Raw genomic sequence first — 144,179 nt, 5'->3', positions numbered from 1 at the left:
AGGGTATGATTTCTAGTAATTTGGCCTGCTAGGAAGAGATCTGTTGCATAGAAACTAAAATTCAACCAAGAAAATCAAGCAACCAATGAAATGAGTGATCATAGGAAAAACAGAGTTTTGGATTAAAATGGCCTAAACTATGATGTATAGAAGGAAATGCTAGGAAATGTTGTAAGAAAGGAAAGAATGAAAAAGGATTATTGCAAATTAGGAAGTGAACATGATAAAGAAGATCTAAATTAAAGAAAAACTAGACTATCAACCTACTAGAGAGCTGCAAACACTAAAAGTCCTAGGAATGGGGAAAATCTGTGTTTTTGGGGCAGCAAGAGAATCTTTGCCTCAAATCATGGTCCTAGAGGGAGGAAGAGAGGCCAAGGAACTATTTCTAGCCCTTTTAATCTTCTACGATCACTTCTTAACCTGCTACAGAAAGCACAAATGGAAGCAAGCTACTAAATCATCAAAAGCAACCTATTCTTAACCATAAGAGAAATACATCTAATAGCAAACTAATCTACAAACTAAAGTAAAGCATACAAATACATGTAAAGAGAAGCTTGGTTGCTTGGATTGGGCCCTAACCCAAGAGCTTCAGTCCTCTGAGTTAACTCAGTTCTAGCTCAAAAAGGATTCCATCTTCATTATCAAAAAATAGCAAGATTACATAAAACTGTCATAAAATAGTAAGCTCGAAATTTGAGCAAAGTTTATACAAGCAAAAAATTCAACCCTAGTGAGGCCCTAGGCCTCTTTACTTATACATATGAAGTTACCAATAGCTTCCTTAAAATCAGGGAGGCTTGGCTCCCAAAACTCAAGATAACTATCAATCATCTTCCACTTGCTCGGCTGCCTTCTAGTACATGATTCAGTTGCTTGTACTGCAACCTGAATGAAGGAGAATTCGAAGTGAGGAGCTATAAATGAGGGTGATTCCCTCCTATAATTCCTCTCCTCTTTCTACTTTAAGTTATTTCTACAGTTTGACCACTAGATCCTTGAGTTTGACCTCGAAATCCATCAATAATATGCATTAAATACATGTTAGACAACATGGCATGATAGCTAACTCAACTCACCCTCTAAGCATAAATATAATTAGAAAATCATACAATAAGATAAGAGAATCGTTTATTTGACTAGGTTAGGAGGTAAAATGAGCCCATATAGTTACCCATTTATGAGGCTCATCACCTGCCCTGTGCACTCAGCTGCAGGGGTCCGTGCACTCAACTACAAACTACTAGACCTCTGCGCACTCAGCTACAAGGTCATCTCCTACTCTACGACCCAAAGAGACACTTTACTCTTTGACTCAAGCACTTAACCTCATCATGCTTCCATTCTTTGTTTTTTTCTTTTCCTGCTACTTAGATCCTCACTCTATTTATACAATCCCATGGTCTGCGTACCATAGGTAGGTCTATCAAGCCGACATTACATTACAAAAACTAGGGCAGACAACCCTCTGACTCTATTATGACTTTGCACTCTGTACCCACAATTCACAGAAATTTTACAAAGGACTTAGTCAAAACTTTGGCTTTAAGCCCCAAAACATGCCTTGGGGGTATTCTATGCTCAACAGGCCCCCAACACAAATATCGTGAATCGCCCTCGAGTCACTCTGTCAATGTAGAGATCTTCGTGCGGAGTCCCTCCAACTCTACTCAAACTGTGACAAGGTCGGAAATGTACTGAGTTGTTGCCTGCTGGATCTATTGTACACGTTGTTCTGAGACTGCGGTGTCGGAAGTGCTTCTATGCATTTGTGCTTATGTCCCCTCCATTTGTGTGAGCTTGCCTTCAATTGCCACTGAGATGGTGAGGGCCTCATCGATTCAAGGCTAAACGTGTGCCTTCAGGACTACTTCCTTGTGTCATGCTACATCCCCCTGTTCTTTCAGCGTTTTGGCCTATTTCATCTGCACAAGCCTCTGAGTGTGGGCCACCATCTGTGCAGTTCCTTTGATGTTTTCATACTTCTATTGGATTTCTCATGCCTCTGTCTCTAAGCACTAGATGTTGGGGTCCTCCTGCATATTTGTGAGGACCTCAAATGACTCCTCCAAAATGTTGGTGCAGTCTCTCACTGCATCGTTGATCTCATCCAATCCCACTGTACTAGCATTCGTGTGCTATTCTCTTACTTCTGGAGGAGTGGATGGTCGTGCCTTCAACCGCATCTCTGCGATATGAAGGTTTAGCTCCAACTAAAACTTTGTCATTTCCTCCCATGCCTCACGCACCCCTGCTACTAGCATGTGGATGCATGCCTGTGTTGGTATGTCTGCTGGGATGGCTAGCTCTGAGATGCTTTGACTAGTCTGTACCCTGTCCATGAGTGGAAAATAGGGTTATTCTAGAACAAGATTCTCTTGTCAAAGTTATGTGAGTTGGCGAGCGCCGCCACTCACCTTTGTTTATTTCGGTAGACATTGCCAAAGAAGTGTTTTGTTTGCGCCGCGAATAGAACAATCTTTGGGTAACCTGTAAGAGGTAGACCTCTCTCGGTAAAACAGATGTTTTGGCGGATGGAAGTAGAGGTAACCTTGAAACTCTGTTTTATACCTGGGGGCATGCAAACCTTTTGGAGTGCAAGCAAAGAGCGATTATTTATCTGTTTTTTGGATTAGTCGTTTCCTAACTTGCATAAATAAAGGATGTGGGGCAAAACTCTAAAAATTGTCGTTTTTATATGAGACATTATTATCATATGACTGGATTAATCGAGCAGTGTTACCGCAAGGTTCAAGCTCGTTAAAAAATAAACCCGCACCGAGCAAATGTTTCCACCCGTGTTTAAGCTCGTTAAAAAATGAACTATCCCCTGGTAAATAACCACCGTGAATGTAGTACTTCAGCCATTAAAGCCTTGGTCATGTTTGCACCGTCACCTCCACTTTTTCATTGGCCGATCATTCACCTCCATTTGATTGTTTACCCATTTTGAGGAACAGCTGCGAAGAGTGATTTCACTAGCCATCCTTGTGACACTGCCGTGATTGGAAAATTCCAAACCTTACCTAGAATCAGCTGCTACCCATTTTATCACTCGTTCCTCAAAAGATGAGTCTTCTTTAAGCTCTTTTCAACTGACTCGTAAAATATGAAAATATTGCCGAGTTCTTGGCCTTCCAGCTCGTTAAAGGGACAGGAAGTGCTATCCCTCATCTAGATTTTAATCTTTTCGGACCTGAGGTATTATTGCACAAAACGATCGAGCGCTTGTTTTGTTCGGCTCATTAAAACTATCGAAAATTCATCCCTTTTGTATTGTTTTATACTTTTTCGGACTTAAGGGATTAGATGATGAAAAAGGAATTTTGGAGTTACATTTACGTACCTTTTCAGACTCTCTAAAAATGAAAAGGACCGAGTTATCTTTGTCGTTAAACTCGTTAAAAAGATTAATAGCGACAAACTTGTCTTTAGACGAGAACGAGTTTCACTATCGCTAGGCTCGTTAAAACATAGCGATGGGTTTGCCCAAAGGGCAAATTACAGAACAAGCATATGTTATCCTCCTCAAGCTTGACAAAAATAAAGAGGTACTGGTCAGCAATGACTGGGGAAAATTTGGGAAGAAAACTCAAAGAATCTTTATTGGTAGCAAGTCACTCTTGAACATGACACTTCCACTCCGTGTCTGAGTCGGGTTGGGTTGTTTCATTCACCGGTCACATCGCCATGGTCACACCATACCATCCACATTTGGGGTTAATGCTAGCAATCCATCACATCAGTGTCTCCGACATGTTCAAGAGAAGTCATCTAGAAAGGCCACCTGTGTCCCACCCACTACCATACATTATACTCCATTCTTTCATGACCGCCACCCTGAACCGTATATCATCAGATCGTTTTCACCTCCATCAAAATCATTTGCTTCGTTCCATGTCATTGATGTGGGATTCATTAAGGCCCTCCTATGATGGACCACGTCTTGTCGACATCAGCTCATTATCCAAGAAGTTGGTCTAGGAACACCCCATTCAGTACTTTGAAGCTTGCATGCCTCAATGGCAAGTTTCTCACTTTCAGCGATAGGTTTACATCAATGACCTTCGACCGAAAGATTTTGCGTGGTGTTCGACACTAAGTCCTTTATTCACACCACGTGAATTGTACTGCAGTACCTTGAGGATCATTATCATTATCGGTGATTCCTCTCGCGCTTGTTAACAGTTTACATCATTGACTGGTAATAAAGCGATGTCTTTCCATGTTCGACTTCAAAACATTTCTCACATGGATTGACTTGTACTTTGAGTAAAGATCAGATGAGATTGAAGACCCCGGATCTAGTTTCATCCATCCGGGTTGTGATATATATTCAGGGAAATAAAGACATTAAATTGTACAACATTGCAGCATAGATAATAATCCTACCAAAAGGATGATGGCTCTATCAGAATCATCAGTCTACAATCAGACGATTGTCTGTCCTATGTACATGAAAATGAATTTATAAAGCTGAGCATGGGAATGCCCGCCTCAGCTAGATCATGAAAACAGTATGAAGATAATGTATTGTATTGTATCTTATTACAGGGCTCCTCGCAGCATTGAAAGAACTTCGGATCCTCATAATAAAGCATTTCACCCGATTAATGGCCTCATACTTTAGGGGGCAACTGTTATAGACATTTTTGTGCCTTACAACTCCAAGCATGAAATTTCCATAAACCAAGGGCTCCTAGGTCCCTAAAAGTGTTGTTCTAACCCCTAAAGGAACAAGGTCAACAAATTACATCTTCTCCCAGAAGTTCTCCACCAGAAACTGCTCAGAATAAGTCAAAACAGGATCATTTCAGCTGCTCCACTGGGTAAGTGCGTTTCATAGCACCTAAATCCACTGGCTAGGTGCGTTGCAACGCACCTAAATGCACTATGAGGGTGCGTTGGGTGAGAAATGACAAATGGCAATGTCATTCCGCGAGGTGTGGAGACAATGGAAGCTTCCAGAATCTTCTCCTATGACACTTGCCTCACTGAATTCGACCAAGGATGAGTAAGAGGCCTTCAGTCTCCAAGTGGAAGCAAGAACTGACAGAGAGAAGACACTAATCAAATCAAAAGCTGACTCATCCTCCTTACACACATCTATATATGGAGCCCTCATCCCAGAGATCCAGAGGCTGGAATTTTGCACATTGTAAGGAATTGCTGTTGGTTTTGAGACAAACATCAGAGAATTGGGTGATCTATGCTTTGTTGGAGGTGAAGAGGGGCTTCTTTGCTGGGAGGTTGATGCTGGGTCAGGAATCATCAGTTGTAACTCCTCCTGGATCTTCTTGTTTATCAATAAAAAATATTTGAGTTTCTCCTCCATGCTTTTTTATCATTGATGCTTGTTACATTTGTATGGTTAACTTAAATCTGATCCTAAGTTGTTTATGAATATAGATCCATATCTTTGTATAGTTTTCTTCTTCTGTGATCTTACAGGTACTTGGTGAAGCTGGGCAAGTAAGGGAGCAGGTAGCTAGAAGCTGTCAAAGAAGAGAGGGATTGGATCAAAGGATTAGCGCAAGACACAGGTCGATTCTTTCTATTCCTCTCTATCTATAGTTCATAAAGGAAATACAAAAGTAGTTTTCTCTGTTTGTTTCTAAGGTAGCTGTCACACCTTAGTGGGATAAAGCAGTTCTAAATAGACACTTTTCCCGGTAAAACCTAAGCTTCACGGCAATTCTCTAAGAATTCCTTATAGAGGAACTCAGACCAGTTAAACTAGACCCCCTCCGCACACTACTCAGCAAGTGCTACCACCAATGCGGGTACCTCGTCCGCGCGGCACTTGTGCATAACCTTAGTTGCTAGAATTTGGGTCACCACCTGTACTCCTTTTTCATTGATGCTCGATATGGCGTAGCCCCTATTATTCATTTCCAGTTTATACTTCTTCTTCATGGCCTTCACGATGGCCAAATCACTACCTTTTCCCTCTGAGATATCCGCAGGGCCCTCTCCTTTGCATGGCAGACGGGTGATGTGGTGAATCAAATGCTCTATGATGGGGATGGGCTCCTCCAACCACAAACAACCACCATGCACCAGGCAGAGCAACTGCCTGATGATGAAAATTGTTATTGGGGCATGGTGGAAATGTGGCACCCAAAGTAGGTTTAGTAGCCCTACCTTTTCCACTCTGTGCAACCATATTTGTGGCTCTATTTCTGTTAACCCCACTGCGGTATTCTACTCAGGCTTCATGAGATGTGTAGTCTCAAGGTTAGGGAACTTCTTGTGGTTAGCGAGGTCCCAATATTCAAATTTCAAGCTCAGCACCCATCCTAGGTGCGAGCCCTAAAAAATGATGTTGTCTAGGAGTAGTGGGGTCTAGAGCGAGCTCTTGGTCTCGTCAATATCCTTGGGAACTTTTGCCTTCCCTTTTCGCGGGGGGATATAGGCAGGAAGCTTTGTTGGAGGGTGCGCAGGCTCAGTTTCCTCCTCCATGCCTTCATCCTCATCTTCGTTGATAATTAGGTCCTCCAGGTCTTCCTCATCGGTTTCTATGTTAACTACTTTCCCCTTCTCCTCCATCGTCAGCCTGGCACGTAGCAAGTTTCGTGGGTACACACGTATGGGAACCATTGATTGTTTGTCCTTATTTGGTCTTGGCGTGAACGGTGATTTCAGCATTTCTGCCACAATCTCGGCACCTTCCAGGGCATCCCCCATAGTGAGGGCCTATGTGGTTTCCTCGAAAGTCATCCCTGTCATTTCCATAACTTCCTCAGCTACTTCCATTGTGTCCATCCAGAAATCTATCACTCGCAAACTTAGGGGCTCAATCAACGCTCGGCACAACACAAACAGGACTCTGCTCAATAGCTCAATTTGCAAATTACCAAGTGTTGTTTGCTGGATAGCCTTTTGTAATTTATAGCGCCTTTTGAATTTGAATTCGACCCTTCCCCCCAAATATGGTTCATTAATGCTCCCTTGGTGGCAGATTTTCTCAAATCTTGCCCATAAATTGTGTCTTAAATGCCTACCACCCGCTCCATTTGGTCTCAAGTTGAGCATCACATCATGAATAGTGACTTTAACAGTCACTTTTTGGCCAACCCAAGCAGCGCAACCCCCCTTGCGTGGTTGCGGACCCTGTGACTCTTTATTTCTGTGTGCAGCTCCAACATCGCACAGCTCCCGAGCATAATAGCTTATAGTCTCGCGCTTCCTTTCAACTGCTTGGAGCGCTAAGACTATGCTTTTGTCAGCTAGTCAGGTGGCCACACCACCTGTATATGATTTCTTCTGATCATCCATCACTCTTCCTGGAAAATACCCACTTTTTACCATTACTAGTGGCGTCGCACACCTTATCATCTACACCGTGCCACCCTGGTTAATTTTCTTAGTAATATGCCATCCAAGCCAAGGTATCAGACTAATCAATTTGCTGCGATAGTCCTTAAACTTGTCAGTGTGATCATGCCCACCCTGTCTTATCACCTTGGTCTCCTTATCGAGAAAATCTTCCTTTATCTCGTCCTCCAGTTTCTTGACTTCCGCTTCCACCAGAGAACTTTTCTTCCTTAATCGCACCCTTTCTTTCTCAAGTTCTTGGAGCCTAAAATTACCTTGTTGGATTTCTCTCTCAAGTCCCAAGTGTTCTTCTCCTTTTAGCTCCGTGAACCATTGAATCTATTGGTGCTGCTACGCACAGACTAGGCTTTCCATGCTTTACGTGGCTTACAACATTCGCTTCATATTCCAGTCGTGGTGGTGCTTGCGCAGTCAGGTTCTTGCATGTGGTGCTATAAGGTCATAGAACTGTTGGTACGTGTAGGTCCTAGATAGTCTGCTTCACATTGTGGACCTTGTTCATCACTTCACATACTTTTTTAAAGGATTATGTGTGGATAACCTTCTGCACACTTGGTCTTTCAAGCAGAGGGGTCACTCGCGCCATTACCTTGTCCATACCTACTTACTAACCGTGTCTCCTAGCACAAACACTGTGTACATCTATGCAGGTTTCTCATCATACACCTACATCCATCTGGATAGGTGGCCACGTGGACCATTCTATCCGTCTATCATGTCTTTTAGCCACATATGAGGCTTCCCAAACCACATGCACATCATCCTTCTTTAGTTGCACCAGTCCCCAAAGCTTCTCTGGTGCGTATCGCACCACCTTGTGGGCATAGCGCACAATACCCATTTCAGAGCGTCGAAATGTTGTTGTTCCAACACTTCTTTTTCAAATTTGTTCAGGAAGTCATCCACCTCACTTAGCCCATCATACGTAGGTAGATCCCTTACCTCTATTGATACACAGTTTAGCAATCTCGTCATCATGTTAGAGTTCGGTGTGGTTACCTCGTGTAATCAATTCTTCCATCATTCTATCTCCTCATCAGAATCCAATGTGCAAGAGCTTTCACATTCCCATGATATTCGTCCATCCATGGTTGGATTCACCTAGTCTTTCTCTCGCGGAGTTATCTTGTAAATGCAGTCCAAGTCGTCATCATTGTCGTAGTCGTGCACCAACTCCATGTAGCAAGATCCTTCTACAGGTTCCAAAGTTACAACCACACACAGAGACGTTTTCTCAAAACTCATCTTGTGCTTCCTTAGATTTATCACCCCATTCATGTTAGTGGCGCAATCTATCCCTAATAGTGTGGGGTAGGGATTGTTGTCATCAACAATCTCTATCACTTCGAAATTTACTAACGCGCTTGATCCTTCAATATCTACCATGATTCCCTACAATATCCCCATAGGTAGGACCTTTTGTTGGTTCACCATTCATAGTTGGATAGGAGACCATTGCAATGTAGGCTTTCCCATGGGCTCCCATGTTTTCTTCAGCAGTACATTTGTGTCCGATCCTATATCTAGAATCACTTGGTCCATCTCATATTCCCCAATCTGCATGGTCAATCTCATATCCCTTCATGTTTTCATAATGTGCTTCCCGAGCTTCTGAACTACACGCAGTTCTCCTTGCGCGATCCCAACGCATCTATTAATGAGTTCCTCCAAACCCTTTATAGCCTTGTTGTCGTGCAGTAGCTTCATGCATGTTTCCAGGAATGTGGTGAGCATCAATGGGTCCATTTCTAGCTCTGGTCTGTCTTTACTTCTTGAAGTGGAGGCCTCAGTGAAGCTCTTCTTGGCTTCCATGGTTTCCTTAGCGCACTCCAAATCGAACTCTAATTCCTTCGTTGGAGCCTTGTAAACGCAAGTACTTTCTTCAAGTTTCTTTCATTTTTCATCCCTTATCGTAATTCCACTTGGAAGCACAATATTTACATTAGGGTCTTCCTCACATGGCTCAGACCTCATCATTTGCAGGTTCTGAGTTAGGGGAGGTTGGAGTGCTCCCTTATTGCACAACCTCGCTATCAGTGTGGGAAAATCCTCCATCTCATGATCAAACAATGTACAATATAAGCACGATGGTCACATTGGATGTGTGCAATCATGGGCATAATGTCCTAGCCCTCCACAATTGTAACATATCAGTTGTACATGACCTCTTCCTGGTCCTCATCAGCCTCGTTTGTGCCCTAAAATCCGGTTCATGCCATCCCTGCGTTCTAGTCAAGGGGCCACGTTTCAGCCTAAATTTTGTAGGTAGCAGTTCACTCCATCATCAGCTCGTAACTTCTACAAGTGCGCTCATCATGACCTACTAATCTACAGACATTATAGAACAACTGTTGTGCATTCAATGTGTACTTCTGCAATAAGTGGCAGTTATCTATAGCATGATTTCCTCCTATCTGACAAATCGTGCACCATAATGCAGGCACCACGCTCGGTCCTGCTTATGCCTCCAGTCTAAATGGCATTGGTCCTCCTCCTGGAAGGTAATTCACAAACACCAGGCAGTGGTCCTTTTCATGTCCCTAACCCATGCATTTTACACACCATACCTCCTCACGTACTTCTGGGCGAGCTGTCCGGTCTTGTTTCAGACTCTACATCTCAAGGCACAAGTTTTTCAACTGCGTTTGGATCTTCTAAACTCCCAAGTTAGGATCTTGTATTGGGATCTCATGCAGCCTCATCACGATCTCCAAGGCCTCGCCCTGAGTGGTTAGCCTTTGATGTGACAGCACGTTCCTTAGATGTAGCATTAGTGATGCTACAAACCATGTATAGTGTTGCCCATCTGTCAAGGTCATATTAGCTTCATGAATTCTACACTTCAGTATTTGATCCAACTCCTAGGGGGTCTCGCCTGGAAGCATCACAATCTCCTTGAACCCAACGATCTACTGCCTCTCTAACTTCAGCCTACTAATTCTTTGTTTAGCGCAACTTGAATATCCATGATCCCCGCATTCAGATTGTGATTGGAATGCTTAATGTAACAAGTTAGCACATGATCCTGCAGAGCACTGATCAATTTCGCTTTCTTATATTGTCATCTATGACTCCTTGTGCTTCCCATAGCCCTTAACAGGAACCAAAACTAGTTTGAATCTTCATTCCCTACTCCCTTGAACACTAGAAACTTTATCGCGCTTGCCATACTAAATTGCGTTGGTGGCGGAGGTTGTATGGGCGAAGATGGGGGTGAAGATGGGGAAATTGGTGGTGGTGTAGGTGGGGGTGGTATGCGCGGAATCCTCTGCCTTATCAAACTTATCGCACCTCTTGGTGAGAAGTTCACAATCTCTTCCTCATCCCCTCACAGAGGTGAAATCAAGGGGCTAGTTTCTAGTTCTGTACTACCATCATTTCTGTAGATTCTCGCACTTTGCGTATTCCCAAACATCAATTTATTCACATAACCCATTCCTCACACATTAGCATTTTAATCCAAGTGTTCAAAGATTTAACGTACTTACCTCACGGTCCTTTGAGGAAGCAACATTTTTCCTCACTATAACTAACTGAAGTATCTACCGTGAACTCAATGATGAATCCTCCCATAATTTGATCAAGCCAGTGATCAATAGTGCACACAATCTTATCTTCTGATGCTTCCAATCTGCGCACCAATTCTGGAGTCCACATAATAGGACTGTCAAGTTTAAACCTTCCTTGGCTATCTGCTAGCTTCGCGATACACTCATATAGCTCAGTAGGGAAAGATGTGAAGAAAATTTCATGGATCTTTGTATATAAGTAGCAGTCTAACCACTTTTCTTTTGCTAGTCGTGGATTCTTGTTCTCCTACGCTGCGAACTCATTAATTTTTCTGTCCAACCAATCTTCGATTCCTTTCTTTGTTGGATTCCAGTGATACGACATTAGACATCTCTATGCAGATCCCGGTCCCGGCAACCGAACCATTTGTTGGCTTGTTGGGGTCTGACCCAGGTTCGAAGTTAATTAGAAAAACAAATCCTTGTACTACTAGCCCCTTCGACAACAGTCCACAAAGCACAAACTAAGGTCTCACCCGAAGTAGTATGGGAGGATGCTGGAACCAGGTTTCCACACCCTTGAGATGTCTGAGAGTTTCAACTGGTCCGACTGTTCATCCATACACATAGGTTACTTTGTGCACTTCTCTGTTCCTTGCGCCCTAATACCCTACCTTCGCGTAGCCCTAACTAGGGGCTATAAAGATTCCGCATTGCTGGAGCAGCGCTCTGTGCTATGCCCTTAATACGCACCTAAGTTCTTACTTATCTTCTTATACTAGTTAATTATCTTTGTGTAAATGGATGTCTTACGTTTTATTTATCTATAGAAAAAATTCATTTCAGTTCACACAGCAAATAAATAGTACACTTGCAATTTATACCCAATCATACATTAAAACAGGAAAAGATACATAGAAATATGGTAAACTTCTCTTTATTAAATCTTCGAACGGTTACAGACTCGACCTGCCCTGTGCACTCAGCTGCAGGTGTCTGCGCACTCAGCTGTGGACTACTAGGCCTCTGTGCACTCAGCTATAGAGCCTTCTCCTACTCTATGACCCAAAGACACACTTTACACTTAGAATCAAGCACTTAGCCTCATCATGCTTCCATTCTTCATTTTCTTCTTTTCCTGCTACTTAGAGCCTCACTCTATTTATACAATCCCATGGTCTGCAGACCATGGGTAGGTCTATCAAGTCGACTTTACGTGACAAAAAATAGGGTGGACAATCCTGTGACTCTATTATGACTTCACACTCCACACCCACAATTCGTGGAGCTTTTACAAAGGACTTGGTAAAAACTTGGGCTTTAAGCCCCAAAACATGCCTTGGGAGGATTCCATGCCCAAGATCTCATGATAAAACAAGGTACAGTACAAACATGATGGACCCGTTGGGTTCACACAATCACAGGCATAATGTCTTGTCCCTCCACAATTGTAGCATATCAGTTGTCCATGACCTCTTCTAGGTCCTCCTCCACCTTGGCCTCGTCTGCGCCCCTCAAATCATGTTCGCGCTACTCCTGTATTCTGGTCTAGGGGCCATGATTCGACTTGAACTCTGTAGGTGGGAGTTCTATCCATCATTAGCTCATAGCTTCTACAAGTGCACCCATCATGTCCCATCGACCTACAAAAATTACCGAACAATTGTTGCGAATTCTGCATGTACTTCTGTAACAAATGGTAGTTGTTCGTAGCATGCTTTCCACCTATTTGATAAATCGTGCACCATAAAGTAGGTTCCACGCAATTTCCTACCTGCGCTTCTGGCCTTAACGGCATAGGTCCTCCTCCCATGAGATAATTTGTGAACACTAGACAATGATCCTTATCATGACCCTAACCCTTGCATTTTACGCACCACACCTCTTCGCGTACTTCTGGTCAAGCTGTCCTATCCTATTTCAGACTCTGCATCTCAAGGCATAATTTTTTCAAATGCACATGAATCTGATGAACTCCCAAGTTAGGATCCTGCATTGGGGTCTCGTGAAGCCTCATCGCGATCTCTAAGGCCTCTACCTGAGTTCTGAATTTCTTCTATGACAAAGCACTCCTCAAGTGTGGCGTTAGCGATGCTACAAACCATTCGCAGTGTCATACACTTCAGGCTTTGATCTAGCTCCCAAGGAGTTTCGCCTAGTAGTGTTATGATATCTTTGAATCCAATGATCAACTGTGCTTCTGACTTTGGCCAACTAAATTCCTTGTTTAGCGCAATTTGTATATCCGTGATTCCCGCATTCGAATTATCATTTGAGTGCTTAATATACCAGGTCAGCGCGGGGTCCTACAGGGCACTAACCACTGTCACTTTCTTTATATTTTCATTCGTAACTCCTTGTGCTTCCCATACGGCTCATATGACGAACCAAAATTGGTCTAGATCCTCATTTCCCAGTCCCTTGAACACAAGAAACATTATCATGCTTGCCATACTAAATGGCGATGGTGGCGGAGGTGGTACGGGTGAAGATGGAGGTGATGGTGGTGAAGATGGTGGCAGTGTGGGTGGGGGTGGTATGTGCAGAATTCTCTTCCTTATCAAATGGATCGCACATTGTGAAGAGACCTTCGTGAGCTCTTCGTCGTCCCCTCGCTGAGGTGAAATTAAATGGCTATTCACTAGTCCCTTACTTCCTTCGTTCCTATAGGATTTTCCACTTCACGTAGCTTTGAACATCAAGGTAATTGCATAACCCTCTTTTCACACAAGAACATTTTAATCCAAGTATTCAAAGACTTTACGTACTTACCTCGCGGTCCTTTGAGAAAGTGTCACTCTAGCTCACTATAGCTGACTGAAGTATCTACCACGAACTCAGTAATGAATCCTCCTATAATCCAATCAAGCTTGTGATAAACAGTGCACGTGATCTTATCCTTTGATGCTTCCAATCTGTGCACCAACTCTGGGGTCCACACAATAGAACCGTCGAGCTTCCACCTTCCTTGGCTATCTGCTAGCTTCTTGGTCCACTCATACAGCTCAGTAGGGAAAGATGCAAAGAAGATCTCGTGGACTTCTATGTATAGGTAGCAATCTAACCACTCTTCTTTGGTCAGTTGCAGATTCCTAGTCTCCTATGCCACAAACTCGTTAATTCTCCTGTCCAACCAACCTTCAATTTCCTTCTTATTTGGATTCTAATGATATGATATCAGACATCTCTATGCAGATTCCTGTAGCAGTAACAGAACCATTTGTTGGCTTGAGGGGGCCGGACCCAGGTTCGGAGTTAATTAGCTAAACAAATCCCTACACTACTGGCCCTTTCGGCATCAACCTGCAAAGTGCAGACTAAAGTCTCACTTGAAGCAGTATGGAGGGATGCTAGAACAAAATTTCTGCACCCTTGAGATGTCTGAGTTGTCGATTTAGTCCAACTATGCCTACCTTCATGTAGGTCACTTTGCACATTGTCCTGACCTACGAGACCTCTGCGATCTGTTATAATTGTCCTTCGCACAACCCTAACCAGGGGATAAGATGCTTTCACGTTGCTAGGGTAGCGATATGCACTATTTTCCCAAGTTACACTGCGTATCTTACTTATATTCATAAAATTGTTAGTTAACTTCGCATAAAAATATATTTTATCTCGCATTTACTTAATCAACAAAATCATATATGTTTGTGCACCGTATAAACAATAGACATGCAATTTATACCCAATATATTTAATGCAAAAAATAGGAAATAAATACAAAGAATTGAGGTAAAAACTTCTCTATATTAATGCTTCAACAGTTGCAGACTCGACTCGCCGTGCACACTCAGCCACGGGGGTCTGCGCACTCAGCCGCGGACTACTAGGCCTCTGCGCACTTAGCTACAGAGCCTTCTCCTACTCTACCACCCAAAGACTCGACTCTACATTTAGATGTTATCCTTGTATTCCATCATCATTCCTTGACTTCCCCCTCTTTCTTTACAACTTAGAGCCTCGCTCTATTTATACAATCCCATGGTTCGCGGACCATGGGTAGATCTCTAAAGCTGACATTACATTACAAAATTGAGGGCGGACAACCCTATGACTCATTTGCAATTTCACACTTCGTGCCCAAAAATGCGGAGTCTTTACATCGTATTTACAATTTTTAGCCAAAATCTGGGCTTTAAGCCCCAAAACTTTCCTTGGGGGATCCCGTGCCCAACACTTATCCTGGCTCTGTGAGGTAGAGACCTCAACAAAGCTCTTCTTTTCTTCCATGAACATTTCACATGCATGCTACAAATCAAATTCAGCCTCCTTCATCGGATCTTTGTCAGCCCATGCATTATCTTCGGGTTGTTTCCCCTTATCGTCACCCATTGCAATTCCACTTCAAATCACTAAATTCACATTCGGATCCTCTTCGTGTGGCTCTGCCATCATCATCTGTAGGTTCTAAGTTGGTTGTGATGGTAGCACCCCTTTGTCACGTATCCTCACTATTAGTGTAGGATAGTCCTCTGTGTCATCATCAAACTGAGTACAATATTTTCACAATGGACGCATTGGTTTAGTGCATTCACAGGCATAGTGTTTTGGTCCTCCACAATTATAATAGATCAGCTTTTGTTTCCAGGAAAACTAGTGTCTTTGCGATCTACTAGTCCCACTAAGATTGGCAGCTATCTTAGAAACAAACAATCAAAGCAATTTGCAATTTCCTTTATGTATGATAGATAAGAGAGAAGCAAAGGGACCAACCTAGATCTTCCGCTTGACTCCTTGCTTGATTTCTCTCCCTCTTCATAGAGCTTTCAACTCCTCTCCTACTTGTCCTGCTTAGAGAATACCTATAGAAATAAAGTAACAAAACAACATCAAAGAATATCGATCTATTATATCATAAACAATGTGGAATCAGAAATATATTGAACATACAATTTCATTCACAAATAACAAGATTCACAAATACACAGTTGTATGGAGGAAAAGTAAAAGAAATTTATTAAAATAGAAGGGAGAATTACAACCCAGCTATCTAATCCGGCATCATCCTCCCAGCATCAAAGCCCTCTTCACCTCATGAAAATCAAGATCACCCAACAATACAATGTTCCTTCTCAAAGACAAATTATCAGCACTTCCTTACAAATTACAAAATTCCAGCCTCTCGATCTCTCAGATGAGGGATCCATTTATAGATGTCTTCAAGGGTGTGAGTCATCTGTTGGTTTTTGATTAGTGTCATTCCACTCATAGTTCTTGGTTCCACTTGGAGATTTCATTGATCTCTTACTCATCCCTGGGCGAATTCAAAGAGGCAAGTGTCATAGGAGAAGTTTCTAGAAGATTCCATGAGCATCCACTTAGCAAATTGTCTCAGCCATTTGTCCATGCTCACTTATCGCACCCCACAGAAGGCCTCTTCAGTATGAATCACACTTGGCTAGTGGAGTAGTCAGTCTTCATCACACCCTAACAGTGGAGCAATCAGTATGCATCGCACCTTGACAGTGGAGCAGTTAGTATGGTCCAGTTTTCGCTAGTTCTGAGTGGTTTTTCAGGTGGAACTTTTGGGGAATGATGTAATCATTTGACCATGATCCTTTAGGGTATGGAACAAAACTTTTAGGGGTTAAAGAGCCCTTGGTTTATCAACATATAAGATTGGGGTTACAGTGCCAAAATATGTCTATAACAGTTGCCCCCTAAAGCATGAAGTCGTAAATCTTTTGATGTCGGGTGAAATGCTTTATCATGAGGATCTGAGGTATTCAAACTAGAAGGTGACCTATATAATATACAATACAATACACCATCATCATATTATTTTTATGATCTAGCTGAGGCGGGCATTCCCATGCTTAGCTTTATAAATTCATTTTCATGTACATAAGACATAATCGTCTGCAATTGCATATTGGTGATTCTTTATATGTAGAGTCATCATCCCTTAGCTTGGATAATTATCTATGTAGCTTCTGTGTACATTTGATGTCTTTATATCCCTAAATATATTGCAACCCGGATGGATGAAACTAGATCCAGGGTCTTCAAACTCATTCAATCTTTACACGATGTACAAGTCGATCCATGTGAAAAGATGTCCTGAAGTCGAACATCGAAAGACATCACCTGATTACCAGCCAATAATGTAAGCTTTTAACAGACACGAGAGGAATCACTAATAATGATAATGACCCTCAAGGTACTGTAGTACAATTCACGTGGTGTGAATATATGATCCGATGTTGATCACCACAAAAAATCTTTCGGTCGAAGGCAATTGATGTAAACCTGTCACCGGAAGGGAGAAACTTGCCATTGAGGCATGCAAGCTTCAAAGTACTGAAAGGGCTGTTTCTAAGTCAACTTCTTGGATAATGAGCTGATGTTGACAAGAAGTGACCCATCATAGGAGGCCCTTAATGTATCCCACATATACGACACAAAATGAAGCAAATTATTTTCTAGAGGTGAAAATGATCTAATGATACAAGGCTCAGGAATGGCAGTCATGAAAAATGGAGGGTGAAGGTATTGCAGCGGATGAGGTGTTAACTAGATGGTGAATTCTCTGAATTACTTCTCCTGAACATATTGGTGACACTAAGATGGATTGGTAGCGTTAACCCCAAAAGATGGATGGTATGGAGGACCAATGGTGATATGACCGGTGAACAGAATAACCTAACCCAACTCAATCATGGTGATGGAGTGAAAGTGTCATGTTCAAGAGCAACCTACTACCAATAAAATTCTTCACGTTTTCTTCCCTTTTTCCCCAATCATTGCTGACCAGTACCTCTTTATTTTTGTCAAGCTTGAGGAGGATAACATATGCTTGTTCTAGCATTTTCCCTTCGAGCAGACCTATCGCTATGTTTTAGCAAGCCTAGCAACAGTGAAACTTGTTCTTGTCTAGGTGGAAAAGTTTGTCGCTATTGTTTTAACAAGTTTAACGACAAGGATAACTCAGTCCCTTTCATGTTTAGAGAGTTTGAAAAGGGATGAAAATGAAACTCCAGTAGTTATTTTTCGTAGCGTAATCCCTTAAGTCCGAAAAATATTAAAATAATATGAAAGGGATGACTTTTCGATCGCTTTAGCGAGCCGAAAAAGAAAAGCGCTCAATCTTTTTGTGGGATAATCCCTCAAGTCCAAAAAGATTAAAATGTACAGGATGGATGGTGCTTCCCCTTACTTTAACGAGCTGAAAAGGCCAATATCTCGACAATATTTTCATATTTAACGAGTCTAAAAAGAGTTTAAAGGAGACTTGTTTTTTAGGAACAAGTGGCGTTTTAGGGTAGAAACTAGTTTCAGGTAAGCTTGGAACTTCTCAAAACATGGTGATGTGAAGACAGTGGCTAATAGAACCACTCATCGTAACTGTTCCTCAAAAAGGTAAAGAATCAAGTGGAAGCGTATGATCAGCCAAAAGAAAGGAGATGACGGCAGGAACACAACCAAGGTTCAAAAGGATGATAGCAGGGCGATCACAAAGCTTATTTACCGAGGGTGGTTTCATTTTTTAACGAGCTTGAACTGGGAGAAACTATGCTCAGTGGTAGGTTTATTTTTTAACGAGCTTGAACCTTACGGAAACATTGCTCCTTGGCAGGTTTATTTTTTAACGAGCTTGAACCTTGTGGAAATATTTCTCATTGGCGGGTTTATTTTTTAACTATCTTGAACCTTGCGGAAACATTGCTCATTTGCAGTCAAATATGTCTCTCATTGGTAGGTTCATTTTTTAGTGAGCTTGAACTCTACGATAACATATGCTCAGCTTTCTTTTTATGTAAGCTAGAAACGACCAAACTAAAAAGCTAGAAAAACTAGAAGCTAAGGAACTACTGAGGTCAGGTAGGATGGTTTTGTCTTCCGTTTAGACAAAACACTTCCTTTGCTTCGTCCATGTGTCACCGACAAAGGTGAATGGTGGATCAGACCAGTCACCTAACCTAAGAAGTTGAAAAACTAAAAAGATTAAAAAGCTAAAAAGCTAAAAAAATGAAATTGGTCATTTTTTGCTTGCATAAAAAGGTTTGCATGCCCCCAAGCATCGAGAAAAGGAGAGTCTCTAGGTAACCATATGGAAGTCACTGCGGTTAAGTAGGATTTTTTTTTATCAGTGTTTAGACAAAAACACTTCCTTGGTTTCGTCTTTAGTGCAGACAAAGTTGAATGGTGTGAGATTACACTTCCAATCACATAACCTATAGGGAAACCTATCTTTTCAGCTAGGTTTGTCTGCCGAAGTAGAGCAGGGTGCATGCCCCCTAAGCTTCGTTACATTCACCGGACTACTTTCCTCAATGAGTTGGATGGAATGAAGGTTGAAGAGACACTCTTGATCCAAAGAGACCATTTAGGGATGATGTTTGACTTGGAGCTGCGTTTGAACCGAGAAATGAAAGTTGTTCGATAAGCTGGACTATTTTTCCTTCATGCAGGAAACACATCACTCGAAAGAGTGTGGAAACAATAGCTTCCATGCTATAAACATAGTCATGTCCAAGGAGTAGGTTGTAATCTAACTGTCCCTAGACTACCATCACGTTCAAGTGAACGGTTTTACTTTTCAAAGTTATCAGCAACTTTGGAAGGATCCCTAATGGTTGACTGGTTCCTTTGTTAAAGCCTAATAAATTCTGTGTCACAGGCATAAGCGATGGTGAACCAAGTGCTTTCCAAGATGTTGAGGAAAGGATACTCACTGAAGCCCCTTCATCTATGATAGTGCTAGACACGATCATTTTGTAAACTTGTACTATGATCCGGAATGGTACATCAGATTGAAGGCGGGGTCTTTCTAGTTAATTCCAATCGAAGGAAACGACTAGACTACTTGGAGGGGCTACCAGATAAACGGTTGAATGAAACCCTTGAACTGTGGAATTTTCCTCCTATTATAAAGGAACAAGCGGATTTCCCCCAAGTTCATCAGACTCTATATTAACAAAAATAATTTGAACGGTATCGTTCTCATTCTCTTTGGAAATTGTATCATCTGAAGGCAGACTTTCTGAAGGCAAGACTGGGTCGACTGCCATTTCAACCTACTAACTCTGGTCCTATATGGACTCATAAGGTTCACTCTCAATGATAGGTTTTTTGACCGATTATTGAGTTATGTCAATCAGATTTTCAAAAAGAGAAAGACTTGGTGAGAGTTTCTTGTATCCAGATGGAAGTCATTGCGGTGAAGCAGGACGGTTACACAAGACTCTTTTGGCCTCATCCAAGAAAGGACAACGGGGAAGGTGATGGTCCCCTTCACATAATTAACATGGAATTTTGACCTTTCCTTTCTGTCCAGGAACTTCATTTTCACTAGTTGATGGTGTGCTGTCAACATGATCACCAGAGGTTGATGACACCAGACGGTGCGAATGGGGAGACCATTCTCTCAAGATCCGTGGAATGCAAGGACAATCTCGATGAAAATGGTTTCCTTTGCAAATTAGACAAGGATATTTAGGAGACTTAATGTGTGGATTTTCACTAGATGATTCATGGTTGCCCCCTTGCTTAACTGACTTCTTCTTCTTCTTCTCCTTCCCTTTCTTCTTCTTCTCAGCCACTTGGTTACTAGTATCACTATTTTCACCAAGCGAAGAGGAAGAAGGGGAGGGAGAAACAAACGAAGTAGAAGGTGAAGGGTCACTTTCGGTATCAACTGGTTGCTGATTTGATTGCTGAGGAATTACAGTATTTTGAACAACAGAGGTTGAGAATAGCCATACCGGCAGACCAATTATGATTCCTAGAAGGGACAATGTGGCCATATACGAAGCACCAATATTTCCCCAAGAGGAAATGGACTAGGATTCCCCTCAAGAGGGATTCCTTGATTGGTGGACTCCTTCATCTCAACCTAAGATCAACAAAGGAACAGGGATGTTATTCCGAATTTAATAAATTTTAATGACACTTTGACACAACTTTTCTTTTTCAATTTTTAAGAGTCAAGAAAAAGCTAAAGATGACTCTAGTCCCCTTCGATTTTTAATGAGCTTGAAGTGACAAGTGCTCAGATGGACCTTTTCTTTTAAGGAGTCGAAAAGGAACGAAAGTGACTACTCTGGAAATCTAGACAGAGGGATTACCAAACCAATCACAAAATTGCAATATACACCTTGGTGGTAAATTAAAGAGAAATTACCAAGGACTTATGTACGGCAGTCAATCTTCCCAAATGTTGTGTTTAGTGCATTGTGATCGATAGGGCGGCAGACACGGCTTCCTGTGGATAAAGGATATCAGCCTATTGTGGCTTCCCAATATATACTCGACAGTACGGGGAGCACAAGTCTGTGCTAGCACTTGTCGTATCAAAGAGGAGGAATCACCCAACCTTTGATGAAAATGATAGTTACTAGATTTTACGACACCGAAACACGTCTCTAGCCTAGACCTCTAGATGTGTTGCATTACGTTCCAAAGTGTTTTTAAGTTCATTGAGATTTATTTTAGAGTTGATCTTGTTTAGAAGTTTGTCTTTCAAGGTTCACTGTGTGATGTAGATGTAAAATTCCTAAATATGCAATCTAAAATGCTAAACAATCATCGCTTATTCTTAGCAATGAAAATCCTAGCTACTAAGGAAAGAAGATTATGATTCTTTCAAACAAAGAGCAAAGAGCACACACTAAATGCACTTTTCCTAAATCATTTTTCGCACACAGTTTGTTATGAAACCAGCTCAAGAAAAGATAGAAAAGATAGATCAACGCCTTAGAATTCAGCCTCTTCGAGGGGGCAACCTCCTTTACATTACATAAATGAACAATTCTTGGAAGATACAAATGAAAAGACCTCCTTTCTATATATAGGAGTCTAAGGGGTCATAACATAATCAGAGTCGACATAACAATAATAATGTAAGGGCACAATAATAACAATATGGGCACTACATGGGTACATCAATATAATAAGTGGGTTGTACTAATAACAATAAGGGGTTACACTAGTAGTATAAGGGCCTAACATGCCCCTCTCCTTCAAAAAGCATTGTCCTCAACGCTTGAGTAGTTCTTGATGCTTCCATATAAAATTCTTGTCCTCCCATGTGGAATCTTCAGTGGGTAAGTTCTTCCACTTGATGAGATACTTTGAAATTGATCGATTTCGTAGCTGTCGGGTTCTTGTTTCTGTGACTGCTCCAGGTTCCAATATGATTTTTCCTTCCTTTTCAATATCTGGCAATATTATTTAAATTGGGATCGTTTGCAACTTTTGAATAAGTTTCCATACTTCTTTGTCCTTCTTCCATTCATCCCTTGCTTCGTTTATCCAATCTGGTTGGATAATAGAAATAGCACAAAACAATGCTTCCACATCCTCATCCTTGAAGAGTCTTCCCATTCGGTAAGGTCGCCATTTTTTAAGTGCATGTAGTATTGCCAACATTTCCTTCTCATAAATAGCTTGCTTTAGATGTAGCAGTAAAAATACCCAATCGCCTACATCAAAACATTTTTCACTATGATGTTGATCTACCTGTTGTTTCATTTGATTTTTCACCGAAGTAGCACTATCCTTTAAAAGTTGGAGAACTTGTTGTTGATGCTCGATGTGATCTTTGACTGCTTTCACCTTTTTCTTCTTGATATGTACTTCTATCTTTAGATTTTGAGGAGTGGTAATTTCTTCCAATCCTTTATTAGATATGGTCGGATTCATTTCTTGACGCTCGATGTGATCTTTCACTTCTTGAACATTTTTCTTCTTGATATGTCCTTTTGCCTTGCTATTTTGAGGAGTGCTAATTCTGACTAGTGAATTACAAGATATGGTTGGATTCATTTCTTCTTTCTTGATGTGATCTTTCACTTCTTGCACCTTTTTCTTCTTGATATTTCCTTCTATCTTGAGAGTTTGAGGAGTGGTCATTCTTGCCAATAGTTTACAAGATATGTTCTGATTCATTTCTTCTTTCTCTGTTTCTTGATCCTTTTCTTCCTCCTCTTCATATTCTATGTAAAATAATTTCTTCTCAACACACTTATGACCTTTAGTGCATTTGCTATCACAATTGTAACAAATCCCTTTTTCTCTTTTTTCTTCCAATTGTTGTGGTGTAACCCTTAAGGTTGTGGAAGGCTCGGAGAAACAACACTTCCATATTTATAGTTGTTGTGGGGAAAAATGCCTATGCAGGACGATCCTATCCACCTAAGGTGTGACAGTGCCTTAGCAACCAACAGATACAGCTATTCTGGTTTCTTCCTTTATGAAATGTGAAAGAGGGGAGATCAATAGACTTACCGGTGTCTTCCGTTTGTCCCTCGATCTAGATCCTCTTCTCTTTGGGTGTTCACAGCTACTTGCCTCCTCGCTCGCCCAAGAGAACAGCTACTTGATCCCTGCGAGATCACAAGAGAACAGCTACTTGTGACAAGAGAACAGCTACTTGCGACAAGAGAAGAACAAAACACAAAGGCAGATATTCATATTCATAAATGATTCAGGATTAGAAGTAAATCAAATACACTAATGCAATCATAAAAATACACCAGTATATAGGAGAAAACCAAGATAGCTTTATTGATAAATAACAAGGTTCAGGAAGAGATACAACCCAGAGGGCTCCAATCCAGCATCTCCTTCCCAGCAGAATGGAATTCCTATCTTCACCTCCCTTCAAAGCATTAAGCACCCAATGATTCCAGTCTCAAACCAACAGCAATTCTTTGCAATAACAAAATTCCAGCCTCCAGATCTCATGGAGGAGAGATCCATATATAGATGTTTTGGAGAGAGGATGAGTCAGCTTGAGATCTGACTAGTGTCCTCTCCCTCTTTCAGTTCTTGAATCGACTTGGAGGTTCTTGCTTCCACTTGGAGATTTGGAACCTCTTACTCATCACCAGTCGAATTCCCTGAGGCAAGTGTCATTTTGGAAGCTTCCTGGGTTCTGACACCTTAAGGAATGAGCCTGCCACTTGTCCAATCTCGCTCAGCGCAGGTAGCCAGTGTTGGAGTTGACATTCAGCACAGGTAGCCAGTGGAGCCATTGACATTCAGCGCAGATGGTCAGTGGAGCAGTTGACATGATCCTAAATTGATTTGTTTTTGAGCAGTTTCAGGTGGAGAACTTCTGTGAATTGCTGTGGTTTGTTAGCCTTGTTCCTCTAGGGGTAGGAACAACATGTTTAGGGACTTTGGATCCCTTAGATTATGGACATTTCATGCTCCATGCTGTAAGGCACAAAAATGTCTATAACAGTTGCCCCCTAAAGTATGAGGCCGTTTATCGGGTGAAATGCTTTCTCCAGGAGGATCCGAAGTTCATCCATTTGCTGGGAGGAGACCTGTAAAAAGATACAATACAATACATTATGATTCATACTGCTTTCATGATCTAGCTGAGGCGGGCATTCCCATGCTCAGCTTTATAAATTCATTTTTGTACATAGAACAGACGATCGTCTGATGGTAGACTGAAAATTTTGGTGAAATTATCATCCTTTGAGTAGGATGATCATCTGCTGCAATGATGTACATGTTAAATGTCTCTATTTTTACTGAATATATATCGCAGCCCGGATGGATGAAACTAGATCCAGGGTCTTCAAACTCATTCGATATTCACTCTAAGTACAAGTCGATCCATGTGAGAATTGTGCTGAAGTCGAACATGGAAAGACATCGCTTGATTACTGGTCAATGAGGTAAACCGTTAACAAGCGCGAGAGGAATCACCGATAATGATGATGACCCTCAAGGTACTGCAGTACAATTCACGTGGTGTGAATAAAGGACTTGGGGTCGAACACCACGCAAAATCTTTCGGTCGAAGGTCATTGATGTATACCTGTCGCCGGAAGTGAGAAACTTGCCATTGAGGCATGCAAGCTTCAAAGTACTGATGGGGTTGTTCCTAGATCAACTTCTTGGATAATGAGCTGATGTCGACAAGAAGCGATCCGTCAAAGGAGGGCCTTAATGAATCCCACATCAGTGACACGGAACGGAGCTAATGATTTTGATGGAGGTGAAAACGATCTGATGACATATGATTCAGGGTGGCGGTCATGAAAGGATGAAAGATAATGTATGGCAGTGGACGGGACACGGTTGACTTTTCTGAACGACTTCTCTTGAACATATGGCGACACTGATGCGATGGATCGGTAGCATTACCCCAAATATGGATGGTATGGTGAGACCATGGTGATGTGACCGGTGAATGAAACAACCCAACCCGATTGTGGTACGGAGGAAAAGTGTCATGTTCAAGAGCGACTTGCTACCATCAAAGTTTTCTTGAGTTTCTCCCAATTTTTCCCCAGTCATTTCTGACCAGTACCTCTTTATTTTTGTCAAGATTGAGGAGGATAACATATGCTTGTTCTATAACCTGCCCTTCGGGCAAGCCCATCGCTATGTTTTAACGAGCCTAGCAATAGTGAAACTCGTTCTCGTCTAAAGACAAGTTTGTCGCTATTTAGTGATTTTAACGAGTCTAATGACAAAGATAACTCGGTCCTTTTCATTTTTAGAGAGTCTAAAAAGGTACATAAAGTTAACTCCAAAAGTCCTTTTTCGTCATCTAATCCCTTAAGTCCGAAAAAGTATAAAACAATACAGAAGGGATGAGTTTTCGATAGTTTTAACGAGCCGAACAAACAAGCGCTTGATCTTTTTGTGCAATAATCCCTCAGGTCCAAAAAGATTAAAATCTAGAGGAGGGATAGCACTTCCGGTCGCTTTAACGAGCTGGAAGGCCAAAACTCAGCAATCTTTTCATATTTTACGAGTCAGGTGAAAAGAGCTTAAAGAAGACTCGTCTTTCGAGGAACGAGTGATAAACAGAGTTAGCAGCTGATTCCAGGTACAGCTTGGAATTTTCCAATCACGGCAGTGTCACAAGGATGGCTAGGTGAAATCACTCTTCGCAGCTGTTCCTCAAAATGGGTAAAAAATCATATGGAGGTGAACGATCGGCCAAATGAAAAGTGGAGGTGACGGTGCAAACACGACCAAGGCTTTAATGGCTGATAAAGTTACGTACACAATGGTTATTTACCGGAATAGGTTCATTTTTTAATGAGCTTGAACGCGGAAAAACACTGCTCAAACTTATGTTTATTTTTTAACGAGCATGAACTATGCGCTAAAACTGCTCGGACCTTGCGTTTATTTTTTCATGAGCATGAACTTTATGCTAAAACTTCTCGTATCTTGCGTTTATTTTTTAACGAGCATGAACTGTGTGCTAAAACTGCTCGATATAAGTTTGCATGCCCCCAGCATAATAACGCAAATCGAGGTGCATGCCCCCCAAGCTTCATTGCATTCAACTTGGTGGTTGGAATGAAGGTTTACCTTTGAGATTTGGAAAGGGGATTGTTTTCATTTTTTAATGAGGTTGACACAATAAAAGAACTATCCTCATGACTCCTTGTTTCATTTTTTAATGAGGTTGACACGAGATAAGAACCGTCCTCAGAGCCCACTGTATTTACAGTATTTCTATCAGGGCGATGATCCACGCTGACAAAATGTTTAGGAATCTTCCGAATCCATTAGATATAGAAGATTTCGTATTGTAGGTTTCCACTGTGGTCGTTTCCTCCAGATTACTTGCAGGCGGTAGGGCAAAAGTACCCATTAAGGCAGGGTCTTTTAGGAGACCTATTCCAATATTTTGAAGCGAATGATTGCTTCCATGGATCATTGGAATGCTTCCCGTAACTTGTGAACTGTCGGGGAGGAAAGTTTGTTGGTCGATGACTGTAATTCCTCCTTGAAAGGGAAATGCAATCTTTCTGAAGTAGGTCGACACAACTGCGGCCATGGCATATATCTAGGGCCTTCCCAGTAGGATGTTGTAATCGAGGTTTCCATCAATTACTTCAACATCAATTCCTACTGTTTTGCCCCCTAGTTCAACTTGCAAGTTACTTAAAATCCCGTATGGAGTGTATGATCGTCCATCAAATGCTTTTAACGTCGTTGACGATCTCAACAAGGGTGGTGAGCCTAAATTCTTCCAGCAACTCATCGACATAATACACGTAGATGCCCCCTCATCAATAATTGTTCGATGAACAGTTTTGTTGAGGGCTTTCACTTGAATAAGGAAAGCTAGTTGAGCTGGTAACTGAGGGTCATATCCTTTATGATGAAAGGCCACAAGATTGGAGTCCATTGGGTCAATTTCACCTATTGCTGATAATAAAGCTTGCTCTTGGGAGAGGCAATTTTGCGGTACCTCAAGCGTCGACATAGCGGACAGCGATTGGGCCAGGTCCTCTATTATATTATAATTCTGTGCTATTTTTGCACGAGGATTAAATGTTGACTTGTACACTACTCCCTTTGGCGACTTTATCATTTGTTCAAGAATGGTGGGTGGCACAACTTTGGTCAAAGTTGTTGTCGAACTACTAGGTTGTTCATTAGCCTTGTTATTCGACACCTGTGGATTCCCGTAATCTTTATACCTTGCCAAACCATCATTTTTCTGCTTTGAGATAGACAACATAAGCACTTGGGATCGGGAAGCATTTTGATTAGCAACTAGTTTGGTACCCGGGCTTGGAAACGGATCAGTCAATACCGCTGAGGTTTTTGAACTCTTAAAGAGTTTCTTGACTTCAGCTATATGTGAACAATCTCTCGTCCAATGGTCCTCATCGCATATATGACACCCCGCAAGGGGGTTTCCTTTTTCTCCCTTTCTTTTTCTTCTTGCCCCCTGGTTGCTTCAGTTGTTTTCCCTTGTCGGTCGACGCAGCATTTACTTCCGAGGCAAGAAGTTCCTCATTTTCATTTTGAATGGAAATCTTACGGACCCTTTTAGATGTAGCCTTTTTCGATTTCGTGTCTGTCGTGCCAATCACGCCATCGATGGCGTGAGAGTCATTGTTTGATTTAGGAGGAGGAGGAATTGAGAATTCCAGTCTAGGGGCATCAGGTATTTTGTCGTAGAGCGTGCCAGACTGAGTATAGACCAAGTCCAGATATTGCGCACAAGCGATGACTTGCTCTTCCGTTACGACCCCCCCCCCCCCTTTGTCACATCTTCCGTGATTGTAGGAAGTAAGGATTTGATAAACCATTCAGCTAATAGCTGATCGAAAACGTACATTTTTACCATCCTACGATGACGTTGCCACTCATGTATATGATCAGATATGTGAGTGGCCGTTGTCTGTTTGAAGTTGGTTAGGAGTTCCGTTCCCGTTTCATACCTTATCGGTAATTGAAAATGGGTTAAGAAAGTCGTGGCTAAGGTACCGAAGTTGTCGAACGAAGCTCTAGGCAATTCAATATACCATTTTTCCACTGGACCAGTTAACGTCCTCTGAAAAAGGCGAAGCCTAATCGAATCATCGTTTAGGGTGTTTGATGAACACCACAGATGAAATGTCATCACATGATTCAACGGATCTTCACCCGGATTTCCATTAAATTTAGGAATATCTGACGGAAGTTTATGTGGAATCGCTGGCCACCAAGGGGCATAAGCAATTGGATCATTCGTCAGCCAGTTTAGATCTGGTAATTCTAGAGTTGCTACAAAGGGAAACTGTTGATTCAGGTTAGGCGAAGCATACCCAGGATAAGATGGAATCGCCTGAGCAGTGGGTCTTTGCATACCAGCATAATGTATTTGATGCTGGCAACTTTGACAAGGTTGATGCGCATAACCATTATAATATGGTTGTTGATAACCGCTTTGGAAATGCGATTGCCCATTACTTACAAAGACTTGTTGCTCAGGTCCTTGATATGATTGTTGGAATGGGGGTTGTTGAGTTTGAACCCGCTCTGGTTGTTGAACCATTTGCTGTTGACCAATACTGGATGATTGACCAAGATGAGGAGTCACAGTACTTGTTTGATCCTGAGTCGCTCCAGATAAGGAGGCACTAACCTGAGGTTGTGATTGAGTCGTTGAGACAAGAAGTTGTTGTATTGCAACCTGAGGCTATTGGGGTTGACATACAATAGGTAGCGCTTGTACTTGCGACGCAGTCACCATAGCAGGTATAGTGGGATATTCGACACAGGGTGGACTGGTTGCATTGAATATACAACCCTTGGTTGCTGAGGCAGTATTGGTACCCAACCGCTGGATGTAATTCCAGTTTGACCTGAACTTTGTTGTAAACTCCCATACGGTTGTTCTCCAGGAGGGAACAATGAAAAGGCATACTGCCCTCCATATGGTGGCAATCTAGTACTTGAAGGGTAGATTGGCCTTTGAAGACACATTGGATCAATTTGTTGAGTTTCAACATAAGAACTACCAGATGATAATCTAGATGAAGAAATAGGAATTAACCATGTTGTCGAAGCAGTTCCTGATGGGACTCCGGCTTGTTGTTGATAACTTGCCGGGACAGATGGTAGACCATCAAACATCGTTGGGGTAGCAGCAGGAGGCTCTGCCGCTACTGCGTCGGATGACACAGTCCTGGATGTCGACGGTTGTTCAGACATATTTAGTCTATCCAAAAGATTTTCTAGCGATTCTACAAGAACTTTGTGATGAAGGTAGACTAACTTCGAAGATCAACGAGGGAAAGGTGATGATTATTCCGTTTAAAATAAATTTTAACGACGCTTAGACACAACCTTCTTTTTCAATTTTAAAGAGTCGAGAAAAAGCAAAAGATGACTCTAGTCTCCTTCGATGTTTTAACGAGCCCGAAGTGACAAATGCTCGGATGGACTTTTTCCGTTATAGAGTCTGAAAAAGGCCAAAAGGAACTGCTCTGGAGTTCTAGGTAGAGGGTGTGCCAAACTTTTCGCAAAACCGCAGAATACTTTTTAAGGTACGGGCGGTCAATCTTCCTGAATGCTGTGTTCAGTGCATTGCGATCAGTAGGGCGGCCGACACGGCTTCCTAAGGATAAAGGTTTTATGCCTATAGGGGTCTCCCAATATATACTCGACGGTACGTGGGAGCACAATCCGTACTGGCACTATCGTCCCTCAGGAGGAATCACCCACCTTCAACGAGATCGACAGTCACCAGGCTTTACGACACCGGAACACGTCTCTAGCCTAGACCTCTATGTTGTGCGTTATGTTGCAAAGCATTGTTAAGTTCATTCAGTTTATTTTAAGTTGATCTTTTTAGAAGTTTGCCTTTCTGGATCACCACGAGATGTATGATACAATTCCTAAATGCAGTCTAAAGATGATAAGCAAGCTTTATATCTTTTCAACTTTGAAAATCCTAGCTACTAAGGGAAAAGAAAGACACCATCTTTTCTCAAAGAGCAATCAGCACACTCTAATGTAGTCTTTCCTAAATCAATCATGCAAACTTATCAAAATGCAAATGCACAATGCAGGTGTTTGTTTTCTTCTTTCTTAGTATTGATTCCTACAAAGAAAGCTTTTTGTACAACTTTGAATTTGCTTTTAAATGACAGATACAAACAAGTTTACTTTTTCGAAATCAACAAGGGTAGAAGAGATTACAACACTTTGCGAATTTCGAAATGAATACTTGTTTCGACACTTAAAAGAGACAAACTAAAACCAATAAGAAAAAGCAAATGTATAATCAACTGCAAACAGCCAATGAACTCTCTCCTAATATCACAATCAATCAGATCTGAATCAAGGGCTACAGGATGATTATTTCACTCATGCAAAGGAATACTGTAAATGACGCCACAAACACATAAAAAAACTCACAGTATTTTTGTACAAAAGGAGGTGGAATTTAAGCAAAGAAAAGGAGTTATCAGACTGGTACCTATGCTGGTTAAAGGCTGCAAAAAACAGAGATCAAAACAGGGCAACAAAGAGCAGAGAACCCCAGCTGCACAAGGCCAAACTGGTTCAGCGCAACCTCAACACTGTGGGTTTGACATTTAGCGCAGGTAGCCTTCACGGGACCTACGTTGAAATGCAGACTGCCTTCACAGCAGTTGCGCTGAAGGAGAAACTCTCGTTTCTCCTGGGTTCTGGGTCACAAATTGCGCAAAAATCAACAGTTTCAGGCCAAATCAGAAACACAAGCAAGGTATAATCAAAGGGATGCTTTGAGAGGGTACTAAGATCTATCATAAAGGATCATCAAATCATTTGTGAGTCCATCATTTAGATCATAGACAAAATCCAGTGGAGGATCAAGGCAGCAACTGTCTACTTTGCAGAAGCAGTTCGATTGTTGCTGTTGAGTCTATGAAACAAACAATGATAGAAACACAAATAAAATGACTAAACAAATGTCCCCAGCGGAGTCGCCAATTTGTTGTGGGGAAAAATGCCTATGCAGGACGATCCTATCCACCTAAGGTGTGACAGTGCCTTAGCAACAAACAGATACAGCTATTCTGGTTTCTTCCTTTATGAAATGTGAAAGAGGGGAGATCAATAGACTTACCGGTGTCTTCCGTTTGTCCCTCGATCTAGATCCTCTTCTCTTTGGGTGTTCACAGCTACTTGCCTCCTCGCTCGCCCAAGAGAACAGCTACTTGATTCCTGCGAGATCACAAGAGAACAGCTACTTGCGACAAGAGAACAGCTACTTGCGACAAGAGAAGAACACAACACAAAGGCAGATATTCATATTCATAAATGATTCAGGATTAGAAGTAAATCAAATACACTAATGCAATCATACAAATACACCAGTATATAGGAGAAAACCAAGATAGCTTTATTGATAAATAACAAGGTTCGGGAAGAGATACAACCCAGAGGGATCCAATCCAGCATCTCCTTCCCAGCAGAATGGAATTCCTATCTTCACCTCCCTTCAAAGCATTAAGCACCCAATGATTCCAATCTCAAACCAACAGCAATTCTTTGCAATAACAAAATTCCAGCCTCCAGATCTCATGGAGGAGAGATCTATATATAGATGTTTTGGAGAGAGGATGAGTCAGCTTGAGATCTGACTAGTGTCCTCTCCCTCTCTCAGTTCTTGAATCCACTTGGAGGTTCTTGCTTCCACTTGGAGATTTGGAACCTCTTACTCATCACCAGTCGAATTCCCTGAGGCAAGTGTCATTTTGGAAGCTTCCTGGGTTCTGACACCTTGAGGAATGAGCCTGCCACTTCTCCAATCTCGCTCAGCGCAGGTAGCCAGTGTTGGAGTTGACATTCAGCGCAGGTAGCCAGTGGAGCCGTTGACATTCAGCGCAGATGGTCAGTGGAGTAGTTGACATGATCCTAAATTGACTTGTTTTTGAGCAGTTTCAGGTGGAGAACTTCTGTGAATTGCTGTGGTTTGTTAGCCTTGTTCCTCTAGGGGTAGGAACAACATGTTTAGGGACTTTGGATCCCTTAGATTATGGACATTTCATGCTCCATGTTGTAAGGCACAAAAATGTCTATAACAATAGTTGTGAGGGGTATGCTTCCTGGTTTCCATAATTTTTCTTTCCACTATGTCACAAATCCCTTTTAGTCTTTCCAATTGTTGTGGTGTTGCTCTAAAGAAAGTGTTGCTCTTTGTATCCTCATAATGTGCTATCATTTCTTCCGTGAAAATTGACCACGTAACAAGTTGTTTACGAGAACAAAGCCCTTTATACCATAAAAATTGATCTGGTTCTAAATATGAAGATGCAATACATACCTTTTGTAACAGTTCTACACCATCTAGATCAAAATATTGCTCCATCTGAAGTATCCAATTTACCGGATCCTTGCCATCAAACTTCCTCATCTTACTTTTTCTTGATTTTAGGAGCTCGACCTTGAAACAACTGTAACTCTGTACTTTCGAATCTTTAAGTTCTGAAATTGTGATCTATAGTAGCCCTCTATGTCCTCTTTCTAATGCCACCATTCTAATCCAAATTGGTTTCTCTAAGAAAGAGTTATGCACAATCTCCCAAGATGACCTGATTATAGACCTTTCAAGAAGAGCGAAATTGTATGAAGTTCCACGTGTCACTGTTTCGATATTTGGATCTGAAAAATGCATACAAGAAACTACAATCCGTCCTCTTTCTTCACCTTCTGATGAAATTTCAATCCGATCCCCAAAGAAAAAGTTATGACGATTTTCCCCAGGTCACCTGTTTTGAATGTAATTCAAGAGTCTGCAAAAAGACTAACTTTCTCAAATCATATCTCCGCAAATATCGCGTGAAAACATCTGAAATTCAGACCCAAGGTTCAGCGCGATTTATTCTCAAATGGGTTTTTTTTGCGACTTCTGAAATGTCACAGAAAAAAAGTTATAGCGAACATTCCACGATGACCTGTTTGGAGCAGCGAAACCCTAGAATCCAAAGCTCTGATACCAAATGTTATGAAACCAGCTCAAGAAAAGATAGAAAAGATAGATCAACGTCTTAGAATTCAGCCTCTTCGAGGGGGCAACCTCCTTTACATTACATAAATGAACAATTCTTGGATGATACAAATGAAAAAACCTCCTTTCTATATATAGGAGTCTAAGGGGTCATAACATAATCAGAGCCGACATAACAATAATAATGTAAGGGCACAATAATAACAATAGTGGGCTTCTATGGGGCACATTAGTAACAATATGGGCACTACATGGGTACATCAATATAATAAGTGGGTTGTACTAATAACAATAAGGGGTTACACTAGTAGTATAAGGGCTTAACATAGTCTAAATGCAAATGCAAATGCATGTATTTGTTTTTCGTTCCCTTAATGTGAAAAATACAAAAAGGAAAACTAAGTATAGATCTGAACTATCTTCTTCAAAGCGACATTTCGACCATTTCTTTTCAAAATGAAAGGAAGACTAAATGACACTTTTCAATTTCGAATAGAAAAATGCTTTCGACACTTCAAATATTATAAATTAAAATCAAATACACAACAAAAAGTTCAATCGACTATCTAGAAAAGGAAGACTTTACAACACTCCTCTTTTTGACACAAAACAAAAATTACGACACCTTTTTGCATTAAAACGACAGTTTGATTTAAGATACTTTTTGACAAAGGATTGTAAATGATGGAAAAATACATAAAAACATTTACTAATCCTATGCAATGGATGCTGAACAATGTAAATGAAGGAGGCTTCAGCAATGAGATACTAAACATAAGCAGCAAAACAACTGAATAGAGTTGAAAACAAAGAGAAAAAACCCAAATTTCAAGGAGAGAAATAGGATTACTTAGTCATCGCACTTGTGCTTCACAAAAACAGGGATGCATATCACCTGCTACACTTAGGAGGTGCAATGCATACTGGCTTCCAGTTACAAGTAGTGCGATGGACCAGGGAGCGCAACTGAGGTGGGTTTTGGCTCAAATTTGCAGCTAATTTTAGTGAGTTGAGATGAGCTATTATGAATAGTAAAGAACAAAGTACAGGGGAATGAACTTGGGATGTTACCAAGCTACCACAAGGGCATTTAGAATGCTTGTAAGTTAGATGTTCAGTTCATAAACTAAACCAGAGATTGACTGAAGCAACATTCATCTACTATGCACTTCCAGGGCAAGAGCAGTTCGAAGGCAGCTGGCTAACTTCAGGCTCAGTTTGTACTTTATAAAGAAAACAAAAATAACAAACAAACAAACTATTTGATCCCCAGTGGAGCCACCATTTTGTTTATGGGAAAAGTATTGTCTTTTCGATCTGCTAGTCCCGCTAAGATTGGCAGCTATCTTAGAAACAAACAATCAAAGCAATTTGCGATTTCCTTTATGTATGATAGGTAAGAGAGAAGCAAAGGGACCAACCTAGATCTTTCGCTTGACTCCTTGCTTGATTTCTCTCCCCCTTCATAGAGTTTGTAACTCCTCTCCTACTTGTCCAGTTTAGAGAATACCTGTAGAAACAAAGTAACAAAACACCATCAAATCATCTCGATCTATTATATCATAAACAACATAGAATCAGAAATACATTGAACACACAATTGCATTCACAAATAACAAGATTCACAAATACACGATTGTATGGAGGAAAACTCAAAGAAATTTATTAAAATAGAAGGGAGAATTACAACCCAATTGTCTGATCCAGCATCATCCTCCCAGCATCAAATCCCTATTCACGTCATGAAAAGCAAGATCACCCAACAATACAATGCTTCTTCTCAAAGACAAACTATCAGCACTTCCTTACAAATTACAAAAAGTCCAGCCTCTAGATCTCTCGAATGAGGGATCCATTTATAGATTTCTGCAAGGGTGTGAGTCATCTCTTGGTTTTTTATTAGTGTCATTCCACTCATAGTTCTTGGTTCCACTTGGAAATTTCATTAATCTCTTACTCATCCCTAGGCGAATTCAGAGAGGCAAGTGTCATAGCAGAAGTTTCTAGAAGATTCCATGAGCATCCACTTAGCAAACTATCTCAGCCATTGGTCCATTCTTGCTCATTACATCCCACAGAAGGCCTCTTTAGTATGCATCGCACCTGGCTAGTGGAGCAGTCAGTATGCATCGCACCCTGAAAATGGAGCAGTCAGTATGGTCCATTTTTGGCCAGTTCTGAGTGGTTTTTTAGGTGGACCTTTTGGGGAATGATGTAATTAGTTGACCATGATCCTTGGTTTATGGACATATAATATTGGGGTTTCAATGCCCAAATATTTCTATAACAGCTATCCCCAACCTCTGTCAGTTCCTCCTCCACCTTAACCTCGTTCACGCCCCTAAAAGCCTGTTCATGCCATCCGAGTGCTCTAGTCACGGGTGGGTTTCTACCTGAAATCTATAGGTGGGTGTTCTATCCATCATCAATTCATAACTTTGACAGTTGCACTCATCATGCCCTACCGACCTGGAGAAGTTGTAGAACAGTTGTTGCGGTGTTTGTACAAACTTCTGCAGCAAATGATACTTATAAGTCATATGTTTTCTTGCTACCCGACATATAGCGTACCACAACACAAGCCCCGTGCTCAGTCCTACTTGGGCTTCTGGCCACAAAGGCATTGGTCCTCCTCCTGTAATATAGTTCACAAAGACTGGGAAGTGGTCTTTGTCATGCCCCTGACCTTTACATTTCAGGCACCATATTTCTTCGGATGCCTCTGGTCGAACTGTTCTATCCTGCTTCAAACTTTGCATTTCTAGGCAAATATTTTGCAACTGTGCATGGATCTACTGAACCCCTAGATTCAGATCTTGCATCGGTGTTTCATGCAGTCTTATTGCAATCTATAAGGCTTCTGCCTAAGTCGTAATCTTCTGTTGTGAAAGTGCAACTCTTAGGTGAGGCAGGAGCAAAGACATGAACCATTCACAGTGTTGTCCATCTGTGAAGTTTATATTAGCTTCACAAATTTTACACTTCAATCTCTGATCCAATTCCCAATGCGTCTCACCTGGTTTCATTGTGATTTCCTTGAACCACACAATTGACTGTGCCTCGGATTTAGGCCTATTGAACTCTTTATTCAACGTGGTCTGGATCTCTTCCAACCCAGTGTTTGGGTTATTGTTGGACTTAGTGCACAGTCCTGTAAAGCACTAACCAATGTTTCCTTCTTCATGTGATCATCTGTGACGTCCTGAGATTCCAATATAGCTCTTACGACAAACCAGAAATGGTCTGGGTCCTCATTTTCCAAGCCCTTAAATAAAGGCGCCTTCATTGAATTTTCCATATTGAACTGTGGAGGAGGTGGGGGTGGTGTGGGAAAAGTCGCAGGTGACGGTGGTGAAGTTTGAGGTGGTGTAGGTGGAGGTGGAAGTTGTAGGAATACCTATTTTATTAACTAAACTGCACTTCATGGAGAAGCCTGCACTACTCCCTCTTCATCACTGAATGGAGCTGAAATCAGTGGGCTGTATTCAAGACCTCTTCTTCCTTCGTTCCTATAAGTCTTTCCACTCTACGTAGCTCCGAACATCAAGGTAGCTACATAACCTATTTTTCACACAATAACATCTTAATCCAAGTATTTAAAGACTTCAAGTACTTACCTTTCTGACCCTTGAAAAAGCACCCTCCACCTCGTTGTAACTAACTGAGGTATTGACCGCTAATTCTGTCACAAACCCCCCAATGATATGATCAAGCCAATGATTGGAAATGCATGTGATTTTATCCTCAGAGGCTTCCAGTCTGTGTACTAACTCTGGGGTCTAGACAATAGGACTGTTAAGCCTCCACCTTCCGTAGCTATCCGCTAGCTTCGTAATCCACTCATATAACTCAAATGGAAAGGAACAGAAAAAGATCTCATGGATTTCTATACATGGGTACTTGTCTAGACACTATTCCTTTGTGAGTCATGGATTCCTTTTCTCCTGCGCCGTGAATTTTTGGATCTTCCTATCCAACCACTCTTCAACCTCTTTCTTAGTTGGATTCGAGTCATACAAAATCACACATCTCTCATGCAGATTCCAGTCCCGGCAACAGAACCATTTGTTGGCTTTGTGGGACCTGACCCAGGTTCAGCATTAGTTATACAAACAAATCCCTACACTACTGGCCCTTTCGGCATCAGCTCATGGAGCATGGACCAAAGTCTCACTCGAAGCAATATGGGGGGATGTTGGAACCAAGTTTCCACACCGTAAGATGGTTGTGATGTCGGTTTATACCCTCAGCCCCTACTTTCACGCAGGTCGTGATGTCAGTTTATACCCTCATCCCCTACGATTTACCTTCGCACAACCTTAATCTGTGGTCCAGGTACTTTTGCACAGTTATGAAAATGTGTTGTATAGGTTCCCAAGTTATCTTAAGTGTTTACTTATCTTACTAATTTCTCACAATTAGGGCCATGTAAACTAATATCCTTACTTGCATTCAATTAACCAATACAATCTCATATATTCATGCATTACATAAACATTGTAAATTAAACCCAAAATATAGTATAATCAGATGCATTAACAAGAACTAAATACAAAGTATTTGCAAAATACTTCTCTTTATTGATATGTTTCATTTTAATACAGACTCTATTCGCCTTGCGCACAGAGCTGCAGGGGTTCACGCACTCAACTGTGGACTTCCACCTTAGGCCTCTGCACACTCAGCTGTAGAGCCTCTACCTACGCTAAGACCCAAAACACTTAGACTTCTCTACCAAAACTCTAATTCTTCGCTTCTTCTCTTCTTCTCTCCTTACAGCGTACTTACTTATCTCATTTTTATACAATATCTTTACACCCGACTTTACAAACTAAGGGCAGACAACCCTTCATGACTCTTGACACCTTCATACTCTGTGACCACAAAGTGCAGAGACTTTATGACTTTATTACAAAATTATCCCAAAACATGGGCTTTTAGCCCCAAAACTACTCTTGGGAGTACCCATTCCCAACATAGGCCCATCAACCTTTTTATTGCAATATTTATCCGGTAAAAGAGATTCTCTGCCTGTCAATGGGTAGATCCTAAAGAAATATTTTTCATAGAAGATAACCTCTTCTATCCCTTGTATACTATCGCTTTTACTTTTTTATAAAAATAAAATTTGAGTAGCATTTACTTTTGGCCTTTACAATAATAATCTCTTTTATATTTTGACTTTTCGCTTGTATAAATAGAGGTTGTTGACAAGATGATTTTTACATTTGAAACATGGGCTATGTTCTGTTACTCTGGAATTTTCTTGTTCTCTACCAAAATTACTTGTCCTTTGCAAAACTTCAACTTTGTAAACAAACCTTTGCTCTACCATCATCAAGAAAGGTATCTATAAAAAACAAGGCCTCTCTACAGAAAAGCATCTTTAACTCTATAGTTTTCATCCAGAAACCCTCAAGGAGTCAATGATTCTCCCCATCTAGTAATCTTTCACTTTTTAGAGTGTAATTCTAAAATATGCTTAAAATTAAAGGATAAGAGGTCTCATCAAGAGCCGACTTACCATGATCATATGGAAATAACAAGCTGGCATTACCAATACTGCATATCAAAACAGGGTAATGGCTTGAGATTGTATCAATCAAAAGACAAGGGGTCTCATTAAGAGCCAGCTTGTTCAGTTAAGTTACAATTAGTGGGTGGCATTACCAATTTTGGCCACCAAACCAAGACAATGGCCTTTAAGAAGGAAAATGAAATTTTTAAGAAAAGAGAATTGTTTAGAAAATAATGAAAAAGAAAGTAAGTATATGAATCTGAACTTATCTTTAAAATTTGCACTCTTATCTAAATGGGATACTGAATCATTGCTGGTTAAAAGGTAACCCTATCGTGGCTATGTATGCCTGCTAGCAGTAGAGGCTCTACCTATGACCACTGAGTACATCTAAAAGCTTATTTGTGAGAGTCCCCTGTTTTATCTTTAAAACCAAGTAATGATTGATGTAGACAAAGCAATTTTCATATTGAAGAGGATAATCAAACAAATAATGGTTAGGTAGATTTTTCTTTTTATTACTCAGATAAATGTTACTTATTTTATATTTCATTGATTTTATTTTCTGTACTTTTATTTTGGAAGTTTTTAGAAATTTAAAAAAAATGTCTAAGATAACTGGTTCTTCCAGTGAATCACCAATTGTCGTGCTATTCAACAACCCCTCCACACCCCCCCCCCCCTCATTTATTAATATGATATCTAATATTCTATTAACAAATAGGGACCCTTGATAAAATCCTTCAAAAAAAAAAATTAGCATTTAGACACTTTCTTTAAATTTTTGGAATAAAGCACAATATCAGGTTAAAAACCCTTTGAAAGCTAGCAATACTCGCCTTTTCGCATACCACTATACCAAGTGTGTCAAAAGGCTTATTAATAAGTAAAACTCACGAAATGAAATCTAAAGGAATCACTTATCTTAACCTAGATATCATTAGGCTTTTTCATTAAAAACTAGGTCCTAATGCATTTCCTATTAAAATAAAGCATGTATCACATATCGTCATTCACAAAGGGAGCACCCTCACAAAGTATGTTGAACATGAGAAATTTGATATTGTGATGTGATATTCAACCTTATCGCATTGCGTCAAAAACACTTAAGAAAGGTCTAAAACCTTACGAAATGCACGATATTACGAAACACAATAAAAGCCCAGCCCTGATTGAAGCCCGTGTCATAAAATAGCACTTAAGTCCACCACACAAACAAAAAACACTTTATAAGGTTAAAATCCATAAAATAAGCTACACTTTAAACAATAAAGAACATATCGCATCTCGCATCCCACAGGAACCTAAGTAACTTTAAGAAAGTGCACAATTAATATGCGATAATGAAATTTGCGATATTACATCGCAATCGCAAAATCGGCATTCTCGCAACTAAAACTCACCACCTTAAAAGTTTTATTTCCTGTCTTATGATGAATAACATTAATGAGCAATAAAGGTAGCGATAAGGAACCATTAGTGGGTATTTAGTATGGGTTAATGGAATTTATGTTTGAAAAGCAACTCGACGTGATACGATACCTTTTCATCTGCATTTAATTAAAACTCCTTTCTTGTCACCCTTTCAAGGTTATCTGTATCATTCATTCTCATTTTCATTATTTCTTGTGTCTATCCGATAGCTTCCGCTTTGCTCCATTTTAGGAAAAATCTGTCGAAAGAGTCGTTAAAAGCAATGGAAAAGAGGGGAAAGTCAGCTGCGTCTGAAAAGTCAGAAATGATTCGTCTTTTCTCTGATACTACCTGTAGTAGAGACAGAGGAACTTCAACATGGGAGGTAATGTATGATTTGTTAGAAGAGGAAAAACCCAAGTTTCTGGTAGTAAAGGCCATAGCTGATGCTCATGATTCCTCTGACGCCTCCTACATCGAGACAGCATGCTTGTTCCTACACCGCATAGCTACAAGACCGAAGATAATCTTGAACACGGATATGGTCAAGTGGATAATTGATATGGTGGACATCTCAGATAGAGAGATCAAAAATCAAAGGCAAGAGGTTATGGTATCTTTTTCAGCAAACAGCCTACAGCTTATGTACCACTTACCAGAGCCATAGAAGCTCTACAATAAACAGTTCCTCTAGCAATTTGGTAAGGAGAATAAAGACCTGAAAAATGTCACACGAACCTAGATTGTAGGCGAAGGCAAGCTCAAACAAGATAATATGGGTATGTATTCTATGGCGTATATCTCCCCCCCTTATAGTTTCGCAGCAGCCATGTTGTATAGATTGTTCGGTAAACCCTATAGCACCAAATTTTCCTTGGAATGGATTCCATTAATAGATGTAGTTGTGAATGCAACAATAATGAATTGGGCTCAAATTTTGTGTAATAATTTGGAAAAATCCATTATGGAATATAGGATAAAAATAAGTCCCTCTATAAGGGTTTATCCCCCGTTTTTCATGAGTGCCTTTGCAATGGACGCAATCTATTTTAGTTCTAAATTTCCTATTATGGGATGGAAGTGGATTGTGAAATACTCGCTTCCTATCCATGTGTACCATAAGATTTTGTGGGAGTCTCAGTTTCACCCATATTTTTATAATATTTGTCAAGGAGTTATGCTACTCATCCATAAACAAGTCTACAACACAACCGCCCCTAGGTTTTCAAAAGACGCTGAAGTGGATATATTACCTATAGCTAGATGGTTTGGGGAGGAGAAATTTACCTATATCAAAGTATTTGGGAGCATTGCTTCACCGCATGTCCTCCCATACTATGTCCCCGACAAGTTAATTGCCATGGAGATATCCTACTAAACGGCAGGGGAAGGTGGGTTGAGAAGAGGATTGAAACAGTAGAAGAAGGCCATTTGGCCTACATTTCCATTGCAATGTAGTGCATTTGCACTACATGACTTTGGACATGCCTACAAAGAGGCATAGATTATGAAATCTATGAAATTAGCTACATTCCTGGGAAGGCAATATGACTCAAATGGCACTGCTAAGGACTTCACTACTATGGTGAAAGTGAAACCATCCACCCACGAGGAGGATGCCTTCGATGACATCTTCCTACAAAAGGAAACATTTTCAGAAGTGACACATATGGCATCACTACTTTTTACCCCAGACGATGTTAAATCTTTCCGTGTATATAGAAAAAGGAGATTATTGAAGGTCTCATTGGACCTACTGCAGAATGAATCAATAAGGGAGCCAACTCCCAGTGTAAGCTTGGAGGACAACTCCAAAGAGAATTCCGAAGAAGAGACCCGGGAGAGATCTACTCATGATTCAGAGTAGCGGTCTCAAAATGGGGAGGCAATAAAAATAAGGAGTCTGAAAACGACACAGCTAGAACTACAGAGGAAACAGCCGAGAAAATGTCGGCAAAGGAATAGGCAGAATTTCACTCTACTTCCACTCAGTCAGCAAAACCCCTAGTTATTGATTTAGAAAAGGAATGGGAACATTTCAACAAGAAGCTTCACATAGAGGAACAAACATCTGAGATACAGACTCCACAGCACAAGTCAAGTCAAGAAATAAGAGTGGAGAAAATTGTGGGCACTCAAGATGTGGAGCTCATTCCTTCTACCCCCACTTTAGAAATTATTTTGAGAACTGAGGAAATTCCTCCATTAGATGTGTTTTGTAGTCCTACACACAAATTTTTTGTTAAGAGACAAAGGAATAAAATAAAGCTAGACGTTGCAGCTATTACGACTCCCGATAATGAAGCAATGGACCTTGTCTGGAAAGACTCGCCCATGGACCCATCCAAAAATCTCACAAAATTGTCACAATTTGCAGGAGCCTATGTTATAGCAACTATTGACAAAATGACAAAGGTCCAAATGTTGCTTAAAGAAAAGGAACAAAATATTTTGTTGTTGGAACAACAATTATCTCAGGAGAAATCCAATCAACAAGCAGAGTTACAAGTAGCCCAACTCCAACAAGAATTTGAATAGATGCGAATACAACATCATGCTAGCCTAGCAGAAAAGGATGCATGGATACAAGCTGTAACCGAGAATTATAAATACAATCTGCAAATCGATGAGTTCATAAAGGAAGCACCCAGTCTTAACTCCCAATTAATGTAGCAAAAGGAAGTTCTATGACAGAAAATCTTGCAAATAAGTCCTTATTGCGAGATCAGTGATAAGCTAACAAGCCAAGTTGTCGACATGAGACTTGAGAATGACAAAACCCATAAAAATATTTCTTACTTTATCACTTGGCAAGAATTAGAAAATGGGAGAAATGTTGATCCGCCAAAGCTGGAGGAATCACATAAATACATCTTGTTCACAGATTGGGATTCTCGGCTCAAGAAGGAAAAAAGGGTAACGGTGGTCACAGTAGCAGCAATAAACAACATAATAGAGGCCATTAATGAAAATCTGCATGGTGCCAACCTGGTTATAAAATCCATACCAAGATTTCTTCCAAATGTCAAATAGTTAGAGCAACAGTGGAGGCAGGCAACGAAGGAAAAGGAGGAGGTGATCACATAGATGAGAAAGCTAAACTCGGAAGCATACTGGCAATTCTTAGTAAAACCATATAGCTAGTGGATGACCTTGAGATGCTTAACAACCCCCACACAAAAAGTGGTGCCAGCACTGACAGATGCTATATTTGCTTGGCAATTAAAATCGACAACCATCCAACTGACGTAGCTCATACCTATGATAGATATTTGCGATATCAAAGATCGAATTCAAAGGAGTTATTCGCTTAGTTTTTTTTATTTTTATTTTTATTTTCACATGATCTGAGGGAGGTCATTTAAAACTCCTCAGATATTTTTTTAATAATCTATTTTAGGGCCTATAGTTTAGTATTTAAACCCCTCTTATGCATTTATAGAGGATTCCAAAATTTTTATCATAAACATTCTTCGAAACATTGCACTTATGTACTTTTGAGGAGGTTTTGATGGAATGACTGAAACATGATCTATTTTATCTTAAATATCTACCATGCTCTACTGAAATGCTCTTTTGTACTCTTAGAATGTGTTGTATTTATTGAAATTGGGTCAATATTGTTGAAGCACATGAGCTGGACTTGTCATATATGGTACTTTTATCTTATGATCTTGTTTTATCTATGTATCCAACAATAATTCTTCTTTTAATTGTTTTATGTGTGAAAGTATGAATTACAGTTTAGCATTATTACTCTTTTGTATGATGTTGGCTTTGACTTTATTCTGAATACATGAATGATTTTATATGTGATATATATTTCATAATCATTTTGTTTTAGTATTTATCCATAATGATTACTGTTAAATGATTTCACTTCTTATTGCAGTTGAATGATCTTTATTACCAATTGCTATAGGACATTATTGTAGATCACATACTTTCTTTAATTCCCAGGTATATTTATAGTTAAATATTGTTTAAACTAGGATATATGCATGTGTTTAGTAGTTTAGATTAGATTACACTTAGCTCAATCATTCCCCAATTACATCATATATCACCCCATCAACACCATCAAAATATCTTCTGGGAAACTGTCCCATTATCCCCAGTAGAAGACATTACACCAAACAGAAAAGGAGCTGCTAACCAAGGTCCATACTGGGTGGTTTTCCCCCATGTTGTAGCAATGATTTTCGAGGCTTCAACATGATGCAAGACAATGAATCAATTGATGAATTTTATAATAGATATACATCTCTTTGTTTTATTTTTCCCCTCAAAGATCCCCCTTCACAAAAGAATTTATTACAATGTTTCCAGTTCCTTGTTTATTCTTCCAGTAATTCTAAAATATCACACACAAAAGAACATGATGTTATTGATTTATTTATTAATCCTGTTGAACATTCTAATAAATCTCAATCAATTTTGACAGGATCCATTACACCCTAAGAACTGAATTATGAACAATGTGATAATCTTCCTTTTAAATTAGACTCAATTCTAATAGAAGATGTACCTTTAATCCACATTGAACAACATACCCATGATGAGGTAAATCATATGGATGTGCATAATATCATATACTCTGGAGTTCATTATTTCTTATATCCATACCTTTTCACAAATCAGAGTATAAACCACAATGATATCATAGATATTTCTGATGTAAACCTCCCTTCAATAGATTTCATTTTCTTTGAGGGACATATTTCTTGTGAGAAAGATTCTTTATCCATCCTTGATGGTTTTCAATCACCTTTATCTCCTCTTGTTCAGTCTTTTTAATCAGATCAATTACATCAATTTGAGGAAAGGATGCCATTTTTGACAAATCTTTTGATGATGAGATTATTGAAATACCTTCGTCACACAGAGATCTTGATTTAAATATATCAATAGATTCATTTTCTACTATTTCATTGTATCGTATAGATAAACACAACATTGTATCTTATGATCATCAGGTTTCCAAGGATCTTCATATTCATAATCCTATGAAAACTCGTCTCGATGAAATCCCTTTTCTTCCTAGTGTTAGGTCTTCCAGTTATCCTTGTCATTTTGATAACAATAGATTAGATAATTATGTATATACTACTGACAACTTCAACATGCTGCAACATCTAAAGGTATACCATCTGAACTAAGCTTCTCAACTTCTTCTCCTTGGAATGATCTTCAAGATGTATCAAGTATTCACCCTTACTTCTATGATCCTTCTGAAATTTTTTTAGACCAATTGTTTCAAGTGAAGGTTGATATACATATTTTTTTTTCTTCTAACTTCTTAAGGTTACATCTACATAGTTGTGTTTTTGTTTCTTACAATTTTGTTCTACTATGCTTACTAATGCAAGCCATATCTTTGACTGCAGGAACAAAACTGATGTGATGGCTACACTAGAAATATACATACACTTGAGCAGCTTTACTCATGAGAATCTGTATATAGTGTATATAATAGGAATGAAATTAGTTTAGCTAGGTCTAGAATAACTTTCTTTTTAAAAGAAGTTATATTCCTATTATTACAAAATCATAAGGGAATTAGTTTCTTGCTTTTGTTCGTTATGAAAACACACCTGTCAGCCTTATCATTACTTGTTTATAAACTTGTAATCTTATGAGAAATTTACAATATCAATCAATTAAGAAAGAATACTCATCTTGGTTAAAATTTGTGAACATAACTTGCTTATAGTTTTTCAAAAAGAAGCCAAATTTATTAATATCCCACAAGACAAATACAATTTGATTATGACATAATCATTATTTCAAATCAAAGTTTTATGTTAAACTCTTATTTTATCTTGTATTGTGAATTCTAAATGCATTTGGCTCATAATTTTTCTTTATCATTTTTGGTTGAGTCTTTACTCTTGTCACGCATTTTGATTACTTTTGTGTGCTAGTTTGGTGTTGTTTGATTTCATATCCTCATTTTCTTTTGGGCGGATATTTCTCTTTTCCAAGTGATAAAAGTTCAGCCTTTCGAAGAAGGAGACAACTTGAGCTTAACTCAATGAATCCCACCCATCCCACCACTTCAAATTGCACAAGTTAGGTCCATCTATTGGTGTCTTGGTTGTTTCAATTATAATATAGGTGGCATGCTGATATTTTATATCTTATTTATATTGATAGTTGAGAATCTTTAAAACTTGTAGATAGGTTGAAGGATGTAAATCATTTTTATCATGTCCATCTAATTTTTATTCATTCATCATTAACAGTTAAAGGTTTCTTCAATACTCTTTGTCAATATTTCTTTTTTCCAGAATCGTCATGTTTAAATATAGAAAGATAAATAAATAAGGAAAATAATAAGATGAAAATCAAATTAAAATACATGATGTGTAGTGGTTTTTTACATAACTTTGTACATCACCCAATCTCTTCACTCAATTGAAAATTATATACTAAAATCAATTCTCTATGTTGAATATCAAAGGGTGGTAAAAGAGAGTTGTGGGAAGTGTATGTAAACTCGTTGGGGCTATGGAAACTAGCTGGCAGTGGGTAAATGAATACATTATGCTAAGGAAACTTCTTCAGGGCTATGGACTGATATGAAAATCACTTGTGAGTGATCTCAGTTAATTAAGTAATGAAGGTATTACAGACTCGTGTGCTAGTGTGTGTCTATTTTATCTTAGGCAACATATCGATAAGATTGCAAAATACACAGACACTGGAGAATAGTAAGAGAAACACGGTAAGAAAATACAGAACACAAAAAATTTTAATAAGGAGTTCAACCAATCCTCCTGGGCTACGTCTCCGATCCAACTTTCAATGGTGGCCTTCTTTTATTGTGTCTTTAAGTAGAGTTTTTACAATGAGGAGCTCAATTCGAGTCTCCTAAAATAGATGATGCTTAGTAGGGTCGTTCTCGAATTTCCCAAGCCACTAGAGTGCACAAACTCCCCCTTACCAATTCTCAACCCCAACTGGTCTTAATGGGATGAGTCCAATTTGGTACTCAAATACCGATAGATATCCTCTGAGGGATTGCTTGAACCTCTCAAACCTGGTTCTGTCTGCTCGATGCTGCCTTAGCTCTGTTGGTCAGCTTGGCTCTCTATTCTATTCTTCTGTCTCACTATCTCCTTTTGAGTTGTCTTCCTTTCCTCCCTTCTCTTTGTTCTCTGTCTGTTCATGGCTTAAAGTCAATCAGTCTCAATGATTGTTCGCTTCCTCTTATGTCTCTTTGGATCATGTAGGAATTTACAGGGTAAGTTCCTCAGAAAGAACACCAAAAGGACACCGCTCACAACCAGATCTCAAATCAATACACCAGTATTTTTGACGTGGTTAAAACCCTCAAAGTGCAAGGAGGGAAACAGTCCACGGCCTGTCCCAACGTGGGTACTACAGGAAATTTATTAATCAAAGAATGAAAATTTACATAAGCTTCTCTCATGCACGGATTACCCGAACAATGACCCTCCATGCGCTTTAAATAGAACTCATGGACCAATCGGGTGTCAAGCCACGGATCAAGTGTTGGTAATACCGAGGTGAGAGTGAACCGTCGGATCACTACATATCGTGACCGTCGGATTGTAAGTTACAAAATGTACAACGGTAAAGAAACACACTTTACCTAACTCTAAACTAGACCAAGTTGAACTTAACTATATCCTATGTGTCGGAATATCCTAACATCCCCCCTTAAGAACAACTTGGGATAGGATTGAAGGATTTACAAATATGACACAATAGGAGAAGGAAGGAGGCACTAGAGCCTATCCCCCCTTAGTGACAACTTCCTGAACTCCAAGCATATATCGAAGTTTAGTGAACTTCGCCTCTGTGAGAGCCTTTGTGAAGATGTCTGCAACCTGATCATCTGTTGGACAATATTGCACTTCAAGAACATGGTCATGAATGAGCTTTCTGATGAAGTGCATGTGTAGTTCAATGTGTTTGCTGCGCTGATGCTGGACTGGATCTTTGCATAGCTGAATGGCACTTTGATTATCACACCAAAGTGTGGTTGGATGCTGCTGCTCAAAGCCAAACTCTGATAGGATCTGACGAAGCCACAAGGCTTCCTTACTAGCTTCCACGGCACCACGATACTCTGCTTCTGCTGACGAAAGAGAAATGGCAGCCTGTTTCTTACAAGCCCATGTAATAGGTCCTGAACCAAGAGTGAAGACATAACCGGCAGTAGACTTCCGATCATCAGGGTCACCAGCCCAATCAGAATCAGTGAAACCAACTAACAGAGGAGCTGCTTTGGCACTGTAATGAATCCCAAACTGTACTGTACCTCGAACATAACGAAGTATTCTTTTAGCTGCTTTCCAATGACTTTCACGGGGGTTTTGCATAAAACGAGCAACAAGGCCAACAGCAAAGGAAAGATCAGGACGAGTATGGGTTAAATACAAGAGTTTTCCGACAAGTTGACGGTATAAGGTAGCATCAACTTCAGGAGAAGTACAAGAGACTGAAAGTTTGACTCCAGACTGAAAGGGAGAAGGGGCTGGCTTACAGTCTTCCATGTGAAAATGACGAAGAATATCACAAGCATACTTGGACTGGGAAAGGAAAATACCCTCCTGGGATTGCAAGACTTGAAGACCGAGAAAATAGTGTAAGTGTCCTAAGTCTGTCATTTCAAATTTCTTTTTAAGGCTGGACTTCACATGGTTTATAAGGTTGGGATCACTACCAGTAAGAATAAGATCATCAACATAAAGAACAAGGATGATAAGAGAGTTGCCCACTTTCTTGGTGTAGACAGTATTGTCAGAATGACACCTAGAAAAGCCAGATTCTAAAAGAAAGCTATCCATTTTGGCATACCAAGCCCGAGGAGCTTGCTTGAGGCCATAAAGGGATTTCTTAAGTCGACAAACAAGGCTGGAGTCTGTTTGTATGAAGCCAATGGGTTGTTCCATATAGATTTCTTCCTGCAAGTTCCCATGCAAGAAGGCAGATTTAACATCCATCTGATGGACTTCCCATTTTAAAGAGGCAGCAAGGGAAAGAACAAGGCGGATAGAGTTCATTTTGGCAACAGGGGAGAAGGTTTCAGTGTAGTCAATGCCTTCAACCTGTGAAAAGCCCTTAGCAACGAGACGAGCTTTATGTTTATCAACTTTCCCATCTGGTCCATACTTGGTTCTGTAAACCCATTTACATCTAACAAGTTTGCGTCCCTTTGGTAGAGGAACAAGATCCCATGTATCATTTGTCATCAATGAATGATATTCTTCATTCATAGCTGCTTCCCAATGTGGATGGCCTGAAGCTTCTGCAAAAGTGTCAGGATCATGATTTACTGGAGCTTGAGCCAGTAAAGAAGAGGCTCTTTCAAACTGAGAACGTGTACGTCGCTGATCTGTAGGATCACCGGCAAGATCACCTGCTGCATCCCGAGTAGCACGGACCCATCTTGGAAGTTGAGGATCCTGAGAAGGTGGGGGAGGATTATCATCCTCACTTTCATCATCTGAAGAAGAAATGTTTTCAAAAGTAGAAGAGATAGGAAGAGGTGGCACATCCGCCGGACTAGGCTCGCAGGCCGATTTATTTTCATCAAATTTTACATCTCTTCTAATGATAACATTTTTGGACTTAAATGGAATAAGTCTATAACCTTTTACATCTTCAGAATATCCAACAAAAGTACATTTCTCACTCTTAGGTTCTAAAGCTTTATGCTTTTCATCTGGAATATGGGCCCATGCTTCACTTCCAAACACACGAAAGTGACTTACATCTGGTTTAATGGAACTCCAAGCTTCTTCTGGAGTGATATTCTCTAGAACCTTAGTAGGAGTGCGATTGATTATATAATTTGCACAATTAATTGCTTCGGCCCAAAAACTAAGACTGAGTCCTTTAGATTGCAGCATACAATTAGCCATTTCCTTTAAGGTGCGATTTTTCCTTTCAGCTACACCATTTTGTTGTGGAGTGTATGGAACAGTATGTTGCATTTGAATTCCATTTTCGGTGCAAAAGTTGATGAATGTGTTTTTAACATATTCTCCACCATTATCAGTTCTTAGCTTAAGAATTTGATGTCCAGATTGTTTTTCAACAAAGGCTTTGAAGGCCAAAAAGGTGTTAAATACTTCGCTCTTGAGTTTTAAGAAGTATACCCAAGTGCGTCTGGAGAAATCATCAATGAAAGTTAAGAAGTACTTGCAGCCAGAGAATGAAGCAACAGGAAGAGGACCACATAAATCACTGTGCACAAGCTGTAAAGGGGCTGAGGCGTGCCAAGAGGCACGTTTGTCAAAACTGTCCCGATGATGTTTTCCGAGTACACATCCGGAACAAACACCATCTCTGCAAGATACCATAGGAAGACCTGTCACCATATTTTCTTTACATAGATGCTGAAGGGAGCGATAGTTTAAGTGACCAAATCGCTCATGCCAAAGTTTGCTCACTTCATCATTATGAGCAACAAATACTGAGGGAAGATTTGATGACCCAAAGTTGTGAAACTTATACAACCTTTTGGAATCATCAGCAAGACCAGTAGCTAGAATCTGTTTAGGATCTTTTAGATCCTTGATTACAACATCATGAGGTGAAAATTCAACAATTTTACCTTCACCTGAATGAGTTATCTGATAGACAGATAGAAGGTTGCAGGATAAGGTTGGAACACATAATACATCATTAAACTGACCATTGTCTAGATGAACAGTTCCAGTCCCTACAACATTAAGAGATCTATCATCACCAACATATATATTTTTGGTGTTACAATCATTTAAAGAAGAAAACATGGCTTGGTTTTTGGCCATGTGACAAGAGGCTCCAGAATCAATGAGCCACTCATGAGAATGAGAAGAAGAAGAAGATACATTTAATGCATAACCAGACTGAGATGATTGACAATGACATGCAGAAAGTGCCATTCCGGAAGTTGAAGTTGAAGTAGGCTCCACATGGATGTTATGTTTCTTCATTGCGGCTTCCAAGGCTTCCATCTTCTTAAAGCATTTAGATTCTAAGTGGCCATCTCGATTACAAAAGTTACAATGTCTATCAGTCTTCTTCCATTTGTTTTTATTGGTCTTATCATTTTGCTGAAATGATCTTTCATTTTGAGGCTGAGATGGTTTAGGACCATTCTTTTGAGGATATGACTTCTTAGGATTCTTTGAATTTGGTTGCTGCTGGGCGGCTAACGCTTTCGTGGAAGAGTTTCCAAGATTAAGAAGACCAAGGTGTAAGAGTTTTTCTTGTTCTCTTATTAAGGAATCACAAAAGGAGTCAAAGGAAGGGGCCTTGTAGTCTTTTCCTTGACAAATGAAAGCTTCCCTTGTAGAATGGAAAGTGGAAACAAATACAGAGTAGGCTGGTCCCAACTTAGTAAGGATGGAATAAATAAGGTTACCATCTTCTTTCTTAACTTTAACACCTTCCAAGAGATATCTAAGGTTCTTGAATTTGGACAAGAAATCTTCAATGCAAGAAAAATTATTAGGATCCAAAGTAAGCAACTCATTTTCAAGTTGATGGGCTCTAATTTCATTTTTAATCCCAAAAACTTTAGCGAGTTTTTCTAATGCTTCATGAGGAGTCTCAAGTTCTGCAATGTGGAATCTAAGATCAGGAGAAATAGACATCCCTATCAACCACGTGCTTGATCTTGTCTATTTTCCCATTTTGCAGCCTTGTCTTCATCTTTTGGTTTCTTCTCTTGGTCTGTGGCTATTCTGAAGAGACCTTTACTTCTAAGTAAATCTTCCATGTAGGCTACCCATTGGAAGTAGTTAGTGCTGTCAAGAATGACTTGGCATGGACTTTCCATTTTAAAAAAAAAACTGAAGCTGAAGATGCTGAAAGTAAGTGTTCCAATGGATAGATCTCGAAAAAATAGGTGGTTTTAAAAAAAACGGCTCTGAAAAAGGCTTCCGGATGAAGAAGTTATGGCTTTTTGAAAAAAAATTGTTGACATTGCCGGCAAAGTGCGCGAATGTGCGGGAATGAAAAAAAATCCGCCCCCACAAAATGGAGACTTGAACCCAAGACCTCTACTCTCTTAAAATAGCTTTGAACCAATTGATCTATACAAAAAATTTGAGAGAGAGAGAGAGAGAGAGAGAGAGAGGGGGGGGGGGGGGGCCTTGGTTTGCGTGCTTGCCTTGAGAAAGCTCTTTTTCCCTACAAAACACAAAACACAAAACCCAACACAAATATGCAAAGAAAAACGAACCTTGCGGCTCGAAGTTAGCTTTAGCCAAAAAACTAGAAATTTTAAAAAAAAAATCTCAAAGTTAGCTTTAGCCGAAAAACTAAATATTTTTCTCAATGTTTCTGATTTTCCGAGATCACACTAAGGTGCAGGGAAAAGAGCATACGCATGAGAAAAATCCTTCCTTTCTGTTTCTGATTTGCCCAGATCGCACAGAGTCGCAGGGCAAAGAGCATACGCAGAAATGAAAGGTATAGATCCGGTTAAAAAAAAGGCTAAATAAACTAAGACCGAAATAAGCAGAGAGAAAATAACAGTAAACTGCAAAAAACACTGTATACCTCCCGATCTGAAAAATGACGCAGCTAGGGCTACCGAAAACCTTTTCGCGTGAAATGAAAGGGGTTCCTCACTGGAACAGATGCTCTGAACGCAACAGAGCAGTCCTCTCGTCCCGAAAGCAGTCAGAAACAGCAGATCTAGGAACCGACAGTCGCATGCAGTTCTACCGGCTTCAGATTTGGATCACCAACGGACGCGGCCCTCAAATAGCTCTGATACCATGTAGGAATTTACAGGGTAAGTTCCTCAGAAAGAACACCAAAAGGACACTGCTCACAACCAGATCTCAAATCAATACACCAGTATTTTTGACGTGGTTAAAACCCTCAAAGTGCAAGGAGGGAAACAGTCCACGGCCTGTCCCAACGTGGGTACTACAGGCAATTTATTAATCAAAGAATGAAAATTTACATAAGCTTCTCTCATGCACAGATTACCCGAACAATGACCCTCCATGCGCTTTAAATAGAACTCATGGACCAATCAGGTGTCAAGCCACGGATCAAGTGTCGGTAATACCGAGGTGAGAGTGAACCGTCGGATCACTACATATCGTGACCGTCGGATTGTAAGTTACAAAATGTACAATGGTAACGAAACACACTTTACCTAACTCTATACCTAACTCTAAACTAGACCAAGTTGAACTTAACTATATCCTATGTGTCGGAATATCCTAACAGATCACATGTTGTTGTCCACTTGGAATCCCCTACCTCTGCATCATCACCACTGTGTAACGTTCCACAGGGAGGTGGCCACTTGTCCCTTCCTCAAACGGAAATGATTCATCTGCTAGCTCAGTGGTCAAATCGGACTTCAACCCTTTATTTGCCTCATCTTATTCTTCCACCAAATCCGGTTTCCCATCGGGCACAATCTCCATCATTAGATCTGGGGCCTCCAGATCCTATGGTTATTTCTCTTATCGCATGGTTGACTTGCTCGAACGTTAGCCCGCGATGAGAGCATTTTTCTCTCTCTTCTGTCGGACACGCATCATTCACTATATGGCATCACTAGGTCTCCTGAAAATTCCGCTTACTGCCCGAAATGCCTCCAATATTCCACCAGTTTTGGAGTGCGGGACTCGCCTTTCAGTTTAGCGCTTTCCCCATGGTTTTCGGGTTTCCCTTGTGACCGAGTGCTCGGGGCTATTCCATTTCGAGGGTTTTTTCCAGCGATAAATGACCTCTGTTTTCTGATTTGAGCTTCCTAACTACTAGTTTTGTGCCACTGCACGATCTCCATGGGCCTCGGTCAGCGCACTTTGACCGAGGTCCTCATCGTTCCATGTTGGCTACAAACTGCCACTGTCCAGAGGTCCTTCCTGATAGCTCTTTGTTCACAAGTTTTTGAAGTTTATCATGATTTGATACAGTTATAGAACTTTGATAATTTTTCATGGATCTAATTCGAATCATGGCCTTCCCGATGAAAAAGCTTTTGGACCACCAAAAGTTGGTTTTCAAGCATCGACTAAGTGAGGGTACAATTGTCTCACTTGTCCAATCACTATCCATTTTGCACTTCTCAGCTTTGAACCCTTGAGCCTAACTCTGAGGTACTCAATATCTCCCCTGCGTGTGCTCAACTTGTTAAGATATTTAGGTAACAGGTCATCAATAGAATGAAATTAAATCTCTTCTTCAAGATCTTCAATTAACGTGGGTTCAAATAATCTCGAGCAATCTGCATTCACGACTGAGTAGATGTGCATGTAAGATTGTAAATCAAGGCGAAAAGCATTCTCACCAATTTTCTCAAGTATCTTGAAAGGTACATACCTGATAGGCTTTAGCTTTTTACCTTCACCTTGCATTTTCTCCTTGCTAATATACAGCTAGACTTGGTCACCAACTTGAAAACTATGCTCCATCCGATGCTTGTCATGCCTTGCCTTGTATTTGGCTTGGCTCTTTTCCAACTGTTCCTGTACTGCCTGGCGAATCTCTTGGATTTGTTCAATGAACCTTGTTTCCTTGCCCACATCATTGTGTCCCTCAACTGTGGTGTCTTTACCAAAGACAAAATCCAAAGGAGACCTTGGTGTGAAACCAAAACAAGTCTCAAAAGGAGATCTCTTTGTAGAAGAATTCTTGGCTCGTTTGTAATCATGTTGCACATAACACAAATGTTCATCCCAAAGCCTAGGATGCTTACTGAAATATCCTCTGAGCAACTAGATCACTTTCCTGTTAACTACTTCTATCTGACCAGCGGTTTGTCGATGGAAATTTGTGCTTTTCTTCAGTTTCGTGTCCATCAGTTCCCACAGGCTAGACCAAAACTTTCCCACAAATTGGGTGTCTTGATCAGATATCATGGAAGTGGGTAATCCAAAATGAACACATACATGTTGAAAGAACAGTTTGTAGTTTTTTCAGCTGTAATCTGTTTATTACAAGGTATCAAAATACACATTTTTCTTAACCTATCCACAACAACATATAGATAATCATGACCTTTCCTAGATTTAGGCAGTCCTCCAACAACGTCCATGGAAACACTTTCCCAAGTATGAGAAGGAACTGGTAATGGAGTCTACAAGCCTAGTTTTCTATTGCTGGGCTTGCTTTTAGCACATATAGTACACCCTCTTACATATCTAGAAACTGTCTCGTTCATTCTTGGCCAATAACAAAATATTTGTAGTTGTGCAATTGTTTTACTTACCCCAAAGTGACCTGATATTAGAGAAGTGTGTGCTTCTCGAATTATCTTTACTCTTTCAGTTTGTGGAATGCATAACTTCCCACAATGATATAGGAGTTGGTCCTTTACATGATAATCCAATTCTTCTACTCGTTTTCCTTGACTTAAAGTTGCATATACATATTTGAAGTCTATATCTTGAGCATATTGTTCAATGTGCACTCATGTAACACAGAATTATGCTTAAGTATAGTAGATGCATTTATAATGGGTCTAGATAACATATCTACAACTTTATTGTGTATGCCCTTTTTATATCTGATGACTAAATGAAATTGTTGTAGAAAAACCATCCATCTATAGTGTCTTAATTACTGCAACTTAGTTTGGGAGTGTAGATATTGAAGTGGTTGATGATTAGTTTGTATTATTGTCTCTTTGCCCATTAAGTAATGTTTCCACTTTTTCACACTCTGTACTAGTGCATACAATTATTTATCATATGTAGGATAGTTAACTACTATAGAATTAAATGTCTCAGAATGATAACATATGGGTTTACCATGTTGTGTCAACACTACTCCCATGGCATAGTCACTGGCATCTGTTTGTATCTCAAATGGTCTTTGAAGATAAGGCATTTCTAACAATGGTTCTGTACCAATCTTTTCTTTCAAGGTGTCGAAGGCTTTCTGCTATTTGCCTCCCCACTGAAACACCTTGTTCAATCATGTTAAAGCATGTAAGGGCGCTGCAATTAAGGAAAAGTTAGAAATGAAATTTCTCCAATATTGTGCTACTCCTAAGAAGCTCCTAACTTCTGTAGCAGATTTGGGTTTAGGCCAATTCACAATGACTGCCACCTTAGAGGGATCTATCTTCAATTCACCACCCCCTACTATATGTCCCAAATAATTCAAAGATGTTTTGCAAAATTCACATTTTGAGAGTTTAACATAAAGTTTTTCTCTTTTCAAAACATCTAGTGTCTACTTAACATGCTTTAAATGTTCTTCCCATGTTTTGCTAAATATCATAATATCATCCAGATATACAATAACAAAATCATCAAGAAAAGGTCTGAGCACATCATTCATTATTCTCATGAAAGTAGCAGGAGCATTGGTTAAGCCAAAAGTCATAACCAACCACTCATACAATCCCTGCTTTGTTTTGAAAATAGTCTTCCATGCATCTTGCTCTACAACTCTGACCTGATGATATCCACTATGCGAGTATAACTCGGAAAAATAAAGATCTAATAGATCATCTATGCGAGGAAGGGGATAACAATTTTTTATTGTTATCTTATTCAGTGCTTGGTAATCAATGCACATTCTCCATGAGCCATCTTTCTTTCTCACCAAAACGATTAGTGACCGACATGGTGATGTGCTAGGTCTAATGAACCCCTTCTTGAGAAACTCCTGCTCCTGCTTCTTGATTTCTGCATTCTCTAAAGTGGACAACCTGTACATTCCAATGTCAGGGAATGAAGCATCTTGCTACAAATTAATTTCATGCACTATTTCCTTTTTGGGTGGCAGACCTTTGGGTTCTTGAAACAAGATATCATACTCTAAAACAACTTTTTCTAAATCATCTTGTTGTTTAGCATTACAACCCTCAAATACATTGGTTTTATCAAGTTTCTTTTCCTTTACAACCACCAGTAAAAATTGTTTACATGAATTTATCATTCGTTTCATCTACCCTGAGTTTATGAGAGTATAATTATTCTTGAGCTTATGATCTCTTACAAAGTATTCGATTCCAACTTTAACAAGTAGGTACTTGTTCTCAGCTCTATAGAAAATAACTTTTCTGTCATACAAGTAAGGACTTCCTAAAAAAATTCCACATATATCCAAAGGAATTATGTCTAAATCAATGTCATCTACAAATGTTGACCCAAAAGAAAACTTGAGTTTGCATTGTCTAGTCACTTGTAGTTGTGCTTTATCATTTAACCATCCTAATGGGTATGGTTTCTTGTGAGGTGTACTCAGTAATCCCAACTTCTTTACAGTTGCTTCAAAAATTAAATTTACTTGTGAGCCAATATCAAACAAAGTATCAATCTTTTGATGTTTGGAAATAACTCAAATATGGAAAAGCTCATGTCTTTTTCTCTCATTTTCTTCATCAATAGTAGATTGTGCAAAATTAATAGTAGATGCTTCAGAATTCTTACATTTTATACCTGTGGCTGCAATGGTTGTTTCATCTCCTGAGTCCGACCCCAAATATTTCTGAATAGTTGTAGCAATCTTCTTCTTCTTGCCCTTGAACTTCTTAGGTCTCAGCTCCGGATGCAGAACATAATAGTGATCATCATCATGCCCGTCCTTCTTATTGTGAGTGCATGAGGATTTGCTTTTCTGTGTAGTGTTGGCCTTCCTTGCTTTCCATTTCTGTTTTCTTTTCTCCTTATTCTTGCTTGTAGTGGGTTGGGATGATCCCCCAACTTTTGGACTTCCATTCTTTCCTCTAGCTTCTAGATGAGTAGCTTGAACAGATAACTCATCTATACTAGTGGGATTAAACATGAGGATAGTGTGCCTCATGTAGCTATGTAGACCACCAATGTACTTCAACAGAGTCTCAGGTGAGTCTAATGAGATTCCTAGAATCAATGCTCTCTTCCTAAATTCTTGGGTGTATCCTTGTACACTTTTCCCTTTCAACTGTCGAAGAGTTTGCCAGCTCATCATGGCTTGCTGCATGTAGGCCAATGGATAGAATTGTTTCTTGATTGTAGAAAAAAATTCACTCCAGACAGAAATAGTCTTACCATGTCTCTTCATGTCAGCTTGGGTCTTGCCTTCCCACCAAACCAAGGCAGTGCCTCCAAGGCATAGGCTTGCTAGCTAAATCTTGCTCTTGTCTGAATCAATACTTGGCACTCTGCAATAAACATCAATTTGTCCAATCCAATTTTCCAACTTTTATGCATTCAACTCTCCATCATATATTGGTAAATCAAATTTAACATCTGGTTTAATCAAAGATTCCTTCTTTTTATGTTCAGGGCTATTAGGAGGTGTGAGAAAGCTTTCTTCTTTCCCTTTGCCTTTTGAGTGGTCATGGAGGAAAGACTCTTCTTCTCCTTTATCTTGTTTGGAGCCTGAAGAATCTTCATCCTTATATTTTCTAAAGTCCTTATACATTTCCTCTACCATGGACCTTATGGCTAGGAAGCTATCTATGAATTGAGGGTCTGGCCCCACAAAACCTTCCTCTGACATTGTCTTTCGAGGATAGACTCTCCCAATTTCAGGATTAGTTTCGACAAACTCTCCTTCTCCTAATTTGAGCTTTGATCTAGTTAGCATTCAACAGCTAAATCCAACACAAGCTTGTCTAACCTTAACAGCCTAGGGCTCTGATACCATTTGATCTGAAAATCACTTTTGAGTGATCTCAATTAATTAATTAATGAAGGTATTACAGACACATGTGCTGGTGTGTGTCTATGTTATCTTAGGCAATGGATCGATAATATTGAAAAATACACAGACACTGGAAAATAGTAAGAGAAACACAGTAAGTAAATACAGAACACAACAAAATTTAATAAGGAGTTCACCCAATCCTCCTGGGCTATGCCTCTGGTCCAGCTTTCAGTGGTGGACTTCTTTTATTGTGTCTTTAAGCAGAGTTTTTACAATGAGGAGCTCAATTCGAGTCTCCTGAAACAGATGATGCTTAGTAGGGTGGTTCTTGGATTTCCCAAGCCACTAGAGTGCACAGACTCCCCCTTACCAATTCTCGACCTCAACTGGTCTTAATGGGATGAGTCCAATTTGGTACTCAGATCCCGACATATATCCTCTGAGGGATTGCTTGAACCTCTCTGCTGGTCAGCTTGGCTCTTTTTTCTCTGCTTCTGTCTCACTGTCTCCTTCTGCACTGTCTTCCTTTCCTCCCTTGTCTTTGTTCTCTATCTATTCATGGCTTAAAGCCAATCGGTCTCATGATTATTCGCTTCCTCTTCCATCTCTTCAGATCACCTATTGTTGTCTACTTGGAATCCCCTGCCTCTGCATCATCGCCACTATGTAACGTTCCATAGGGACGTGGCCACTTGTCCCTTCACGAACTAAGCGCCAGGTCTTCCTCAAAAGGAAATGATTCATTCGCCAGCTCAGCAGTCAAATTGGACTTCAACCCTTTATTTTCCTCATCTTATTCTTCCACCGAATCCTATTTCCCATTGGGCGCAATCTCCGTCCTTAGATCTAGGGCCTCCAGATCCTATGGTTATCGCTCTTATCACGTGGTTGACTTGCTCAAACGTTAGCCCGTGATGAGAGCGGTTTTCTCTCTCATCCACTGGACATGCGTCATTCACTGTATGGCATCGCTAGGTCTTCTGAAAATTCCGCTTACCGCCTGAAATGCCTATGATATTCCATCGGTTTTGGAGCACAGGACCCCCTTTTGGTTTAGCGCTTTTCCCACAGTTTTCGGGTTTCCCTTGTAACCAGGGCTATTCCATTTCGAGGGGTTTATCCCAGCGATGCCGCACAATAGAAATGGACTCTGTTTTCTGATTTGAGCTTCCTAACTGCTATTTTTGCGCCACTGCGCGATCTCCATGGGCCTCGGTCAGCATGCTTTGACCGAGGTCCTCGTCGTTCTGTACTGGCTAGAAACTGCCACTGTCTAGAGGTCCTTCCTGATAGCTCTTTGTTCACAAGTTTTTGAAGTTTTTCATGATTTGATACAATCATAGAACTCTCATAATTTTTAATGGATCCAATTTGGATCATGGACGCTCGCTCGCAGCAAAGCGATGTTGGGTTAAGGAAGTTAAATATTAACAAAGCATCCATTTAATTGGTATTAGATGTTGCTAAGTTGTCAATTCTTAATCATTCTCTTCACATAGCTTTGATTCTATTTTATTCTAGATGAAGATAGATTGTAAAGTATTTTTGAATATCTATTTTCCTATCATTTAATTATCATAATTTATTTTGACACAAAAAATTTTAAGTTACAATTTTCTCTTATTTACAAGTTACCCATTACCCTCTTCATTTTTATGTAAACAAACTGAACTGGTTCACCCAGCCTCTTGCTATTTGTTATAGGTGCAACAACCCCCATTTTGGCTTGGGTGTTTCTTTTACAATAAATGGAGACCTCTTTGTGACCCATTTTGGCTTTGGTTTTAGCCTCTTGTTGTAGCAACTACAACCACCCTCCAATATTTTAACTTTGCTTCATTTTGGGGCCTCCCTACCAACCATCCTTAGCATCATGTTTTTCACTAAGTACATAGGCTTCAACTGCATTTCAGTGGCCTGCTAGCCTATACATGTCAACCCGTTTGCCCCCCACCCATAGGCCGACATTTCGGACTTAGGAAAATCTCTAACTGTGATGTTCCCTCTAAAAATTACATAATTATAGAGGGGAACCAGCCTTCCCTCCAAAAATTGTGCAATCCTGGTGGGCTACCTGTTGGGCTCCATAATTGCACAATCCATATACAAAGCCCTCCCTTAAGAAATTGCTCAATCCAGCCCGACACTGGGCTTTAGCCCATATATTGCCCAATTCTAGGAGGCAGTGACCTATTTACCCCATAAATTGCATAAATCTTGAGGGAAAACCAACCTTGCTCAGCCCAAAAACTACACAAATACCTTTCCCATGATTGCAAACTACTGCATGTGCCTTAAGGTCAACCGATCCCCTCCGGGACTAAGAAATATTGATCTGCATGCATGGGCTCATTTTCCAAAAATAGTAAAAAGAAACATGAAAAAAGAATCCCTAGATTTTAGGGATCTATTTTTAGCAGTGGTAGGTTACATGCAAAGATCATTTTAGAAACTTCCCTCCAAGTGTCACTTTTTCCTAGATTTGTGGCATGCGTGTCATAAGCTTCAAACCTACTTATTCGACACTGCAGAGCTCATTCCTCACATCGATGTTGGAGCTCTAACATCGCACATCGCATCTAGGAGTCTTCAGCACATTAAGCTCAACTTTCTTCGGGTAAGTCTACTTTTCATGTCATTTGCTGCTTCTCTGTCACTTTTTGTATTTCACTTTGTATGACTATTGTTTTCTTGATTTTGTTGAACGCTTGCTGTCATTTTAATGCATGTTAGCTTGTAGAAGCGTTGTTTTAAGTTTTTCATTGCATCTCACTGTCGTTGCATGCATGAAACTATCTTTGCACTGATGGTCACCAATGCAATGACTCGTCTCACACACATGCTTGCTTTCCTGTTTTCTAAATCTTGCATTCATTGTTTGCATGCATGATCATTCACTCTTGATTACACTCAGTCTCGCCATGCATTCAAAACTTTTCATGTTTTATGTCGCCTGTCATCGGGTCTGGGATGCCTTGGCCTAGACCTTGCCTTGCCCAGACATCAATGCAAATTTTTGAAAGTGAAGGCTTTCTCTTCCCTCCAAAAATTGCACAAATTAGGCTAGCACCAACCTCTAGGATTTCATTGTGTAATTCTGGGAGTTAGTGCCCTGCTGGCCCCAGAAACTACCCAATGCAGTTTGCTAGGTTTGGATGTCATTGCTGACTGAAACTGCATAGTTTCAGTCCTTAGCAAGCCAAGTTGGACTATGCATTGCGCAATTCTAGCAGTCAATCAACCTCCGGATAGCTCAGACTATTCCTCATGTGGTTTTGGTAGTCAGTCTCCCAGCCTCCTGGTAAAAATTGCGCAATCTTCCTTGTCAGTCACCCGGGTATGTTGCATGACAGTCCTCAAATTTGTTTTGGTTTTCAACTCACAGATTGCTTTCCATGAGTGTTTCTATCTCTCTAGGTATATCAGGATTTTGGTCGTCTCTTAGTAGTACAAGTATAATGGCCTCCAAGAGAGTAGGGTTAAAGGACATTATTGGAAGTGCAACTGGAGATGCAGGTTAACAAGTGTCTATGAGATTTCCCATTTACGAAGACACCAAATTTTTCATAGATAGAGACATCAAGATGAAATGGAAGGACATCAATGATACATTCTTAGGCACATTTGAGGAAGATCTGGAAGACCGTAGGGTCTATGTTAACATCCACAAGTTTGGCTTGTACCAAGTTGCATGTAGGTATCCCGCATTTCCATGAGCAAACATGATCCACTAGATTGTCTCGAACACTAATCCTGAGATGATGAAATTGAGTAGTGTTAGTGGGATAGAGCTTTCTATCTTCAGGGAGCAGCATTTTCAGGAGATGTACCACTTTCCACGGCTAGTGATCAGAATGAAGAAACCCTTCAGCAAACCCAACAGTGGCACAAACTCCAGTGATATCTTGAAGAGCTGGGTGAAAGTGCTAGCTAAGTTCAAGAAAACACCAAGCGTAGTTTACAATACAAATATACTGCAGAAGGCATATCAGTACTTGGTCATATTTTCATGTTTCTTGTACTACCAAGAGAGCACAGAGACCTTCCCATAGAGATGGGTGATTGCGTTGGACCAAATGGCCAGCGAAGGAAGGCCATGCAACTGGTCTGACATGTTGGCTCTAAAGTTGAAGGAATAGGTGACAGAAGCTAGGCATCCTCTCAAAGTTCTGAATACATACTGGACGCAATCTGTGCCCTTCAGTAGTTCCCAGGTTTAAGTTGGGCACGGACACATCAGAAACCTCTATGGACACTTATTGCATATTTTTCTCTAAATGCAGCTTTTGTGGAGTTATCACACAGTTCTCAGACCACTAAATTGTCACCCCAGTGTACAAAATGATATTTGAACAAGATCCACCTTGCATGTCAGAGGCAGCAATGGATGAATTGATCGACATAGCAGATTGGTATGCCTCACCCCTTCGAACCTTCATACAAATGTGTAACGTGGAGAAGCCTCCACATGTTTTCCTGAAGTTTTCCATGGACAAGCTCGTCATGCAAGAAGTGTTGAATCACATCTTGACAGGGTTGTCAGCTACACTGCACAGGAAGAATAAGGCACCTTAGCACACTCTTCCTTTGTAGATCAAGTTGTACAAGATATGGAATCTCAAGCATATTGAGGCCAAAATGGAGGAGTTTAAGAGATTCACATTCAACACCATAAGTTTCAATCCGTATGACCTGCATTTCTTAGTAAAGAACCATTGTGCGAGAGTGCAATTTCCTTGGATCCACAGGGCATGTCTTTGGCAAAGGAAGACCCATCGAGATATTTTTATCACATCTCCAGGCCCAATGAATTGGTCAGCATAGCTGCAGAGTGGTTAACAAAGCAAAGGGAAGAAACAGTAGAGGGTAGCATACCTACGCATGAGAGAAGAAAGAGAAAGGCTGTTGACAACACAGAGGCAAAACAAAGCCACAAGTTCAAAGTAGATCCACTTGTGATGAAAGAAATTTTGGAGATTGAGGCTAAGAGGCGAAAACATGATAGGAGGAATGCATAAAGGCAAAGAAAGAAACCAAGGATGGAGGAAACCGAAAAGGAGCTTCAAGAGTTGAAGAAGCAACTCCGAGAAGAACAGGAGCTGCGCAGAAGAGAGAAGGAAGAACAACAGGGACAGACACAGCAGGAGGGGCAGAATGTACATATTGATGAAACTATGGGCATACAAGTTATGGACTCATCCACGCAACTGGCACATATTAAACAAGGTGAGTATTCGAAGGAGCAGGACATAACACAAGAGATTAAATAGATGTTAGAACAGATGGATACAGACAGGGTGTAGCTAGAGTCAAATCAGGATATTGACCTCATGCCTCATATCCGAGAGGTCACCCCACAGGATTCACTAGATCCAGAAGCTGAGAAAGTCCCAAGAAATCAAGGAAAAACAAAGATCCTTAAAGACAATCCAGAGGCAGAAATGCACAACATATCTTTCAATGAGTCACAACATAGAGTTGTGCAGTCGCATAGAGTTCCTACTCTGGAGGTCCACATATCTCCTACGCAGTTTGAAGAATGAGTGATCGTATCTAATGTTCACAAGCATCCAGCAGCATTGGCTGATGCTACCAGAGCATATGCTGAAGCCACCAACTAGTGTGTTTGATTCTCGATAGCAAAGAACGAACGAATGGCTAAGGGATTAAAAGCGGCCAAGCAGGGAGGAGAAAAGATTACATCATCCACTCAAGTAGAGTTGAGGAGAGTGATACTAGATGAAGTATCGTCTGTCGAAACAATCATGCGAATGTTGTATTCCAAATTCAGTACCGTGCATAAGTCAGTTGTCCATCTCAATGGTTGGCAACAACGTTGTGCTAGGAGAGCACACACTTGTCAAATCTACACACTATTATCAATCACATGTAAACATGGACAATGAGGTATAAAGAAGCCATATTTCACTTTCCAAAGATGATGAAGTCAAAGGTGGTAGATTTGAAGGCATGCATTCGAAGTCAAATCCAGAACTATGAGGAACTCCCACAACTCATCACCAGTTCACAGGCTTCACATGCACAGGTGTTCAGAAGCATGGATGTCATTGTTTGCACACACGTGATCCCATTTATTGGCACACTCACCAAGGTGAAGTCAAATAACCAATTCAAATGGAGTTGGACATGTACTTTGATGAGTTGATGCACGAAGTCACAAGTGCAAACTTGGAGATTAGCACAGACACTATGCATTAGTATGTTTCTGGTTTGGCTACACTTAAGACTATGATGCACATGTTATGAGAGGAGTTGGAAAGAGGTGCCAAATTAGTGTACTCGGATGCAACAAAGGTGAGAGTTCACTTTCAATAGGATCTCAACATTGAGCACGCAGACACCCTCACATGCTACCAAGCTTGGCATCAGTTCACCACCATCGATCACCATGAGGATGTCAAAGACATGGTATTCCCATAGTTTTTTGAGTCTTAGTAGTGTCCTGCATGGCTTGCTGAAGCCTGTTTTATCTCACATGGGTACATGTGCAGATTGTAATGTAACATCTTGTAAAAGTGAAAGAACAAGTGTTGACAGTAGAATATAATAGCCATGTAGTAGTTGAAGAGTCATGAGGGTAGGTGAAGAGTCACAAAGGGGAATGTCAAGGGTCACCCCATCGTTTTCTATTTATAGAACCTCATAACTCATTGTAGAGACTTTTTGGGGAGCCAAGCTTCCCATAGGTGTAACATAGAGAAATCTTGGAGTGTATTGTAATGAGACTTGGCTTCTCCATAGTGCAGAGGTAGTATATCTCTTTGGAGGAGCAGGCAACAGTGACTCTAATGTTCCGTTGTCGGGACTAGTAATTGCACATGGATGTATGTATGATTGGAACTTTCACTTTCTTAATATAACATAGCCAACATGTTTCATTCATATGTTGTTATTGTATTTTAGTTGTCTTGGTTACTCTAATGATATATGTATATGTTTTCTTGTGCATGTATGTATGGACCTTTCTATATATGTATGTATGTATCTTATTGAGATGTGTTGTTGGTTTAAGCATCACTTTGGATCGTTGGTTCACCTGCCTTCCAAGTTGTGATGTATCTTTTCTCGTGTGTTCCCTTCCAAGCCATGTGTTTCCACGGGTTTCCAAGGGGCGTACTTATTCCACTTTCTATGTGTTAAAACCCTTTATCCACCTTCCTTGGCTTGCTGTACTAGTCACACCCTTGTTACCAACAAGGACATCTTGCTTGCCTCTGTGCGGAACCGCGGTCAAGGCAATACTGTATGACTCACTGCTAGGAATCCTACACTAAATGATCTAAGGTCTAGTTGGGACTTCTTACCGGGGAGATCCCTTAACATGTTGGCGGGTCCAGCACCATCAACACCTCTTTATGACATTTCATAATTTTCATAATATATATAATTTGCATATGCATATATATATATATATAGTAATGTACATTGTATATTACTATGTATATTATTATTATTTGAACATCATATATAAACCAACATATAACATGATTCAAAGCTATGTCATGCCGAAACTTTAAAAAATATTCGAATGCCAAAAACTTTTAAAACACAAAACAATTCAAAAAAAACTATTATGATACAAAGGGGACATTTAAAATAATGAGAAGGGAGTATTATTCTCAACAAAATGTTCAATTTAATGTCAACCTCCACGATGGTTCCATGATGGTCAACTCTTCAACCCTCCACATTGGCTTTTGTTTTAAAACCGCCATCATTAGAGGAAATTTTAGCCTAAAAGTGCCCATGAAATTTTCACGTAATTTCCATTTCATAATATATAAACCAATAAATATACATTAAAGCTAAAAAGATGTACATGTAAATATTTTGGAGGGAAAGGAAGAAAAACTACTTTTTATAATTGTATTTTTGGCTTATCTCCTTATAGGTTTACTCAAATTTCAAGTGGAGACACTCGTTAGATGTGAAATTAAATTATGCATCCAAAAATTACCCATTAAGCATGCTTTTGAGAAGACCCACATTGTTAAAAATTGAAGATACATTAAAAAATCATGTTGAAACACGATTTTTTGACGTATCTTCAATTTTTAACAATAAGGGTCTTCTCAAAAGCATGCATAATGGGTACGCATTGGATGCAAAATTTAATTTTGCATCCAACGAGTATCTACACATGAAATTTGAGTAAACCTATATGGAGGTAAGCCAAAAATACAATTCCAAAACTAGTTTTCTTCTTTTCCGTCCAAAGTTCATAACTCTTATTTTATTATTTTAACTATTATTTTATTATTTTTGCTTAGGAGGCCACTTTTAGGCTGAAATTTCCTCTAATGGGCGTAATACCTTCACAATACATGATTTTATACCTCCACATTGGCTCTATAAAACATTGGCCCTCTTCGCATTGACTATACCCAGTCGATATCTACATTATTTGTTTTCTAATTGGTTATTTGTTTTCTCATTTTAATTATTGATTTTTGATACCTTAAATGCACTAACTTCATGCTTTGTGATTCAGTTTTATAGGTGAGAATGGACATTGGAGGGCCTATTCGATTTATTCTCTTGAGGAACGAAATTCGAGCAAGAATCTCCCTAGAATTAAAACAAAATTTTCATGGCATCACACCAGAATGAGATACTCACATATTTGAAACCATATGATTCTCTTTCTCCAACGATGAGTGGTGAGGGTAGTTTCATTGTAATTATTTTAACTATTTTAAAAGATACATAAAATAGATGGAAACAAAAGGGGAAGAGAAGGGTGGCTAGAATGCAACAACATAGGAAGGATAGGAAAATGTAGTGTAAGAGGCAGTGTTACGGGTAGCGTTAGCATGAATGTAGCGTTAGGGGCAGCGTGATAGAGAAGAACACAACAAAGCTAGCATGCAGAAGAAGAGGGAGACTGACATGAGAAACACAGTGAATTGACTTGATGGGGAGCGGAAGTCATGACAAGAGAAACTTGAATGGGCATTTATGTACAGTTCACTTATTTTGAACATTTGTACATTCACATATCGACAAATTATTTATTTAAATATTGAGTTTTGCACGACACATCGTATCAAGTTTTTTTAATAGATATATATATCTATATCTATATATATATATATATATATATATATATATATATATATATATATATATATATATATATATATATATATATATATATATATATATATATATATATATATATACTAGTTTTGATTTTCAAATAATATATACCAAGCTTCATGTGAAAATATCGTGGCTATACTTTCTTTAAAGGTTGTAATATAAATATCATTACTTACATGTTCCTCCATTATATATTGTGTATGTAATATGCATTATGTATAAAATATATCATATTCATATTGTAACAATCAAACATACTATGTTTGTATTTATATGGATTTAGGTATATAATCTTTCACAAAACAAGTTAATTTTAACCTTGTTACTGTCAATATTCATGTGACATTTGTATATACCTTGTCAATTTTTATAAGTTAAGCTAATTTTTTTAACTTAATTTTATGAATATGTGTAGAATTCTTGCAGAAACTCCGATAGATCTAGAATTCTAGTTAAATTAAACACAAGTAATTTGTTGATATTCAAGAGAGGAGAGAAACAATTTGCTCCATAAAATCAATGTATTAAATTAATGAACAATAGTAATACATGAGCAACCAAACCTCTAATCCCAAATGGAGGTGGTTATACAGAAATTGTCGAATCTAGAAAACTAGGAAAAAACTAGTAAAAAACTAGAAAAGGCTAAGAAAAGCTAAAGAGAGGCTTAAAATAGCAACAATGACTCAAGAAAACCTATGAAAACTATCAGCCATGAGGAAATCATGAGGAGGGGCACATTTCCCAAGGAAGGCAACTTTAAAACATGCTAAAATGGTATGGGGGACCAAATCCCTTGATTTAAGGGGGAATCTTCATGTGGGGCACCAATCCTCAAATAACTCAAGTGGATGAGGTGTGGTTAGGTGTGAACATGCACATAGATGTCTAAATGGTTTAGGAAAGTGGTTGGACAAATATTTCCACAATATTAAGCTTTTAAAGGCAAAAAACAAGGGGAAAGTTGGTCCACCAAGCTAGTTTACCAAAAACCAAGTGTGAACATGATTTTTGGTGAATGTGGCTAATCAATGATACATAGGCTAAAAAATAAATGTAAATGTTAGGATTATATTCCAAGACCCCCCTTCATCCTAACTCACTTATCTAAACTGAGTCTCGGCTAAGATGCCATGTTAGGTACACAGGTACAATAAATAAAATATCCTCATAAAATGAAGAAAGAGGGAAAAGCTCGTGGGAACACCCCCCCCCCCACCCCCCCCAAAAGAGGAAAAAAGGGCTAAGTGGCCAGAAGGGCCTACTCAACTGTCTCCACCACTCCAAGAATAGCTCTCAGTTCTGAAAATATCTTTTCAATGAAAGACTTGGTGAATATTTCGACAACCTGCTGCTCAGTGGGACAGTACTACAGTGACATGACTCGGTCACGAATCAGCTCGCAGATGTAATGCATGTGAATATCGATGTGCTTGGTCCTCTACCTCTGAACTAGATCAACCGATATCTGAATGGACCCCTGATTTTCACAAAATATGACATTTGGAAGTGGATACTGAATACCAAACTTGGAGAGAAGCCCTTGCAACCATACAGCCTGTGTAGCTACATTCACTGCACCTCTATACTTTTCCTCAGCCGTAGATAAAGAAATCGTGGATTCCTTCTTGCTAGACTAAAAAAAAGGCCCTGAACCAAAGTTGAAAACATAACCAGAGGTGGACTTGCATTCTGTACCATCGCCAGCCCAATCAGAATCTGTGTACCCAATCAGTGAAAGTGGGCAATCTGCAGCGTAAAAGATACCAAAACTGAAAGTACCTTTCACATATCTAAGGATTATCTTTGCAGCATTCCAGTGAAGCTCATGGGGCTCTTGCATATATCTAGAACAAACTCCTACTACAAAAGATACATCAAGTTGGGTGTGAGTAAGATACAACAAACTCCCAACCAACTATCAATACAGTGTATTGTCAACCAAAGGTGTAGTACTCACATCCTCAAATCTGATCCCTGAAAGAAAGGGAGATGTTTTTGGCTTGCATGATGTCATCTAAAAGCAGACAAGTAGATATGATGCATACTTATATTGTGCCATCTTAATCCCTGAAGTAGACTGAGAAACTTCAAGACCAAGAAAGTAGTGCAATAGTCCCAAATCTGTCATGGAAAATCGATCGTGCAATGCTAATTTTGTTGAATCAATAGCTGAGGTAAGGTTCCCTATCATCAGTAAATCATCTACATAAATTACTATCAGCAAAATGGAATCATCATGTTGCATCAAGTAAACATTCAGATCAGATTTGCATCGAATGAATCCAATGGAAAGAAGGAAAGAATCCATCTTTGCATACTAGGCTCTGGGAACCTGTTTTAAACCATACAAAGATTTCTTTAATTGAAAATGAGGGAAGAGTTCTGAATGTATCCCTATGGCTGCCCCATATACATCTCCTCCTTGAGATCTCCATGAAGAAATTCACTCTTCACATCCATGTGATGAACTTCCCATCTACGAGAAGCAGCAATTGCTAAAACTAGTCAAATGGAGTCCATTTTTGCAACAAGTGCAAATGTCTCTATGTAGTATATTCCATGTACCTGTGAGCATCCTTTTGTAACAAGTCGAGCTTTGTACTTTTTTATCTCACCATCTACAGCAATATTTTTCGATAGATCCATCGGCATCGAACAAGCTTTCTCCCTTTTGAAAGTGGAACCAAGTCCCATGCGTTGTTTTCCATGAAAGCAGAGTACTCTTCATCCATGGCAGCCTCCCAAAGCGGGTTTCCAATAGCCGTAGAGTGAGATTGTGGATCTGAAACAAGTGTCTTAAATCAATGTATGGGAAGAAATGGTTCGGTGGCAATCAAGGCTTGAGGAGCCCCAAAAAACTGTGATCTAGTCCTTCTCGCATCTGCATGATCACCAACTAGTTCACCCGCATCTTGCAGGGTTTTCTCTACCCAAGTTGGAAGCTGAGTTGGAGAAGAAATTACTTGCTCCTCATCCTTTGAATTATACCCAAGAGGCTTCCCTGATGGATGCTTTGAAGTGGTCGAAGAAGTTTTGGACTCCTCCTCAATAGTGGCAACAAGCAGTTCCTCGGCAGGGTTTGCCAAAAAATCATGCAGCGATTCTTCTTCAAACTTCATACTTCAAGGTACAAAGAAATTTTCAGTGTGAGAGTCCCGAAATCTATATCCTTTGACACTTTCAAGATATCCAAAAAATATACATTCAACACTTTGAGGCTCCAAATCATTCCTCTTATTTGTCGGAATGTGAGCTCATACTTGTGAACGAAAAAAGCGAAAGTGCAACACTTTCGGTTTCTTACCAGTCCAACATTCAAATGGAGTGGTGCCTTTGAGTGCTTTGTGAGGAATGCGGTTCTAAATGTATGTTGCACAATTACTAGCTTAGGAGCTAATGATTTGTATTGTAGCATACAACTGGCCATCTCTTTTAACAACCGGTTTTTCCTCTCTGCGACACCACTCTATTGTGGTGTATATGGCACTATGTGTTGTAGCTGTATACCTGCATCAATACAAAGTTTCTACACATCTTTGTTGACATGCTCTCCCCCATTATCTATATGAAGTATCTTAATCTTACACCCATACTCATTCTCAGCAATTGCTTGAAATTCTATAAGGCATTCAAATACTTCCAATTTTAATTTCAAAACAAATACCCAAGTAAAGCGAGAGAAATCATCTATGAAGGTGCGTACATATCGAGCCTTACCGATTGAATGTTGTGGGAATGGACTGTGATGTCACTATGAATCAGCCCAAGAGGTGAAGAAGCTCTCTATGCCTTCCCTTTATCAAACTTTTGCTCCGGATGCTTGCCAAGAATGCATCCTTGACATACACCGCTTGTGAATTTAATCGCGTGCAATCCTTCTACCATGTTTTCCTTGCTGAGTTGATGCAAGTACTTATAGCTTAGATGGACAAATATTTCATGCCATAACCTGCTAATATCATTAGATTGTGACAAAAATACAGTGCAAATAGATTTAGGAACAAAGTGGAAGAAGAAATACAAATGAGAACCGTGAACTACAATTCCATGTGCAAGTTGTGAGCCAATGGAAATGTCGGTAATCACTGCAGAGTTCGGAGTGAACTCAACCTTCCTTCCAGAGCCAGAATGAGTGATCTATATATCGAGATAAGATTTGCAGACAATGAGGGAACATGAAGCACATTTTTGAAGCAGCCCCCTTCAAGGTCTACAATTCCTTCTCCGCACACCTTTGTAGGTGTGGCATCTCCCAAGTAAATTGGGAATTTGGTGCTTCCTTCAATGGAGGAAAATTCATCTTTTGATGCAGCCATATGGTTTGATGCACCTGAATCAAGGATCCAAGCTAATAGAGTGGATGTGATAGCCATTAAATCATCACCATCTCATGCTCTCCCTCTCCCATCTACTGTTCTATTATCATCCTTCTTCTTTTCATTCTCGAGCACGGTGAGATGGTGCTGCTACAATTGCTTAGCCATCTCATCGATTGTTTTCCTCATGCAATTTTCTTCGAGATGAAAACATTTGGAATAGTAGTTTCAAAGTTTTATTTCCTTATTCTTCTTACCCTTAGGCAAAGAAGAGCTCTCTGAGGATTGTATGGGTCTCTCCTTCTTCGATCCATTAAATTTACCCTTCCCTTTTTGCTTGTCTCTTCCACTGCTCTTTGGAGCATCAGTAGCCGCAAGTGCTTGGTTCTTTGAATGCTTGATGGCACCCATTTGCAATTACTTAGCTTGCTCTTGATTCAATGCTGCAATGAAGTCATTCAATGGAGGCATTTTCCATTTTTCTTGAGTCAATTTAGATGCTTGAAAAGACGATACAAATATGGAATATTTAGGGTCTAATTTCGAGAGAATCGAAAGGATGAGTTGATCTTCCTCTTTCTTGACTCCAGATGCATCAAGTTCAATGAGGAGGGATTTAAACTTGGTGAATTATTCTTTCAGGTTGCTGAAATGAATTGGACTGAGGGATATGAGTTGATTCTCCAGTTGATGCACTCTCATTTCATCCTCCTTGCCAAATAGTCCTTCCAATGTGGTCTAGACCGCATCGAGAGTAATGGCTCCGCTGACATGAAAGCGGAGTTCTCTGGAAATTGATAGGCATATCAGCCCAATTGTTTCATCTAATTCATTGAAATAATTTATCTTCTGCGCTGCAGAAGTCGGTTCAGTCTCAGTTCCCATTGTTACCCTGTAAAGCCCTTTGCTTCGGAGGAGCAGAGTAATCTCTGTCTTCCATTCAAAGTAATTGAAAGGATTTAGAACGAGTTTAGTGGGCTGAGAGAGATGATCCATTGCTTCTTGTTGCACCTCCTGATGATCTATACCTGCAAATAAAACCATGTACAATCCACTAGATTTGAACTAGCTCCGATACCATGTAGAATTCCTGCAGAAACTCCGATAGATCTAGAATTCTAGTTAAATTAAACACAAGTGATTTTTTGATATTCAAGAGAGGACAGAAATAATTTGCTCCATCAAATCAATGTATTAAATTAATGAACAATAGCAATACATGAGCAACCAAACCTATAATCCCAAAGGGAGGTGGTTATATAGAAATTGTTGAATCTAGAAAACTAGGAAAAAACTAGTAAAAAACTAGAAAAGGCTAAGAAAAGCAAAAGGGAGGCCTAAAATAGCAACAATGACTCAAGACAACCTATTCCAACTATCAGCCATGAGGAAATCATGAGGAGGGGCACATTTCCCAAGGAAGGAAACTTTAAAACATGCTAAAATGGTCTGGGGGACCAAATCCCTTGATTTAAGTGGGAATCTTCATGTGGGGCACCAATCCTCAAATAATTCAAGTGGATGAGGTGTGGTTAGGTGTGAACATGCACTTAGATGTATAAATGGTTTAGGAAAGTGGTTGTACCAATATTTACATAATATTAAGCTTTTAAAGGCAAAAAACAAGGGAAAGTTGGTCCACCAAGCTAGTTTACCAAAAACCAAGTGTGAACATGATTTTTAGTGCATGTGGCTAAGTCAAGGATACTTAGGCTAAAAAATAAATGTAGATGTTAGGATTATATTCTGACAATACGAAGGGTCATAAATGAACTCATGGGAACTTGTTGATAAAGATCAATAATTTTTTATTTATATTTATCAATTATTCTTGTGTCATCTTACATCAAGTTGAGAATAGAAATTTATCTCCTTATGTTAAACTCATTTCATAACTCATCTTAGGTATGTGAATAGGGTTGTCTCGATAGTTTTCTAGTAGAATAACTTTATTCACATTTGTACTAAAAAGCTTCCGTAGATCTACAAATTGCTTTGGGATTTGCAAGTGAATATTCATCCTAATGTCAAACACATTTCTTCCCCTCCAATTAGGACAAATTTAGCTCTTGATTAAGAACAAGGTTATGCTATGCTTAGTCAAGATATATTTCCTCTTATGTTCATAAAACTAGTTGCATTTGTTTCTTTTATTTTTCAAGACTCCTTGAGAAGGATCAAACCTCATAGTGGCGTGACTGAGCCCTTATTTCTGTCAAATCATTAAGGATCATCTCACCTAAATGATATCATACAGATGATTCCTTTCTGCCTTTCATCTTGTTAATTGTAATAACCATCACTCAATAAACACACAGAAGGTTGTCTTTGTTCATATTGTACATACTAACTTAGACTAGGTTACCTTCAGATAGTTCTAAGACATGGGTAACTATAAACCCATTTGAACTAGTTAGGATTGCCATTGCAATGGAAGAGAGCTTAATTGAGAATATGGCCAGGAAATTTCTCACATGTTGAGCCAAAAAAATTCTATGCATCAACAATTCCTTATTGATGTGGGTTGGAACAAATGCTCTGGAAGCCTTGGAACATATTGGGTTGAGTTACTAGTCTTAGAGCCTAGGCAGGGAGAAATTCTTTGGAGCCCTTGGTGGGTTTAGTTACTAGCCCCTTGAGCTGGGTTAGAAAAATGATCTATAGCCCTAGAAGGTTGTGGGTTGAATTACTAGTTCTTGGAGCCATCAACAACTTGGGTAGAGACCAATCTAGTTGGTGTTAGTGAAGTCTCATTGTGGAGGTGGAACCACTATTGTTGAGGGTTGAGTTGGTTTGGTGTCTGGAAGCCCTGGCTTGGTTCTTTTTTGGTTTAATCCATGAGATGCTACATTCATGTTTGCAATAGGGTTTGGGGGTGACTGGATTAAATAGATATTTGGTTCAGCCCAATCTAAGGTCAGGTGGTATGTGAAAGTCCCTGATATGGTTTATATTTTCACATATTAATAAGAGTTATTCTTCTATTGCGATGCATGTATATTTGTAGTGATTATGTTGGTGATATTATGTCTGAATTTCCATGGTCTATATGATGGTTATTTTCTATTTATATGTTGGTTATATGATTAGTATTACCTATGGATCATGTCATGAATTGTTGAACTATTGATTAGTTGATGAAGGTATGGACTAATGAGTGTTGTTTTAACTATGTGGAGAGGTCGTAGAGACTTCTTGGTTATTCTTAGGTGAATATTAGACTAATTTGACCATATATACATTCATGACATGTAGCTTACATGTTTTCCATGTGATTAATGAAATGTCTAGTGTGTTCTAGGAAGTCCAGGTAAAGTTCTTGGTTTGGGTTTGAATGATTGTCTTTTTAGTGATGTCAATAATGATTCTAGAAAGTCTCAGGTAGTTTTGGGTAGTGGTTTGGAGGCTTGCCTGGAATTGTTACTTAGATCTCGGGACCACACCCTCTGAATTGGGAAAGTTGGGTCACAATCACATAGACGTAGTGTTGTGCATGCGGTTGGAGACCTATAACCATGCCTAGGCCTTGGCATGCAGGTAGTTTGGGTTCTAGGTCAATGAAAAGGATACCCAAATTAGGGTTTGGTCACCTGGGGTGGTTCTTTGGCCCCTAAGAGTCTTGTAGCCATGAGGGATGTTATACTTTGTCAGTTTGTGGTCATTTTTTTGACCTCACTTCCTTAACTAAAGTTGGGAGGTCAGGTCATGTCATAGCAACTCTTCGTCTCATGTTTACCATGGTAGGTTGATCAAATTGGGTAAATGTGAGAGAGGGTTGTTACAGGGTGGTATCAAAAGTGGATTTTTTTTCTCTTTGGGTGAAATATGATACCACAGGGTGGTACCAGGGCTTCCGGGTTCAAATACTTAGATTGGATTGGCGGGAAGTGATTGTTATGCATGCATGTTAGTTGTCGATGTGTTTGTCATACATTCATGTTGGTTAATTTTCGTGATGGTCATTGTTGTAGTTTTTTCATCATGTAGAGGTTAATGATTTTGATGTTCAGATGATTGATATGTTGATTTCATATATATCTATCTATATATATATATATATATATATATATATATATATATATATATATATATATATATATATATATATATATATATATATATATACATATATATATATATATACATACATATATATATATATATATATATATATATATCTATATATATATATATATATATATCTATATATATATATATATATATATATATATATATATATATATATATATGTTTGTGTGTGTGCGTGTGTGTGTGTGTGTTGTGCTAACCCAGATTGATTGTGTAGATGAGATAGCCTCCCCTGAACTTCAATAAGGTATGTTGATTATGTTTATATTTGATTTATCTTACGTGGCATGTGTGCAGGAAGTAGAAGATCAGAGATGACAAGAAAAATGTTGAATTATAGTTCACACGACTCTCCTTATAGATCAGACAAGCAACACAGAGGTCAGTACTCCCCTGACATAGTAGATAACTTGAGAAGTTTAAATTCAAAGATCAGAAGTTGTAAAATAGATAACAACAGAATCATTCAGTCATAGGAAAGACTTGTCAAAGCATAGGAAAAACAAGCAGAGGTCAATGCAGTCATCCTTTATAGATTTTCATATTTGCAGATAGTGGCAACCAAAAATTAGTTATGGGAAGGAGGAAAGTACTAATGGAGCATATGGCAGTAGGTCTCATGTAGATCATAGGTTGGACAACAATGGCATGGTTAAAGGTGGAAGATGGATGGATAAACCTGATAGGAGAGGTAGTGATTATGGGTTCTATTTTAGTTCTTTATCTGAGAGATATAATGGTCATCATCATTATCATCCTTACAAGAAGAGTGATAATTAGTACTTGCTCGATGAGTTTAAGAAATCCAAGCCTCCTACCTTTAATGGAGAGCTGAAGAAATCAAAGTATCAAGAAGCATGGTTTCTTGGAATGAAGAAGTTCTTTGAGTTGCATGATGATAGAAATAATATGAAAGCATAGATAGTTAATTTCAATCTCAAGGGAAAATGAAAATTTTGATGGGAAGATGTGAAGCATGTTAGAGGCATCAAAAGAGAGGAGTTGAGTTGGAATGAATTCAAGAGACTCTTCATAATTAAATATTTGTCAAAAAGATTCTGTGACGGTAAAGCTAAGGAGTTCTACAAGTTGAATATGGAATCTATGATAGATGAAGAGTACACGACTAAGTGCTTGGAGCTATGGAGGTATGTAACATATCTTAATGATGATAAAATGAATGTTCAAAGATTCGTTAGTGGATTTCTGTTAGCATTTAAAGATTAGATAAAATATGATGAGCCTTAGACATTGGAGGAAGTAATTGTGAAGTTGAAACATTGTTATGGGCAGTATAAGAACAAGTCAAAGCCTAAGTAGGGTTGGAAGGTAATGACAAGACTAAAGGAAAATAGGATAAGAAGTGAGTAATACCTTAGGATGCATGTAACAAGGAAAATGTGACAACGTAATGCAGCTGATAGAGGACAGGGATTTCAGTTTGAGGAGCAAAGCAAGGGTGATCGCAGGAAGCATTTGCAGTGTTGGACTTGTGGCAAGGATCATAGAAGAAGAAATTATCTAAAAAATTAGAGTGGAAGACCTTAGATTTATAGTTCTCATGAGGAATACATAGTTGGGGATGTTAGACAGAGTATTCCTCAGATTTATGCAACATTGGATAATAGAAAGGGTGATCATCATGCATCTATTATCAAGATGGAAGGTAAGCTTTGTGATTAAGTTGTTTTTATTTTGATTGACCCTAGATCTATTTATAGTTATCTAAACCCTGACCTGGTGGATAAGTGTTGCTTGAATAAGGAAGTTCATGAAGAGTCTTGGTTGGTGTATTTTCCTACAGGTACTAAGAAACAAGTTCATCATTGGGTGAGATATTATGCATTTGAGCTGAATGGTATATCTACATCAGCACATTGTTGGGTGTGTTTTATATTCTTTCCATGACTACCATAGCATGGGAGGATCACAGAGCGGGTGATATTTCCACTTGTATGTTGCACTGAGCATAGCAGGGGGGTGGTTGTCCCCCTTGTTCGGGGTTCAGGGCAGTGCCCCAGGAAATTCTTATTTTGGACCCTTTATTAGGTCGGCGAACCTACCTATGGCTTTGTGCATGGATTTTGCATGTGATTTTGGGCATGATGGTTTTCTGTCCACGGTATTTTGTAGATCCAGTCAAGGGAACTACGATTATGTTCTAATCGAGGGTTAATGGATTAGGGTTTATGGATGCTTCGCCATGTATATATATGTATTGAAACATTGAAAGGAATATAATGAAAAAGCAATCTAGTAATCCCGGTTTTAGGATCCAAGGGAAAATATTTGTGTATATATGTTTTCATATTTTATGCTCTAGCCATTGTTTATATTCTAATTTTTAGAATTTGTATGCAGGTAATTTCTGTACGGGGTTAAAACCCAGATTTCATATCAAAGTTGTTTTGGCTTCAAGGGGACGTCTTTTCTTCTGAGGGGTTTTTTGTGGGCCTATGGTAGACCTTGTTCAGTGGGAGATCTGCGGGATTGATTCTTGTGGTGAAAGACACTGGAAAACGGTGGAAAGATAGAGATCGTGAAATTTAATGGTTAGAGTTTTGTTTTGTGGAAACTAAAGATGGGGGATTTGTAGGTGGATAAATATTAGTGGATCACGCAGATCCAGGCACTAAAACAACAACAATGTCAGCTGAAGACTGGGTGCAGTTAGATCGGAAGGGAAAGAGAACAATACGATTGTGTGCCTCGGATTCAACATTGTTGAATGTATCAAGGGAAGCTTTGGCGAAGGCTTTGTGGGACAAGTTAGGGAATTTGTACCAATTTAATTCTCTGGTGAATAAATTGTTCCTACGGAAAAAGTTGTATAAAATGAGGATGAAAGATGGAGACTTGGTGATAGAGCATCTGAACGCATTTAATATTGTGGTAAGCTAATTATTATCTGTTGATATTAAAATTTTAGATGAAGATAAGTGCATGAGTGTGTTGTGTTCTCTATCAAAGTTGTTGGATAATCTGGTTGTTGTAATAGGTAGCAATGCGACTTCCTTGCAGTTTGATGAAATAGTCTCATCCCTGTTGTTCGACGAGATGAAACAGAAAATATGGAGGGATAGAATCATGATGCCTTGTCTGTACGAGGACAGTCCTAGAACATAAACAAAAATAAATCCTCAAGTAGGTGATCTTCATCTGAAATGGAGCAGATTAGTAATGTTGTGCTAATTATCCATTCAGAATAAAACCCAAGATGCTTATCATTTGCTTATCAAGTGCTTAAGGATTCACCATTTTTGCTTAATTAACTGATTCCCATCAAAGTTTCTTATGTAAATGTTATAAACAATTTAAAATAAAATATATGCTGAACAACATAAAAATTATAGCAAAAAACCTCAAAATTCAACACACAAAACAGAGATTTTATGAGTTCACCCCTCTTGGGCTATGTCTCCTTGGTCTAGCTTCCAATGCTTGGGCCTCTCTATTATTCACAAAATTACAAAAAAAGTGTGTTTACAATTATCAAATGCCTCTGAAACATGTCTCAATGAGTTTAGAATACTCAAAAAATGGCTATCTAGCCTCTTTTTGCATCCTATTTGGTGAAAAACTGAAGAAGTTATGGCTTTTCCTAGTTGTCCCACTAGTCGTTCCACAATCTTCTCCGCATCCGACATGATCCTACAAATTAGCCCCAAAAACTGCTAACTTGGCGAAAATTTCGCCGTGCGGCGGGCCATAATATGTCGATCGAATCACAAATCGCAATTGGCAAGGACTCGAAGCTTATGGTCTGTGAACACGGTAGTGATGTGAAACTACGATGTGCACGGACCTGACAGGAGTATTAACCAGAGCCTATAACCTTATCACATCTGAGATATCACGATCAGTGGAAACTCAATGGTCTTGGATATGCAGGACTATGCAGTAATGCGATTTTTTATTGCAATATCGCATCGCAACCCTAATCTTGTCGGGGGTCGATTTTGTTGTACTTCACTCCCTTAACTAATATGTGATTTTGATTTATCGCATCACAACCCTTCCCTACTTGGGGTGTTATAGCTCTGATACCACTTGTTATAGATCTGATCCAAAAATATAAGAGAATACAAATATACCCAATAAAGTGCCCAAGAAAGTGCTTTGATACCACTTGTTATAGCTCTAATACCACTTGTTATAGCTCTGATACCACTTGTTATAGATCTAATACCACTTTTTATAGCTCTGATACCACTTGTTATAACTCTGATACCACTTGTTATAGATCTGATACCAAAAATATAAATATACCCAAATAGAACAAGATAGAAATATATAGAAATGCTTTTTTATTGATATCAAACCCTTAAGGTAGGGAAACACCATACATTCACTCCTTAAGGAAGGAGAACACTCCACAAGTCATATGCATGTTCATACAATATTCCTTAACATGGAGTCTCTAGCCTCTATATAGGCCTCATGCATACAATACCATGGGTCATTACCATGGTTCCCTCATACCATCAAACTAATACCATGGGCCCATTACATTATTACTAACTACTTGTGGTCCCTTACATGATATGGGTTAACCGCCTTATTTATTACTATGCCCCATCCCATTATTACATTACTACCTTGGGTACCTCCCTTGTTACCCCATATTATCCCCCTAGGTATATAACATTCCACCCCCCTTAGCATGTTTCATCCCCGAAACATGGGAAGAACACAAATAATAAGATCTACTCAAAAGAGTAGTCCACTGGTACCATGCACGTGCATCTAACCATCCAAGAGAGAGGTGAACCCTCGGTCTCGCTGGTGCCTCGCTCGCTTGAGATGGAAGTTGACCGTGGTAGCTCTTCTGTGTTGATGTGTAGTAGGTGGATCTTCGATCCTCTCTATCTGTCCTGCGGGGGTTGTTGTTCGTGTGGCTAATTGGTTGTCATCTTCATGGTTTTCTTTCAGGGTGATGTGGGTGATGATATGTTGAAGTTTTAACCCACGATGGCTTTTTCTTTAATTCACCCCTTACTGGAGCCTGACTGTTATGTTCTGGTGCCTGCTGTGGTGTCTTATCTTCCAATATTACTTCCACTACTGAGCCATCATATGATGTATCAGAATCTGTAACCTTTTCTGCTTCAGCCTCTGTTTGTGTTTGATTGTCGACCATCAACTGCTCATCATCTGATATGTCAGTTCCTAGAACATCTTCTGCGTCAACCTGTTTATTGATGGAAATATCCTGTAATGTAATTTTCTTCTTTTTATACCAGAGCTTTAGGAATTTCTTCTGCACGTTAATATTTATAGTACCCACAGATTCCATCCAAGAATATCCTAAAACAACATCCATATTATCCATCTTTGAAGTATAAAAATCACCATGCAACACATACTTATCCATAGAAATCTTCAAATCCTTATACACTTGAACATCCTCATCATCCACCTGTGTGTTTTCAAAGTGTTTTACAGGAACTTGCAATTTTTTAACCAAATTAACATTGATGAAATTATGCTTGCAACTAGGATTTATAGAAACAATGATCTTCTCTTTCTGAATCAATCCATGAACCTTCAATAAGGATATACCAGTATGAAATAGCCCCACATGTTTCTCCTTATCTTGTTTTCTGGTATGAGACCATCTGTCTAAAAGTAATTTTTCAAATTCTTCATCGGGCAGGTTGAAACACTTCTTTTGGTTAAGTAATCCCCACCATGTGGTTGCCTCATCTTTAAATAGTTGCACTACAGGCCATTTCCAGTTGTTTTTCCATAACCTCTTGTATTCTTGGGTTTATTTCTGTTATCATATATTTCTGGGTTAGATCTATAACAAGTGGTATCAGAGTTATAACAAGTGGTATCAGAGCTATAACAAGTGGTATCAGAGCTATCACAAGCGGTATCAGAGCTATAACAAGTGGTATTAGATCTATAACATGGGGGCTGATTCTTTAACATAATCTGCCTACAACTTATGATTTCGATATGTAGGGGGAAATGGCAGCCTACCACTTGGTGCCTCCTCATTCGCTAAAGGGCCTACCATGTCATCCAATCCTTCCACGTGTCTAAGTCAAACGTAAACTTTGAGATGCTCTAACTTCTACATACAAGCTCTGATTTGAATGTCATTCACACCATTGGAATCAGAATGACAAGCTCTTGGATCTGAATCTAGGTTTAACAAAATTCTGACACTTTAATTTTTGAGCATAATTTTGAGCACCTAATCACTCCTCCCCACTAGAAGTTGTTGGACCCCAGAATATTGTATTCAGTTATTGAATAGATGAGGGCACTGTTCCCTCACCTTCCCCTCTTCAATCCATTTGGCCTTTGATGGATTTGCACCCTTCATACCCACTCAAAGATCATCAACATTTCCCCTCTTTGATGACCTCGTTTTTCTATCAAGTATGGTGTCTCGCTGAAGCTAATAAAGAAATTCTAGAGAAAAATATTCAATTGATGGAATTTGTACACTTTCTCCTTGATCTTCAATCAAAGGAGGCTCATACAATCTCAAATTTTCAACAATAAAAACAGAATAAATTTTCATATATGAAGGAAAATCAAGCTTGAAAGCATCATTACCAATCTTTCCAGAATTTTAAATGGACAATAGCGGATTGGTTTTATCTTTTTATCGTCACCTTGAAGCCTTTCCTTGCTAATGTAAAGCCAAACTTCATCACCTACTTGAAACTGATAGGCCCAGCTGCTTAATGACATTTTTTATATGATGTTCTTTTGGCTTCCACTATCAACAATGAATTGTGGTGGAGAACTCTCCACCCACATCTTTGAGTGGAAGAGATTCTCCCCCTCCTATGGATATCCAGGCTCAATATTTTGGACCTTGGTGGTGGCAACGACGGCACTAGGCTACGCATCAATAATATACTTCCCCCTGTAATTCCCCTTGTTATGTTCTGGCTCAGAGTCATAACATGCATCTAACACTAAAGATTTTAGCTCGACCACCAATGACTTCTTGGTGTGTAACTCATTTTTTTTGTGTGTGGGGCACTTATGGAACTCACCCTACTTTCTTGTATCCTTATTCATCTTTGTGGTGATTGTTGGCTTATTGGTCCCTGACCCAGGTTCAGAAGAGTTATTAGCCAAATAAATCCTGCAGCTACCGACCCTTTTGGCAACAGCCCGCGGAGTGCGGACTGAGGTCTCACTCGAGGTAGCAGGGGAGGGAGCTGGAACCATGTTTCTACACCCTTGGGATGTCTTGATGTGTTTTGGAGGGGTCGCGAACCATTCTTTTGCCTCACGCACTCTGGATTATTATCACGAAGATCTACACGGGTGTAATTTCTTATTAATGAAATTATTATAGATCTTATCTTCTTGTTATTGTCTTTAAGAAAACATTTAACAATAAAACCCAGTGCGTGTGATTATAAAAAGATATAAACTCGTATAACAGATGCATAAACCAGACCATAATAGATCTGCGATACTTCAGAAACTACTTATCTTTATTAAAATCTTTCGTCAATACAACTAGATCTGCCCTGCACACTCAGCTGCAGGGGTCCGCACACACAGCTGTGGACTCTACCAGGCCTCTGTGCACATAGCTACGGAGCCTCTATCTATCTACAAAAACCCTTGACTCACACTTACAGATGCAGATAATACTGTCTTCACAAACCCATAACACCAAGATCCAAGACAAAAACTTCTCCAAAAACTGACTTCTATCCATAGAGCCTTGCTCTATTTATACATTCCCATGGTCCGCGGACCATGGGCAAGCCGACTCACTTCCTATTATTTTACATTATTCTTGGGCGAACAACCCTTTGACTTGACTCATTACAATTCGCGCTCCGTGCACTTCGTGGAGTCTTTACCATACTTTTTCCCAAAATTGTGGACTTTGGGTCCCAAAACCATTACGTGGGGCCTCCGCTACCCAACAGGCCCCCAACACAATCAACGTGACTCGTCCTGAGTCACTCAGCTGGTGCAACAACCTTTGCGCGAAGGTCATGCAGCAACTTCTGTGCTTCGCTTGCACTTGCAACAAATTCTTCTGCCTTCTGCTGTACTCGTTCTACGCGAGCCAGTGATGCATCAATATCTGCTTCAATCACCTGTCTGGTTGGATATGTTTCCTGCATGTGGGCCACCTTTCGCTCGATGGTGTTGAAAACCGCGAATGCCTCATCGATCCAAGGCTAGATCCGTTCTTTAACATTGTCGCTTTTTGTCAAGCGGCATCAGCCTGTATCTTAAGAGCCTGAACCTCCCTCATTTTGGCCAAACGCTGCATAATAGCAACTATCTCCGTAGTCCCCTTGACATTATCATAGGCTTGTTATAGCTCCTTTTCCTCTATTTCCAACTGTTGTAAGGTTGAATCCTCCTGTAGGGACGTGGGCGTAATAAGTGATTGATCAAACACATTGGAGCACTCCTACATAGCACGTGCAATTGTTTCCTGTATGGATTGAATGATGCCTCTCCGTTGTTTGGTGACCTCTGGGGGTGTAGAAGGCTGTGCTTTGAGTGTCAGCTTTGTGATCTGCAAGATGAGAGCCAACTGAATCCTCACGGCCTCCTCCTTTTCTTTGTAGAACCCACTAGCCAACTTGTGGATTCGTATGCCAACAGGCAACTCAGGTGCATGCAAGCATGCCTCCCCTACAAGCTGCTCCAACTGTTGATTCTATGCTACTGCTTTGTCCCATTGGAGGATCAACTATTCTATATTAATTCTCTACTCACTGAGTACATGTACCGTGCGTCCTTACCGGGTACGAAGCTCCATTGTTGCGTTGTCCTGGAGCTGGTACAAACTTTCGCGCTGGAGGGTAGCCAAATTTAATCCAAGCCCTGTAAGCTAGCCCACCACAGCTCTATCCACCACATTTTCTATTATCACCACTCCTACTGGGAGCACGATAGTATTATCCATTTGGGACTTTAGCAGCTGCTCAGTAGCTAACATACCCGTAACTCCACGAGTAGCGATGGTTCTCGGCTACGAGGCTCGTGTCCCACGTTCCCGTATCTATGTGCAGAGTGCCCCCAACACAATCTGTTGCTCTGACATGGCCTCGTTGATTGCTTCCTAGCTGACTTTTTGAACTATGTCCCCTATGTGACCTAGGTTGCCCTCGGTCAATGTGGTAAGTTCTTTGTCCCATTTAGATGCCTTGGCCTTCCTCTGCGGCTTCGTCCATTCTGTCGGCCGCGGTCGTTTTATGGGAAAATTCGTAGTGGTTGGCATCGTTCCCTCTGTCCTTGTATTCATGGCCAGCTCTGTGGTTGCCTTTGGACCGCTATCATCCTTTGTCGTCGTAGCCCCTTCTATGAGTGCCTTACCTGTAGAAGCATGTGCTGCCTCCCAGGTCGCCCGTACTTCTACAGTGTGTTGTTCATTTCTCTTTTGTTGTGCTACTCACTTAGCTTCAGCCTTTTGTTTTTGGATAGTGGTCTTATTGTGCCCCACCGCGTCGGGTCCACGCCACTCTAGTGGCTAGGTATCCAATACCGCAAAGAAAGCCTCGTCAATGGCAATGAAGGGAAGTGTGGACCACGTCTGATCTGGGTCCTTGCACACCTAGATGTATACATGGTGCATGTCTGCCTTAAACTCGGCGATGTTCTTCACACTATCGTATGTCTTGTTGGATAGATGGGGTTGCTGGTTAATCCATTATCAGATGTTGGCTTCCATTATCATCCAGAATCTTGATGCCCCAGATTCTTGCAGCGTCCCTCGTCGCCCTGAGCGACGCATATTTGGCAGCTTCTTGCCAATCCTGGTCCAAGGAAGGGAACTCGCTGTCCTCGGGTAGTTCACTTGTAACCAACATGATGGATAACAACAAACCATGCGTAGTGGAAGGTCTTACCCTCCACTTGGACCTCCTTGTAGTTGGTCAGGAATTCATCGCAGAGGAACTGTGCCCAATTGAACTATTCCCCTTCTGCGCACTGCTCCGCTAGCGTGATGACTATTGCTGGGACCTCGTTGGCGCGACATTTCTGCATCACTTTTCCTGCCAGAAACTGGGTAGTAGTGCAAAGCCCTTTGTTCAGAATACTGTCAATAACATACCCTCACTGCTTCTTCTCCAATTTGTATTTCCTTTTCAAGGTTTTTGTCATCATCACATTGCCACTCCTAGCAACTATTTCCATGGGGTCCCTGCCTTCACAGGGAAGTTGCGTGATCCTGTGAATAAGTTCGGCTGTGATGGGAACGAGTTTGTCTATCCATAAGTATCTGTCATGTACCAAACAGAGTAGTTGTATGATGACCAATATTGTAACGGGGTGACGTTGAAAATGTGGAATGGACAGGAGAAAGAGTAAACCAGATTCCTCCACCTTTTGCATCCATTTCTCCGACTGAAGTGTTGGAACAGTTCCCTCCATGCTTTGCTTCATTAGCTCACTGGTCACCAAATGGGGAACTTACTGGTATCTGCAAGGTCCCAGTCTTCAAACTTCATAGTCGAGATGCGGCCAATCGTCGTTCCTTCAAGCAGAACCTCTTTAGGGAGGGATTGGGTGATGAGTATAGTGTCAATGTCATCCAGATTTATAGGGACCTTGGCCTTCCCTTTGCTGGGAGGAACATACTCGGGTCATCTTACTGCTGGATGTATTATTCACCTTCTTCATTGGGTTCTATTTCTTCAACATAGGTTGGAGGTTCCTCTTCCTCATCGTCACTTTCAATAGTAACAGCTTTGCCCTTTTCTTCCATTGTGAGCTTGCTAAATCGCGGATTTCGCGGTGACATCCTTACTGGTCTTGGTATCTGGGGGTCCTTCTTGGTCCGCGGTGTCCTGGGTGATTTAGGGATTTTGGCTGCCTGTGGTGTAGGATTCTGTGGAGCCTCCTTGGTGGGGGTTATCGACCTAAGTACTAACTCTTGCAATTCCTTTAGCAATTCCTGAAACCATGGGCTTTCTTTCATCAATTTTTCATTCATCTTACTCCTCTCAGTTTGAACCCAGGGTGTCCTATTCTTTGAATGATCAAGCTTTCTTGTGTGCCCCTTTACTAGTTTGTTATATATGATTTTGAATTCAAATTTGGCCTTTTGCCCTATTCGTGGCTCATTAATGCGATCTTGGCGGTTACCCCTATGCCTTAATTGCCCGCCGCCCACTACTCGGTGTCTTAAATGGGACATCTTGTTATGAACAGTAACTACAATAGTCGCCTTCCATCTATCCCACGCGGTGGCCCAGTCCCTGGCATGTGGATGCATTCTCTGCTTCCTACTGTCCCTACACGCCACGTCCGAATTGTGCAACCTGTCTATAGACTTCTTTATAGTCCCACACCCTCTTCCAACTGTGTGGAGCGCTTAGACTAGGCCTCCTATGGATAGTCAGGTGGTTAGATGCCTCATGTGAGCCTTCCATCTCCCTGCTAGCCTGGGCTATGGGCACCCTTCGCGTACCTTTGAAGCAAGTCACGTCGTACATTCCATGCTCCCCTGTTTAGTAGGGTGCGGTGGCAACCATGATAGCAAGGTTATAACTTGTTCTAGTATCGTAGGAGGGTCAGCTAGGTCCGGTCCCCTTATTCGCACATTCGCGCTGCCTATTTGTGTGACTCCCATTTGTATTTTGTTGATCTCCTCATCCAACATTGTGCATTTCCTCTGCAGACATGCCCATTCTTCATTAATTTCGCTAAGCCTTTTGCTGTTGCGCTGAATGACTTCAAGCAACTGTCGAATTTCTTCATCCCTAACCTCTATGAAGGTTACAATTGGGGAAGTTGCTTCAATCCTCTCAGTTCCATCTCATCTCATCACCTTCGCCCTCCTTCGTTTGTTGCTGGTCTGATAATTCCATCGAACCCTTGTGACATGCAGGTTCTCATGGGCTCATCTTCTTGTGCGAACGCTACGCATGCTTCCCCCTGTTGTCCCGATCGTGTTGGCGCAAATAGCTGGAATGCATCGCTTCTCCTGTTGTCGCGGCAGACTCAAATTTTTAATTCTTGGTCGAGTGGGCGTTCGCACAACATGTATCTGCACCCATTGCAGCTGGCAGATGTCTTGTCCTTTAAATTGTACATGCGTCCATCTTCTATATCCGCGCCCAGCCCTCCGAGTCTCCTTATGTGTATTCCATCATAGTGCAATTGTCGTGCATAGTGCCCCTAGTTGAGCATCGTGTTGTGTCTGTGCTAGTCACATATTTTCACAGTGATCTATAGCTTCCTCTATGCGCGCAGTGCCCTCATCGGTTGGCAGTTCCCTTGCTTGGGACGTTATGTGTCGCAACGATCTAATCATCATTTTACAATTTAGTGGCGTGACCTCCTGCAATTGGTTCTACCACCACTCAATTTCTTCATCAGAATGTGATGTGCAGGAACTGTCGCGCTCCCATGAGATTCTCTTGACTGCTGTTGGATTCACCTGGTCCTGGTCTTGCGCTCTTATCTGGTAGATGCAGTCTTGTTCATCATCACTATCCTCCTCGTGCATAGGTTCAGTGTAGCACACGCCTTTGGCAAGGTCCAATGCAACTACTACATGTAGAGATTGTTTCTCGAATGTCATCTTTTGTCTCTTTAAGTTAATGACCCCATTCATGTCCGTGGCCCAATCTATCCCTAGCTACGTAGGGTATGGATTTCTATCATCAACAATTTCTATCACCTCAAAGTCCATTTGCGTACTTACGCCTTCAATGTCCACTGTCACTCTTTGCAATCTTCCCATCGGTAAGATCTTTTGTTGGTTTTCCATCCTTAGTTGAATCAAAGACCACTGTAGTGTAGGCCTACCCATGTATTCCCATGTTTGCTTAGGCAACACATTCGCATCCGACCCTAAATCCAGAATGACCTGGTCCATCTCGTACTCGTCGATTTGCATCATCATTTGCATCTCTCATCCAGTGCACAGAGCGTGTTTTCCCAGTTTCCAGACTATGTGCGGCTCCCCTGACCCTGCACACTTAGTGATCAGCTCTTGTAGTCCTTTAACGTCTCTATTATCGTGCAGCAACTTCATAGATGTCTCTAAAAAGGTGGTAAGAATAGAGGGATCCATTCCCAACTCAATTGGATCCCTTCTACCTAGAGTAGAGACTTTCGTGAAGCTCTTATGAGCTTCCTTAGCCTTCTTCTTCACCTATTCTATCTCAAAGTTAGGTTCCCTTGTAGGGGCATCGCGACCCCTCTCATCTTCTGCAGGCTGTTTCAACGCATCTCCCCCTATAGCTGTGCCGCTCCATAGTACCATGTTTATGCTGGGGTCCTATTCATGTGATTTCGACTTCATCATTTGGACATTTTGAGTTGGAGTGGATTGTAATACCCCCTTTTCATGCATCTAGGCAATTAGCGTCAAACAATCTACCATTTCATGGTCAAACTGCTCACAATATGGACACGAGATTCTCGTAGGGTTAGTACAATCGTGAGAGTAATGCCCTGGCCTACCGTAATTATAACAGATTAGTTGTCTGCGCCCCGTCCAAGCCCCATTCCTCTTCCTCATCTGCGTCCTTGGAATCCCCTGCGGGACCCCGTGGCTGGGTCGAAATCCTGCGCCTCAGTCTGCATTCGATAGGCTGGGGTCCTCTCCATCATTAGCTCATAGCTTAGACAACTTCACTCATCGTGACCTACTTACCTATAGAAGTTGCAATACAACGCAGTCTTGGTATACTTCTTCAACAGGTAGCATTTGTTTGTTGCGTGCTTTCCTCCTACTTGATAGATCGCACACCATAGGGCAGGCACTACACTTGGTCTTGCTTGTACCTCCAACCTTAATGGCATCGGCCCCCCTCCCACCAGATAATTCGTGAATATGGGGTAGTGGCCTTTTTCGTGACCTTGACCTTTGCATTTGATGCATCCTACTTCTGTATGCACCTTCGGTCGGGGTGCCCTTTCTTGCTTCAAGCTTTGCATTTCTAAGCATAGGTTTTCTAGTTGTGGGTGCAACTGTTGAACTCCCAACCCTGGATCCTGTATTGCAGTTTCATGCAACCTCATCATCGTCTCCAATGCTTTATCTTGGGTTGAGATCTTTTGCTATGATAGCGCCATCCTCAAATGCGGTGTCAAGGTTGCCACAAATCACACATAGTGCTACACATCCATCAGCGTCATGTTAGCCTCATGGATCGTACTCTTCAATCTCTAATCCAAATCCCATGGAGTTTCACCTGGAAGCATCACATTTGAACCCAACGATCGACTACATATCCAATTTTGGTCAGCTAAATTCTTTGTTCAATGCATTCTTGATCTCCATTATTCCAGCATTTGGATGATCGCTAGAGTGCTTTATATACCATGTCATCGCACAATCCTGCAGCATGCTCACCAAATTTGACCTTTTAATGTTATCATCCATAATTCCTTGGGATTCCCATACTACCTTTGCCACGAACCAGAACTGATCTGGCGCCTCGTTTCCTATGCCCTTAAATACAGGAAACTTGATCGCATTCACCATTCCAACCGTTGGAGGTGGTGGAGGTGGAGTAGGTGGAGATGTGGTTGATGAAGGCGGGGTAGGTGTAGGTGAAGTGGGCGATGGTGTTGGTGGATGTGGTAATAGTGGAATTCACTAGTTTATCAACCAAACCGCACTTCTCAGAGAGAACCCAGTGAGCTCCTCTTCACTTTCTCGTGACCGTGAAATCAGAGGATTATTTTCTAATCCTTTGATCCCTCAGTAACCTCTTCCACTCCGCGTTACCCCAGAAATCAATGGATTCACATAACCCGTTTCTCACATAACAATGTTTTAATCCAAGTATTCAATGATTTTATGTACTTACCCCATGGTCCTTGGAGAAAATTCCTTTCCTTCGCTATAACTTACAGTGGTGTCTATCACGAACTCAGTGATGAACCCCCCTATTACCCGATCTAGCCAATGATCTACCGCCCTAGAGATCTTATCTTCGGATGCTTCTAGCCTGTGCACTAGCTCTGGAGTCCACACTATTGGGTGATCAAGTCTACACCTTCCCACATTGTTAGCTAGCCTCACGATCCACTCATACAACTCTGTCGAGAAGGATGCGAAAAATATCTCATGGATTTCCGTGTATATGTAGCAATCCAGCCACCTTTCCTTTGATATTTGCGGGTTTTTTATTTTCCTATACCACGAACTCGTGCAGCTTCTGATCCAACCAAGCTTCAAGTTATTTCTTTGTAGGGTTCCAGTGTTCAGACATCAGACATCCCTTAGGTAGATCCCGGTCCTGGCAACGGAACCATTTGTTGGCTTATTGGGCCTTGACCCAGGTTCGGAAGAGTTATTAGCCAAACAAATCCCGCAGCTACTGGCCCTTTCGGCAACAGCCCACGAAGCACAGACTAAGGTCTCACCCAAGGTAGAAAGTGAGGGTTTTTGAAAATGCAACAAGATGATGGAGCTTAGTGGAAAGGAGTTGCCTTCACTAAGTGGTCTCGCAGGCTATTTTTGGCTCAAAGTCTATTTTTTAGACTATGTCTATTTTTAGACATATGGATCATGGTCTATGAGTTGCAGGATGCTATTTATGGATGATTGGTCATGTTGGGAAAAATAGATGGACTTCTATTTTTGGTTCACAACAGAGTGATCAGAGTCTATTTTAGACTCCCAGGCTAAAAATAGAAACAGTCAAATATTATTAGCCCTTAGTAATATTTGGACTCTAAACATTATTTTATTCTCTTGGAGCACTTCAGTTTGAGCTACGGATGTGGCACATGCAGTTGTCAGAAGGAAATACGCTTTTCTTGTGGGTTAGTTGAGCTATTGCATGGAGGACTTCAGTTAGAACTCATGTGGTTGAGTTTGGTGGATTTGATTGTGGATTTGATGGAGTTGTGTTCAGTTTGACTTGGTTAAACTAGTTGTAATTAGTCTAACTACAAATAGACTAGTGATGAGTTGTGTGAATTAAATATTAATTAATTTACTAATTATTAACTCATAAAGCAACTGAAGAATACATCAGTTAACTCAGTGCATGTACAGTTCAGTGGATATAGGTGTTAGAGGTTGAGATTGCTCTCAGTTGTGCATGAGATTTGCACAATACATGGATTTGAATAATGCCAATGAGGATTGCATAGTGTGGGCCAATATCAAGGTAATTGTAGCTTGTTCTCACGTGATTCTCTTGCAGGATTGTGCAGTGGAGGCAGGAAGAGCACCGGAGGAGATTTGAACCTGTGACTCGTTCGGATCTGAGCTAGTTTTGTGTGTAATAGGTGGAGATAGTGTTGGATACTTGTGAGGAGTATTGTGCTATGTATTGTTACATGTTCTCAATCATTATAATATATATATAGTGTGGGGTTTTCAGTTGTATGCTTTCCCCAGGTTACATACTATGTTAATGTGTGCATGTGATTGATGTTTCATTGTTTTTGCTGCTGCTAAATTGATGATCAATGTAGAGGAGATTATGTATTGTGCATGTATTCCGCAATAGTGTATAATCGGGATAATCTCTATGAATAAGTGTTTATTATTCAAAATTTCTACATGGTATCGAAGCTGGTTGATTTGTAGAAAAAGTTCTATAGGATATCAAAGCGAGGATTGATCATCAGATATATTATTCAGAAAGTGTTTACATTTTATTTCTTCAGGCAGAGTCTGTAATTGGGCCAAGTAGCCTCTGGATTCATCCTTCTTTTGGAAGGTGAGATATCTAGTGAATTCCCATACTATCCATCTCTGTACAAGAAATACTTTTTTCTCACGAATTTTAGATCAGAAGTGGTTGAGTTTTGAGTTGGTGGAATGGCGCTCAAGGATAAACTCAGAAACATCAAAGTTGAGAATGGAGATGCTATAGATTGTCCACATAAGAAGAAAAATAAGCAAGATGTTGGATCTGCAGCAGAAGAGGTCTTAGCCTCGCAGTTTGAGCTTGATTTTTCATTGATCACATGCTTGGTTTCAAGTGTGATGGGATCGGTATGGTTCTTGGACAGTGGTGCGTCTTCTCACATCACAGGAGATCGCGATTTGTTTTCTGATCTAGATGAGAAAGATCTTGGAGTGCACATCGAGATGAGCGATGATGGTAGATATAGTGCGACCAGTATCGGTACCATTTCCTTTGAGAGGGAGTCTGGTAAACCCTTTAGATTGAAGGAAGTGATGCATGTTCCAGGATTGGGGAAGAATCTTATCTCTGTGGCGATGTTAGAAGACAAGGGATATGATGTTGTCTTCAGTGAGGGAAAGGCTTTCCTGCACAGCAAGACAACTGGAGAAACCCAGAAGATAGGGGTTCGAGTCAGGAACCTTTATCAGTTGAATGTAGATGCATGAAAAGCCTTGAGCAGCGAGGCAACTGATGGAGACTTGGTGGTTGAGATGGAGCATATATTACCTCTCAACATGCAGAGCTAGAAGAAGTCTCAGATGATTGTGGAGGAGCCATGATTGGTGCAGCAGCTTCAGGAGGTTGTGGAGCAGACACAACAAGGGAAGCTGAGGGGAGATCGAGTAGAGACATCTACTCATGCAGATACCCCCAATAGGGGGAAACTTTGAGCCAGGTGGGTTGAGGGATCCATGCAGCCATACCTCCAGGTAGGAGGTGGGGTGATGTGGATTGATCATCCCAAGGAGGAGGGGCGGGATCCTTTAGGTACCTAACCTCTTGGATGAGACCTTGCTATGGGAGCTCCGATGTGGAGTATCAGGAACTGACTGATTGGGTAGAGACAGATGCGAATGGAGTGGCTGAGAGAGCGACAGTGTAGGGAATCCCAAGACAGCGCATAGCTAGCAGGCTGCAGCAATGCGAGAGGCACAAGTATTTTGCATAGTGCTAGGTGGCACTGAGAAGTGTGCAATGGTGCGACATGCATGGAGATGTTGTAGTAGTGTAGATGTCAGAGACGGAGCACTTGTCAGCAGTAGGTAGAGCTTCAGCATCAGAGTATGTTCCTAGCCCAACAGAGTGGTCAGTTGGGAGTGTTTTTGTTCCAAGTGTTGTTGGAGCAAAGTGGACCGGGAAAATATGTTGCATGCAGAACCTTCTAGATTTGCAGGATAGGGGATGCTGATAATCCATATCTTGTTGAGAGGGAGTGTTGAAAATGCAACAAGATGATGGAGCTTAGTGGAAAGGACTCGCCTTCACTAAGTGGTCCCGCAGGCTATTTTTGGTGCAAAGTCTATTTTTTAGACTATGTCTATTTTTAGACATATGGATCATGGTCTATGAGTTGCAGGATGTTGCTTATGGATGATTGGTCATGTTGGGAAAAATAGATGGACTTCTATTTTTGGTTCACAGTGGAGTGATCAGAGTCTTTTTTTAGACTGCTAGGCTAAAAATAGAAACAGTCAAATATTATTAGCCCTTAGTAATATTTGGACTCTAAACATTATCTTATTCTCTTGGAGCACTTCAGTTCGAGCTACGGATGTGGCACATGTAGCTGTCAGAAGGAAATATGCTTTTCTTGTGGGTTAGTTGAGCTATTGCATGGAGGACTTCAGTTAGAACTCATGTGGTTGAGTTTGGTGGAGTTGACTGTGGAGTTGATGGAGTTGTGTTCAGTTTGACTTGGTTAAACTAGTTGTAATTAGTCTAACTGCAAATATACTAGTGATGAGTTGTGTGAATTATCTATTAATTAATTCACTAATTATTAACTCATAAAGCAACTGAAGAATACATCAGTTAACTCAGTGCATGTACAGTTCAGTGGAGACAGGTGTTAGAGGTTAAGATTGCTATCAGTTGTGCATGAGATTTGCACAATGCATGGATTTGAATAATGCCAATGAGGATTGCGCAGTGTGGGTCAATATCAAGGAAATTGTAGCTTGTGCTCATGTGATTCTCTTGCAAGATTGTGCAGTGGAGGCAGGCAGAGGAGCGGAGGAGATTTGAACCTGTGACTTGTTCGGATCTCAGCTAGTTTTGTGTGTAACGGGTGGAGATAGTGTTGGATACTTGTGAGGAGTATTGTGCTATGTATTGTTAGATGTTCTCAATCATTATAATATACAGATAGTGTGGGGTTTTCAGCGGTATGCTTTCCCCGGGTTACAAATGTGTTAATGTGTGCATGCAATTGATGTTTCATTGTTTTTTATGCTGCTAAATTGATGATCAACGTAGAGGAGATTATGTATTGTGCATGTATTCCTCAATAGTGTATAATCAGGATAATCTCTCTGAATAAGTGTTTATTATTCAAAATTTCTACATGGTATCAGAGCTGGTTGATTTGTAGAAAAAGTTCTACAGGATATCAAAGTGAGGATTGATCATCAGATCTATTATTCAGAAAGTGTTTACATTTTATTTCTTCAGGCAGAGTCTATAATCGGGCCAGGTAGCCTCTAGATTCATCCTTCTTTTGGAAGGTGAGATATCCAGTGAATGCCCATATAGTCGATCTCTGTACAAGAAATACTTTGTTCTCACTAATTTTAGATCAGAAGCAGTTGAGTTTTGAGCTAGTGTAATGGCGCTCAAGGATAAACTCAGAAATATCAAAGTTGAGAATGGATATGCCAAAGATTGTCTACAGAAGAAGAAAAATAAGCAAGCTATTGGATCTGCAGTGGGAGAGGCCTTAGCCTCGCAGTTTGAGCTTGATTTTTCATTGATCACATGCTTGGTTTCAAGTGTGATGGGATCGGTATGATTCTTGGACAGTGGTGCGTCTTCTCACATGATAAGAGATCGAGATTTGTTTTCTGATCTGGATGAGAAAGATCTTGGAGTGCACATCGAGATGAGCGATGATGGTAGATATAGTGCGACCGGTATCAGTACCATTTCCTTTGAGAGGGAGTTTGGTAAACCCTTCAGATTGAAGGAAGTGATGCATGTTCCAGGATTGAAAAAGAATCTTATCTCTGTGGTGATGTTAGAAGATAAGGGATATGATGTTGTCTTCAGCGAGGGAAAGACTTTCCTGCACAGCAAGACAACTGGAGAAACCCGGAAGATAGGGGTTTGAGTCAGGAACCTTTATCAGTTGCATGTAGATGCATGCAAAGCCTTGAGAAACAATGCAACTAATGGAGACTTGGTGGTTGAGAGGGAGTGTATATTAGCTCTCAACATGCAGAGCCAGAAGAAGTCTCAGACGATTGTGGAGGAGCCATGATTGGTGCAGCAGCTTCGGGAGGTTATGGAGCAGCCACAACAAGGGAAGGTGAGGGGAGATCGAGTAGAGACATCTACTCATGCAGAGACCTCCAGTAGGGGGAAACTTCGAGCCAGGTGGGTTGAGGGATCACATGCAGCCATACCTCCAGGTAGGAGGTGGGGTGATGTGGATTGATCGTCCCAAGGAGGAGGGGCAGGATCTTTTAGGTACCCAACCGCTTGGATGAGACCTTACTACGGGAGCCCAGATGTGGAGTAGAAGGAAATGACTGATTGGGTAGAGACAAATGCGGATGGACCGGCTGAGAGAGCGACAATGTAGGGAATCCTAGGACAGCGCATAGCTATCAGGCTGCAGCAGTGCGAGAGGCACAAGTGTTTTGCACAATGCTAGGTGGCACAGAGAAGTGTACAATGGTGCGAGATGCATGGAGATGCTGCAGTAGTGTATATGTTAGAGAGGGAGCACTTGTCAGCAGTAGGTAGAGCTTCAGCATCAGAGTATGTTCCTAGCCCAACGGAGTGGTCAGTTGGGAGTGTTTTTGTTCCAAGTGTTGTTGGAGCAAAGTGGACCGAGCAAATGTGTTGCATTTAAAACCTTCCAGAGTTGTAGTTTAGGGGTTGCTGATAATCCATATCTTGTTGAGAGGGAGTGTTGAAAATGCAACAAGATGATGGAGCTTAGTGGAAAGGAGTCGCCTTCACTAAGTGGTCCCGCAGGCTATTTTTGGCTCAAAGTCTATTTTTTAGACTATGTCTATTTTTAGACATATGGATCATGGTCTATGAGTTGCATGATGTTGTTTATGGATGATTGGTCATGTTGGGAAAAATAGATGGACTTCTATTTTTGGTTCACAACGGAGTGATCAGAGTCTATTTTTAGACTCCTAGGCTAAAAATAGAAACAATCAAATATTATTAGCCCTTAGTAATATTTGGACTCTAAACATTATCTTATTCTCTTGGAGCACTTCAGTTCGAGCTACGGATGTGGCACATGCAGCTGTTAGAAGGAAATATGATTTTCTTGTGGGTTAGTTGAGCTATTGCATGCAGGACTTTAGTTAGAACTCATGTGGTTGAGTTTGGTGGAGTTGATTGTGGAGTTGATGGAGTTGTGTTCAGTTTGACTTGGTTAAACTAGTTGTAATTAGTTTAACTCTAAATAGACTAGTGATGAGTTGTGTGAATTAAATATTAATTAATTCACTAATTATTAAATCATAAAGCAACTAAAGAATACATCAATTAACTCAGTGCATGTACAGTTCAGTGGAGATAGGTGTTAGAGGTTGAGATTGCTATCAGTTGTGCATGAGATTTGCACAATGCATGGATTTGAATAATGCCAATGAGGATTGAGCAGTGTGCACCAATATCAAGGCAATTGTAGCTTGTGCTCACGTGATTCTCTTGCAAGATTGTGCAATGGAGGTAGGCAGAGCAGCGAAGGAGATTTGAACCTGTGACTTGTTCGAATCTGAGCTAGTTTTGTGTGTAACAGGTGGAGATAGTTTTGGATACTTGTGAGGAGTATTGTATTATGTATTGTTACATGTTCTCGATCATTATAATATATAGATAGTGTGGGGTTTTCAGTTGTATGCTTTCCCCGGGTTACATACTGTGTTAATGTGTGCATGTAATTGATGTTTCATAGTTTTTGATGCTGCTAAATTGATGATCAACGTAGAGGAGATTATGTATTATGCATGTATTCCGCAATAGTGTATAATCGGGATAATCTTTGTGAATAAGCGTTTATTATTAAAAATTTCTACAAGGGTGCTGGAACTAGGTTTCTGCACCCTTGGGATGTCTTGATGTGGTCTGGAGGGGTCACGAACCATTTTGTGGCCTCGCGCCACTCTGGATTATTATCGTGAAGATCCGCGCGGGTGTACTTTCTTATTAATGAAATTATTATAGATCTAATCTTCTTGTTACTGTCTTTAAGAAAACATTTAACAATAAAACCCAGTGCACACGATTATAAAAGATATAAACTTATATAATAGATGCATAAACTAGAACACAATAGATCCGTGATACTTCAAAAACCACTTATCTTTATTAAAATCTTCCGTCAATACAACCAGATCTACCCTGCGCACTCAGCTGTAGGGGTCTACGCACACAGCTGCAGACTCTACCAGACCTCTACACACATAGTTGCAGAGCCTCTATCTATCTACCAACACCCTTGACTCGGTCTTACAGACGCAGATAATACTGTCTTCACAAACCCATAACACCAAGATCCAAGACAAAAACTTCACCAAAAACTTACTTTTATCCATAGAGCCTTGCTTTATTTATACATTCCCATGGTCCATGGACCATGGGAAGGCCGACTCACTTCCTATTATATTACATTATTCTTGGGTGGACAACCCTTTGACTTGACTCATTACAATTCACGCTCTGCACACTTTGCAGAGGCTTTACCATACTCTTTCCCAAAATTGTGGACTTTGGGTCCCAAAACCGTTACGCGGAACCTTTACTACCCAACAGTAATATTATTTTCTCGTGGCTTTGATGGGTTGTCCTAGGTCACCCCACCTTGGCTCTATCCTTTTTTTTTTCAGTTTGGAGGTTATTTTCCTTACTTCAGGTTCGCATACCCAAAGTCTCACTTCTTATGTTTAAATTTATGCTTGACCCTCACAGCATATCGATATACTATGTCAAGCGAGGACATGTCCAGGAAATCCATTTCTACCTAGATGTACTTGTGCAGATAACCACTATACTTGAGCATTAGATGCTTCTCAAAATCCTTGATACCCAACTTCATGCTTAGGGTGTTACACAAAAATATCGTCATCATGATTATTTGCAGTCAGTATGGGTCTATCATCACTTGCACTGTCCTCCTAAGCAAGTCTCAGACCTTAGCTCTCCAAATCAAGCTTTGAAAATGAGAGAAAGACATTAAAAATCAATGTAACTCTGGTTCCGCACTTTCTCTCATGGTCACTTGCGGTCCCGCACCTTCTGTGTACAAAAACTGCGAACCTGCCCGCTCTGTCCCTAACGGTGTAGGTGCGGACCCTTGTGAAAGTAAAAAGGCGCAAGTTTTATCTTAAAAAACTCACTTTGGGTTAATTCTAGAGGTTTCTAGAAGGAATTTTGACGTGGATTGTTCGCTCTGAGGTGGTTCATGCATCCCAAAAGAGAAGGAGCTAATCCCTTGATGAGAGGAGCTATCCCTTTGAAGGAGGGCTTTATCCCTTTGAAGGAGGACCTAGTAACCTCCCTCCGTTGCACTATAAATACAGGCATTGGGCTGGTTGCTAGGGAGGTTAGAAGCTGAACATTTTTTACGGTAAATGCTGGTGAAATCAAGACTTCCTAGTTAAGCCTAAAGAGGAGAGATCACATACCTTTTTTGGTTTCATTGGGGAGAGAGTGAAACTTGTCAAAGTAGAGGAGACTTCTTGCTGGACCCTGGGAGGAGCTTGTACAACGTCAAGGAAAAGGTTGTAAGGTTCTTCTTCTTTTGAATTAATACAATCAAACTCATTTTTCTCAACAAGTATCTTATGTTATTTGTTTCATGGACTCCTTGACTTTCATGTTAAATATGTTTTATGCAATTGGCTTTTCAGGTGCTATTTAATTTGTTTGCCTTGTTTGTGTTTGTAGATTCATGAAAAGGAGCTCATTTGGATCGAAGGAGCGAGGACCTACGAGTTTAATTTCACTAGTACTAGGGTTTTAGGTGAAATTCCTAGGAGTTTTGCTTGTTGGGTTTGTTTTTCATTTTGGTTGTGTAGTGGCTCTCAGCTTAGAAGTTGTAGGGAATTCAGATCACCTTAGTGTCTACCAGCCTTCTTATGAGTCTGACCATGTATGAAATCTCCCCTTGTTGAGGAATCCGCTTTGTATTTTCTCATTTCAAAACTTCGAAAAGCTTGTGTTTGAGAGTTTGGATTTTCATTTTCAAAAAGAAAATGAAATTGGTTGTTCTTGACTGATTTGTGATTCTGCATGAATCAGTCCTTAGCTTACATCTAGCTGAGTAAAACATCCTCTAAAAAGAATTTTAGTAGGCTTTGACTTCAAATAGGTTTTTATAGTTTGTAGCTCTCAAAGTTACTCACTTTTATTAGTTTTGAGTGTTTTATTTACAAAATATAAAAATCTCTTTTCAAAAAAGTTTGTTTTTTGTAGTGATTGAGTGCTTTGAAACGAAAAAGGGAAATTTTTGTGAAATAATTAGTTGTCTCGTTTTGAGTGCTTTGGAAAGGAAAAGCTCTTCTTTTAATTTGTTTAATTGAGAAAGATTTGTGTTTACAAAGTATTTGCATTCTCAAACTCTTTCTTAGTTTAGAAGTTCATCGAAGAGAAAAAGATTGTTTGGATCATCTTAGGTGCATTTTTAGTGATTTTGAGTCGAGTCTTCATACCACGAGTTTCATCTCCGCACCTTTGGACTTAAAAAAAAACCACTAAAATTAACGCTTAAAGTAAAATTCACCTAGTAACATTTTTATTTGTAGGGCTCTGACACCAACTTAGCTTAGGCTAGTGTCTTGGAGTAGGAGAGTAATTAACTCTCCAAGATAGTAAAAACAAACAAGTAGCTGTATCTTGTGGTAGGGAAGAAATCCAATTGTTGCATTTATGCTCTGGAAAAGCTCCTCTTAAAGGAGAAGCACGAGATCGTGTCTGAACCAGTGTGGGAATCAATCCTTCCTAATTGGGAACGATGCCAGATATTCACGTATTACAAACGGTAAACCTCAGATTAACTGTTGTCGAGGAGCCTGGGGTCACTTGTTGGTACACCTTGGATTATGTCAAGGAGCCTTCAAGGGGATTGAGCTTGCTACTCTGCCCTTGCGTGCGTATCGGATCGTAGACTGTTCCCCCAGGTGTATTTGTCTCAGTTGGTAACCTTAGTGGCCATATTCTTTAGGACTCTTCCTAAGGTGATAGTGGTGGGAAGATCCCACTATACCTAGAGCAGACGTCAGCTAGACTCACTTGGATTTTCTGGGGGGTTCACTTCACTCGAGATGGTTAAGTGGAGGAACTTGTGCCAGTCTATTCATTAAGCAAGTTGCCGGGGTAACTGTTCCAACCTCCATTTCTATACTGAACTCTGCGACATTGGATTTCATCACCAACTAGTGTTTTCAGTCCGAAAAGTTACTGTTTGTGTGTGTTTGATCTCCTAGATTCTTTAGGTGTGTGATTCAAATTTGTTTGGTTCTTTAGAGACTTTAGGTGCTTTTCATTGATATTTTACTTTATTTGCGTGTGAAGTAGTTAAAAGTCTTTAACTGTGGCTTAATTACCAAGACAATCCCATAGACTTCGGAGCCAGTCTCCTGAGATTATAAACGTGGCTGAGTTACTAAGGAAGTCCCGTAGACTTTGGGGCTAACCTCCTGAGGAAGTACCAATCCACTTGAAGGCTTAAAAGTCCTCGTAACTCCTAGAGACAGTAGAGTTGGGTCACCGGAAGAAGGAGAATCTTCTTTGATAGTACATCCTGATTTTCAAACGCCAGTAGCAGAATACAATCCACAGTCAGTGTCTGTCTCCAAAATCGCTGGTAGCTTTTCATCTACTAGCGATATAGGTGAAGAACCCGAAATATCCGAGCCTGAAAGTGAATTTGGTGCTACTCCGACATCGGGGTTTGTTTCTCCATCTTTTAGTGGTCCTGGTTCACCTAGGGCAGAAAGAGTAATCACTCAAGATCTTCCTTCTGGATTGATTTCTATTGAAGAACTTGCTCCGGAAGAAGAAGAAGTAGGCATCCCTATCCCTAAAAATCAACCTGTTATTGAATTAAGGGAGTGTGAATCAATTTTTTACAGTCCGCCTAGGAGTAGTTCTTGGTATCTTTCTTTGACTAATTATTTAGAAAACTCGGGGTTAAGTTTTTCACCACCTCGTTCTCCTTATCACTCAACACCTAGAGGTTTTTACACTCCTGTCAATATGGCGGGACAATCGACCATGTTTACTCAATCGCCTGAATCCTTTTTGTACGGCGGTCCATCTGTTCCCTCTAGGTATCAGTCTCTTTCTGGTGCTTTTTTGGGAGCATCTCCTCAACCCATTGAGCAAGGGTTATTCACTGGAAGCAATGGTACAAAGCCGTTGAGCGTAGAAGACATTCTTATGATGTCAGGTTCCATTCCCAATCCTCAACCTCAAGGTGGCCAGTTACCGCCTGGGGGGCAACCTCAAGGTACACAATTTGCATCTGGGGGGCAACCTCAAGGACAGTACATACATACGGGACAGTACGTTCCTCAAGGTCAACCCCAGACTCAATATGTACCCCAAGGTCAACCCCAGTATCAATTTATACCTCAAGGTCAACCCCAGTATTAGTATGTGCCTCAAGGGTATCAACCCCAAGGTCAATACTCGAATCAAGGTTTCCAACCACCCCAAGGTCAAACGTTTGTTCAAGGAACGGGAAATGTACCTTTCAATTATCAATCCTACCCTCAATCTGGTTATGGTCTTCAGTATTCTCAACCAGTTATGGGTCAGTACCCCGGAATGAATATAGTGTGGGATCCATCGCAAACCCAACAGGTGTTGCAGCCAAGTGTACAGTTGTCATCTCAAACTGGACAACCCTTAGTGTCTGTGTTGGGTCCCTATAATACTAGTGATTACCCCATTACTATTGTAGTTATACCCCTTATTTATATTGATGTACCCATGTAGTGCCCATATTGTTACTATTGTGCCACATAGAAGCCCACTATTGTTATTGTTGTGCCCTACAATATTATTGTTATGTAGGCTCTGATTGTATTGGGACCACTTAGACTCCTATATATAGAAAGGAGGTATTTTCATTTGTATCATCCAAGAATTGTTCATTTATGTAATGTAAAGGAGGTTGCCCCCTCGAAGAGGCTGAATTCTAAGTCGTGGATCTCTCTTTTCTATCTTTTTGTGAGCTGGTTTCATAACATTTGGTATCAGAGCTTTGGATTCTAGGGTTTCGCTGCTCCAAACAGGTCATCGTGGCATTTTCGCTATAACTTTTTTTCTGTGACGTTTCAGAAGTCGCAAAAAAAACCCATTTGAGAAGACATCGCGCTGAACCTTGGGTCCGAATTTCAGAGCTTTTCACGCGATATTGTCGGAAATATGATCTCAGGAAGTTGGTCTTTTTGATGACTCCTGAATTACACTCAAAATAGGTGACCTGGGGAAAAGCGTCATAACTTTCTTTCTGAGCATCGGATTGAAGTTTCGTAAGAAGGTACAGAAAGAGGACGGACTGTAGTTTCTTGTGGGTGTTTTTCAGATCCAAAGGTCAAAACAGTGACTCGTGGAACGTCGTACAACTTCGCTCTACTGAACCAGTCTAAAAGCAAGTCACCGTGGGAGATTTCACATAACTCTTCCTTGGAGAATCCAATTTGGCTCAGACTTGTGGCATTGGAAAGAGGACACAGAAGGTTACTACAGGTAGCAATTTCAGAATTGGATGATCCGAAATTACAGAGATACATCAGATTCAATATCAGGCTTCTATAAAGTGAAAAAAGGTGTGTAGTTTTTTTTTTAATTTTTGTGTAAGCTTGGTTTAACGGAATTCAAAGGGCATAGTAAAGCATTATTATCGGTAAATGATGCCCCGAGGAAAGAAAATGCAAAAACCTAGTAAGGAACCTGAAAGCTCTAGCATGACTCATGAAGAAGAGGAAGAAATGCTACATGATATATCAAAATTACAAGAACAAGTGCAACAAATGTCACGCTCACAAAAGCTAACAGAAGCTAAGATAAGTGGCATGGAATCTAAGGTAAATGGCATGGAATCTAAGATAAAGGGCATGGAAGCTAAGATGGAGGATTCGATGGCAAATTTGAAGATAGATTTGAATACAAACATGGAAGAATTGAAGAAGTTGCTACAAGAAAGGGTCACTAATGGTGAAAAGGTAGTAAAGGAAACTCATGATGAGAACAAAAGAAATGTTAATCATGATTCCATAGACTCTAATGTTGGATCAAAGACTCACCATGTTCCAAAAATCGATATGAGGAAGTTTGATGGCAAGGATCCCGCCACATGGATATTACAGATGGAGCAATTTTTCGATCTCAATAATGTGCAAAACACACAAAAGGTACGTATGGCAACTTTATATTTGGAACCAAATCAGTTTGTATGGTATCAATGGCTTTGTTCTCGTAAACCATTTATCACTTGGGCAATTTTTACGGAAGAATTGATAGCACATTATGAGGATACAAAAAGCAACACTTTTTTTAGCCAATTGATAAGTCTCAAACAAAAGGGTTCAATAATGGAGCACATTGAGGAGTTCCAAAAATTGAACATAAGGGTAAAAGATATTCCAGAAGAGCATAGGATTGATGTGTTCATAGGGTCTTTAAAGGATAATATCCAACATGATGTGCGCCTTTGGGAACCTGATTCATTAGAGAAGGCATTCAGGTTAGCAAGAAAAATGGAAAGCAAAATTATGGCAACTAGGAAGCATACCATTCACAACTATAAAGAAGGAAGTGTTGTTGCCCATAGTCTTCCACAACCTACAAGGTTGACACCACAACAATTGGAAGAAAAAAGAGCAAAAGGGCTTTGTTACAATTGTGATAGCAAATACACAAAAGGTCATAAGTGTGCTGAGAAGAAATTATTCTACATAGATTGTGAAGAGGAAGAAGAAAAGGAGCAAGAAAGGTCAAAAGAAGAGGATATATTCCAGGAACAAAGCCTAGATGAAGAACAAATAAATCCGACCATATCTTGTAATGCATTGGCGGGAATTACCACTCCTCAAACCATCAAGATAGAAGGACAAATCAAGAAGAAAAAGGTAATAGTGTTGATTGATTCAGGAAGCACCCACAATTTTATTCATTGTAGGGTAGCAAAAGAATTGAATTGCTTCCTATATCCAGCACCAGAGTGTCAAGTGATGATTGCAAATGGAGGAACAATAAATTGTTCTGGAAAGTGCCATAATATCAAGCTATCCATGGGAGAATATGTATTGACTAGCCCAATGCTTTCCATTCCAATGGGAGGTGCTGATGTTGTACTAGGAGTCCAATGGCTACAATCCTTGGGTACAATAGCTTTTAATTTTCAAGAACTTTTCATGAAATTTTCTGTGGAAGGAAAGGAAGTTGAATTAAGGGGTATTGCAGGGAAACCAGGAAAGATAATCAGCTCTAATGGAATGACAAAGCTTCTAAAAAAGGAGCAAAGAGGTGTAATTGCACAATTATGTTCGCTAGATGTTTCCACATTGGAATCATCTATTTCTCCAGATCTCCAAAAAGTCCTGGACAATCATTCCAAGGTATTTGAGACTCCCAAAGGTCTCCCACCTATGCGTGATCATGATCATGCTATTCATCTGATTCCAGGAAGTGTTCCTCCAAACATCAGGCCGTACAGATATCCATATGTCCAAAAAAGTGAAATTGAACGTATGGTTGCAGAAATGCTAGAGGCTGGTATAATTCAACCGAGTCAAAGTTCTTTCTCAGCTCCAGTAGTATTGGTGCACAAGAAGGATGGATCATGGCGCATGTGTCCAGATTATAGGGAGCTCAACAAGCTCACTATTAAAGATAAGTTCCCCATTCCTGTTATTGATGAATTACTGGATGAATTGCATGGATCAATTTACTTCACCAAGTTGGATCTTCGTTCGGGATATCATCAAATCAGAATGAAGATTGAAGACATTCCGAAAACAGCATTTAGAACTCATGAGGGTCATTATGAATTTTTGGTCATGCCTTTTGGCCTTACCAATGCACCTTCAACATTTCAAGGTTTGATGAATTCAATTTTCAAACCATTCCTTAGAAAATTTGTGTTAGTATTTTTTGATGATATACTAATCTACAGCAAGTCTTGGAAGGATCATGTTGAACATGTTGACAGGGTGCTACAACTATTGGAGGAGAAACAATTATATGCAAAAAGATCCAAATGTTTCTTTGGAGTCCAGGAGGTGGAATATTTGGGTCATATTGTATCTCATGAAGGAGTTAAGGTAGACCCTAGCAAAATTAAAGCCATTAAGGAATGGAAAATCCCCACATCCATAAAGCATCTGCGAGGATTTCTTGGGTTGACAGGGTATTATCGCAAGTTTGTTAAGAATTATGGGAGAATAGCAGCACCTCTAACAACATTATTGAAGAAAGATTCATTTTCATGGACTTCGGAAGCAACAAAGGCCTTTGAACATCTTAAAGAGGCAATGTGCCAAGCACCGGTCTTAGCTACACCGGACTTCACAAAAACCTTTATTGTGGAATGTGATGCTTCAGGAAATGGAATTGGTGCTGTTCTAATGCAAGATGAAAGACCCATTGCTTTTGAAAGTCGTCCAATCAAGGGAAAGTTTTTAAGAAAAGCTATTTATGAGAAGGAAATGTTGGCAATACTCCATGCACTTAAGAAATGGCGACCCTACCTAATGGGAAGACACTTCAAGGTAAAAACGGATCATGATAGCCTTAAATACTTTTTAGAACAAAGATTATCCTCTGAAGAGCAACAAAAGTGGGTCACAAAGATGTTGGGTTATGACTTTGAAATCATCTACAAAAAAGGGAAGCAAAATGTGGTGGCAGATGCACTCTCAAGAAAGGATGAGGATGTGGAAGCATTGTTGTGTGCCATTTCTATTATCCAACCAGATTGGATAAACGAAGCAAGGGAGGAATGGAAGAATGACGAAGAAGTGTGGGCACTTATTCGAAAGCTACAACAAGATTCCAGTACTTCTGATACATTTAGCTGGAAAAATGATTCGTTATGGTACAAAGATCGCTTATACCTCTGTAAGAATTCCCAGCTAAAACAAAAGATTCTTATGGAATTGCACACTTCTCCCTTAGGAGGGCACTCAGGATTTTTAAAAACTTACCACAGGGTTAAGAAGGAATTTTTTTGGGATGGCCTTAAATCAGATATTCAAAAGTTTGTGGCGGAATGTTTGGTTTGCCAGCAAAATAAAGTTGAAACAATTAAGACACCGGGTCTATTACAACCTTTATCCATTCCAAGCCAACGTTGGGAGGAGGTTTCAATGGATTTTATCACAGGTTTACCCAAGTCTGAGGGAAAGAGTGTCATCATGGTGGTAGTTGACAGACTTACCAAGTATGCACACTTTTGTGCATTATCACATCCATTTAAAGCCAGTACAGTTTCTACTGCATTTATGGAAACAGTTCAAAAGCTACATGGAAACCCAAAGATTATTGTAAGTGACAGAGATCCCATTTTCACTGGAAATTTTTGGACAGAATTATTTTCTTGTCTTGGTACTCAGTTAGCTCATAGCTCATCTTATCATCCTCAATCTGATGGGCAAACTGAGATAGTAAACAAATGTTTGGAAGGATATCTTCGTTGCTTTGTATCTGATAAACAGACACAATGGGTCAAATGGTTGCCTCTGGCTGAATGGTGGTATAACACTTCCTTTCATACAGCAACAAAAATGACCCCATTTATGGCACTTTATGGGTATCAACCACCATCCATCACATCATATTTAAGAGAAAATTCTAAGGTTCAGGCAGTGGAACATCACATCGAACATCAACAACAAGTCCTCCAACTCTTAAAGGATAACCTCGTGTTGGCACAGAATAGAATGAAACAACAGGCAGATCAACATCGCAGTGAAAGAAGTTTTGATGTAGGTGATTGGGTATTCCTACGGCTACAACCATATAAGCAAATGTCCCTCAAGCAAGCTAAGAAGGATAATAAATTATCACCAAAGTATTATGGTCCGTACAAGGTGTTGCAAAAGATTGGTACTATGGCATACAAATTGGAGCTTCCTGCAGCTTCTCGATTGCACCCAGTTTTCCATGTTTCATGTTTAAAGAAGGTTATAGGCGACAAGCTCCCAGTTCAAACAATATTGCCAGAACTTGACGAAGAAGGAAAAATTATATTGGAACCGGAAGCAGTCATAGAAACAAGAACTCGACAGCTACGAAATCGATCAATTTCAGAGTATCTTATCAAGTGGAAGAACTTATCCGCTGAAGATTCCACATGGGAGGATGAGAATTTTATGCAGAAGTATCCAAACTACTCAAGCGTTGAGGACAACACTTTTTTGAAGGAGAGGGGCATGTTGGGTCCCTATAATACTAGTGATTACCCCATTACTATTGTAGTTATACCCCTTATTTATATTGTTGTACCCATGTAGTGCCCATATTGTTACTATTGTGCCACATAGAATCCCACTATTGTTATTTTGTGCCCTACAATATTATTGTTATGTAGGCTCTGATTGTATTGGGACCACTTAGACTCCTATATATAGAAAGGAGGTTTTTCATTTGTATCATCCAAGAATTGTTCATTTATGTAATGTAAAGGAGGTTGCCCCCTCGAAGAGGCTGAATTCTAAGTCGTCTAAAATTCAAACTTCTGTACCTTCGGTAGTTTCTCAGCCTGGGCCTAGTACACCTCGTACTCCGCCTCAAACGACTGCTACAACTGCCGCTACATCTGTTCAATCTACCCCACCTACTTCTGGAGTATCGACAGCTCCGGTTTCTACTGTTCCTGTATCTACTCCTCAGACATCTTTACCACCGTCTGGATCTACGATTCAAACTTCGGTTCAGATGCCTGTAGGACAACCTGGTTTAAGTACGGTTGTCACAAGTCAACCACAATTCACCTATCAACCGTACCAGGGACAATACCAATTCGGTCCTGCTGTCCAGCAGCCAGTTTATCAGTATCAACTGTATCTTGGGTACACCCTCAGCAACCTCATTACGGTCCAGTTAATCCTGGTTTTCCGGGACGATACAATATCCCAAACGTGATTCCTATTCCTAGTTATCCTGGATATCCTCCTCCTGGGGCTGGTCTCATGACCCAGAGTTTTAGGGATCCTAATCGGCAGTTACCGTTTATCGCAACTTTGGACTTACCTGACTTGTCGCGCCTAACAAACGATCCCATTAATTATCTTCTGTTTTGGTCGCCAATGCCGAATAAGTTTCCCAGTGACATTCCCAAGTTCGAAGGTAAATCAAGAGAGGACCCGTCAAACCATGTGATGACTTACCACCTCTGGTGTGCGTCTAACTCCATCACAGATGATTCGATCCGTCTTAGACTTTTCCAGCGCACTCTAATTGGTCTCGCGGCCAAGTGGTACATTGAGTTACCACGAGGCACTTTTTATAATTTTAGTCAGTTAGCTACCTCGTTTTTAACTCATTTTCAGTTGCCAGTCTGATATGACAATGGCATGGAATTGTTAACTTCGCTAAAACAATCGACATCCACGTACATTTCAGATCATATTCACGAGTGGAGACGTCGACGCCGTTTAGTGAAGGTATTTATTCCGGATCAAATCTTGGCTGAGTGGTTTGTAAAATCTTTGTTGCCAAAGATCACTGAAGATGTTGCTAAAGCCGGAGTTGTTACTGAGGAGCAAGTCATTGCTCAAGCACAGTACCTTGACTTGGTCTATACTCAGTCAGGTACGTTACATGAAAAAATCCCCGATCTTCCCAAGTCAAATCAAATCGCTGCAGCTCCTTCGAGATCTCATGCTGCTGATGGTATGATCAGCACGTTAACACTAAAAGTAAGAAGAAGTCTTCCAAGAATTCTTCCCCTATCATAACCTTGCCTGATTCCCCAACAAGAGATTCCTCTGCAGAGATTTCCACCGATATTCACGTTGTAGAGTCATCTACAGCCAAATCAAAATCCGGTGGGAAGAAGAAAGGAAAGAAGAAGAATAAAATGGACAAAAGTTCAAAGGAGAAACCTGAAAAGGCGGAATCCAATGACGAAAAGCACAAACCTCGTTATCCTTGTCTCATTTGTGATGATGAACATTTTACAAGAGACTGCCCTCATCGTGCAGAGGTTGCAAAGATTGTCAAGGGTTCCCAAACTCCTGCTGTTTTGAAGGATCCTTTTCCGGCTCAAGACAGCAAGATGATAGGTTCATCCTCGAGTGCCAATGAAGAACCCATACTGATGATGTCCCATGTTAGAATTGCGACTCGATCGCAAGATTATGGTAGTAAGAGTCCTGTTGATGGTAAAGAAGCAGAATCTTCTCATTCTAATCCATCAACCTCAGCTCCCGGTTCCGATCCACTATAGATCGAGAAACCTAATCTAGACTTAGTAATCAAACCCCCCACCAAGGGTATACTTCGAAAGTCAGCTTTCAATCCACATGCGAGAGCGGCTCAGAATTATAAAATTGTTGAGGATTTAGCTATTTCACCCTCAGAAATGTCGGCTTTGGAAGTGCTGCAATCATGCCCAGCACAATGTAAATTACTTTTGTCGGCTATTGGAGCTGTTGATATTCAGGACCCGAACCTAATAATTTTCGATCTAGAAAATAGTACACCGTGTTTGCCTCATCAAATGGCTTTCCAGATACCAGTGATAGTCAAAAACAGGCCTATTCATCGGACTGTAATTGATGAGGGAGCCTCAACGTGTATTATGTCGATACAGTGTTGGAGATCGCTTGGTTCTCCTTCACTAAATCAATCCCCGATGATTCTAAAGGCCTTTGATGGCCGTGGGTTTCATCCTTTTGGCATTCTACAGGATTTGCCTATAGGGGTTGAAGGAAAAACCGTTAGTCTAGATGTGGAGGTGGTTGATGCCCCTCTAGACTACAACCTTCTCTTGGGTCGAAGTTGGTCTTATGCTATGACAGCAGTCGTTTCATCGGTCTTTTGAGTAATAAAATTTCCACACAATGGAAAGAACATAACAATAGACCAGCTGGCTTACTTTTCATCCGACCGAGCCTCTTCGGAGAGTATTCAGCATGTTGGTAAAATGGCTATCCCATATAAGGATGTTGGAGTAGGATTAGTTAATGATGCCGGTTTACTGGGAACTTTTCCTTTTCCTCCAATCAACGCATCATCTTCATTTGCAACCATTCATATGATTACATCAGACACCATTGTTTATGATGATCCTTGGATCATTCCTTCCGAATCTGAGATAGACTCATTTGGTGATTCCATGCCTTTGAGTCCATATGAAATTGCCTATGAAGCTGTGCAGTCATTTGTTGACTCGTTTTCAACCAGAAATGACTTAATGAATGTGGTCTGTGAAGAATCACTTTTCACATCAACCTCGGATTTAACTACGTTTTCTGAACTTGTTCACTCTGATGAGCAAATTCGTGAAACCCTGTGTGTAGATGATTATTTATGGGAAGATCTCCATCACAGATCCTCGTTTTTACCTGAGCATGATCGTTTTGAAAATGATTTCTCATCAATTTTTACAACTGAATATGTCAAGGAACCTCAGAATCCAATGAAACATCCCGATTCAGAGTTAAATTTGGGGAACATCTCTCGAACTATTCCTATTGACATTTTGGTTATGCCCGGAATTGTTGAAAACATTCATATAGATGCCTCGTGTACAGATGACGAAATTCAATTATATAAGGCCCTATTTCAAGAATTCCACGACGTGTTTGCCTGGTCCTATGAGGAAATGCCAGGAATTGATCCCGCGATTGTTGTTCATGAGATCAAGACTTACCCTGACGCTAAACCCGTCCGGCAAACATTTGCGTCAGATTCACCCACGAAAAGCTGCTGCAATTAAAGCAGAAGTTGAAAAACTATTGAAAGCAGGTTTCATTTATCTGATCCCGTTAACGGATTAGGTATTGAATATTGTTCCGGTTAACAAAAAGCAAGGAACAATAAGAATATGCATCGACTATAGGGACATTAATCGAGCCTGTCCAAAGGACAACTACCCAACTCCCTATATCGATCAAATCATTGATGATTGTGCCGGCAACAAATTATTTTCCTTCATGGACGGTTTTTCCGGATACAATCAAATCAATATTCTACCTGCCGATCAACCAAAAACGGCTTTCATTTGTCCATGGGGGACATTTGCTTATTGCAAATTACCTTTTGGGCTTAAGAATGCCATAGCAACTTTTAAAAAGGCGATGTTTTATGCGTTTCATGACATCAAGCACATTGTGCAACTGTATCTCGATGACTTGCCTGCTCATTCATTACATCGAGCTTATCACCTCGTCCATTTACGAGTAATCTTTATGAGGTGTAGGAATTATCGGATTCGGTTGAACCCACACAAATTTGTCTTCTGTATAGAAACGGGTCGATTGCTGGGGTTTGTAGTTTCGAAAGCCGGCATTCGCGTTGATCCCTCGCAGGTCGAAGCTATCATCAAATTGCCTCCTCCTTCGAGTCTTCCCCAACTCCAAAATTTGCAGGGGAAAGCAAATTTTTTATGACGATTCATTCCTAACTACGCCGAGATTACAAAGGGTTTTACCCGGTTGTTGAAGCAAAACACTCAATTCTATTGGGATGAGATAGCTCAGAAATCTTTTGATGCACTCAAACACGCGTTGACCCATGCACCGTTGTTGCATCCTCCCAACTACAACCAGGATTACTTCTTGTATCTCGCCGCCTCTCATTCCACCATTGGAATGGTCTTAGTTCAGGAAGATGAATCAGGAACGGAAGATGTGATATATTACCTCAGTCGCACGCTAAATCCAACTGAGCTAAAATACTCGCATGTGGAGAAATTGGCATTGGTAGTTGTGCAAGCTGTCCAACGTTTTCGTCACTACATTCTACTACATAAAACTACGGTAATTTCGGATTGCAACCCTATGATCTACATTTTGACCAAGCAATTGCTAGGGGGCAAGTACTCTAAATGGATCGTTATCCTGCAAGAGTTCGACTTGGATTTTGAGAAATCTAAGTCTAAGAAATCTTTAGTTTTTGCAGAGTTAATGTGTGACTTCCCGCGTGCTGACACAGAAACTGTGGTGGAGGAGCCCATTGCGGATGAATCCTTGTTTCTAATCAGCACTTTAGATCCGTGGTATGGGGATATCATTGTTTATCTCCAGACACAATCCTTTCGGCCAGAAATTTCAAGGTCAGAATGTCGGAAAATTCGATTCCAGTCCCAACAATTCAGGATTATCGGAGTTACTCTTTATCACCGTGGGGCGGACTCTGTTTTTCGAAGTTGCTTAACTCACGAGGAAGCTGAAAGGGTTCTAAATGACTGTCACTCTGGAGCGTGTGGCAGTCATATGTCTAGGTTTGCCACAACCCAAAAGATATTGCGCGCTGGCTACTTCTGGTCGTCTTTATTTAAAGATTGTATTACGATGGTCCGACAATGCCACAATTGCCAGATTTTTTATCATTAGATGCACACTCCACCTGCTCCTCTCCACCCTATAATTGTCGTTGGTCCTTTTGCTAAATGGGGTATCAATTTTATTACATGTAACCCTCACTCGGCTGGGGGGCATGCGTATATCATCCTTGTGGTAGATTATTTTACTAAGTGGGCCGAGGCGATGCCTACATTCGAGGCAGACAGTAAGACAACTGCAATTTTCGTGTTCAATCATATAACTCCTAGGTTTGGTGTCCCACAAGCGATAATCACTGATCATGGGCATCATTTTCGAAACGTTATGATGACCGAACTTACAGGCCAGTTTGGTTTATGTCACGATAGTTCAACCCCTTATTATCCACAAGCGAATGGTCTGGTTGAATCCATCAACAAAGTTTTAGTTATCATGATCCGACGAATCATTGAGATTCATCGATCGAATTGGCACAACATGCTATTTTCAGCACTTTGGGCATACCGAACTTTAGTAAAAACATCAACAGGGTTCACTCCTTTCCAACTAGTCCATGGTTTGGAAGCCGTGTTACCCATTCAATGTGAAATCCCGTCACTGCAAATGGCCATCGAGTTACTTCCAGCCACTTCCGAAGAAGAAAAGCATTTGTTATACTTAGCTCAATTAGATGAGAAACGACGTGATGCTGCATTGGCAATCGAAACTCACACAAAATGAATGAAAGCTCAGTATGATCGAAATGTGACCCCTCAAAATTTTTCGGAAGGAGATCTAGTCTTAGTTTATGATCAAGCTAATGATAAGTTAGGTGCTGGAAAATTCGTTCCTATGTGGCATGGTACCTATGTTGTCAAGCGAAAGCTAGCCAAAGGGGCTTATGAATTGGTAGACATTGATGGAGACTCTTTGGGTAAACCCAGAAATGGCCTTTACTTAAAGAGGTATTATGCTTAAAAGAATGGGTATGGAGATTTTTTAGTTAGGATAGTTTTTCTTTCTAGCTGGTGTGTTTTAGTTTAAACAGTGTGCTTAGCTTAGAGAGTGTTTTTCGTCATTATTCCTGCTTATCTTGGTTTTACTCTTGATATTGCAAATGTCGGTGCCTCTCCAAACATACATTGGTTTCGCTGATGGTGCTTGTCGTAATACACGGAACATCTCTTCCGCAGCTTGGGTTATCTATTTTCCCTCTGACAAGTTAGTATCTATGCATGGGGTAAGCCTTGGGCAAACAACAAACAACATTGCCGAGTACAGTGCAGTGATTGAGTCATTGTCTGAATCTATTTCATTTGGGATTCGGAGTTTGATAGTGAGGTTAGATTCTGAACTCGTTGTATTACAGCTTAATAGAGTGTATGCCATTAGAAATCCAGTGTTATTAAGATTATTTTTTAGAGTGCGTCTCTTGTAACGTGAGTTTGATTACATTGAATATAAGCATATTCCAAGGTCTTTAAATACATTAGCAGATGCAATTGCTTCTCAAATGTTAAATAGACATTTGCAATAACCATACATGTAAATTTAAAATCATTCCATAACATGATTAACAAGATAAAGCCGGTAATAGTGAGATATATATAGGAGTGTGTCAAAAAATACATCATCTTCGATCATAGGTTGAAAAACACCTTATGATCAACAAAAATGATAAGTACAAAAAACAAAAATGTCACATGTTCCCACAATAGGCGATCATCCTATCACTGGTGATGATCTCTATAAGAAACCACTGCACGGGCCACCTTGCAAAGGAACCTCCTAAAAGGTCTGGGGACTCCAATCACATAGCGCTGAAGTCGACGAGGAATGTCGTCTATAGTGGTCTCGGGAATATCTCCTATCAAGCACTCGAGATGACCCTCCAACTCAGCCAAAACCTCTGCTGACTCGTCCTATGGGGCTGGCACAGGTGCAACTGGTTGTTTCCTCTTGAAAGGTCAGAGAGCGGCTAGTCGCTGTGGACCCACATCTGCATTTTAAAATTTTTACGATCAGATTTGAGACGATGGAAAAATAAATAAATAAAATAAAATAGGAAAATGTTGGAAGGGATTTTACTTGACTCGCCCCACTGCTCTCCTAGTGGAAGAGCCATGTCTGGGTCACCACGAAAATCTATCCCAGCGTAAGGGAAGTCCTGAATGGAAAAGACCTGGTTTTCCAACCATTGGAAATACTCGGGTTTGAAGCGAGCAACCTCTGTCCTCTCGTCTGGGTGACGGGCCATGACTGTGACCCATCGCATCAGTTTGGGCTCTCGAGAAAGCCCAGCTCCAAAAGTAAGGTGTTGTGGGATCAGCATAGGAACCCTCTCCAGGCCAAAACTCGCGACCAAAGCCCCATAACCAAAGGTCTTTAGTCTTCCGTTCTTGGCCCTGGTCAGTTGGCCTTTCACATTGGCCAACACAGCATCGCACCAGTTGAAGATGGTGCCTCGAAAGCAATCAACTGCCATACGCATCTGGGATCCGGTGGCAATATGTAAAGTGGCATCTCCGCAAAGTCTGGTGATAGTTTACGCAATCACCATGAGTTCAGGACGGGATATCGTCTTTATGTCTATCCCTTTGTCTCTAGCCTAGCTGTTGCAGTACTCTAGCCGGAGGCTATCGACAGACTGGCCACCTGGCCTAGTCCCATGCAGAGTCAAGTCTTTGCCTCTCTTAGGCAAACTAGTCAAGAAATATATGTCCACCGGCTCGATTTCGAGTTGGTGGCCGCCAATGAAGAAACACTGGTCTTGTATGCTCCATCTGTCAACCAGCCACTCTAAGAAATCCACCTGAGCCCTCATGCCAGGAATGGCTCAGAATTTGTATAGCTCGCACGCCCTCAAAGCATCAAGTGAAGGCTGATGATTCCATGCAGCAGCATCCACGTCCTCATGCTCTCATTCACGCCAATCTAGCATGATGTGCTCTCTGCATCAAGTATAAAGATTAATTAAATTGCTAGAAAATATTTTGGTTGGTCCATTTTTGAGAATTTTTGGGTTCAAAACCCTTGCAGTGGGGTACGCACCCTCCGGGTTAGACACAGTGCGTGGGACCGCACTTTGTCTACGCTGAAGGTGCGTACCCCGAACTTTTTCCCAATGGAGAAAAAGTCGGGGTCCGCAGGCCCGCAATGGTAAACCTGCGGGCTCCGCGCGGGTTTTACGCCTAAAAACCCTCCCAAAAAATGAAATGAAGGACTAAAACAAAAAACTAAACGGTTGAAAATGAAGAGTAGGATGATGTGGATTACCTGGAGAAGACGGCGCTCGATTCTGACAGTTGGATTTTCCGAAATCTTCACGGGAAGTTTTCTAAGCAAAAGCACTATTTTCTCACCCCAAATTCAAACGGTAAAAATGAATTGTCAAAGGCCCTTTTTATAAGTTTTTTGAGTAAATAAATCACAAATTTGTTTATGTTTCACTTTGAAAAGGTATTTTGCGACGTTTTTATCCATTTCAAACAGGTATGAGTAATGTTTGTGTTTTTGTGCAGAATAAAGGATTATTCAGGTGAAATCTACCATTTTCAACAGAAAAACATGTAGAATCATCTTTAAGCTCTTTTCTGACTCCTAAAAATATGAAAAGATTGCCGAGTCTTTCTTTTAAACTCGTTAAAACGGAATTAAAAGACGGTCCACTTACAACTCTTTTCCGACCGTAAAAACATAAAAATATTGTCAGGTTCTTGTCGTTTCAAATTCGATATTGGTTATAAAACGATGTGTCATTGATCGCTTTTTTACTTTTTTGGGTCAAAGGCACTAATGACGAAAAGTACTCCTTGGTCGTAAAAGATCAAGCGGTTCTCTCAAGTATTATTTTATACTTTTTCGGGCTTGGGAGACACAAATTTACGAAAAAGGTCAACCCTGGAGTCTTCTTAAGTTTTTTCAGACTCTCTAAAATTGAAAAATGCCGAGTTTTTCCTATACTGGACTTGTTAAAATTTCATAGTAAAGGACCTATTCAATTACAAACAAGAACGAACCACTCCTTCTTAGGGTTCGAATTTAAACTAAGTTGGACTCATCCGAAGGATGAGCTTATAATCAAGCAAATGTTATCCTCCTCAAGCTTGTCAAAAATAAAGAGGTACTTGCCAGAAATGGTGGGGGAAAAGAGAGAAAAATGAGCCTGTTTGTCATACTTTGTAAACACTCTTGAGCACGACACTTTTATTCACCTGGGTTGGGAAATCCTTTGCCTAACAGTTGATCAAACCACATTGAAAGTCTTTAGCCAGTTTCTGGGTATTAACTTTGGGTCAATTATCACCAAACCATCTGTCGTGTCGTTATGTGTTCAAGAGGTCACTGCCAATAAGTCATTCATCTGCAAAAAATCTGTCATCCATCTTGTTGGGTGTGGAGCCTGATTATCTTCTATAGTACCGGCATATTGGACCCCAGTTCAAAATGGGGCGGCAACGCTGCCCGTAAAATAATCGCTGCCGTGGGGGGTCGGGAGCCCCCCCCTGGCGAGGGGTTTCGGGGGCAGCGCCCCCGAAGCTAAAAACAGCTGTAAAATTGCCTTATAAAAGTATAGTAATTTCTAGTCAATCTGGGCTGTTCATTAGGCGGATGATCTGACGGTAGAACTTATGTTTAGTTTAGGGTTTTTTTTCCCTAGAAGGAAACCCCTCTCTTTATATGAGGGCATTGTATTTTTGAGGCTGTGAGATAAATGTGTATTCGGTGAGCGAGAAACATAGAGGTGAGACTGTGAGAGAAAACAGAGGATATTACAGCGGTTTTGCTGTAGGTTGTATCTCTTCATTTTGCTGGATAATAGAAAGGAAGGACTGGCTGTTCGAGGTGGAAGTAGCCCAAACTGGGTGAACCACGTATATCTGTGTCTTTCTTGTTTTGCGCGTTTTCTGTGTTTATATTTCTGCAATATTTTATGTGTTCCATTGCTCCGTAATATATAATTTTCTAACAACTGGTATCAGAGCCGAAGGTCTATTTGGCTGATAAACTCGCAGGAAAGAAGGGTTCCTGGTTCGAGTGGGAGCAAATGGCGGAAGATGGTAAGTTTAGGGTCGAGAAATTTAGCGGCCAAAACTTCTCGTTGTGGAAGATGCAGATGGAAGATTATCTGTATCAGAAAGATCTATACCTACCATTGGGCGGAAAAACAAAGATGCCGATGGGTATGAAAGACGAAGAATGGAACCTTCTCGATAGAAAGGCACTCGGAACAATACGGCTGTGCCTTGCTGTGTCAGTCGCTTTCAACATTTCGAAGGAAACCACGACAGCAGGTTTGATGGAGGCATTGTCGAAACTATATGAAAAACCCTCGGCCTCGAACAAGGTATTTCTTATGAAACGGTTATTTAATATGAAGATGTCGGAAGGTGGATCTGTTGCAGACCATTTAAATGATTTTAATACAGTTACAAGTCAGTTAAGTTCTGTAGGGGTAAACTTTGATGATGAAATTAGAGCTCTGTTATTCTTATGCTCATTACCAGAAAGCTGGAATGGTTTGGTAATGGCCATCAGTAACTCTGTTTCTGGATCTAGTACTTTAAAGTTTGATGATGTTGTCGGTGCTATCCTTAGCGAGGAAATGCGACGGAAAAGCTCCGGTGAGACATCGGGAAATGCTTTGAGTGTAGAGTCTAGAGGAAGAAAAATGGAAAGAGGAAAGAGCTTAGGATATTGCAATAAATCAAGGAAAGGCAGATCCAAGTCCAGATCGGGGATAGTGTGCTGGAAATGTGGAAAGAAAGGACACCTAAAGAAAGACTGTAGATCTCGGAAGGGAAAAGAAGGAGATGCACAGCAAGAAAACAATCATGAAGCAAATGTGACAGGTGAGGTGTTACAAGATGCTTTGATTCTTTCTTTCGAAAATATTACTGATTCCTGGGTGGTAGATTCAGGGGCCTCATTCCATGCCACACCTGATAAGAAATACTTTCATGACTATGTTCAAGGAGATTTTGGACAAGTTCGTCTAGGTGATGATAAACCCTGTAAAATCGTTGGAATGGGTAAGGTTCTTGTAAAACAGCAGAATGGAAACCAATGGCTACTAAAGGAGGTAAGGCATGTTCCAGATCTAAAGAAAAATCTGATTTCAACAAGACAGTTAGGCAGTGAAGGTTGTGTGACAACTTTCACAGATAAAGCTTGGAAGGTCACTAAAGGAGCCCTGGTAATAGCAAAAGGTGAAAAGGTTGGTACATTGTATTTATGCAATGGTATTTCTAACTCTGTTAATGCTTTAACTTCTAGAGGAGTAGATGCAGCATTATGGCATCATAGGCTCGAACACATGAGTGAAAAAGGGATGAAGATTCTTCACTCAAGGAATTTGTTGCCAGGTTTGAAGAATGTTGATTTGGATTTCTTTGAGAACTACATTTATGGAAAACAGAAGAGAGTCAGATTTCTCAGAGTTGGGAAAGAAAAGAAGAACGAAAAATTAGAGCTTGTGCATACAGACGTATGGGGACCTGCTCAGGTATCATCTCTTGGTGGCTCTCGTTATTATGTTACTTTTATTGATGATGCAACTAGAAAAACTTGGATTTATTGTATTAAGAATAAATCTGATGTATTTGATACTTTCAAGAAATGGAAAGCTTTGGTTGAGATTGAGACAGGAAAGAAATTGAAGTGTCTTAGATCAGACAATGGAGGTGAATATTGCAACAAAGAGTTTGATAGGTACTATTCAGAGCATGGAATTCGTAGAGAGAAGACAGTTCCAAGAACACCACAAGAAAATGGTGTGTCAGAAAGGATGAACAGAACAATCATGGAGTGTGCAAGGTGCATGAGATTGCATGTAGGATTGCCTTTACAGTTTTGGGCAGATGCTATAGATACTGCTGTTTATTTAATAAACAGAGGACCTTCAAGTTCCTTGGATGGTGGTGTTCCAGAGGAAGCATGGATAGGGAAAAAGGTAAACTGCTCTATTTTAAAACCTTTTGGTTGTGAGGCCTTTGTCCATATTGATAAAGAAAATAGAACAAAGCTTGAGGCAAAGTCAAAGAAATGTACCTTTATTGGATATGGTGTTAATGATTTTGGTTATCACTTATATGATTATGAAAATCACAAAATCATTAGGAGCAGAGATGTAATATTCAATGAAAAGGTCTTGTATAAGAATCAGTTGCAGGAAAAGAAACAAGAAAAAGAAAACAAGGAATACGCAGTTCTTGATGAAATTACTGAAAAAGTAAAGGTGCCTGAAAATAATAATAATCAACAACCACAAAAACAACAACCATCACAACAAGAACAGGCACCCCAAACACCTGAAAGTGGTGTTAGAAGATCTACCAGGACAAGTAGACCTCCTGAATGATACTCTCCTTCATTATATTATTTATTGTTGACTGATTTCGGTGAACCTGAATGTTATGAAGAAGCAATGCAGGTTGAAAGCAAGAAGAAGTGGGAGGTAGCCATGGAAGAAGAGATGGACTCCTTAATGCATAACCAGACTTGGGATTTAGTCAGGTTGCCTGCAGGAAAAACAACATTGAAGAATAAATGGGTTTACAGGTTAAAGGAAGAAGATGGAGGAAAGCAAAGGTACAAAGCTAGACTTGTGGTGAAGGGGTTTGCACAGAAGAAAGGTATTGATTTTGATGAAATATTTTCTCCTGTTGTTAAAATGACTTCAATCAGAACTATTTTAAGTCTTGTAGCAGCTGAAGATTTGCATCTTGAGCAGTTAGATGTAAAGACAGCCTTTCTCCATGGGGATTTGGAGGAAGAGATATATATGCAGCAGCCACAAGGATATGAGGTGAAAGGGAAGGAGAAACTTGTGTGCAGGTTGAAGAAGATCTTGTATGGTTTAAAACAGGCTCCAAGGCAGTGGTATCTAAAATTTGACAAGTTTATGTCTGAACAAGGTTATACTAGATGTCACTCTGATCATTGTGTTTATTTGAAAAAGCAAAATGATGGCAGCTATATATTATTGTTATTGTATGTAGATGACATGCTTGTTGCAGGATCTAACATGTAGGAAATAAATGTGCTCAAAAGAAAATTGGCAAATTCATTTGCAATGAAGGATTTGGGTGCTGCAAAACAAATCCTTGGTATGAGAATAACTAGAGACAGGAAAAATAGAAAATTAACATTGTCTCATAATGAGTACATACAAAAGGTGTTGAAAAGATTTAACATGCAAAATGCAAAACCAGTTAGTACACCTTTTGCTAGCCATTTCAAACTTAGCAAAGAAATGTGCCCAAAGACCCAAGAAGACATGGATTATATGTCTAAAGTTCCATATGCATCAGCAGTTGGAAGTTTAATGTATGCAATGGTCTGCACAAGGCCTGATATTGCACATGCAGTGGGAGTTGCAAGCAGGTACATGAACAATCCAGGAAAGGAACATTGGATGGCAGTGAAATGGATTCTCAGATATTTGAGAGGTACCACAAATCAGGCATTATGCTTTGGTGGTTCAAACATATCCCTACAAGGATATGTTGATGCAGATATGGTAGGTGACAGAGATAATAGGAGGAGCACTACAGGATATGTATTTACTGTCGGAGGAACAGCTGTCAGTTGGGTTTCAAAAATCCAAAGTGTTGTTGCACTCTCAACAACAGAAGCAGAGTATGTTGCTGCTATAGAGGCTAGTAAGGAAATGATTTGGATACAAAGGTTTATGGGTGAATTGGGTAAGGAGCATGATATGGGCACGTTATACAGTGATAGTCAAAGTGGCATTCATCTTGCAAAGAACTCAGCATTTCATTCCAGGACAAAACACATACATCTCAAGTACCATTTCATACGATTAGTGTTGGAAGATGGAGAGTTGAAGCTGGAAAAGATACACACTAGCCAGAACCCTGCAGATATGCTAACAAAAGTTGTAACCAGGGAGAAACTGAGAATATGCTCAGTTTCAGTTGGTCTTCAAGGATGACGATGAAGATGATAAACAGCCAGGTCCAAAGAGGAGTCATTGTCCAGCAAATGGAGCAACGGTGGAGTTGCTACAATCAGTCTCCAAGTGGGAGATTGTTGGGTGTGGAGCCTGATTATCTTCTATAGTACCGGCATATTGGACCCCAGTTCAAAATGGGGCGGCAACACCGCCCATAAAATAATCGCTGCCGTGGGGGGTCACTTTTGGGAGCCCCCCCTGGCGGGGGGTTTCGGGGGTAGCACCCCCGAAGCTAAAAACAGCTGTAAAATTGCCTTGTAAAAGTATAGTAATTTCTAGTCAATCTGGGCCGTTCATTAGGCGGATGATCTGACGGTAGAACTTATGTTTAGTTTAGGGTTTTTTTGCCCTAGAAGGCAACCCCTCTCTTTATATGAGGGCATTGTATTTTTGAGGCTGTGAGATAAATGTGTATTCGGTGAGCGAGAAACATAGAGGTGAGACTGTGAGAGAAAACAGAGGATATTACAGCGGTTTTGTTGTAGGTTGTATCTCTTCATTTTGCTAGATAATAGAAAGGAAGGACTGGCTGTTCGGGGTGGACGTAGCCCAAACTGGGTGAACCACGTATATCTGTGTCTTTCTTGTTTTGTGAGTTTTCTGTGTTTATATTTCTGCAATATTTTATGTGTTCCATTGCTCCGCAATATATAATTTTCTAACACATCTTGACCATCCCTGAGTCAGTCCTTGCAACTAAATTTCTTCAACTTGATCTATGATTTCGTGTTGTGGGCTTGCCTACAACGGATCGCCTTCTATCGACATCAGCTCATTATCTAGAAAGATGGTCTAGGAATCGTCAGTTTCTTGAGATCTGCATGCATCAATGGCAGTTTTCTCGCCTTTGACGACAGTTTACATCATTGACTTTCGATCAAAGGATTCCATGACATGCTCGACATCAACACATCTATTCGCATCTCATGGGCTGTACTCGCTACTTTGAGAGCCATTGACATTACTGGTGGTTTCTCTCACACTTGTTAACAGTTTATCATTGACTGGTAATCAAGTGGTTTCTACCATGTTCGACATCAACACATTCATTCGCATGGATAGAATCGTACTGTTTCGGGAAGTAGAAATGAAGACCCTGGATCTAGTTTCCACAATCCAGGCTGCGAGGAATTTTGTATTCATTATATAATGGACTATTCATAAACAGATGGCTGCGTCCATACTGTGCCCACATGAGTCTATACTTGTGATGTTTTACAAGATCATTCCTGTATCAGAACAGTAGTTAGTTTCTAGTCAGTTTTTATCTGAGTAAGGGAATGCCTACCTCAGCAATGATATGATCTCATATATATATCTTGCATTGAATGTTTTTACAGGTTCCAACGGGGTTCTCCACAAGATGATCCTCGAAATGATAAAGTACTTCACTCTTCCTAAATGATAAGAAATCCTCATCTACTACAGACTTCACACTTTAGCGGGCAATCTGTTACACAAAAATATCGTCATCATGATTATTTGCAGTCAGTATGGGTCTATCATCACTTGTACTATCCTCCTAAACAAGTCTTGGACCTCAGCTCTCCAAATCAAGCTTTGAAAATGAGAGAAAGACATTAAAAATCAATGTAACTCTGGTTCCACACTTTCTCTCATGGTCACCTGCAGTCCCGCACCTTCTGTGTACAAAAACTACGGACCTGCCCGCTTTGTCCCTAACGGTGTAGGTGCGGACCCCTGTGAAAGTCAAAAGGCGCAAGTTTTATCTTAAAAAACTCACATTGGGTTAATTCTAGAGGTTTCTAGAAGGAATTTTGACGTGGATTGCTCGCTCTAAGGTGGTTCATGCATCCCAAAAGAGAAGGAGCTAATCCCTTGATGAGAGGAGCTATCCCTTTGAAGGAGGACCTAGTAACCTCCCTCCATTGCACTATAAATACAGGCATTGGGCTGGTTGCTAGGGAGGTTAGAAGCTGAACATTTTTTAGGGTAATTGCTGGTGAAATCAAGACTTCCTAGTTAAGCCTAAAGAGGAGAGATCACATACCTTTTTTGGTTTCATTGGGGAGTGAGTGAAACTTGTCAAAGTAGAGGAGACTTCTTGCTGGACCCTGGGAGGAGCTTGTACAGCGTCAAGGCAAAGGTTGTAAGGTTCTTCTTCTTTTGAATTAATAAAATCAAACTCATTTTTCTCAACAAGTATCTTATGTTATTTGTTTCATGGACTCCTTGACTTTCATGTTAAATATGTTTTATGCAATTAGTTTTTCAGGTGCTATTTAATTTGTTTGCCTTGTTTGTGTTTGCAGATTTGTGAAAAGGAGCTCATTTGGATCGAAGGAGCAAGGGCATCCACAAGCTAGTGTTGGACCTAAGGTAGGCCCTAAAAACACTTGTTTGCTATTGTCTATCAAAGCATATTTAGAGAAAGATAGTGTCTGGTTGGTTTGCTTGTCATTAGGTCTTCTTTAGATTCTAGGAAGGTCTATCTTGTCCGCAAGATCGACTTATTCCGTGTGACATAGGGTATGGAGAATATTCATGAACTATGCCATGTTTTGGTCCCTTTCCTGTCATAGTGTAGTCCACATTATTTGCTTACCTTTATAGCTCCCAACAGACTAATATTTTTCTTTGGTGGCATCTCAGAAATAATTCAAAGAGGGTGTGGCTGAAAATAATGAGGGATCCTCCTCGTCCCTCTCATCATAGAAAGTTTCCCACCAGTCCTTTACATGGGGGGCAACTTTGAGGAGTGAAAAAATAATATTTTCCCTATCGGGAATATTATGGGATGAAACATATCCTTCCAAAACATTCAACCATATATTTAGCCTTCAAACATAGGAACGTCAAGGTTAAATTGTACCTTAAATGGGGTAGTGCCTTTGAAGCGACTACTAGAAGAAGATGCTTTTCCAATTGATACCCACTAAAGGATCTAGGAAAAATTGTGCATAATATAATTCCTTTATCGCTCAAAGGCCTCTTCAAGCAACATTTTGAAATGATCTCCTACTCCCTCGTATTTATTTTATTTTTCCATGGGAGGTTGTCAGGGTCGGAGAGGCCAATCTTGCAAGGGTGTACCTAGTTTAAGTCCCAACTCCTTATATCCCAACCTCATTGGGGACATGCATTGATCCAAATTTAAGAAGGAATGAAATGAAATATGTTTAAACAAAAACACATAAATGTCGTGAAACAAAACTTTATTTAATAAATACAACCTGTTGAAAATTGTTTACATGTAGGAAAATAAACAAAGTAGCTTGGGTGATGGTAGTTTATCTATAAGAGGATATGTTGTGGCTACACACCCTCTAAATTATGCTACAATGAGGCTTGTAGGTCTTTTTACCATCAAGAAAAAATGGAAAACGCTAAACATCCAAAACCTTAATGCTAGGAGATGAAGTGTCAAAACGTTGTGGGCCTTGTTGGGGTTAACTAGAACATCAACTAATTGGGGTTGTAACTTTAGAATACAATATTTTTTTGGCACATACAATACCTAGTTATAAATATCTATCCAAGGAAAACAACTTTCAATTGCAAACCCCCATAGTAGGCTCTCGAAGTGTAGGACCATAAAAAATGCCAAAAATATTAAATTGTGTTGGAAATTAGGAAACTGAAAGGAAACAGTGTTGGGGGTTCAAGTCAAATCGGTGGGTGCCCACCAATATCCACCTGGATTAGTACTCCCCATTTTGGAAGTAATGGTTTCCATTGCATTGATTGCCTCCATGAGATGGGGAAACTTCTACTGAATTTGGCCCCTAGTGAGCCACTTGTCTTGGTGTAGGCGTTAGCCAGCTTTGACAACTCAGTATAGTTCTATTCCATGTTAGAAAGAGTTTTTAATATATGTTTCCATGATCTAATCAGTTTTGACCAGATTGATGCAATATGGATTGAGCTCTATTGGTGTCAAATTCACAAAAACGTTGGATGTGTCCAACAATGGTGGAAATTATGGCTGAAGGTAGTCCACATTAAATACGAGGTACAAACCAAGGAATGGAGGGACACTTAGCTAGAAATCATTATCACCCACAACCTTGGTGATGGTGTAAATCCCATATCAAAGTGGTTGAAGCTTCCAATGGGCTCCAACAAGGTATTCCTTATGTAGATGCAACCATACCTTGTCGACCACTTGAAACTTATGTGGCACTCGATGCTAATCATGACATTTTTTATACTTGGAATTGGATTTATCCAGGATATCATGAACCGATCAATGGATGTGCTATAATCATTCAATAAATGTAGTGGCTTTATCAGCCTCAGATTGTACATGTGTATATTTTGCCTGTGTAGTTGCAAGAGGCATGGTAACATCAATCGAGCAAAATGGTTGAAATTCCAGGCCCACTTGAAAGAGGATATGGCCAGTCGAGATATGGAGAACTCTATTATATCTCTGCTACACATAGAGAAGACTCTCATTCCATGTCCATGTCTAGTTGGAGTTGTACATGTGTAGTATGTGCACTATCATCCTATTGACAACCTTTGTCTAGCCATCAATCTAGGGATATAATTGTCTCTTAAATATGATGTGATGGATAGTGGATGATATCTATAAATCACCATAAATGGGGTCTTTTTTGTTGTGATATGGAAGGAAGTGTTATACCACAATTTTTCTAGAGGCAACCACTTCATCCATTATATTTTTTTATCATATACAAATCAATGAATACATCCTTCCAAACATTTTTTCACTATGTCAATTTTCCCATCAAATTGAAGATGACAAGATGAGCTATGACCTAATTGAATATCAAGACAAGAAAATAATTCTTTCTAAAAATTTCTAGTGAATATGGGATCTCTCTCACTTACAATAATCTTTGGGTTTCCATGTAGCTTTTGAATTGTTTCCAAAAATGCAATAGCAACAATACGAGCTTTGAAAGGATGAGATAGTTCACAAAAGTGTGCATACTTGGTAAGTATACCAACAACCACCATGATGACACTCTTTCCTTTGGACCTGAGTAAACCTATGATAAAATCCATTGATACCTCCTCTCAACGCTGACTTGCAGTGGCTAATGGTTGTAAAATATCTGGGGTCTTAATTGTCTCCAGATTATTTTGTTGGAAAACCAAACATTCTACCACATACTTCTGAATATTAGTTTGAAGTCCATCCCAAAAAATTATTTCTTGACCCTATGGTAAGTTTTTAAAAATCCCAAGTGCCCTCCTATATGAGAGGTGTCCAATTCCAAAAGAAAATTTTGTTTGAGTTGGGAGTTCTTACATAGATATACGTGATCTTTGTACCGTGGTGAATCATTTTTCTAGATAAATGTATCATATGCATTGGGATTTGACTACAAATTTTGAATGACCAACCATACCTCCTTTTTGTTATTCCATTCATCCCTTACTTCAATTATCCTGTTAGTGCCTGGATCTACCTCAGGCTGAAGGAAGGCAAGTCTAGGGTAACATCAAACCACACTTAACTTGGTATCTAGCCCTACCAGGTCGGGAGAGGGCTCTCTCCTTATCAATCTCAATTAGGATATTGGAAATTAGGGCTTGAGATGATTGAATTTAATGTATATTTTAGGCTAGTTATATTAGCTCAAAGTATTTGATTGGATTTTTTTGGGTCGAAACAACAAGAGAAAGGATGATTTGGACTATGGAATCGATGTCAGTTTTTGCCGGAAAACCTAGGGCAAATTAAGTGCCATGTTCAGCCAAGTGAAGATTGTAAATGTGAGAAGTATAGGGGAGAAAACCTACTGCCCTGCAGGCATCAGAAAAAGGATGGATCTGTAGTATCAACTTTAGATGAAAGAGAATAACGAGGTTGCTCAACATAGCATCTAACAACAGATGAATTCTGCCAAAAATACCATTACAGCTAACAGCAAAATCATCATGAAAGGAGCATCATTATGGATGAATTCCTAACATATCACTTAGATAATTCTGAAACAAAGGAGAAAACCATAATGTGTAAATGAATTACAAGAGAAAAAACATACTGAACATTTAAGCACCGTGATGAATCCCAGGCCTAAAGAGAAAAGACTTCTTTATTATGATATTCAAAAAAACTTTACATAGTCCAAATGCTTCTTTTCTTCCAAAATCCAACCTCTAAACTATGAAATTCATAAAATATATACATTTTCTCATCCCTATACTAAGGGAATTGAGCTCAACCATCTTCTTCAAAATAGAATAAGTTGCATTAAACTTGGACTGAATTTTTGAAAATAGGTGTTTAAGATGAACTCGTATCTCCTAAAACATAGCACTTGTTACAAAACGGAAAGAGGTTGTTGTAGATAAGGTTATGTTGGAAAAAACCCTCTTTCAAATTTTGAAAATTAGTTTCCAGTTGCTCGAAATCTGTGCCACAAAGTCATCTCTAAAACAGAAATTCATTAAGAATTTAAATCTGTGAAAATGAGTTGTAAAGATCTAGTCACATATCCAAATTCATGACACCTGTGAATAAACTGAAAGAGGTTTTTGTTATATGGCTCGTGGTTAAAAAAAACCTCCTTGGGGTTTTCAAAATTAGTTTCCATCTGTTGTAAAATGGAAGCGTATTAAAATGACTAAAACAGTAAAAAATATGAAAAATTTGCTTTGTTTTAATGTAGGCTTCAAACATCATTGTATATCTACCACATAATAATTCCTGTGCATAAACTGAAGGAATTTTTTGTTATTTGGTATGTTATGGACAAAAATTTCTTTCAACTTTGTAAAATTCTTGTCCAAACTGATTTTTTAGTAAACTTGTCCCTGTGTGTAGCAACTGACCTCAAAACATGCATAACCAAGAATCAATCATTCATTTCGATCATATATTTTGATCTAGAAACCAGTTACGAGAGTGTGATATACCATTGGAATTCTTTTTCTGAGATTCTCCTAATGAACAGACTTATGACATGTTTTGTGCTGAATATCATGTGCAAAACATCTAACAAAACCAAACATAGTAAGAGCTCATGTTGATCCTTGGTGACAAGTTGCGAAGACTGGAACTAACATATCCAATTAGGTCGGATAATAGAAATGGCATAGAGTAATGTTTTGAAATCATCATCCCTTCTTGAGAGTGCATCTGAAACAACATTATATTCCTTTTTTTTCTAGATGATTTCAAATTTATAACCCAACATCTTTGTGACCCATTTTTACTGCTCTTCTGAAGATAATATTTTTTCAAATACATATTTAAGGCTATCATGATCTGTTTCACCTTGAAGTGTTTTCCCATTACGTAAGGGCACCATTTCTTTAGAGCATGTAGTATTATCAATAGTTCCTTCTCATAAATAGGTTTATGTAAATACTTTCCCTTGATTGGACGACTTTCAAATGAAATGGATCTTCCTTCTTGCGTTATAACAACACCAACACCATTTTCTGAAGCATCACATTCTACAGTAAGGGTTTCTGTGAAGTCTAGTGTAGCTAATAATGGAGATCGATGCATTTCTTCTTTAAGATGTTCAAAGGCCTTAGTTTCTTCTAGAGTCTAAAAAAATGCATCTTTCTTCAGTGATATTTCTAGTGGCATTTTTATTTTCCCCCAATTCTTAACAAACTCGTGATAATACCCTATGAACCTGTTGATGCCCCGAAAATCATTGTATCAACATTGGGGGATAACCACCCGGTCCGGACCTTAATACAGCTCCTTTTCCATTTGGGATGGTGGCTCTGACTGGATATAATGGGACCAGTTTCCCAATAATGAATAAAAGGGGATGGATGAGTGATTGGTTTCTAATAAATGATAATGAATGGATGACTTAATCTAACAGCAAAAACATAAATGACTATTCTATCCCAGGAGGCTTCTATTCTTTTAAGTGCAACGCTTGATGATCTTTGTTCATTGATAGGCATATAGATGACTCTACACAATAAACATAGACATTCATTCACTTAATGATTGCTTTGTTCAAATAGTTGAACAAAGTGATTAACAAAACATTGTTACACTTATCCTTTTATATTACCGATACATGTATGATAAAAGAAAAATAGTTGTAAACATCCAATAGTGTAAATTGTAAAGAATGTTGTTAAAAACATATGCATATATCCGATAATAGCAAGAGCGATCAAACAACAATTCAAATAAACCGAATGAACTCGGACATAGATAGTAGTACCATATGAGCTGCAAATCATTCCCAACATCAATCGCTATTTGAATTCCTTCTTCCGATTCAGAAATACTTTTAAACAAAGGAAATAGTGCACATCCACATAAAAGCTTCGTTATCAAAATAGGAATATTGGCCCAGTCTTTATAAAAAAATATGCCTGAAGTACAGTAGTGCAACTCTAGGTTTAAGTCATATACAAAAACTTACGACCCTTTCCAATGCATTGAAAGGGTCTATAAATACTTGATTAAAACTAACTAACTATGAAATTAAAATCCTACTTAATTGGTACAACTAGATTTGGAGTATCTTCTTCATAGAAATCTGGCAGTTGGCAGCATGATTCATCACTTTGGTTGTTTGCCTTTCGACCTGAGTTGGCATATTGCTAGCATTGGTTCCACTTCTGGAGGTCAGTTTAGACGAGAATTGAGTTGGGCAGCATAGCTGGCATCTTGTATATCGGGAATGATACACCCGATTGCATCTGTCAGGAACTTGAGGGCGGCTCTCTGGCTATATGGTTTTACTAGGAACAACCAATAGGTGTCCCAAGTCAAAATGTTAATACCTGCGATCAACCTCTGATTCTTCTCCAACTCTTGATAACATGACTGCTCCAATGTTTTAGCCGATAGTAATTTACCTAGGGTACATTGATAGATCATGTTAGATAAGTAGAGAGTATCATTAATCATTTCAACCAAATTACTTGTGGTTAACTTGCATCTGGAAACTGCTCTCTCTGCCTTCATTAACTGGGACTGCCATTCCATAACTAGGATCTCTTTATGGGATTCTAAGATTTTTGGCAAATTAGCTGCCTGTCCCTCATCAGTGTCTTGCCACTCAAGAAAATTGGTCAAGGTCTCATCAGCCTGCTCCAATTCTGTTCTAGCATCAACCGATTTATCAATTATTGATGATGTTATGTCACATAAGGGTTCTGCTTGAGTGATTTGTTGACATAACATCCTTATTTATGTTACCAATGCTTTGTTAATTTGTTGTGCTTCTGCTCTGAACTCTGCAGGCTGCGGAAGATTCTTTGACTTTTTGATTTGGGCTAATAATTGAGCAATTTTATCATCTTTAGATTTCCCCATCTGTTCATGCACTACTTTTAATTTTGCCAACACTTCCGACAACTCTTTCTGCTTTTGAATTGCACTTGAATCAAATCTTTGTTTCTCTTCCTGCAATTGTTTATTCAATTGATTGTTTATTTGTTGCTGTGTAGACAACTGTTGTTCAAATTTCTCTGCTTTCTGTTGTGCCTCCGATAACTATACTTGTAGTGAGGCGATTGCTTGGTCCTTTTCTCTTAATGGATTAGTTACTTCTGATGCCTTTTCCATGGTGGCCGCCGAATAGGCTCCAGCATATTGGGACAATTTTGTAAGGTCATCAGAAGGATCAAACTCCTCTTTCCAGACCACATTGGCTATCACTGTTTGTTTAGGGAATAGGGAAGGTTGATCAGTCCTTCTCCTTTTCCACTGTTGTTTTACTACAGCCCTGTGCTTTGGGTTGTAAAAGACATCCAATGGAGGTATCTCCTCCACTTGAAAAACAATCTGATCCGAAGGATCCTTGGGAATTATCTCTATTCCTGTAGAAAGGGGTAGGCCGCTGGTTCCACTTGGAACCTCTTTAGATGTTGTATCATGTGTGTCAGCCGCTTTTGATGTATCGGCTTCCTTTGAGCTCTCAAGATTGCTTATGATTGAGTCAAATTGCTGCCATTACTGGAGCAATTTCGGGTCAATCTAGGAATCTACATTCACCTCCGTGCTACTCTGCTCCTGCTCTTTCCTCTGTATTTCCTCTTGCTCTTTTCTCTGCACTTCCTCCTGCTCTTTTCTCTGCACTTCCTCCTGCCCTTTTCTCTGGATTTCTCCAGCAATTTCTGATGTAGCAGGAGGTTCATTGCTAAGTCACTGCTCAGGCTCGCTTGATTGTGTCATCGGGGTCGTTGCTAACAGATCTAGAGGTAGAGTTTGCAACCTCTGTTCTCTAAGTCTATTAAATTCAACTAACCCGTCGTCATGATATTTCATTCTGGCTAGTGATTGAACCTAGAATAGCGACTCGGCTGAGGAGAACAGGTCATCAAAATCATCATCTTTATGGTCAAATTTAGTGAGTTTCGCCTGTTCAAGTGCATTGTAGGCGACTTTGTTTGGATCAAATCGCCTATTAGGAAGAGTGGCGAAATTCAGTGCCTTAATCTTATCTGCTTCTTTCTCTGCATGTTTAAAGTCATGCAGAGTGTAAACACCACATCTTAGAGTAAAAGAAGGCCAAACCTGCTTCTTTTTATTCCTTGTAACTCCTTCAGATGTAATCTGATATGCTACCTCTCAGGCTAACAGTTTGTCGGGTGTATACAAAGGGAGGACATGAGGCTTGGCATGGCTGCCGAAAACTCTTACATAGGTGAATTTTTCTTCTCCGAACCATCTCCCTATGGCTGTCAAGTCAATCTCCGCTTGTGAGGAAATCTTAGGAGTAGGTTTTTCAAAAATGGCATAGTGAATGGGTAACATAAAACCATTGCAAACTTGATATAAATGGTGTTTATAGTGGGCTTTCCATAACTTCTGGTGGTATATATGAATGGGCATGGGGTCTTGTGGAGTCCATCTCCACCCCAGCACAAGAAATTCGGAATTAAAACACAGGGTGTCCAAGATGTAGGCACTATAGTAAAATGGGGGAATGAACCTTTCAGTAATACGGGATTTGTTTCTGAATTCAAGAACGCGGTTGCTAACTTATCAGACAGTATATTTCCCCAATCCATTATTTCACTATTGCATGCTGCCTCCATTAAAGGTACCATCTCTATAGTGAAGTTTGAGGAATCATGTAACCCCCACAACCTACACATCATTACTACGGCATAACAATAAGGAGAACACAAGGAACTGACGGAGTACTTACCCGAAGACTCATGCTTGTGTTTCACTGGGTTTTGCCTCCAATCCTGTATGGGTTCTGATTCAATGTCATTTTCATTTCTGAATTTCAGCAGAAATGCTTTGTTGTACTTCTTCTCCGGTGCAGGCAAATGGTACATTTGCCTCAAATCATCCGGTTGAAATGAGCCGAACACTCTCCCATCCATGGTGCAAAATGTTCTGTTTGTGATTGGGATTTCTTCAATTGCCCATCTCACCACATCTGTATATGGGAGAATTTGTTCTCGGGCTGCTATCCGATGGAGGTAAGAGTCGGCTAAATCCTTTAGAGTAGCATCAGACTTCCGAGTCGGGTCTGCTGTGGCTTGCACTTTTGTTACCTCAGGCTCTTCGGCCTCAATCAGATTGTAGATGCTCAGCCAGGTAGTTTTACCGAGTCCTAGACATGTGGTGTCCGATATCAATCCCTCTTTGCTTGGTCCTGGATCGGAAATATGTTGTCCTGTAACTGCCGAAGCGGAAGCTGTTCCAGTTTTCTTAGATTTCTTCCCCATTTGGCTTGAATTTTCTGCTTCGGAAGAGCTCTACACAGGAGAGAAAATGAACGTAATGTGGAGAATTGGTGGCGCAAACCAAAGATGAACGAAATATATTAATCAATGAATAATGGAGGATTTAACTTAAGGTGGTCGCGGATACAATCTTTGAAGAGATTTTACCTCACTATTTCATTAAATGGCCATTTAAACTTGTCAATCCTTTAAATTCTCATCATATCGTTTATTGGCCGAATGATTCATTTAAGCGTGGCTTTGATGTTTTGGCGGTTGAGCGTAAGTGAATCACTATCGCGAAGAGAAATGCCTTTAATACTAAATAACCATAAAATATCCCGGCCTTATCAATCTTTTTTGAAATATGCGCTTAGCTTTATCGCAATCGGCGATCGGGGGAATGCTTAAGTTGTTATATTGGTGTCCTTTTGGAATCCCCGGTCGCCGATAGCAATATCGTCATTTCGCATCGAGAGTTTTAAACGAGGGCTTTAGATGCATGCATGGTACATCCCTGATCGCCGATAGCGATATCGCATCGGAGCGAAGAGGGGCCTTTTGTTATGGTCACTTGCCTTCCCGATATCTGATAGCCATTTGTGCATTGTCGCATCGGGGAAAATCAATGGGTCTTTAAGTAATGCATCCTTTGTTATTGCGATATGCGATCTTGCGATCACTTTATAACAATAATAAAAGATTATTCATTCTTTATTATAAGATCGATTAAGTGATTTATCAAAAAGGTTTATAATGTTTTATTTCTTTTCAGACCTTTTGAATAATGATAAGTTGATACCAATTTAAATGAAAAGGGGACCCATTTCATATTATAGTTTTAAAAATAAAAATTGTATGAAATGGGGGGGTTGTTGTAGAGCACAATAGAACCCAATAAATCTCAAAAATTCTTTAAGGTTGTGGGGATTTTCCATTCCTTTATGGCTTTAATTTTGTTAGGTTCTACCTTAACACCCTCATCAGATACAATATGACCCAAATATTCCACTTCATGTACCCCAAAGAAACGTTTGGAGGGTTTTGCATACAATTATTTCTTCTCCAATAGTTTGAGCACCCTATCAACATGTTGAACATGATCTTTCTGAGACTTGTTGTAGATTAGTATATCATCAAAAAATACTAAAACAAGTTTTCTAAGGAAATTTTTGAAAACATAATTCATCAAACTTTGAAATGTGGAAGGTGCATTAGTAAGGCCAAAAGAAATGACCAAAAATTGATAATAACCTTCATGATTTCTAAATATTGTTTTTTGAATGTCTTTTGTCTTCACTCTAATTTGGTGATATCTTGAGCAGAGATTCAATGTGGTGAAGTAAATTTATCCATGTAGTTCATCCAACAATTCATCAATGATAGTAATGGGAAATTTATCCCTAATAGTGAGATTATTGAGATCTCTATAATATGAACACATACACCATGATCCATTCTTCTTGTGCAGCAATACTACTGAAGAAGAGAAAGAACTTTGGCTGGGTTGAATTATACATGCCTCTAGAATTTATGCAACTGTCAATTCAATTTCACTCTTTGGGCATAAAGATATTTGTAAGGTTTAATGTTTGGAGGAAAACATCTTAGAATAAATTGAATATCATGATCATGATCACGAATAGGTCATGGGAGACCTTTTGGAGTCTCAAATACAATGGAATAATTGTCAAGGACTCTTTTTAGATTTAGAGAAATGGATGACTTATATGTTTCAACATCTAGTGAACATTATTTAGCAATTACCCCTTGTTTCTCCTTCCTCAAAATATTTGTCGTACCATTAGAGATGATTATCTTTCCAAGTTTCCCTATGATACTCCTTAATTCAACTTCCTTTCCTTTCAAGAACCATTTCAAGAAATATTTTTGAAAATTAAAAGCTATCATCCCCAAAGATTGTAGCCATTGGAATCCTAATACAACATCCATCCCACCCATTGGAATGGAAAGCATTGGACTATTCATATTCACCCATGGTTAGATTAATATTATGGAACTTCCATAAGCAATGTATAGTTACTCTATTTGCAACCATCATTTGACACTCTCGTGATATATAAAAAATAAATTCAAATCCTTGGCTATCTTACAATGAATAAAGTTATGAGTACTTCCTGAATCAAACAACACTATTACCTTTTCCTTCTTGATATATCCTTCTACCTCGAGAGTTAGGAACGGTAATTCTTTCCAGTGCATTGCAAGATAGGTTGGATTCATTTCTTCTTTTTCAACCCGTGGGGTTGGTTGATGGTGTATCTATTCTTCTTCTAATATTTCTTGCTCATGTTCTTCCTCCTTTTCACAATCTATGTAGAATAATTTCTTCTCAACATACTTATGACCTTTAGTGTATTTTTTATCACAACTATAATAAATTACTTTTGCCTTTCTTTCCTCTAGTTTTTTTGTTGTCATCCTTGTAGATTGTGGAAAGATAGGAGCTACAAGACTCCCATATTTATATTTGTGAGTGGTAGACTTCCTTGTTGCCAAAATTTTTCTTTCAACTTTTCTTGCCACCTTGGATGCATTCTCCAATGAATTGGGTTCCCAAAGATGAACCTCATGTTGGATATTATCCTATAAAGTCCCTATGAAGACATCAATCACATGCTCCTCTAGAATATAAATTACCTTGATATTCAGTCTTTGGAATCCTTAATGTGCTCCCCAAATGAACCCTTTTGTATGAGATTTATCATTCATCTAAATAAGTTATCGCTCTTTGTATCCTCATAATGTGCTATCAATTATGTTGTTTTTCCATGATCTTGGTGTCTGGGATAGAATATTAAATCACTAATGCTACAAAACCAAAGGTCACAATGAAACTACTTGGCATAGTGGAATATAATCAACATTAAATCTACTAGTGCACAAAATATGGACAACATTTTACAATTTTCAACCCAACTTCACCATATTAATCAACATACAATGCAACATTCTAGGGCTCTCATACTAGGGATAATTGACCTCATACATCCACTAGTACAAGAATACAAATTGGGGCTTGGTGTTACTCCATCCACAGCTAATCTACCCTCAACAAGATACTCGGACCATCTGGCTGATGTAGTCAACTCTCTCAACTCCTCTTGGTCATTTCTTGTACCTTCCCAGTCCTTCAACTCCCTATCTGTAGCACTTCCTCTATTAAGGATCCAATTCCACCTGGTCACTGAACCTCACCTATCAATCTGCTCACTAGTTGATCATTTGTCCATTAACACATCAACACATCGAGACTAATTTTGAGTTGTTCACAAATCCACTTGTGAACAACTCTCAGTCCGTCCACTACTAATGCTCAGCTACTCGAGGAATTTATCCCACTATAGTATTCCCACACTTCTCCAATGAAGACTAACATAGAGCGTAGAGGGTTGCCACCTATCATTGCAAGATGCCCATCTCCCACAATGAACATGGGATAAGTGGACTGCCCATCATCTGTTGTAGAATTCCTTATCCACACACAAGTATAGGGCTACTCAATGGCTCCTCTGGCTGATCAAACCTTGAGCACAACTTCTGCCAACCTAGAAACCATCTAGTGCGATGAAGATGGTGCAGACTGGGCTCCAACTTGGGCATAATCACATTGTCTTCCAGTAGACCATAAATGTCCAATCCACATCCACACTTGGTCAACTCTCATGCTGCTTTCCAATAGACCATGAGTGACCAATACTTCTTTAGCATATGCTCCTATTTAGGGCATCCAATCATCTAGGAGACCCTTACACATGGATACTAATAGACTCCTCAACATCTCCTCTTCTAGGACACCATCCAACTAGCAAATCATCCATCAATCAAGAAAAAGTCTGCAAATAATGTTGATGCCTCCTTGCCTTGGGATCTGCGCATTCCTAGGAATGGTTAGGACACACAACAGTAACCCTAAACCACTACCCAGACATGGTTTAGTCCTCTCCCAAAGGCTTTCTTCCTTCTTTTCCCCTTTAGGCTTCTTGTGAACTATTTTGGACCTTGTAAAAACCACGGAAGACACCCTACAGGTGACTATTGACCACAACAATACAATCTCCCCACAAATAAAGGAATACACCATTGCTTGACTGTGTTGTTCCTAGTAGTATTTGTGGCTAGGGTAGAAAGCCTTTACTATGCCTCTCATCCCTCTAAAATGTTCCTCCAATCTATCATGTTAGCAACACATTCTTGTGGCCCAAATAGTAACAAAATACACCACAAATATGCACAAAATTCACCCAATTAAATACCTCTGATATGCGGCCTAAACTAATAAGATAATATTCTCTACAAAATTGTCTAAGACACATCCTCTACTCATCTATAAGGTTTCCTCAGGCCTATGGCCTAGTTACCAAGAACTCACACTGTTTGGATGGGGTCCCTGGTGTTGGGTTTTGTTATATTCTTTCCATGACTAGCCCACGTAGTTAACTGGGGGTTAGAGGGGGCCCAGAGCCCCCATTCATTGCACCAATTACGTAGAGAGGGGATCATAGGGGGTTTGATGGGTGCAGGCAACCCCACTCTATGGGGTCTATGGCAGCGCCCTGGAAAATTTTGGTTTTGGAACCTATGTTAGGTTGGGCGGACCCACCTATGGTTTTGTGCATGATTTTCGGACATGTTTTTAGACGCAATGGTTTTCCGTCCATGGTTTTGGACGCGATGGTTTTTGGTCCATGGTATTGGATGCTTATGCATGTATAAATATGTATTATAACATTGAAAGGAACATAATGAAAAATCAAGCTAGTAGTCCTGGTTTTGGGATCCAGAGGAAAATCTTTGTGTATATGTGTTTTATGTGTTATGCTCTCACATTGTTTATTTTATGTGTTTCAGAATTCGTATGCAGGTAATTTTTGTGCGGGGTTAAAACCTACATTTGGTAGCATAGTTGTTTTGGCTTCAAGGGGACACCTTTTTTGCTAAGACGTTTCACTCAGGCATGTGGTAGACCCTGTTCAGTGGGAGATCTACAAGATCGATTCTGGTGGTGAATGAAGATCGGGAGCAGTGGAAAGATAGAGATCGAGAAATTTAACAGTCAGAGTTTTGAGTTGTGGAAACTCAAGATGGAGGATCTGTTGGAGGATAAAGATCAGTGGATCGTGGTAGATCTAGGTACTAAACCAACGGGAGTGTCCAATGAAGAATGGAAGAAGTTGGATCGGAAGGAAAAGAGCACAATATTATTGTGTGTCTCAGATTCAGTATTTCTGAATGTATCATGGGAAGATACGGCGAAGGATTTGTGGGAGAAGTTAGGGACTTTATACCAATCTAAGTCTCTAGTGAATAAATTGTTCCTGCAGAAAAAGCTGTATAACCTAAGGATGAAAGATGGAGACTCGGTGGCAGAGCATCTGAATGCATTTAATACTGTGGTAAGTCAGTTAGCATCTATTGATATTAAAAATTCAGATGAAGATAAGTGCATCAGTTTGTTGTGTTCTCTACTAGATTCATGGGATAGTCTGGTTATTGCAATAGGTATCAATGCAACTGCCTTGCAGTTTGATGAAATAGTCTCATCCTTGCTAACAGAGGAGATGAGACAGAAAAATATGGAGAGCCAGAATGGTGATGCCTTGTCTATACGAGGACGGTCCCAGAACAGAAACAAAAATAAGTCATCGAGTGGGAGATCTAAATCTAGAGGGAGATCTAAATCTCCAAGAAAACCTGTAAAGGTGGTGTGCTGGAAATGCGGAAAGGAAGGGCACTACAAAATGGACTGTAAATCTAAAGCTCCTAATAAAGGAAAGGGATCTGATAATGCTCCTTCTGTAGAGGCGCAAACCACCTCAGATGAAGGTGGGGATGTGTAATTGGCTTCTTCATGTACACATGTAGATCATGAGGCATGGTTGATTGACTCAAGTGCATCCTTTCACTTCACTCAACATACATAGTGGTTCTGTGAGTATGAGAAATACGATGGTGGTGATGTCTTCTTAGGGGATGATAGGAAGGCTAGAATCATTGGTCATGAAAAAGTAAAGTTTAATTTTCAAGGTGGAATGGTTAGGACACTTTCGGGTGTTCTGCATATTCCTGCATTGGCTAGAAATCTGATTTTTGTAAGCAAGTTGGATGATGCAGGTGTAAAAACAGTGTTCGAGAAGGATACCAGCAAGATGGTTTGGGGAGCACTGGTATTGATGTGGGGAGTTCGGATTGGAACTCTATACAAGATGTAAGATAGCATGGTTGTTGATGGGTGCAACAGTTCTATGGTTCCTGAAAGTGGAGCATAAAATCTAGTGGTCTCTGGAGAGAAGACCACGCTATGGCATCAAAGGCTTAGACATATTGGAGAGAAGGGCCTTCAAATACTTCTTGGTAAAGGTATGGTAGAAGGTATGAGTAATAGCTCTCTGGATTTTTATTTCTGTGAAAATTTTGTATATGGGAAGCAGAAACAGGTGAGTTTCCCCTCTGGTGGTAAGAGGGTGAAACATATATTAGAGCTTGTGCATAGTGTTGTGTTTGGACCTGTGAAGGTTCCATCACTGAGTAGGTCTGTGTACTGTGTATCATTTATAGATGACTTCTCAAGGAATACATGGATATATTTCCTTAAGAAGAAATCTGAAGTCTTTGACAGGTTTAAAGAATTCAAGGCTCTGGTGGAAAACCAAACAGAGAAGAAGATAAAGGTGTTGAGGACAGATGTCGATGGAGAGTTTTGCAGTAAGGAATTTGAAGAATTCTGTAAGAATTGTGGTATAGCATGGTAGAAGACTACTCCATATACACCTCAGAAAAATGGAGTTGCAGAAAGAATGAACAAGACGTTGATGGAAAGGGAAAGAAGCATGCTCAGTGGTGTCGGGTTAGGATAGGAATTATGGGCAAAGGCGGTGGAGATAGCATGTTACCTAGTCAACAGATCACCTTCATCAGCGTTGGAGGATAAAACTCCACAAGAGGTATAGACTGGTAAGAAACCCTCTCTTTCACATCTGAGGGTATTTAGATGTGATGCGTATGTACATGTTCCAAAGGAGAAACAAACCAATTTGGATAGTAAATCTAAAAAGTGCATCTTTATTGGGTATAAGGATGGTTTAAATAGTTATAATCTTTGGAACCCAGTAAAAAGGAAGGTTGTGTATAGCCAAGATGTGGTGTACAGAGAGGTGAAAGATGTTATTAAGCATGAAGTCCAGACAAATGAACCTGAGAAGATAGAGTTTTAGCTAAAGAAGGAAGAATCATACTCTATAGCAGAGGAGGAATCAGAAGATGAAGATCCACAAACTCCGGGTGTGAGAAGATCAGTTCGAGAAAGAAGGCATCCAAAAAGGTATAGTCCATCTGCTTTCTATTCAAATTTTGCTTTATCTATTACTGATGATGATCCCAGAATTGTGAAGGAAGCAGTAGATTCAGAGGATGGAAAACTCTGGAAAGAGGCCATGGTTGATGAAATGGAATCTTTGCACAAAAATGAGGCTTGGGATCTGGTGGAGTTTCAGCTAGAAGGAAACCCATTGGCAACAAATGGGTGTTCAAGAAGAATACAAATGCAGAAGGAAAGATGGAGAAATACAAAGCTCGGTTGGTAGAAAAAGGTTATTCCTGGGTGCCAGGAATTGATTTTGGTGATATTTTTTCTCCTTTTGCCAAGGTAACTTCTATTAGATTACTTTTATTTGTTGCTACTACTTTTGATTTTGAGGTAGAACAGATGGATGTGAAGACAACATTTCTTCACAGTGATTTGGAAGAGGAGATCTACATGAAGCAACCTAAAAGCTTTGTGGTGAAGGGTAAGAAAGAACTGGTATGCAAGTTAAAGAAGTCTCTGTATGGGTTAAAACAATCGCCAAGGATGTGGTATCACAAATTTGATACATTTATGCGGGGACTTGGATTCACCAGAAGAAAAGTAAATCACTGTGTGTATTTTAAATTAATTAGTGACCGTGTTATTTATTTTTTCTTGTATGTGGATGATATGTTGCCGGTTGGAAATGACAAAGAAATTATCCAGGATTTGAAGACCCAATTGTCCTCCAAATTCGACATGAAAGATCTTGGTGTTGAAAACTATATTTGGGCATGGAAATTAAAAGATATCGGGCAAAGAGGAAGCTCTGGTTAAGCCAGAGGAATTATGTCGAGAAAACATTGCAGAGATTTAATATGCAGAATAGTAAACCCGTGAAGGTTCCTATTCCTGTAGGTGTAAAGCTATCTACTAAACATTGTCCCAAGACACAAGAAGAGGAAGAGGACATGTCCCGTGTTCCATATGCAAGTGCAGTCGGTAGCCTGATGTATGCAATGGTCTGTACTAGACCAAACATTTCACATGCAGTGGGAGTATTGAGCAAGTTTATGTCAAAACCAGGAAAGGAGCATTGGATAGCAGTGAAGAGGGTTTTCAGGTATTTTCATGGCAGTAGTGATTATGGTTTGTGCTACCAAGGAAGACCAGGATTGGACAAAGTGTTGGATATTCATGGCTTTGTTGATGTAGACTAGGCTGGAGATCTAGATCAAAGAAGATCTACAAGTGGGTATGTGTTTAACCTATTTGGAGGTGCAATTAGTTGGATGAGTAAGAAACAATCTGTAGTGGAACCATCAACTACAGAGGCAGAATACATGGCAGTCACTCATGCAAGCAAGGAAGCAGTTTGGTTGCAGAGATTGTGTTCAAGTATCGAGTTAGTACAGGGAGCTATAAGGATAGATTGTGACAGCCAAAGTGCAATTTTCTTGGCAAAGAACCCTGCATATCATTCAAAGACAATGCATATTGATGTTCAGTATCACTTTGTGAGGGATATGATAGAAGAAAAAAAGATGTTGCTGGTAAAGGTGGACACTTTGAAGAATACTGCAGATGCATTTACAAAATCTGTGAGCTATGAGAAATTCTCTTGGTGTAGAGAAACAATGGGCGTTGCAAGGCTGGATAGATGATTAAGCTCTCTTGTGGCCCCCTATGGAAAGAAAACAACAAGTGGAAGAATGTTGGGTTGTGTTATATTCTTTCCACGACTAGCCCAGGTAGTTAACCGAGGGTTAGAGGGGGGCGGAGCCCCCCATTCGTTGCACTGATTATGTAGTGGGGGGGTCACAGGGGGTTTGAGCAGTGTAGGTAACCCCACTCTATGGGGTCTGGGACAGTGCCCTGGGAAATTTTGTTTTTTGTAATCTATGTTACATTGGACGGACCCACATATGGTTTTGTGCATGATTTTCACACAAGTTTTTTGACATGATGGTTTTTCGTCCATGGTATTGGACGTGATGGTTTTCGGTCCATGGTATTGGATGCTTAGGCATGTATAAATACGTATTATAACATTGAAAGGAACATAATGAAAAATCAATCTGGTAGTCCCGGTTTTGGGATCCAGGGGAAAATCTTTGTGTATATGTTTCTTATGTGTTATGCTCTTGCATTGTTTATTTTATGTGTTTTAGAATTCCTATGCAAGTAATTTCTGTATGGGGTTAAAACCTACACTTGGGGTAAATTTTGGTAAAATTTGTAATATCTTTTTGTAAACATGTAAAGTCTCTGCGAAATGTTGAAGTGGAGTGTGAAGATAGTCAAAGTAAAAGGGACTTTAGTTCCTTAGGTGGGTAAGTGATAGGAAGGTTTTGAGACCCGCCCATGGTCCGCTGACCATGGTATTGTAAAAGAAAAGATATAAATAGAAGAGTCATAGCGAGTCTAAGGGATATCGAATTGATAAGAATGTTTGTAAGGGAAAGTAAGCTAAGGTACGAAAGGTCTATTTCCTACACTTAGGTGAAGGGGAAGGCTCCTGTAGTAGAGTGTGCAAAGACCTTCGTAAGCCTGCAGGATGAGTCTGCGGGCCTCTGCAGCTGAGTTTGTTGGGAAAATAAGTCTGTACTTAAAATATTATACCTAATAAATATAGTTTCAAGCCAATTTTGATGCATCTGTGTCTTATTTATTACTTCTGCAAGTTCCCGTACTTTTTCTCTATGTTGAAATTTATATGAATTAATGCTTATTTGGTGACTGAAAGTAGTAAATCGGCATTATTTATGCACGTTGTGAATGATTAAAATCCTTTGCCAAGATCTAGATATTGTTTAAGTGAATTTACTGTAACCATCTATTTCCAAAGGATTAGGGTTCGTGAAGATAGATCTAAGCCC

The sequence above is a fragment of the Pinus tabuliformis genome, chromosome 2_1 (assembly GCF_031772625.1).
Source record: "Pinus tabuliformis cultivar Carrire ecotype Pingquan chromosome 2_1, CPIR1, whole genome shotgun sequence".
NCBI lineage: Eukaryota > Viridiplantae > Streptophyta > Pinopsida > Pinales > Pinaceae > Pinus > Pinus tabuliformis.
The sequence above is the reverse complement of the archived record's forward strand: the minus strand, read 5'-3'. Positions refer to the sequence as shown.